This window comes from Camellia sinensis, chromosome 10, assembly GCF_055761805.1.
Source record: "Camellia sinensis isolate YWXY chromosome 10, ASM5576180v1, whole genome shotgun sequence".
In the NCBI taxonomy this organism is placed as follows: domain Eukaryota; kingdom Viridiplantae; phylum Streptophyta; class Magnoliopsida; order Ericales; family Theaceae; genus Camellia; species Camellia sinensis.
The window spans coordinates 99,625,294-99,769,472 of record NC_138970.1 but is presented as its reverse complement, the minus strand read 5'-3'; the positions used below and the strand labels follow the sequence as shown (position 1 = coordinate 99,769,472).

Genomic DNA, 144,179 nt, shown 5'->3' with positions numbered 1-144,179 from the left:
GGTTGAGCCCTTAATAAAAAATGAAAAATAGCTCAAAAGAAGGCCACTTTAAGTTAGGGCCGGAGCTCAAAACAATAAGCATGTATGGCTAAGAAATGTTGCAAAATTAAGCTCAAAAGAGGGGAAATAGGACTTACCTTTGAAGACAAGTCTTGGATGCAGCACCCTTAGGCCTTGGAGAACACCTTCAAACTTCTGGAATGGAGGATGGAAGGGTGGGGGTTGGTGGTGTAGAAGAAATGGTGGTGTTGGACTTGGAGGTTTTCAAGGAAATGAGAGAGATGGAGGAGGATTTTGTATACCAAGCTTGAAGATGATTTTTTCTAACCCCTAATACCAATGCTTGCAGCTGGTTATAAGGACCAAAAGGAGGGGGAGCATGGAAGGAAAGGGTGGGGGCAAAAGGACCAAGGCTTTCCCCCACAAAATATCCCCCGGATTGAGATATTTTCTAGGGGAAACAGCTATACAGCTGTAAAGTCCACAGTGTAAAGATTATGGCCGGCCACCTTTTGGAGTTGCAGGTGGCCGGCCGACCACCCCCCCTAGCCGGCCGGCTAGGGGTCAAAAAGGTCAACTTGCTTTAGTGGCCGGCCACCACAAAAAGGTGGCCTCCCAGGTCCCCTCATCACAACCCTGTGGTTCGAATTTGGAAACTCTAAAACAGGAGAGAGAGCAAGCCATTTTTAAGAGGGGTTCAAAAGGTCAAATGGAGTTTTTGGCCGGCCAAATAATATTAGGATCCTCCCATGTGTGTACAACACAAATATGTGGTTTGGGGTTTAAGAAAGTGGCCCCAAGGTGTTCAACATTGGCTTGGAAGTGCGAAAAACGGGTGTCGGAGGGCGAAAATGGAATATAACTGGTTGCCAAGATAATTGCTGGCCTCCCACCCTCCAGTGACCTTCCTGGTGATGAAACAGAGGCACCTGCCAAAAATGAACGAAAACCGATGCAAAACGAATGCTCGGGGGCCAAAACACGCAGTTTGAGGTCCCGAAAATGAGCTGCCAAGCACCGAAGGTGGCATTCGGCCACGAAGTGGGTTTCTCAGACCCCAGTGTCCCTTGAAAGGGAGAAAATAAGATGTATGCCAAAATTTAGAGCAAACGGAGATGGTTAAGCGGTCCCGAACCGAGGCACACGGCCAACGGTTCTGAAAAACCGGAAACCGGGCTCCGAAATGGGCAAAATGGCCTACGGCCACCAAATGTAGCCCACGGCCACTGAGAGATGGTCTACGGGACCTCTCCCTCCCCTCAGGAAAAGAAACAGAGAAAACCGAGTCTGGTTCGCAAACCGAGGCAAGGCACAGAAGAGGGTTCGGAAGTCCTGAGGCAGGGCTCACGGCCGCGACTCTGAAACTTCTGAACGAGCACATTATGCAACATCACCAAGCGCTCAATCAGTGACGTCTAAGTCTTAAGGTCGGTCAAAAATGGGGTGTCTACAGCATCGCATGCAAAAATGCAATTAGAGTAGGCTCGGCTAACCTAAACATGGCATGTGAAATGCGATCAATTTGATGCACGTATTCAATTTGGAATTGAAGTACAAATGCAGTTAGCGTGATGTACCGAGCCTAATGCATGCAATACAAATGCATGAATGCACGCATGCATAGCATAAGGTATGCTAATTTAAATATGTCCTAGTCTACCATCATAAGCGGGTAAGTAAAAGGGAGAAAGAAGTGGGGGTTGGAAGACATACACACACTCACGCACACTTATTACACAATTGCCCTCACTCGGAGGGTCCGAATAAATATTACAGTCCGAGTAATAAACACATTAATTATTACAGAATTTCTAATTAATTAATTAACAGAATGAATGCAAAAGGAAAGGTGGCCACAGCCCCTGCCTCGGGATGCACGAATGATGCATGCTCGAACCTGTCTCGCTCGGAAAGTCCGTACCATACCACTGCCGCCTCGGTTTACACTGCCCTACTTCTCTGAAAATTGCCAAAGTTCTGGGATAGGTCCCCTGAACACTATGGAACACCATCGGCTGAAGGAAATGTCCACCGGCCATTGAAAATATCCATCGGCTGCTGATGAAGATACCGGCCCAGGAAGGATTGCCGGTCGGCACTGAATACTGCCAGTCGGCAGAAAGTTCCTGCAGAATCTGGTTTTTGACAGCAACAAGAACAGACAGTGTATGGCATTGAATTTCAAGCAAGTGTATGCATGGACACACTCCCTATCATGTAATGGACTCAAGGGAGCATGGCCCTCGACCCTCGGGCCACCAATCACGCATTTCGATGCATGATGGCCAAAGAGTCAAGTATGCATTTCAATGTCAAATGCAATGCACACAAAACATACAAGAGACCCAACCTCAATCATGGTTGGTCAAGAGGCGAGGCAATGCATAACAATGCACATGCGACCTAAGCATGCAAGCAAACATACAAACATGCAATACAACTACATGGCACACGCAATGCTAACAACATAACATGCACAATGCATTGAAACATGGCATATACAATGCAAGATGGACTTACACCAATGTGAGTGGACCTCAGCCGCACCCACACCAGTGGCCATAAGATGAAAATGAGACAACTCGGAATACGTGCACACATGCACGCAAATCGAGGACCGTACCTAAGGCACAAAATGCCACTCTAACAAGACATGGCAAGGCATGAAATATGATATGAAAACATGCAAATTTTAGAGGCAATAAGTGATGCAAAACAGCCCCGAAAGATGGCAAAATAGCACCCGATGCATGAAATGGTCCCGAAATGCAAGATTAGGCGCATGAAATGACTTGTAGCTACATCAAGCATGCATTATTTGATTATGACATGTGAAGAAAGATTCAAGGAAGTCCCAAAATAAGGATGTTTACAGTTTTAAGCAAGGCTAAAAAGCAAACAAAAATAGGGCAAAACTAGCATGCAAAAATGGCCCTAAATGTGAGATAAAGAAGCAACTCACAGCTGCTGATCCAAAACAGATTAGGGCCCTTCAACAATGTTGAAGAGGGGCCCAAAATATGATATTTCACAGTACACAACAAACCACAAAAACCAACACAGGTATGGCTAAGCTCTCATGCAAGAAATGGGCCAAAAGAGGGATATAAAGGCAACTGATAAATGAAAGCCTCAAACAGCAATGAGCCCTTTAACATCATTGAATAAGGGCTCAAAATAAGCAAATTTTCAGTTTATGACATGCCTCAAAATAGTCTACACGTTGGCCAAAAATACTACACAAGAAATATGCATACAAGAGGGATAATGAAGCAAGTGCAACAAGGAGGCCTCAAACAGTGAGAGGCCCTTAAACAAACATGAAAAATGGCTCAAAATAAGCCTAGTTCCAGTTAGGGTTGGAGCCCAAAACAGCAAGCAAGAATGACTTACAAATAGATCAAGAAAAGGGTAGAAAAGGGAAAATGGAAGCTCACCCTTGAAGACTTGTCTTAACAGCCTCTATAGCTTGAGTTACAGCACTCCTAGGCTCTGGAAAACAACTTCAAATGGCTGCAATGGAGGTTGGAGGTATGGTGCTAGGTGTTGGTGTGTAAATGGCCAAGGATAATGGACTTTAGAGCTTGGAAGAGGGGGGTTGAATGTATAGATATAGGGTTGTATCTATAATGGTGCCTCAGCTGGTTTCTTCAACCCTTCAAAATGGTGGTGGAGGGCTGGTTATATAGAGGGAGAGAGCCAAGAAAAGGGGGGGAACAAAACAAGTTCAAATTTCCCCCCCAAAAGGGAAAATCTCGGACAGAGGGTTTGAATGGAGAATAGCTGGCACAACTGGCATGCACCATGCTTGAGGGGTGCAAAAGGGTCATATCGGCCATGAAAGGAGGTCATCAGCAAAATAAATGGCCGGCACAATATATTGCCAACCTGCAATTTATACTGGCCGGTCGGATAAATAGAGTGCCGATGGGTGTCTGATGAGGTCAAAAAGTTCCGGTGGATGTCCATATTGAAGCCCCGGAAGTTAGCTTTCCAATGGCGCAAACCTTGCATTAACATTCCTCCTGTGGAAAAAGTTATGCCCATTTTGGTGAAGCCGCGCAGATTCGATCTAACCGGGATGATGCCCAACTTCAGCTGCTCATATCTCCCCCACCCGGACTTGGCTTTAAGAGATTCATGAGTGAAAAATGAAGCCCCGGAAGTAAGCTTTCCGACGGTGGTGGCCCCATAGCTAAACTCCAAGTGTACAGACAGATAAGCCTGATTCAGCGAGGGCTGCTCGACTTGCTTCTACCCGGATTCATGCCGAACTTCTCCCAAACTAGTTTTCTCCTCTCCTTTCCTCTCTTCTTCAACTCCAAACCCCTAAACAAAGTGTTTTGAAGGATTTGCCTCTCTCCTTGCCGAAGAAACTGAACATTTTCCCTGCACACCTTTCTCCACCAAGTAAAACATCAGTGGTGCCCAAGTCTTAAAGGCGGTCAAAAATGGGGTGTCTACAGTTAGATGTATAGATATATGAGATATATGAGTTGAACTCAAGATATTTTAGCCAAAAATATCTAAGGAAGAGAGAGAGAGAACCGTGAGAGAGAGAGAGAGAGAGAGAGAGAGAGAGAGAAGGAGAGACAAAATTCTCTAAGAGAAGCTCAACATTCATGGTGGCTTTGAAGATGATTGAAGACAATTGAAGAGAGAGGAAGAAAATCAACTATGAAGCTTGGGAAAATTGAAGAGATTAAGGAGAAAAGCAAGGAATTGAGTTAAGGTATGTGGCTTTAACTATTGTCTTTGTAGATAATTCATCTACTACATGAAATCAAGGAGTGGCTTGGAAGATTAACATGTAAATGAACAAGTGTGGTGGGTTATGAATGAAATGGGTTTAACTCAAGGGATTGAGCCTTGATTGCCTTAAGTTTGCTTGAATTGGGTTCAATCTTAAGAATGATTCATGGAATAACAAGATTTGGTGTGAGAACCAACCATGTGTAAGATATATTTATAAGATTTTGGGCACATATTGTGAGAGTTTGATTATATAGAAAGATGAGACTTGAATTTCTAACTTGAGGCAAAGATTGATTTGTTTGAGATGAAATGATACTTGAATGATGTTTGTGTTATTATGTTGTGGGGTAATTTTTCATGCTTTTGAGTGATTAGAGTTGAAACCAAGCTTAGAGATGGAAAGAACAAGTGTTAGAGCAAACAACATTTTCGGACAACAGTTTTTGCCTAGAGCCATACGTGCGGTGGGTCTTCCCGCACGTGCGGCAGTCCATTTCCAACACCAAAGTTGATTCTGCTCAAAAAGCACGTGGTCCGCACGTGCCACCCTATTTTCCGCACGTGCGGGACAGCTCTGTTTCAGCCAACTTCAAATAAGCATATCTCTTGCATCTAGACTCCGTTTTGAGTGTTTCTTGAGCCTAAATTCAATCTCCGGAAGTTTAGTTTCCAATGGTGGTGGCCTCACTCTCAAATTCTTAGTACACAAATAGATATGCCCAAATTAGTGAAAGTTGTTCACTTCCTGTCTACAAGTTTTGTACCATTTCTCCGTCTCAACCATTTTCCTATCGATTCCTCCTATTTTCTGAGACATGGATTATAACCTACTGAGGACTAACGAGTTTAGAACCGATATGACTAATTGATTAAAGAGCAAAGAAAAGGATCGGGTATGTACTTATGTTATGCTATGTGCATTGTGTTTGTAGGTCAAGACAAGGACATTGACCCATTGCTACCAGAAACCTATCACTATGAGTAATAGTAGTGTAACGATATGTTTTACTTACTTCATGTGAACATGATCTACACATTGTTGTTTGTGAATGGCATATACGGTTGATATTGTACTTTGATTGAATTGATTGACATGATTGAACTACGGCACTGATATGGACCTAAGGTCGTTTGTTCCTATTAATAAAAGTGGGCATGAGGCCGTTATGGTGTGAATTGCCTATGACTTGTGGCCCTAAGCCCGAGGGAGATGGAGACATGCCGATGTTCCATCTTCCCTATTTTGCTCTGGACAGCTGTCGTTATGTTGGGCCTAAGGCCATTTCGGATCATATGAAGGCCCGAGGCCGTTCTGTATTACATATGGGCCTAAGGCCGTTTCGTATCATACATGAGCCCGAGGCCGTTCTGTATTACATGTAGGCCTGAGGCCGTTTTGAAATATGATTATGAATAAGATCTGTGTTTGGTTTGATATGCATATTTACATTCTCTATGACTATGCTCATTTAACTAACCTCCTTACATTGCTATTATTCACTGAGCCCTGCTCACTCCGTTTTTATGTATATTTATGTAGGTGAGCTATCGGGAACCAACACTAGAGTTGTAGTGAGGTCCACTTGTTTGTCAAGCCACCCCGGGTTACGCCTCCGCGTTGAGGCCTTAATTTTGTATTGGGACCTATTTAATTTAATTATATAATTTACTGAGTCTTATGTAAATGTGTGTGTGAGATCTGTATAATTCTCTGATTATATATGTACATATGAAAGCGTACTTAAGTGCTTAAGTTACTCTAAACCTTCATGTATGCACGAGATGGACATTTTATCTATGTTGGCATTTGCTTTCTCTTATGGCCCCGTATTTGAATACACATTATTATGAAAGTTTGTTTTGAGGCCTAAGTGCAGGCGGGTCATGGACCAAACTTTTTGGGGTGGGTTTGGGTCGTGACATTCCTACTACAGACCAGGTGGCTGACATCTTCACCAAACCTCTGTCCACCTCTCGTTTTCTTTATTTGAAAGACAAGCTTCTTGTGCAGCGTTGCCCTATTAGCTTGCAGGGGAGTGCTAAGATACATACCCAGGTGCCACAATCATAGTTAGAGGTAGAGCCAAAGCTGCAGTCTCAGCTTTAGAAGAAGTCAGCATTGATATCTCATTCATCACAGCTATGTTCACTAAATGTTCTCCAGATAATATCTGTAACAAATATGGATACAGTTGTAATGTTTGTTAGACAGTTAGAACTGTTTAACTGAGTTAGTTACTGAGTTAGTTAGAGTGTTGTCACTATATAATATCTTGAGCTTTGTATATGTGATTCATTGAATAAAATAGAGAAGTTTTATATTTTCATCAGTAGTTCATCACTAAATGTCCAATTTTGTCTCTAAAAAGTGATTTTATCCCTAAATTTTTGTCATTAAAATTTTAATTTCTTATGGTGACATGGTCAAGTTATATGTGGACCTCATAAATTTTTGACACATACAACAATATTTTTTTTTTTCTTTAACAACGAAAAGAGTAATTTTATTGATGAAAATCAATGTATAGAGAACACTGAGAAAATACATCAATAAAGAAAAGACAAGTGCACAATAGATCATAGCAAAGTTAATCAATCCTACTTAGGTTGGTATTGAAAAACAAACTCAATTATCTGCAAGCACAACATCAAGAGTTGGTGAGATGCCAACCGAAAAAACAACCACAAGAAACAAAAACCAATGTAGCAACAACATATTCTCTGAATCCAACCAACTGCAACAGAGCAACTCAAAGATTCTCAATCTTTAGTAAAATGTAGACATGAATCAAAATCTAGTAATAGGTTTTACCTACCCAAAAAAAAAAATCTACTGGCTCATGGTCTTAATTTTATTGGATAATTTAGATACCTTTTGACCGTTTGTTTTAAAACCAATTAAGATGTTCCCAATCCCACAAAGGCTCATTGCCAATGTCCATATCCAAGTTATCACTTCTCACAATTTTAGAAGGATTAGGATGATCTTCATCGGAGGAGGACTCTGGTGAGCCTGTTCTCTCCATGGTTGGACGGTTCTGATGAGATGTTGTTGCCTCAGTACCATGGTGAGCTATAACTTGGTGAACCATTGCCTCTTGGCCTATCACTGGCACCTCTGGAGATGGTCGTCTATCAAATGCACGCAAACAGTTTGATTTTTTGTACACTCTGCACAAACTAAACTCTGGTCTTAACTGCAAAAACATAATTAAGATCAAAAGAAATAAGGTAGAGAACTCTTGAAAGGAGTTGCAAAAACCATGAGTTGTAATAACCATGTAATTGTTACTATATTTCTTTACCATTATTATTAATATTAGGTTAAAACATATTTTTTTTGATCAGCAAAGAAAAATTTCATTAACAGCATGAAATTAAAGGTACAGGAAGATAACATGCATCGAGAGAGATTCGGAAAGTATAAAATACCCCTACTACTGCTACTCACACTCATACAACCAACCCCTTGGCCTCACGTTTTTTTTTTTTTTTTTAAACAAAAAAAAGTTAAGAAGGATTTAACTAAAAAATAAAATACATGAATCCCCACAAAATTAACCCACAAAACCCAAAGCCACAGCCAAAACCCAAAGCCACAGCCAAAACCCAACACCAAATCCAAATCTGCTTCACTCCCTACGCCAACTTGCTATTTTTTAAAACCAAGTCTATTCACCTATGTTGCTACAACACCCAACGACACCTGCTACACTCCTACGCCTGACAAGTCTATTCACCTATATGCTGCCACACACCCACGCCTGCTACACTCCCATGCCGAACCTGCCAACCATGGAGAACCCTGCACAACTTTGCCAGCCCAGAACCCTGTACAACGCCCACCTGCCGACTCCTCCCTTCACATTAACACTCCTACTAGTAATCTACCACACTGTGTGAGCCAATATAATAAGTACAAAAGTTGTGCAAAATATGATCCTATAAAGACACATCACTGGACGTTCCATGGCCGAAAAACTCCATAGCCAACATGGCCAGAAAAACTCCTTGCCTCCACCGCTGCACAAACCCGGCAGACCTGCCTTCTCCCACGCCTAAAGAAACTCCTTCCACCAGCCTTCTCCCACGCCTGACATCTCCGTTCTGCTATGCTGCTACTGGAATTCTCTGGCAGAACTCCCACGCCGTAGCACTGCTCCCTTTGCAGTACTTCCAATATCGAGACACCCACCGAGACAAACACTTACACACAACAAGAACCCCCACGATCTGCTATTCTTCTATGGCCGTAACTCCCACGCCGGACTTCACCCACTCCGGACTCCCCCAAGACCAACAACTCGGCCCAACGCCGGCCTCCACAGATCTGACTGAAATCCACCCCTCAAACTCCCACTTGTGTAGGAGCGCACGAATGAAGTTCCAAAACAAATCCAACCCTCCCATATTCAAGGCGCCTTCCACGATCGAAATCCCCCAAGACTGAAACCCACCCCAAACACCCAACAGAACTGAAAAGGAAATGGAAAAACTATGGGGATTCAAGTTTATTAAAACAGAAAACAACGATCATGCACGAAAGAGGCAAGGCCAGCCGACCGCCATCGCCAAAGGCGACGGCCGGCTGGCCAACAGCAAGACCCGGGGTGGAGGTTTCTCTATCAAAATTCATACATATTGGTGTACTTGCTGGTCAAAAACGCATATTGGTGTACTTGACTAGATGCAAACGTAAGGCCTGTTGTAATATGATTTAAACCAAATGCAGTGGTTGTAAACTAGTCAAGTATGAGATTGTTTAAATTAGGTTTGAAAATTTATTCACCTTTAAAATTGTGTTTAACTTTGATTTAATTGTTTTTCGAGCCAATATCAAATGAACTTTATTCAAATTGAGCTTGAGATTAATTTATATATAATAATAATAATTTATAGTGTATATAAGTTTATCGAGCCAAGTTCAAATCAAGCTTAAAAAATTAACAAGGTTTAAAATATATTTAAATTTATTTTATTTACATAATGAGTTGATGTTAAACGAGTTTTTAATGAATCAAATTTGAGTAGTTTGGTTTATTTTACCAATCTTAGAACTGTAAATAAAATGCTATGTAGGTAAACATGCAGGCTTTCTTTTCTATCAAAATTATGATAAATTTCAATGAATCAAATTTGAGTAGCTTGATTCATTGAACAATCTTAAAATCAGATAAACTCCTATGTTCTTTTCTATCGAAAGTACCATAAACTAGTTTTAAAACTTCAACTGTAAGGTCAAAAGGTTTTTCAAATTTTTTTGTGTTTAAGCTTAAACGAACCAGCATAATTGAACTGTAGATGAACTCCTATGTTATTTTCTATGAAAATTACGGTAAACTAGTTTTAAAACTTCAACTATATGGACACAATGGTGTAGTTTTCAAAATTCGTGTATTTAAGTTTGATTTGCTTACTTTTTTTTTTTTTTTGTTATCAGCAAATAAAACTTTATTGATGAAAAAGCACAATACATGCAAAATTTACATTAAGAAAGCGAGGGAATGCACTGAGCATCATAGCTAACCTCAACAATCCCAATTAGGTTAGCACCGCAAAAGAAGCACAATCATTTACTAATACTAGACCCAATTTAAGAAGCTCATTTCGTACGAGTTTTTAATGAATAAAATTTGAATAGGTCACAATTGTATTATTCAAAATTTTTGTGTTTAAACTTAATTTATAAATATAAAGGGTTCATTTAGTTTAATTTTTGAAATGAGTATTGAGTTTTGAGTTATGCTTTGAAAGATAAGTTGTTGAAAAGAGTTTTGAAAGTTAAAAATTTATTTAGTTATGAATTTTGAAAATAGTTTTGGGATGATATGTAATTTTTATTTTATTTTATTTTAGTTAAATAGATGAGTATGAGAAAATTTGATTAATTGATGTGTAGAATGTAAAATAATAAGAGAGGAGAGAGGAGAGAGAAAGCGATTGATTAATTTATTAACAATAAAAATAAAAATAAAAAGAAAGGAGGGAGAAAATTGTGTTTTGAGTTGTATTTTAAAAATTTGTTAACCAAGCAAATTTTTTTATTTTTTGATCCAAATCATGATTTGAAAACTAAACCAAGCAGTACCAAAGTTGTTTTCGAACAAATTTTTAACGAATTAAATTCAAGTAGCTTAATTAATTTTACTGTTTTAGAATCAAATAAACTTCCCTATGTTCATTTCTATCAAAATTATCCTAAACTAGCTTTAGAACTTCAACTATAAAGTCGCAATATATAATTTTCAAAATCTTTGTGTTTAAGTTTGGTTTGTTAACATGATGAGCTGATCTCGGAATGAATTTTTAATGAATCAAAATTCAAGTAGGTTTACCAACGTAGATGAACTTCTATGTTATTTTCTATCAAAATTTCTTTGAACTAGTTTTATTACATCATATGGACACAAAGGTATAGTTTTCAAAATTCGTGTGCTGAAGTTTGATTTGTTTACCTAACCGACTCATCTTGTTTGAGTTTTTAATGAATCAAATTAGAATATGTTGGTTCATTTTAAAAGTTTAACTAAAAGGTTATAATGGTATATTTTTCAAAATTCTTCCCTTCTGTAATATTATATTAACTTGGATCCCAGAGCAAGGCTACAAGCGTATGACCTGGGTACTGACCTAGGAATGCAGACTTGAAACCCTAGAATTAGCCATAGTTTGTTTGTTATGAAAATTAGAAAATAAAGTTCAAAGCAAAAGCTCTTATATATCACATTCAAATCACACCTTCGGAATTGCACTGCTTGATGATGCTTCTCTTTCAATGGCCCTGTACTCATTCATCTTCCATTCCGTTTTTCTTCCTGTGGGAGCTCTTCCTCTGTAGAAAACCATGGTTTTCTTCATTCCAATAACTCGGTTACGAGAAGAGTAAACATAACCAGGAGAGCCAATAGCTTTCCAATATCCAGAAGTAGTGAGTCGGTTTGGTCTCCCTCCACGGGCCTCTTTCTCTTGTCTAGGAATAAAAAAAAACCATTGCTCAGGGTCTCTGCGACACCGCTCTCCTGCAAATTCTGGTTCGAAATATAACAATTTAGCAAAGACCAAACCTTAGCTTAATTAACATTAATTACATACTAGGCTTGTAATCTTAATTTTTCTCAACAATTTGATATCCAGACTTGTGCTTGACTTTTAAATGTTGAGAAATGAAATAAACGAAAATCAAAACTCAGGATCTTTAACCTAATTGGGTAAAGCTTGGCTACTCTTAATTTTTTCATAATATATATATATATATATATATGGGGATGTGTAAACTTGCTTGTAAGGATTGAATTACTATTTTCTTTATCTTCTTGACATCTTGATGAGACACCATGACATAAATCTTAAGAAAAAAATATAATAAAATAAAAAAAGATGTTCATGCTATGAAAATAGATAATGGATGAAACAACAAAACTTATCTATCTTAAATGTAGTCAAGAAATTGATCGAAATGAACTGAAACAAAACCAATCTTTGAAGTAGGCAAGAAACTGAACTAGAAGGATCCAAGTGAAGATGGTGTAAATTTATTAAATGTATTTTAAAAAAAAAAATTGAAAAGCAGAAGATTAAAAATGAGCTGTCAGTGCCACAACACAACAACACATTACAGAAAGTAAGGCAAGTCATTTAAGATTGTAATGACTTCAATAAAGACCATGATGATCAAACATCCAGTTGAAAATTGAGAAACTATCAGAAAACCCATCTTAGAAACCCGATTAAAAAAAGAAGAAGAGAAATGATGGAGAGAGAAAGATGAGATGAGAGTGCAAACGTGGGAGATCCGAAGGGTTGTAGTGATATATGTAGAGCACTGGTATGACCCGATCAAGGTCTTGTCTTCCTTGAAGCTTGTTTTGCAGATAGAATGAAACCAACTCTTCCTCAGTTGGGTAGAACCTAAAACCTGGTGCCATATCCTCCATTGCTCCTCCTCCTTCTGATTTTTTGATTTTACGTATGCCTTGGGTATTTAAAGGGGACGAGGGGCTAGGGTTAGGCATAGAGAGAGAGAGAGAGAGAGAGAGAGAGAGAGAGAGAGAAATGAGAAAAATGTTTTGGGACCACACTCAGGTGTTGCTTGGAAACATCCCATCTGCTGTGTGGAAGGAAACCGTTGTCCAATGCTTGTTACCCAACGTTGTACACACTGTACTTGACTTTTTGTGGAATCAGTCTATCTCTCTTCGCCACTGGCTGCATCAAAATTAACTTTTTATTTTTTTATAATCTTTTTCTATTTCACATATGGAATGATTCCATTTTTTTTGTTTTAAATTTAATTGTTGTGTTTCTTTAACGGTTTTTTTTTTTTATATATCAACAAAAAAAACTTTTTTTTTCTTTGAGGGTGTTTTTTTAACGGTTATTCATCAAGTTGATGAAGATTTTCGTTTCAGACATGAAATGAACATAATTTCAATTTTGTTCAAAAGTAGTTTAGGTTAAGGGTGTGTAAAAAAATCATCATAACCTTTGCTGTTTGCTGTTTGCTGTTTGCTGTTTGAGAATGTGACGCGGTTGAATTGAATGATAAACCCGCCGACAAAACATCCAATCCACCTCTATCTATATGTATAGAAATTAACTTACACTTGTTTACATAAGCGCATAATTGATTAAAATAATTAAAAAGTTAATAAATTAATATAAAAAGTTAACTCATTTTTTTTTATTGTTATATATATATTTTGTAAAAAAGTGAGAAAGTTATTAAAAAGTTAATTTACAAATGAGCCCACAATCTCTTTCTAAACTTTTATAAAAGTTAAAAAGTTACAAAAAAAATTAAAAAACTATTACTATTTACCAAAAAAAATAAAAAAAATTTAATATATATAATATTAAAATACAAATCAACTTCATGTCACTCTAGATACTAACATCAAAGCAAAGGTAGTAAAAGGAAAAGAAAAAATACATGTGTATATTTACTAAGTTTGATGGCAAAATTGGGTCCGTGTGGCCCACCCTAGATTCCGTTTTGATAATCCGAACCGTTCAATATATAGAACTCGTCTAATACTATATGCCTGTAAACAATCACGTCTATCTGATATCGCTATCTACATAATCAAATCAGTTTTGTATAAAAATGGATGGTGTTATAGTTAACCGTTGACAAAAAAAACTAATACGATCAGATAGCTATTGATATCCAATCAACGTGATTTTTTACAAACATGTAGTACTCGACGAGTTCTATACATTGAACGGTTTCAATTAGAAAAACAGGACCCGTGGTGGGCCCCAACGAGCCAAACAACACCGTCCAATTAAAGTCCGAAAAAGAGACAATCTTTCCCATCTCCTACCCAGCTAATTGCACTGCACAACCCGTACGGCCTACTTCACTATCTTCTCCTATACACTTATTTATACAATTTTTTAATACACATTTTTTCATAAAAAGTCAAAATTAATCTAAACATTCATATTTTTTTCCTCAACTTTTTAGTCCAAAAAGACAAAAAAAATACACTTATTTATGACACTCCAAACAACCCCTAACTCTAATACTATTAGTCATGACACCTATTCTTTATTTCTGTCACATATTTTCTTCATAATTTTTTTTTTTTAAGCAAAGTAAAAAATTCATTGAAAATATGAAATTAAAGGTACAAGAAAGTAGAATACATTGAAAGAGACTCGGAAAGTGAAAAATATGATTTTCAATAACATCATTAATTTGATTTCTTTGTATATTAATTTGTGAAATATGATTTTGAATAACATCATTAATTTTTTTTTTCCTATTTAGTAATTCTAACCCACTTAATTCATTTAAATTTTTAGTTTGAAGCCGTCAATATATTTAACTAACCCACCAGTTTTGAGGTTGTTTGGGTTGAAGGATGAAAAATTATGCATTTGCCGAAGATAATTCACTTGATGATTTTTTTTTCATAAACAAATTCAAATCAACGGGCGCAACCTAGTTTAGGGTATTAACATTCTAAACTTATATCACCCATATTTTTTGACTTAATTAAACTCAATTTTTTTTATTGTCCAAAAAGATGAGTTTTATTGATGAAGTTCAATGAACAAAACAAACATTGAATAAAACACATTAATACAGCTGGGGTCAGTATTCAATGCATCTTAGCAAAACATTTCAATCCCAACAAATTATGCTAATTTTAATGGACACTTAGGCAATGAATCCATTCCTTAATCTTTTGTGTCATTAGGCCTAAACTATAATTTCTTTGGCTAAAATGATACAATTTGTCTAAAAGTACAACTATTTGTTAAAATCATCCTATCCTGTCTATTTCTTGAAATCACTCAATTTGTTCATCTGCTGAAATTCACCAAGTCTATTTTTCTATCTATTAAAATTCATCAAACTATCTATCTGTTAAAATGTAACACATGTCACTCGTTTACCACCCCATTTGTTGAATATTACACATTTTTCCACCTCAACCACTGGCTGCTGCTGGTCACCGCCACCGGCCGCGGGTGAATTTTTTGACATATCTTTATTACCAAATAAAATTTTACCTTGAATTTAATGTTTTGTAACATCTTTAAATTAGACTTTTTACCAATTTTTCCTAATTTTCTCATTAGGGTTGGCCCAAGAAATCATTTAATATTAGTATAATTATTATGATTTGACAAATTTAATTTTTTTTATCAACAGACAAAGGAAAAATATTTTATTAGTATCAATAAAACATTACAGAAGAAAGGAGGAAGAAGCATGATAAAGCAGCATGCTTCTCCAAAAATGAAAGCTTGTTGGCTAGATGCCAAAACTCAGTACTAGCTCCATGACCAAAAACAGAACTCCATCCTTAATGTGTGTTCAGGTACGTGTTAAAAAGTTAACCCTTTATAAAAAGGATAAATTACACTCTACCCTCTTTTTATATATATATATATATATATATATATATATATTTTTAATTTTTTTAACTTTTGATCTTTCATATGTTAAGTTTTTTTCAACTTACTTTAAAAACTAATTTAGATTCATTAGACAAAAAATGCTACAATAACTGTTACATAATATAAAAATATTTTATTATCTTTTTTAATCAGTAAAATAAAACTATATTGATGAAGAAAGCATTACATGCAAAAGCATGTTTTATTATATCTAATTCACACCTCCGACACAAACTCAAACTTAATATAATAATATTTTTTTAGTATTGCTATTCAGACTCAAAAATTAGACCCACTTTTTAGACCTTGTGGTATGTCAAAAAGATGATTGGCTGATAATTAAATTATGGGGACATAATTTTTGAATGACAGCACGTGGCTGAGGTGGCACCGAAGTGTCAGCCGAGGTACCACGTGTCCCGGTCATGACGCCGAGATCATCTCGGTTAGCCGAGGTTATCTGCGAAGAAACCGAAATCCGAGATAAACAGATAAGGGTCAAGAGTCCCTGAATGAAAGAAGACTTCAGTTTGGGTAAAGATGAAACTCTTAAGGAGTTTATCCCAATCCCACTAGTAGTCTAAGATGAGCAATAATCCTAAGTCGATTGAAGCTAGGCTTCTATTGGAAATAGGTAAGTGTTGGCTATAAAAGAGAGGCACTCTCATGGGTCTAAAGTATGTTTTTAATTAAGCACTTTTGCTATCTTTGAGAGATAACTGACTTGATCGTCGGAGTGCCCCCGAATGAACGAACCACCGCCGGAGTTTCTTCTTTCTATGACAAGTTGTTCGGGCCACATCTATTCTGCCAGTGTTTTCTAGCTGAGTGCTTGATTGGCAGTGTGGTCGGAATTGACACACACAATTTGGCGCCGTCTGTGGGAAAAAAAGGAGAATAGATGGCCAACAACGGACAGAAAGAGCAGATTATTAACGACACTCCTACTGGGAGTGGGAAACCTGTTGACCTTGACGTCAAAGATGACAACTGCAACAAAGAGACTCACGATAAGAATCACGGAGAAAATGACGTCAGCCAGGAGGGCGACGTACCAAGGAAAACGGACTGAAGCGGGTATTATAACAAGGACAACCTCCAGGTATGGGAAAAAAAATGCCTACGGAGGGAGGATGAAGTGAAGGCCATGGCGAACAAATTGGCGGACCTACAAACGGTGGTCAATTTCATGATACAAAACAACGTCATGCAGCCACCATTCTTGTTATAAGATACGTCAATTCCAACAACAAAAAAAAATGCCCAGAATGGAGGACAGAAAGCGGTTCCTGCAGTCCCTCAACACGACGAGACCAAGGGACATTCTCACCGGCCTTCGCGAGAGGTCGGGCATAGAGAATCAAGGAAAGAGGAATCCCAGAAGACGCGACGAACCAGAGAAGACCATACCAAAGAACATCGGGATGTTCAGGGAAAGGAACTCTGTTTTGATACGACCTATGGAGGGAAGTCCAAAAGGACTCACAATGACACAGACAGTAGCACACCAAAAAGGCTGAAATCCAAAGATAGCCGAGCTCCTGGACAAACCAAAGAGGACTTGAGGGATTACCTCCAAAGGAAGCAACAAAATGCCGAAGTAACCTCCCCAATTAAGCCGAGAACACCATTCTCAGTAGAGTTGGACAAATTTGAGGCCCTGAAAAGGTTCAGTATGCCGAGGTTCTAGATATACGACGGTAAGCCGGACCCCAACTTTCACGTCGATTTGTACCTGAACTCGATGGCATTGTACATAGGGAACAAGCCGTTGCTTTGCAAGGTGTTCCCCTCATCCTTCGGGGAAATTACATCGGACTGGTTTCACAAGTTGCCAAAAAGAACTATGAAAACCTGGGAAGGCCTGGCCGAGATGTTTGTGGCCAGGTTTATGACAAACAAACTACAACCATTGAGGGTAGACGCCCTGATGGCTCTGAAAATTGGCGAGGACGAAAGCTTGAGGGCTTATGCCAAAAGGTATTATGAGGTATTCAACCGAATACCAGAATGCAACCAAGAGGTGGCCGTCGTATCGTTTAAGAACGGCCTGAAAGATCGCTTGCTCCGAAAATCACTAGCAAAAACATTGCCAAAAAACATGGAAGAACTTATGGCCAGGATAGAAAAGTATGCCAGGGCCGAGGAGGACACGCCAGGGACAAAGGCGTCGAAGCAAGAGAAGAGGAACGGCTCACCAAAGCGAGGTCGAGGTAACAATGGATCTAACAAGCAAGAGACTGGGTTGAGAGCTGCACAGGCAGTCACAACCGTATTCTGAATCCTAGTTCACAAAGTCTTGGAGAAGATCCAAAATCAACCATATTACAGAGCACCAGCAAGGGTTCCAGGAGAATTTATGGGAAGAAGCCTTGGCAAGCACTATGCCTTCCTCAACGAAGATGGGCACCTAACTCAGGGTTGCAGAGCCTTGAAAGCACATCTTAAAGACCTGATAAGACAAGGTCATCTAAGGGACCTTATAGACGAGGGCAAGACCAGGGAAGAGCAAGCAAGACTGCCTCAGGCACTAGCAACACCGCCTCCCCCAGCACCACAGCTGCATGCATGCGGACCTTGGGTGATCAATGTGATTCACTGGAAGGTCAATGAGAATGAAATACGTGGGGAGACACAGAAGGTAAAACACTTGCAACATGTGTACGAGGCCAGACAGAAAAGACATAGGGTAGACGATTGCCTGGGACAAGTGGTGTCATTTATTGAAGCCGACCTAGAAATGGTATAGCATCCACACAACGATGCCTTGGTAATATCCCTCGGATTGGAGAATGCCAAGTGAAGCGCATCTTAATTGACCAAGGCAGCTCTTACGACATCATGTATGCCCGATGTTACAAGGAGCTTGGACTTGACCAAGACGATCTGGAGCGGTCCAATGGCCCAATGATCGGGTTCAATGAAACACCGACATGGCCCCTGGAAGCAGCAAGTCTGGAGGTGCAGGCTGGCACCAAAAAGGTGAAAACTGAGTTCACCATAATTGACACCCCCTCCCATTACAATGCTATCTTGGGAAGGCTATGGCTGCATGTAATAGAGGTTGTACCCTCAATATTGCACCAGCTGTTACGGTTCCCAACAGAGCATGGAATAAAGGAGGTCAGAGAAGACCAAGTGCAGGCAAAGAATTGCTCCATGACAGTAACAAAATCTACCTGCAATGTACGAAAAGTAAAATCAGCAGAGATTGAGGATGAGGACACAAAAGTCCTGGAAGACGTCAGCAAAGAGTCAGCCGAGAAGAGTGAGGAAGCCCTAAAGAAAGTCTTCGTCCAGCAAGGGGATGAAGAGTGCTACTTCCTTCTCGGCTCGGGCTTGGCCGAGGAAGAGAAAAAATAGCTAGAAGCGTTCTTGAGAGCAAACATTGAAGTGTTTGCGTGGACGTCGTACGAGATGCTTGGCATTGACCCCGAGGTCACTTGTCATAGACTAAATATGGACAGGTCGGCTAAACTTGTCATTCAACGGGCAAGAAAGCCGACATTGATACATGTTAAGGCAGTAGAAGAATAAGTGGATAGGTTTCTTGAGGCTAGGGCCATTCGAGAGGTAAATTACCCGACATGGTTATCAAACACGGTGGTTGTAAAGAAAAAGAATAGGAAGTGGAGGGTTTATGTGGATTTCACCAGCCTGAATAAGGCTTGTCCCAAAGACAGTTTCACACTGCCCAAAATTGACTAATTAGTGGACGCCACTTCAGGGCATGGAAGGATGAGCTTCTTGGATGCATACAAGACGTACCATCAGATAGCTATATATCCCCCAGATGAGGAGAAGACTGCATTTATCACCCCAAAAGGGCTGTATTGCTATAGGGTAATGCCTTTTGGGTTAAAAAATGCAGGAGCAACTTACCAGAGGCTATTAACCAAGATGTTTAGACATCTAATTGGCAGAATAGTGGAGGTATACATAAACGACATGGTCGTGAAGACCAAGGAGCCTAAGGATCATCTGGAAGACTTAAAGACAGTCTTTGACATCCTTAAAACATATCAGCTTTGACTCAATGCATCGAAGTGTGCATTTGGAGTTGGGTCTGGTAAGTTCTTAGGATACTTGGTAACCAGAAGGGGCATCGAGGCAAGCTCAGATCAGATTGAGGCTATCTTAGAACTGAAGAGCCCAATATCGGCAAAACAAGTGCAGATATTGACTGGAAAGGATGCAGCCTTCAACAGATTCATAAGCAGAAGTTCTGATAAGTGTAAGCCTTTCTTTAGCTTAGTAAAGAAAGCCACAAACTTCTTATGGACTGAAGAATGCGAAACCGCCTTGGCCGACTTAAAGAAGTATTTGACCACAGCTCCAGTTCTCTCAAATCCAGTACCTGGAGAGGAGTTGTTCTTATACTTGGCAATTTCAGTGCATACGGTAAGTGCAGTAATAGTCAGAGAAGAAAAATAAGAGCAAATGGCAGTTTATTACGTGAGTAAAACCCTGGCAGATGTAGAGACCAGATACTTACCCTTGGAGAAGTTAACACTGGCTTTAGTAATGGCTTCCAAGAAGCTGAATCATTACTTTCAAGCCTACAAAATTGTGATGTTAACTGAACACCCTTTAAGGTCCCTGTTATAGCAAGGAGATCTGACAGGCAGAATTGGCAGATGGGCAGTAGCCTTAGGCCAATATGACCTGGAATTCAGACCTAGGACAGCAATCAAAGGCCAAGTCTTAGCCGACTTCGTGGCCGAGTTCACACCAGACGCCGTCATACATCGAACTCCGTTGAGCCGAGGTATACAACGTCCAAATAAGCAAGAAAAAACCCAGCAGGGGATAACAGAACAAAGGAACAAAGAGAAACTCAAGCCCTGCAGCATTTACATCGGCGACTCCTTTCGACTATTTGTTGATGGGAGTTCAAACTGACAAGAAGCGGAAGCAGGAGTAGTACTAATATCGCCAGATGGGCAGCTACTAGAACAATCCATTCGTCTGGGGTTTAAGGCCTCAAACAATGAAGCAGAATATGAAGCACTAATCGTAGGGTTAAAGCTGGCAGCAGCCATGGAAGCCGACGAGGTAATAGTCTTCTGTGACTCCCAACTAATAGTCAACCAGGCAACAGGTGAATATGCAGCCCGAGATGAAAGAATGTCGACTTATGCAAAGGAAGTGGGCAGACTGGTAGCCTCATTTCAAAATTGCCGACTACAGCAGGTAAGCCAAGATGACAATAGCCATGCCGATGCTCTGGCCAACCTGGCTAGTGCAATGAAGCCTGGAGAGGCAAGAACGATAATGGTTGACTACTTGTCAGGTCCAAGCATAGAACCACTGAACACAGAGCGTGAAGCAATGTGTGTAGAGATGGGACCAAGTTGGATGGATGCAATAATAGTATTCCTTAAAGATGGGAAGCTACCAGATGACCAAAAAGAAGCGCACAAGATCAGACTGAAGTCGGCAAGATTCAGTTTGACCGTAGAAGGACATCTCTACCGAAGATCTTTTACTGGACCCCTTCTGAGGTGTGTGCATCCTGCATAGGTTGAAGACTTTCTATACGAGATACATGAAGGAGTACGTGGAAGCCACGCTGGGGGCATGTCACTTGCTCATAGGGCCATTACTCAGGGGTACTGGTGGCCCTACATGCAAAAAGATGTCGAAGCTTATGTCAAAAAGTGTGAGAAGTGCCAGAGGTTTGCACCTTTAATACATTAACCAGCAGCAGACTTTAACCCGGTGTCCAACCCTTGGCCATTTGCCCAATGGAGTATGGATCTTGTTGGAAGATTGCCTCAAGCAACTAGACAAAGGAAGCACCTGCTGGTAGCAACAGATTACTTCACCAAATGGATAGAAGCTGAACCCCTTACCAAGATTCGGGACGTTGATGTGAAGAACTTCATATAGAAGAACATCATCACCAGGTTTGGAATCCCAAGAGCAATAATAGCTGACAATGGCACAAAGTTTGATAGTAAGCTAATCAAGAGCTTCTGTGCAAAGTTCAAAATCAAAAATTATTTTTCCACCTCAAGTTTTCCTCAAAGCAATGGACAAGCAGAAGCATCCAACAAAGTTATCTTAGATGGGATTAAGAAAATGTTGCAAGCAGCAAAAGGAAAGTGTGTGGATGAATTGCCCAGTGTACTCTGGGCATATCGGACTATGCCGAGAAGATCAACTGGGGAATCCCCATTTGCCATGGCTTATGGCACAAAAGCAATCATTCCTCTGGAGGTCAGCATCCCAAGGATCAGAACCCAGGGAGTGGAGAATGGGACTAATGAGGCATTTTTGGCCCGAGATCTGGATCTGCTGGAAGAAAGAAGAAAGAAAGCAGCAATTCAGCTAGGGGCATACCATCAGTAGCTTGCTAGAGCTTACAACAAAAAGGTTAAACCACGAGAGTTCCAAGTTGGGAACCTCATCCTGAGAAAGGTCGTCGGCAATAAGAAGGATCCCAGAGAGGGCAAGCTTGGCCCAAACTGGGAGGGACCTTATAGAATCATCTCGGTCCTGGGCAATGGGGCATATCGGCTTCAAGACTGTGAAGGCAAAGAGTTGCCAAGACCCTGGAATACTTGTAATCTGAAGTTTTTCTATCATTAGATTTTATTGTTTTTTAAGTTTCCTGTTAAAGTAATAATAAAGTTTTAGCTTGATTTTTACGTTTGTGTAATATGACTGACCAGTCACTTAGACGACGTTTCTAATTGAAACATAGTGAATAACTTAAACTTATTATATGGCAGAGGTGAATTATACTTGCATATAATAGAGTTGAACTAAGTTGAGTTAACCGATGAGTTAACAGGGAGACCAAGGTTGTTAACCTCGGCCATTCTCTGTTTGAATTTGATCTCGGCGACAAGATTGTTGGCACATGCTTAATGAGAACCCAAGTGAAACTTAGGTTCACATTAGGGGGCAGAGAGTTGGAGAATGATGCCTGAGAGCTGGAATCTACAGGCTAAGACTAGTTTAACACTTGTTGAAATTTAAGTTTACAAGTTGAAGTTAAATCGAAGTCATGTTTAACAATTGTTAAAATTTAAGTTTGCAAGTTGAAGTTAAACCGAAGTCATGTCTAACACTTGTTGAAATTTAAGTTTACAAGTTGAAGTTAAACTAAAGTCATGTTTAATACTTGTTGAAATTTAAGTTTACAAGTTGAAGTTAAACTAAAGTCATGTTTAATACTTACAAGTTGAAGTTAAACCGAAGTCATGTTTAACACTTGTTGAAATTTAAGTTTACAAGTTGCAGTTAAACCGAGGCCATGTTTAACACTTGTTGAAATTTAAGTTTACAAGTTGAAGTTAAACCGAGCTTATCTTAAAGGAAGATTGATTTAAACACTTGTTGAAACTTTTTATAAAAATTTACAAGTTAAGCCAAGGTTGTAATGTACTTGTTGAGATAAAAACATTTATTTTCTTTGACCGAGGTACATCACCCCGAGAAGATTGCATAGATTAAGGTGTATGTTGAAAACATCCAAATTATTCTAAGTATAGAATCTGGCAAAAAGAAGACAACCATACAAGCATTTGAAAGTAGAAGTTGTATTTACATTCAAGAAAAAGGCACTCCGGCCTACATGAAGAGTAATTGTTCAGATTACAAAATGAAGAAACTTCGGCCAGATAAAGAGCTTACATTGTTTCAAATAAAAAGAAGTATAAGGTACAGAAATAAAGAGAAATGGACTACTTGGCATCAGCTTCAGACTGGGTCTCGACCCCAGAAGATAATTGGGAAGACTTCTCGGCAGCCTTCTCAGCCTCGAGCTCTTGTAGAGTTTGATCGAGGCTCTTCTCGGCGATTGGCACCTCGGAGTTTGTCTTCTGGGAGGAAGCGTCCTTTGAGACCTCATCCTCCTCATCCTGAGTCAAGTCCAAGACTTGCTTATTTAGAGTAGGGAACTGGGCCCCAGCAGCTTCCTTCTTCTTCCTATCCAAAGCTTCCTCCTCGGACTCAAAATCGTCCTCGGATTGGCTTGGAGTAGGGGGGAATGGCAGGGGCAGGACGTCAATGTTCTTGAGGGGGGAGTCGTCGGGGACATCAAGCTTTTTGAGGGCAACAATCCAACCAAGGGTAAAACCTTTGTTGCATGCCTACCTCACTTGCTTTTTATAGTCCTCCTTGACGTTAGCCAACCCCTCGATGTATGCCTTTTCATCAGCCGCCTGGATCTTGGCTTCTTTGGTGGCTAAGGCATCCTGAAGTTCTTTCTGGGCCTCAACCATTTTTGCCTCTGTCTCATTCTCTTCGGTTGTAAGGACTTTGGCAATGGCATCTACGTCATCTGCTTTTTCCTCGGCCTCATCTTTAACCTTAATGGCTGCCATGGCTTGATCTGACAAGGTTTTCATTTTTGCCTCGGCCTTTTTGATGGTCTTCTGTAGACCAGTAACCTCCCTGATCTTGTCGGCCAACTCCTTCCTCATTTCAAAAGCTTGCATTGAGAAGGAGTGGACGTGTTGGATCGCCTAAAAGAAAATAGGACAAAACAAAAGTTAGTGGAAATTCTACAAGTATGGCAAAATAGAGAAAGAAACATACCAATTGTAAGGAACTTACTTGAACAGAATGCTGCAGCATCAAAGCGAAGTTTTCATACTCGCTCATCTCGGCGTTTCGATTGAGGTCATTGGGAAGGAGCAAAGCCGTAGAGAGGGCAACGTCGACTTCGAGGTCAGTCGCACTGTCGCCGGCTCTCACCGGCTTGTCCTCAATTATGATTGGCGGGGCCTAGGGGGAATCCGATTTTAGAGACCCCCAGGTGGCTGCAGAGGCCGACCTCGGCCTCTTTGACTTGGTGGATTCAGATGGTTAGGCCTCGGTGGGCCTCTTCTCAGCAGTGGTGGAGGTCTTCTCGCTCTCGGCCAATTTTGAAATTGGCAAGGTGTCCTTAGTGTCAATCTGAGTCACCGTTGCCTTATGTTGGGCCTTCTTTATTCTTTTGGGCTTTGGCTTAGGTTGAGGCTGGGATTGTGCTGGTTGAGTGCTGACTGTGTCGGGGATGTCGGCTAAAAGATCATCTACGACTGCTTTCTAGCGACCCATCTCCGCGGAAATTGCAGTGCGGCGTCGGTGTTGGTGTTGAGATGGTGGGATCAACTGTGGAGCTAAGGTAGATAATTGTTCTGCTGGATCTAAGGTTGACCCCTGATCTGGCCGAGATGATGAAGTTGTTGGTGGAGTTGTGGCGGAAGGAGGAGACTTGCCTTTTTGCTTCTTTGGGACGTCGGGAAGTACCGACTTGTAAGTTGGGATGAAGTTAAGCAGTAGAGGAGCCCTCCGCCTGTGGACTGGCAGATCCAGCAACTTCTTAAGATCCTTACTGGGGAAGAAGGACTTACGAAAGTCTTTCGGCAATTGTGGAAGAGCTGCAAGAAAAACAGACATTAGAACATATGGAAAGAACAAAGTATTAAAGACTTGAAAAATAAGTGAGTGTAACACTTGGTTCTTACCATTACCCTCTGTAGACACCCCATTTTTGACCGTCCTCAAGACTTGGACGTCACCGTTTGAACACTCGGTGATCATCCCCGTTTGTGTTCATCTTGAGTTCCCGGAGGTCTCGGCCACGCGCCTTGCCTCAGGATCTCTCGACTCGACTGTTTTGTGTTTGGTTTTGCACCAAACACTTATGTTTTGCCTTGGAGGGGCAGGGAATGGCTTGTGGGCCATCCCCATACATCACCGGCCATGGCTTCAGGCCACCGGCCAGTGTTTTGTTGCCATCATCTAGATGTTTGGTCGGTCGGCACTCTGGATGGTCGGTCAGCCATTTATTTTGTCAAAATAGCATTTTTGGCTGGTCGATCACTGTGCATCTGCTTTTGCAGATATTTTTATGCCAGCTGTGCTAGCTGGCATGCACCTTTACCCCCCTCCATACACGTGTATGGAGGGATTTCACTCTTGCCAAGCTTGTTTTGTAAGCTTTGCAAGAGTGATCTTCTATAAAGAGGAGGCCTCTCCTCCCTCCTCTAAGGTTAGAAAAAAGCTCCAGAGGTCTAGTTTTTAGGGTTAGAAGTGTGTGTCTATTCTATCTCTATACCTCCCTCCCTTGTGAGTTAAGTGTGTGTTTGTCCTTACTATTGCACACAAACACCTACCATTACACCTTTCCTTAGTTGCTGAGGCATTAGAGGGTTGATCTTTTACTTTTTGAGTTGGTTTCGATCCAAGAAGAGGTCTGGTCTTGTGATCTTGGAAGTGTTCTTCAAGGGTGAATGTTCTTGCCCTTTATTTCCCATTTTTGCATAGTTTTTTTGACTATCTTGCAACTATTTTTAGACTTTTCATATAACTAATAAAAGTCTTATTTTTCATTGATTAAAATAGTTTCTTAAGGGTGTTTTGTTGTTTGGGGTTGTTTGACCGCTCTTAGGCCTTGTTTGGCCCCCATTTTGTGCATCTTTGGTGAGCTTCGGGACCACCTTGGTTGGGCCTCCTCACCACTGAAATCTTGAGGGATTTCAGTGGTGAGGATGGTGGTTTAAGGTCCCAAGAAGGAGAGGGCCACCCCCTCTCCTTGTTGTCTTCAATATGTGCCATTTAAGCCTCAAGTGTGAGCACCATTTTTGAGACCATGTTGGCCATGTTTCAGTAGGTATTTGGTAGTATTTTTCCATGTTTTACCTCTATTTTTACTTGGTTTAGACACACCATGCTTGCCTTGCATACTTGTCTTGTAATGCCATGTTTTAGCCTTAACATGCTTTGTGCTTTGAGCCTTGTTCTAGCATGATTTAGGCCTAGCTTTGTGAAGCTTTTATGTGTGTGTTAGCATGCCAAAGGTCTGTTTTTGGTCATTTGGGTCATCCATGCTTTGCTTTGTATAGCTACCATGTAATCCCCCTTGTATGCCTTGAGCATTGACCCCCTAGCATGCCATCCTTGCTTTGTTTCAGTGATTTGGAACCACTTGTCATGCCATTTCAGTCCATTTAGCATGCTTGTATGCTTGCATTTGGTGTTCCTTTAAAGCCTTAAAGAGTTCATGTTTAATGCTCCATGAATGTGCCATTGCGTATGCCATCATGTGTAGGCCTCTAGGATGCCATGCCGTTGTGTTTTTGGCTTTGTTTTAGCATGCTAAAACTCTGATTTTGGTCATTCAATTCATGCCATGTTTGGTTTTGTTAAGGGTAGTTCAATACCTCTTTGGTGAGCCTTAGACCTCGGACTTTGCTTGCATGCTTTGATTGCCTTGTTTAGATTGATTTGGCATCATTTTATAACATGATTTTAGAGTTTATAATGCATGCCATATGCCCCCTTTTAAGTGTGCTTAAAAGTTGTCTCTATATGCCTAAGTGTTGGACCTTGTATGCATGCATGTTTGTATGTGTTTTGGCCATCATTTCTATGGCTTTTGGCCACTGTTTTGGGCCTAGTTGAGAGCTGCCCAAATTAGTCTAAGTCCACCCTTTACATGTTGTTACATGTCTTACACTTTGCATGCTTTGATTACATCATGTCTTGCATGTCCATTAACCTTGTATGTTGTTGCATACTTGGCCCATCACATGCTTGTTTGTGTGCTTCAACATCCGTATTACATCTTGTATGTTTGTTGGTTAGCATTGATGCTTCATGCCTTGTGTGCTTGTTTGCATTGTCATGTTGCATACTAGCTCACATGCCTAGGTTACATGGCATTAGCATGCATGCTTTGCCTCTTGAATTGAGTATGACAGAGGTTGAGCTCATTGTTTGTTTGTGTGCATTTCATCCCACATTGAAAATGCATACTTGGTTTTTGGGCCGTCACACATTGAAATGCGCGATTGGAGGTCCGAGAATCGAGTACTATGCCCTTTTGAGTCATGCATATGATAAGGAGTGTGGTTGGTGCAAACATTGCTTGAAATGCATTGCCATGCCTTGTTTTGCCCTCTACTGCTGTCAAAACAAGTTCTGCAGGAAGCTTTGGCCGGTCAACTACACCAAGTGTCGATCGACCATTTATGGATGGCCGATAGCTCCATAGATGGTCGATGACCACCCTGCCACGGCCGGTGACCATTTCCCTTGGCCGGTGGTGTTTCACAATGTCCAGAGAGTGTTCCTTGGGAATTGTGCCCTTTTCAGAGGAGCAGAGCAGGGAAAACAGAGGCAACTTGTGCATGGTGGCGGATTTCCGAGCGAAACCGAGCGTGCATGCATTGGACCCTCTTCCCGAGGCTGATTTTTACTGCTTAATTAGCTTAGTTAATTCACTTAACTAGTTAATTGTCTGTAATATTTAATTAGCTTGTAGGTTAATTAAATTGTATTATTCTTTTGGTCCCTTCGAGCGAGGGCGAATTTGTAATAAGTGTGGGTGCGTGTGTGCATGTCTTCCAACCCCCACTTCTTTCTCCCTTTTACTTACCTGCTTTGATGGTTAGTATTAGGGCACGTTTAATTTAGCATACCTTATGTTATGCATGCGTGCATCATTCATCAATCTTGCATGCACCGGGCTCGGCGCATCATGCTAACTGCATAGTATTTCGAATTCCAAACTTGAATACGTGCATCAAATTGTTGCATTTCACATGTCATCCTTAGATTAGCCGAGCCTATTCTAATGACATTTTGTATGCGATGCATTAGCCATTTTTTTAACATGAACTAGATCATGCATGATTACTGACTAGTTCATTGTTTTGGCACGGAGTACGATGTAAGTATTTATGCTTTAGCATCTCGCATGAGTGCGAATATTAACATGACAGCATGCTTACCATGCGGCTATATGCTTACGTGATTTACTGCCTGAATGCCTGTGGGTGAAGGTTGGATTGCTTGAGTTGGAACAACTCATTGAAATCCATGTTTTAGCCTACTCGTGAGTAGCAATTTCAAACCATTTTCCAAACAAATGGATATGCAATGCTCTGTTCCAAATTAGGCGATCTAGTCTATACTTGTTTTGCTGCGTGCATCACATAGTAATTCTAGGCTAATTAACCGGAATAAGAACACATAACGTTTTCAAAATTAGATATCATGGTTAGTAGAGGCCGATCTTCTGATCGGGCGAGAGGGGGTGCTCATAGCTGACCTTCCCCAATCGTACCAAAGTTCCCGAGCCGAGGCAACTTTGGTGATGACGGATACGTGGCCTTAGGCAAACGAGTCAGGGTTTCCTAAATTCCCCCAAAATAAAATATTTAGGTGGCGACTCTGTATCTGGTAAAACAGTCCATGTTTGGCACTTCTTTACAAAAATCTGTTTTCCAAAATGATTTGCCAGATTTGGACTCTTTGGTGATTTATCAATCTCACATTGCACATTGTGAGATCAGATTAAGAACCGACATAAATCGAGTCCGAACCGTAGCATGAGGCCCAAGGGCACGTCTACACCCTCTATGAATACTGTTCGGCTAAGAGGGTAGAGGTGAAGATCGTCATCTGGAGCAAACTCCCAGTTGCCCGAGACAATGAAGTAATCATCTCCGGCTCCCTTGTTGGAGTTTGGGAGGTCGGCAACAAGTTTGTATTCAGTAGACCTCGGTTTAAGGTAGTAGGCATAGCCTTTTTCTAACTTGAGGCCATACATGGTATAGCAGTATTGAATGTTAGCTAAGGTTACCCTAGCTTTTCTCAGCATGCTAAGGCAATTATACCCTTGATAACTCAATAAGAGTTAATGGCAAGCTGCATCGGGTTTAATTTGTAATAATGGAGGACTTCTCGGAAAAGGATGTCTAGTTGGAGCCTAAGTCCACACTCAATGAAGGCGACGACCGGAAAGGGCATGGAGTCGACTGTGGGCATAATGGAGTCGTCCTCCCCAGCTAATCTAAGGTGAACGTCAGTTGGGATAGAAAACTCCTGCTTAAAGTATTCTAACTTAGTTGCGGTGTCTACTCTATGCTTTCACATACCCATGATGTCGGCTTAAGGGGAAGGTGCTGGATTTCAGAAGGGTGAGTTTTGTGAGGGCTTGAAGGACCTTGGCTAAAACCTAAATATGTGCTCGGGTAAGAATTTGTGAGGATCTAAGAGGAATTCGTTTCAATGTTTCCTAAAAATCGTGGGTTCTACAACAAATCCTAAACCTAAATCTATGGAAACGAAGATTGAAGACAAGAATCTGAAGAAAACACAAAAACAAAAACAATGATTCAGAATTAAGAATCGTGATCAGCCACCAAGAACACTGTGACAGAGTGTGTACAAGGGTGTGAAGCCAGGAACAGTTCCAAAAATCAACAAGTATGTGAGCAGTGTGTGTACATTCAAGAACGAGTTGGGCAAAAACAGAATCATAAAACAAACATGTTCAAAGACATAAGCAGGATTACAAAGATATCAAGTAAAATAGTGGAGTTCATTGAAGAAAAACAAGAAATTAAAACAAGAAGTCGAATGGGATAGAAATAGTGACTCACCGAAGAAAAATGAAGCCGGTGTAAAGTTCACCGGGGTCAGACGGTGACCGTAGACGGGGAGGAGCAGCAAAAACTTCGCCGGATGAGGTGAATGGAGTAGTTGCAGAGCTTACGAGCTTGGAACAATGGTAGAATTGGGAGAGTAGAGAGAGAGAGTTTTTTTTTTTTACGAAAGTGATGATGAAAAAGTGAAAAGACGGAGAGAGAGAGAGAGAGAGAGGCAATTTTGATCAAACAAATGAAATGGCAGCAGAATTACCATCAATGTGCCTAGGACGACGTGATTGTCAGACGGCGCACGCAGACGCAAGGTGACTTAAAGGCGCGTGTCAAGTATGAACCAGTGAGGGAAAGAAGCATGGCAAAAACGGTTTAGTTGCAATGCGTGACAGCTCATACGCGTATTGAAAGCTCATACGCGTATTGAAACTCTTGGAGTTCTTGACTTAATGAAGCAATGACCTCGGTATAAAGGATAAATTGAGCTTAGCTGATGTGTTAAATGGAAGAAATGATATAGGTTCCATTACCTCAGGATGCCGAGGTAATAGAACCTAGGGGACAGTTATGGGGACATAATTTTTGAATGATAGCATGTGGCCGAGGTGGCACCGAAGTGTCAGCCGAGGTACCACGTGTCCCGGTCATGACACCGAGATCATCTCCGTTAGCCGAGGTTATTTGCGAACAAACTGGCATCCGGGATAAACGGATAAGGGTCAAGAGTCCCAGAATGAAAGGAGACTTCAGTTTGGGTAAAGATGAAACTCTTAGAGAGTTTATCCCAATCCCACTGGGAGTCCAAGATTAGCAGTAATCCTAAGTCCATTGAAGCTAGGCTTCTATTGGGAATAGGTAAGTGTTGGCTATAAAAGAGAGGCACTCTCATGGGTCTAAGGTATGTTTTTACATTCTGAATAGTGAGTTAAGCACTTTTGCTATCTTTGAGAGATAACTAACTTGATCGTCGGAGTGCCCCCAGGTGGACGAACCACCGTCGGAGTTTTTTCTTTCTGTGACAGGTTGTTTGGGCTACATCTATCCTACTAGTGTTCTCTAGCTGAGTGCTTGATTGGCAGTGTGGTCAAAAATTGACGCACACATAAATATTTTTTAATTATCAGCCAATCATCTTCTTCATACATCACTAGGTCTAGAAAGTGGGTTTAAAAAGTGGATTTGTATATCATTTTTTTATATTTTTATGTCATGTGAGAGTTATCGTGGCATATTTTGTCTAATTTTGAATAAAAATTAGCTTTAATAGTAAACTGAAAAAACTCGAAACATGAAGAATCAAAGTGAGAAAAAATGAATTTTAAAAGTTAAAGTGAAAAAAGAAACCAAACAAAAGGCCAAAGTGTAATTTATCCTTATAAAAATTATATTTTATGAAATGAAAGTAAGTATTATATAAAATATATATATATATATATATATTAAAGGGTAAATTACACTTTAACTCCATGTGATTTACCCCAAAGATATTGAGCCGCCTATAATTTCATTCCTAACAGTTAAACCACTTGAACTTCATACCAAAGCGCAATTTCGGACAGAACCGCTTGTTTCAATAGAGTGTGTGTTGTACGACCATAAAATCAAAATTTTCCCTCCTCAACCACACTGGATAATTCATTACCCTCTTCTTCTTTCCAAGATTTTGAAAACCAAAGGCGCTAATTCTCTTTCTAAATGCTTCCCTCTCTTTCTACCTTATCTTAATCATTTCTCCATCTTTCCCTTTCATTTTTGTTTCATTATTCTTCTAAAATCTATGTCTATTATTCTCTTAACTCAAATAAAATTAACCCAGAAATTAAAATCTATGTTTATCATTCTCTACCATGGCAACCACCCTCATCCTTCATCTTCTCTTTATCACTATAGACACACATACATTATATACATAGGCATACCCAATTAACTAAGTCAATATCCAAATTGTAGTGGTGGCTACCACTATGGGTGTTGTAAGAGGGGAAGGTGATGGGTGTTGGTTAAGTGGAGAAGATATGATGAGCTTGGTAGGTGTTTGCAACTATGGATTATTTGTTTAGGTCTGTCGAAAAAATAAGAACTAGTACACAGCGGAAATAAACGAATTCGGACATACTCTTTACGCTCAAACCGAATCCATGGATCGTGTGGTGAATCACGTGCCTTCAATGATGTCTTCGAATAATTCCCAGTAGTGGAGTAGAACTACCAAAGAACTACCCACACTATTCACAGTACAAAGGCTAATTTGTGTTTCTATGAAGAGAGAAAGAATAGAAAGTCTAGAGGAGAGAGAGAGAGAGAGATTACTCGTACGGTTAAATTGTTACTCTCTCAAATATAATACGTATATTATGTGGGAGAGTTATCACTACAAGAATTTACACATTTGGCGACCAAAACAATTTTAGTCGCCAAAAATAGTCCTTTTAGCAACTAATTTTTTCTTAGTCGCCAAATGTTCAAATTTTGGCTACCATTTTAATTTAGTCGACATACATTGTTTTTTGGCGACTAAAAAAAAATTTATTTGCAAAACATATAGTTGTAGGCAACTAAAAAGCAATTAGTCGCCAAAAGTCAATATTTTACGCTACTAATTCTAAGTTTAGTCGCAGAACAAGCTGATTTGCCGACAAAAATATAGTTTAGTCGCCAAATATAATGGACATTGTTTACACTTTTTGGTGACTAAACAATTTAGTCGATGCATATTTACTAATAAAATTAGTAGCCAAAAGATACTTTTGCCTACCAGTATATTAGTCGCTAATACATAATCTTTTGGGTGCAAAATAGGTTGTCGTTATTCAGTACTATTTGGCAACTAAAATGTGAAATAGTCGCTAAAAGTTGAATTATTTTTTTTAAAGGGAAACCAATATAATTTGGCACCTGATATTTCTGTCTCTCGCATACACACACGATATACACTATCTCAAACAAATTTTGCTCTCTTTCGACACTACCAAACCTCACCCCACTCACCACTGTCGTTGGCCACCGGCGAGAGAGACCGTTGCACATCGCCACCGCCACCTACAAAGCACCAATGCCACTTAATCACAGGTATGTTTCTCTCGCTCTGTCGCTCTCGGTCTCACTCCCTCTCTGTCGCTCTCAGTCTCTATCTCTATCTCTATCTGTCGATGGAGCTCTCTCTCCCTCTCTGTGAATTCAGCCTCCCTCTCTCTGTCTGTCTGTCTCTCTCTCTCTCTCTCTCTCTCTTTCACTATTTCCCTATTTCTCACACTTGCCCTAGGGTTTTATATGATTTTTGTTGTTTAATTTTGTGTTGAATTTGAGTTAATGCTGTGTTGATTTCCCACAATTGGTATAGGATTTGTGTTGATTTTTACACAAAAATCCCAATTTCAAGTTGGGTTGAGCAAGAATTTGGGATATGACTAGGGTATTCTAATTCTAAACTATTTAGTAACAGTAATGAACTTGTACAGAATGTATTGCCCATTTTTAGTCAAGATGGTGAGAAAACTAAAGTGAATGTGGGAAACCCAGATGGATTACAACCTTTAAACCAAAATGTAGAACTTTGGCATTCATTTTGCTTTTCTATGATTCGATCCCTAGCTTCAAGCACTGTATTGCGGTTTTGTACTTATGAATTGTGTCATTTGCTTTCCATTAATTCCTGTTTCAGATCCATGAATCTGTGACATCATGTTGTGAAATATAGCACCTGCTCTCTCTTTATGCTATGTTGTGCTAATTAGTATCAAATAGATGTTTGGGAGTGAAATTAGGTTCGAATTGGTTTGACTTGTTCACTTTATTCATATCAATCTCTCTTATTTGATTGTTCTCTTGAGCTATATCAAACCTATATTCATGTCCTTTTTGTTCAGCTAAGTGGATCTACTTGAAGAAACATTTAATTAAATTATATGCTTTGTAATTAAGTTTGTTTGGGCCAAATGTCATATATATATATATATATGGGTGTGTGTGTGTGTGTTTATTTTTGTTTGTCTGTATTCTCCAGTTTTGTTGACAAAAAGAAGGAAAATGGAACTGTTATGATGCTTTTAGAAACTTTGAAGGCCCCTATTTGCAATTTTATTAGAGATTCTCAACTCAAGATGTCTTTCAGGAAAAGTAGTAATAAATTGGCCCCAAACTTGGACACCATATACCTATCTATAATCCATATCTATAAAATTCCAAAGAGAGAACACCCTTACTTGTTTTTGAAACCATGTCAATATTTAGTTTTCCTAGAACACCATTTGTTTTTCATAAATATCTCTACGTTCTAGCTTCTGCAAGTGATATAATAGGTTTTTAGCTTGAACTATTTTAAATTTTAAATTCAACACTCTATTTTGTTGCAAATGCAAAGTGAGAAGTGTGAAACTTGATCGGATAGAAAGAAAAATAAATAAACTTCACGCACATTGTGCATGGCACCTTGCTATATAACATTGCATCACTCTTATACTTGTATTAACACTAGAGGGTTATGCTATATGAGGCTTTTCGCCGAACTTACAATGACATTCACCATAAGTAATGAAAAAGATGATCATCTAATCAATTAGGTATTGTATAACTGCTTCTTTCATCTCCCCTTTATATTATGTAAATTCCTAAGACACACCTTTGTTCATTGTAATTTGGTTTGTCTGACTCTATGATATGCAATAGTGTGTTGTGAAGCTCCTACTTTTTCGAGTCATGATTGCTTATAGGACACTTCTCTTAAGAAATTTCCATGAACACCAATTCCATCATTGGTCTAATCGGGACTTTTGTATTTTTTTATTATATTTTGATTAAGTTTGTACACCGATGTGTTTCTCTTTGGCCTCATACATGCTAACAGTGCTAGAACAAGTTGCAATTATAATGGTTAAATTAAGAAAATTGAGTTTAATCAGTAGATAAAGTTTGAAAGACGTTAAAAGATCTAGGGGACCTTAAATTCCTTGCCTAAAGTTGTGGACACCAAAAAAAAAATAAAAAAACTAATAATAAATAAAAATAAAAAAAGAAAGAAAGAAAAGTTGAGCGAGGCAAAACACCCTGAACATTCATGTCACTAATAAGATGGAAGATTTTTTTAAATAAATTCAATCCCATACTTTGGTGGCCAACGTCTTCAAAATTGAGACTAAGATTGCATACATCTTGCCTTCCTCAAAACTCGCTTTAGAAAAAAGACTCGTGTACTAGGTTGTCATACTTTGGTGGCCAATAATTGGTTGATCTTATATCTTCTTTTCTTTTCTTTTTTTTTGGGAGAAAATTGAGCCAATTATCTTGTTATGTTAATTAACAATTAACTTATGATATGCCCTTCATGATCCTTCTCTAAACTGCATAGATTTCTTCTTTACAACTGGAGTGAAAATGACTGGTCATCAGGTCTCCTTGAAAGGTCCAGGGGTGATCAAGGAGATTTTTTGGGGGATTATAATCAGTCTGTCTATTCCTAGTGTGTCGAAGAAGAAACAGTGGGACATGAAAAAAAGAACCATGGGATTCTATGACTCACTCAATGAAGGTGAGATTAGCTTAGTTCCTCAAGAGTAGTTGTTCTTGTTCCCTTCCTCATTTTATATACTTTTGTTAATAGTATTTTAGTAAGTTTAGGAATATGTAAACCAAACACAGAACCAGACCTAGAAACACATGAATGAACATGATTTTTACAAAATTAGTTGACGGTCTCACTTCTGAAAAATCATGTTTCGTCAATGTATTTTTTGTCAAGTTCTGTGTTTAATGTTTATGTTCCTTGACTTATTGTTATTTTTTTGGTCAAGTTATGTTTGTTGTCATGCTTTGGATGCTTTTTGGTAGCAAAGAGAAATAAATTTTCTGTCAATTAAACTTAAGGGCTGATACTTACTGTTATTGCAAAATTGTTTTAATCTCTTTTTGGTGACGTTATCCTATTTTCCATGGTTTTGTGAAATGCTAAATTTAGTTGAGTATTATTTCTTACCCAATTTTCGATTTATTACTTCTAAACTCAAAGACGATGGATTTCATATGTATTTATTAATATGGATCTCATGATCTTTATGTTACATACTTTCCTAAGGGTAAATTTCACTGACCTCCCCTAAAATTTGAAAAAAAAAAAACAGTTAACCCCACAAGTTTGGCATAATTACATTGGGATCCCTAAAAATTTTAATGAATAATGTTTAGGGCCCTCTTTTGGAGAGACTCCCACCACCCCCACAGTGACGTGGACCAATGATGTATTTGTATTTTTTTTTCTCCTCTTTCTTACTTAGACCAATCACAAGTGAGTGGGGGTTGTGAGGGTGATGTTTTGTGGGGGTCTAAATCATTATTGAATTTTAATTTACATAACACTTAAACCCCTTTTCATCAATAATTTATTCATATTTATGAAAAAATGATATTATCAACTCTTTTACATTGAAATGTTTATTTTAACTTATTTCTCTTTGTATCTTTACACGATTTTGTATCAATTTCAGTACATTTACTCTTACTAAATGTACCGAAATTAATGCTTGTATTTTCTATAAACTTTAGGAGAGGTCAGCGTAATTTACCCTTTTCTAAATGTATAAAGTATCCCTGTCAGACATTATACTTGGATAAGGATATGAGTATAAGATATGCAGCCAATATGTGTAATTAGACATTCACCTACAAACATACTTACCAGTTCGAGTTAATCGTAAAACTATACAGAAAATATGAATAAAATGCTTTATGACATATTGTGCACACCATTCTATTCTAGAAAATAAATAAATTAAGAAATAGGAATATTTTGTAATGTACTTGGATATCAAGTTAAATTAAAGGAATCGGATACCTAGAGACAACCATATGTAGCTTTCTTTATTAAATTTTTTTCAAACAAGGGCGTTAAGGAGGCGAAAATGCAAAACAGCCCCTGAACCACTATACAGATATCACAACCAGCTTCCCTATGACAAATAGGACCTGTGACAATAGATGGAATGTAATTAGCACGCGTAGGTTGGGAGTTAGAGCCGAAAACGCCTTTAACTTAACCAAAAAACGGCGTTAAGGGGGAGAAATACAAAACAGCCCCCAAACCACCGTATGGATGTCACGACCAGCTTCCTCACGACATATATGGCCTATAACAACAAACGGAATGTATTTAGCACGTGTAGGTTGGGAATTAGAGCCGAAAATACCTTTAACTTAATCGAACAAGGGCGTTAAGGAGACGAAAATATAAAACAACCCCCGAACCACCGTACGGATATCACAACCAAATTCCTCATGACAAATAGGACCTATGACAATAGAAAGAATGTAATTAACACGTGTAGGTTGGAAGTTAGAGCCGAAAACGCCTTTAACTTAACCGAAAAAAAGCGTTAAGGGGCCGAAAATGCAAAATAGCCCCGAAACCATCGTACAGTTGTCACAACCAGCTTCCTCATGACATATAGGACTTGTGACAATAAACAGAATGAAATTAGCACGTGTAGGTTGGGAGTTAGAGTAGAAAAAGCCTTTAACTTAACCGAAAAAGGGCGTTAAGGAGGTGAAAATGCAAAATAGCCCCCGAACCACCGTATGGATATCACAACTAGAGTTCTCATCACAAATAGGATCTATGACAATAGAGGGAATGTAATTAGCACGTGTAGGTTGGGAGTTAAAGCCAAAAACGCCTTTAACTTAACCGAAAAAGGGCGTTAAGGAGACAAAAATGCAAAACATCCCCCGAACCACCGTATGGATATCACAACCAGATTTCTCATCACAAATAGGACCTATGACAATAGACGGAATGTAATTAGCACATGTAGGTTGGGAGTTAGAGCCAAAAATGCCTTTAACTTAACCGAAAAAGGGCATTAAGGGGGGAATTGCAAAACAGCCCCCAAACCACTGTACAGATGTCATAACCAGCTTCCCCATGACAAATAGGACCTATGAAAATAGGCTAAATGTAATTAGCACGTGTAGGTTGGGAGTTACAGCCAAAAAAGCCTTAAACTTAACTAAAAAAAAGGGCATTAAGGGGGCAAAAATGCAAAACAGCACCGAACCACCGTACGGATGTCACAACCAGTTTCCTCACAATGAATAGGACCTGTGACAATAGACGAAATGTGATTAGCACGTGTAGGTTGGGAGTTAAAGCCGAAAACGATTTAAACTTAACCGAAAAAAGGGCGTTAAAGGGGCGAAAATACGAATTAGCCCCCAAACCATCGTACGGATGTCACAACCAGCTTTCCCATGGAAATTAGGACCCGTGACAATAGACGAGATGTAATTTGCCCGTGCAGGTTGGGAGTTAGAGCCGAAAACTCCTTAAACTTAACCGAAAAAGGGCGCATAGGCAACGAAAATGCGAATCGGCCCCTGAACCACCATACGGATGTCACAACCAACTTCCTCACAACAAATAGGACTAGTGGCAATAGACGGGCTGTCATTAGCACGTGTAGGCTGAGAGTTAAAGCCGAAAATGCCTTAAACTTAATCGAAAAAGGGCACAAAGGGAGTGAAAATGCGAATTGGCCCCGAACCATCGTACGGATGTGACAACCAGCTTCCTCACGACAAATAGGACCAGTGACAATAGACAGACTATCATTAGCACATGTAGGTTGGGACTTAGAGCCGAAAACGCCTTAAACTTAACCAAAAAAGAGCGTTAAGGGGGCGCAAATGCAAAACAGCCCCTAAACCACCATACGAATGTCACAACTAGATTCCTCACGACAAATAGGACCTGTGACAATAGACAGAATGTAATTAGCATGTGTAGGTTGGGAGTTAGAGCCGAAAATGCTTTAAACTTAACTGAAAAAAAGCGTTAAGGGAACCACCGTACGGATGTGACAACCAGCTTTTGTCAAATAACTTTTGTAATCCAACTAATAGTTATTGGTGTGGCATATAGATGACCTTTTGTTGTGGTACAGATTACGATGGTAATTTGTACCATGCCAAATTGACATTTCACATGGTACTAAATATAATTTTAGTTTGGACAATAGTTGGTTTGTATGGAGTATGTATATTTACAGTTATTCATTTTTGGATGGATGGAAGTAATTTGGATTGTGGAATGATTGATAAAATATGTATTTTTTTGTTTGTATACATACTACAGGTTGCACGGAATATAGACAGGTTGTGGAGAAATTATAATTTTGTGATAAAACATAAGACCATTTTTTTGGCAACTCAACAATTCGTACTAAAAAAGGAAGTACATATTTCAGTGACTAAAATGTTATCAACCCTGCCAAACAGTGAACGTCAAATGATGTTTTGGCGATGGAAGAAAACAGAAGCAACTCTAGCCTTGCTGGAGGAAAAGTAATGAGGCAGAAAATTGTTAAACCAATATCAAATTATGAATGTTAGGATAAAGTTCTATTACAGTTACAAGGGGTGTGACATTATGCTCAAATGCTATATATTGAACTAATTGGTGTATTTTTTTTTTTTTTTTTTAGATGGCTTTTGGTATGGAGTTGTGGATATTCCATTTTTGTGGACGGATGAAAATTTACGCTTTTGTAAACTCCTGCATTTTTGTCGTCCTCTGCTTTTTGTGTAGGTTTGTATTTTGTACCAAATACTTTTGGCAAGGTACATAATATTTTTTCCTTCGAATAGATAATTGATGTCGTGATCTATTGATTACCTTTTGTCGTGGTACATATTACCATGGTATTTTGTACCATGCCAAATGGTCATTTGGCATGGTAGTAAATATATTTTTGAATACGAAGGATGAAATTTCCCTATGATCATTTATGTTATGTATGGAATTCTTATTTTAAATTGGAATTAATGTATTTGATTTATATGGAATTATTGACATTTGAAGGTATTAATTTTTAGATGGTTGGAAGTGAAATGGATGTAGATTGTTGAATGGGTGATAAACTAGTTTGTATATATTGTATAGGTTGCATGGAATATATACAGGTTGTGGGTGTGGACAAAAAAAAAAAAAAAAAAACCATAAAATGATGTTTGGGCGATTAAAAAATTGGTAGCCAAAAATAAAGTCAATATTTTTGCCAACTAAATAGTTAGTAACTAAAAAAAAGAATTAAATGAAAACAAATCTTTTGGCGGCTAAATATTTAGTAGCCATAACAAATAAGACTTTAGGCGACTAATAATTTAGTAGCCAAAAAAAGAAAACAAAAAAGAAAAACACTTTGGCGACCAAACTAAATGACACTAAATGAAAACACTTTGGCTCCCCGTACACCAGTGATGTCCCTTAAGGCTGAATCATACATGACCGTACGCAACATACCAAAGTAGCAGAACATCAACCCGTTACCTTATGACATTGTCAAAGGTCACAAAAAGGTACACAAGTGAAAGTAATATCAATAATAACATATAAGACTCACACGGTGAGGAAACAGAAATCTATTCTCTCACTTCATTACTCGGTCGCCAAGCATATGTAGTAGGAATACATGTTACGGTGGAGTAACTCTTTCAAAGAGTGACATCATACTTGATACACTGTGCATATCTTAGTCTAGTCGCTTTCTAGTGCCTAACTCAAATTCTCTATTTACTAGCCTTTCAAGCGCCAAATGAGATCTCGCATCTGGCTAATCATAACAGGCAAAATATGGAAAGTGGGTACTAACATCCATACTTGGTCATTAACGCGACCTCATCTTGGTTGCAACCAAGGCGACATACATTGTGGATAATTTAAGCCTCTCTTGGCTCTAAATAAAATACCACTAGTCTTATCCTTACTCGTTCCCAAGTGCCAAGGTCGATTGCTCGTGTGAGTGAGTCAATCTTGCCTGCTGACATCATCATCTACTAATCATTATGACACAAACCATAATAGCATCAATATCCCATAATCTCACAAAAATAAGTGATCGATTGAAAAAGCACAAGCACAATCTACATAATTCTAGATTCCAAACATAAGCCCTATCAACACCTCTTGCAATAAGCATATAGAACAAAATCCACCATGTGCACCTCACATAAAGTGGTTCAAGATCACTACCTCTTGCGCAATTACCTTTCTAAAGATATTTTGGTGACCAATTTGCTTTGATTCAAGATGCGCCCAACTAGCGCATTGAATCTTATATGAGGCAAATTTATACACTATTAGCAAAGCATCCTATCCATTGTCTAATGGACAAGGTCAATGTCCAAACTACTCAGTTGACCATTTACAAAAGATAACACCCACAATTCCGAATACACCTACATAGCGTATTTCTAGCTCTCACAACAAAAGATCAAGGAATATAGGTCATCTATTTCTTCTAGAGACAATTGAAGGATTCACTCAATAGTTAAGGCTCTAGCTTTTACCGATAGGTAAGTCAATGGGTTTGCAATTTCATATCTATAATCATTCTAGGATATTCCTTATGTAAGTCATCAAAGACAAATCGAGAATTCTCCCAGAACAAGCCCTAAAGATCGTACATCTGAGCATATAAATTATATCACCCATGTCCATCATGTCTAAAACAGAGGACTGCCAACCCTTGGTAGTGACAACCTTATAAATTCATGACTTATAATGACTAAGTAAGGAAAAAAAAAATTGGATCATTGATCATGCCCCAATGGTCTTCATTGATCATCGTTGGCCCATCATGGCTCGATGAAATCTAAGAAACATTATTTGGATAATTGTTTTAAGCCGTAAAAGATTTATTAGAACTAGCAATCTTTTTTGCGCTCTTAACTTTTTGCTATAAAAACAGAAGATAAATCCCTATGAATCTACTTATCCAATTCTCTAACAAGAAGTTGGGTTACAATGTCCACAAAGTAAAGTTTCAAACTCATTTAATTATAGCCTAAGTCAAAGTAACCTCACTCTCCAAGAGGAAGTCTTCTCATGGTCTACACCTTCCTCAATGGTGCAACTTTTTGGTATCTAGCGAGCCTTATGCCTCAGAAAATAACTATCCAATTCGCGCATAACTTTAGAATAGTTTCGTGTCAAAGCAGAAAGTCAACCAAATCCTAGAAATGGTTAATCCTCAAAGACTTTGTCTTAAAATGTGCAACATTGATCCACTTTCTAAAAATAGGGGACTAGAGAGCGTTTGGTATTATCCTAGGCTCTTTATCATCTTACGAAGCAATCATGAATGCTTCCCTCTTAATCATCCAGTGATGACATGAAAAATTTTCACATTCGCTACCACACAACTAAGAATGTAAAGTATTCTTCTTTAATGGAGTAATCCATTAGTAAGCACGTCGCTTCACTATCCCTAGGATATTGGAAATTTCTTTCAATTCTCAACTAGGCTACATAAAGTGTCATACTCAGAATTCTCTATCTTATAGAGTTCCAAAACTTTATTCACATCACCTTTAGTAACAAAATTTTATGTGACTTAGTTACACTCCCACAAAGCTACTCACCTATAAGCACATGACCCGGAGGGTTTACATAACAGCATACAATAATGTGCCACATGTCCCTAAGCTTTTACAAGGCGTTATACAATAATGCGCCATAGAACCTTAGGTCTTAACTTTTCAACCTTATGAGAAGTAAAATATAAATAAGCTTCTTGATGGTTACAGATCGCGCACAAATGGCTCTCCACTAACCCATTACTCAAATGGAGTGTAAAATCTGATGTGGAGGGCACTTAGTTAAGGACATAGGCAACAAACTAAAGTGCAATTCCCAATTAGGAAACATATTGCGCCATCATCCACCTAACATAAACAATACTTAATTCCTTATCTTTACTACGCGATTGTGTCATTGAGTACTAGGAATAATCAATTTTCTAAGCAGCTCTTTCTCTTCACAGAGCTTTCTAAAAAACAACTCAAATAGATACTCGTCACCTCGATCAAAACTAAAAGCACGAAAGCTCTTATCTAATTGATCTCGATCTCATATGTGCAATGTCAAAAATCATCTAAAAAATTTTGACTTATGAGAGATCAAATAGCCTTGGCTAAGATGCGTATTGTAATCTATAAATGTGTCAAGATTGGGGCTAGCTATCATACCCTTACACATATCCAGTCACAAATATCATAGTGGACTAAATGCACCAATACAAATGTCCTTCTGCAGCTTTCCTACTTAGTTGTGTGCAGCCATTGCGAACAAAACTACACATGCACATGAGAGCAAGATACCACAAAGCGAGTGGGTCTAAGAGGGCCTACTCAAACTATCCATGTCATCTTCTCATTAATGTGATTAAGTACAACAAGCCATCAGTTTATGACCAATTGCATAAATTAATTCCAATCATTCTAATGTGTGAGTTGTTAAAGACAAGTATAAAGGTTTAGGCCCAACTAGGTAAACACTCGTGACTAACTCATGTTCACTAGATCATAAAAAGATGTCACGGAGATATCAAGTGTGCCTACGTCGAAAATTTAACTAGTAAGTGCTAATCCCCTACACCTTTAAGTCATTTACTACATCTAGTTGAAACATGGTGATATTACTCTTGCCATCTCGGTTTCTCGCTTCATAGTTAGTTGCACTTAACTCTACTATCCACAAGAAGGAGAGAATAAGCTATCAATCTATGACAGCTCCTGAAGTAACTTAAGCACAAATTAGGCTAAAGAGTCTAACTCAACACATTGGTCTCACAAGCGATGCGTCAAATTCTTAGAGTCATGACAACCTTGTTGGCCTTGACCTTTTCATTACTATGCTGCAACTTTTGCACTCAGTGGTAAACGTCATTCAAAAGCATTAGCCTAGCTAAGAAATCATACAAAGAAGCACCTCTTCATGTCTCACACTCAAGTGCGGAGATAGTAAGTGTCTCGACTTCGACAAGTTGCCAATGCTAATAGATTTTGCAGCTACTAAGCACTAATCTTCTCACTTAGTGTTAATAGATTTTTCAGCTTCTACGCGATAATCTTTTAACTCCAAGTGATATTTCAACACATACTATCATAGTGCGTGAAATTTTGCTCCATCCACGCCCATCAGTTGGGTAGAGAGTAAAATACTGCTCATACTAGCTGCTCATCTTACACTTAATGAGTAACTCATTTAAGCTCATATTTCTTGGATGACGTGACTCTTGGATGTTGCTTCATCTAATGATGCAACATTATTACAAGTCAAATTACAAAGTCAATCCGCGCAACTCAATAGTCATGATCATATCTAGATCTATTGAGGGATTACTAATTTCACAACTCTCAACTCGCCAATCAAAACTACTTAGTTTGCCGCTAATCATAGTGCACACATCAGTTTTTATTGTGCCAAACAAAGCAACAAAACCACAATGATGTTGAGTCATGTTTCCTTACTTTGGCTCAATTAAGGTCTGACTTAAAGTCTCCAAGACTTTCAATAGGATTACCTTGTTCACATTTGAACATCTCTACTAAGTCTAAGTCAACCAACTTAACTTCCATAAGTTAAGTCAATTAGAAGAAAGAAAGAAAAAAAAAATCACATTTGGGATTAATTCAATTGGCATATCATAACATAATTTTGCTACAAAAATCTAAATTAAATAGTGACACTATTACACAAGTCACAAGATCAACAATCCGCTATACTCGTAATCATCTCTTGCGCCACAAGTGACAATTATTCAAAAATTAATTTAATTCTTGCGTAAAATATTGATTTTCAAGAGTAAATCTACAAAGATTTTTCTTAACCAAACAACCTCTCACTAACTATGGCATGTCTGAAGTATGATAAAATATTTAACTTCACATGATAACATCTCAATGTAATTCATAAAAGAGAACATGTTAGAATATTTAATCATGGAATTAAAATTCACCAATATAAATAAATCATACCATTTAAAATAACAACATACTACAAGTTCTAATCGTTTAAAAAAACTTAACATGCTATATACAATATTTAAATAATGTCATAACATATTTTATAATTTAAGCAATTTTTTGAAAATTTTTAGAATTACAAATAATTAATAATCACACAGAAAATCAGAAATAAATATTACAGAATTTGAAAAAATACAAAATTAACCAGTAAATAATATTTCATAGCAGTAGTAAACTGTAAAAATTTCAAATCCAGAGTCCAAGTCATGCTCTCCCAAGATCAATTTAATGTAAAAATATTGAATTATTCATTAATGAAAAATATTTTACTTTCCATAAAATACTAAAACTTTAAAATCTTACATAAAAATGAATTATAAGTCCAACGGTACAAGTCATGCTCCAATCAGAATTATAATGAATAATCTAGAAGCAATTAACGTAATTTTTAAATTAAAATTAAACAAACAAAGCCTTAAACAGTTGCAAGCAGGCAACGCAACTCAACTCAACGCGTCATGATGACATCAGCACACAAGCATGGCTTCAACTCTCACCCAAAATTAGCGTTTGAATTTTCTCTTCAACCGTAAGTTGGAGTCAGGCTCATAATATACCGTTTTGAATTTCAAATATATAGTTTTCACAACATGAAAACAAAGCACGTAAAACTAGCATGCAGTCAAAATTATAAAAATAAAACATAAATCTCTATTTTTCTCAAAATTTGACTGTCTGATTTTTACAAAACTTTGCAGATATAATCTAAATAATATGGATTACAACATATATGAAATTCAGAATGATCAGAGATGGTTCGAAAAGCTTCAATTTTTATGTATAAATCATATTTATATACATATTCATGCACAAATAATATGAAAGCACTCGACAATGGTTCTAATACCAATGTCAAAAAAATAAGAAATAATACACATCAGAAATAAACGGATTCGAGCATACCTTTTACGCACAAACCAAGTCCATGGATCATATGAGTGAATCACATGCCTCCATTGATGTCTTTGAATAATTTCCAACAGTGGAGTAAAACTATTAGAGAACTACCTCTACTATTCACAGTACAAAAGCTATTCTATGTTTCTATGGAGAGGGAAAGAATAGAGAGTCCAGGAGAGAGAGAGAGAGAGAGAGAGAGAGAGAGAGAACGATACTGATTACTTATACAGTTAAATTTGTTACTCTCCCAAACATAATATGTATATTATGTTGGAGAGTTATAATCACCCACAACTCTATCTCCTCAACAGATGACATAATAGATTAATCACACTTATCCCAAGATAAGTTAATCTAAGTCCACTTTGACTGGGTCTCTATTTACGGGTCTTGGGTCATGCCAATCAGGTATGGGTTCTAAACTCGACCCAATTTCCAGCAGGGTCTAAATTCTATATAGAGAGAAATGAGTATTTGTTTGGGCGTAAATTCTATAGAGAGAGAGAGATGAGTACTTGCTTGAGTCTAAATTCTAGATAAAGATATGTATTTGATGATGGTATGAAAGGTGTGTGGTTTGCCATGGGATAAGAAAGAAATGAGAGAAGAAGTATAAGAGGAAAAAAATACATAAAAATTACAAGAAAATGGGAGAGAATATTTTGGTTTGTAATAGCATTAAGAAGAAAATTAGAAAAGAAATAAGAGTAATTTAGACTTTTTACGCTTTTGTTATATTCTTCTGAAATTACATTTTGGTATGAAATTCAAAGTGCTTAAGTGTGATAAATGAAATTACAGGGGGCTTTGTATTTTATGGATAAATCACTGGGGTTAAAGTGTAATTTATCCTATTTTAAAATATACTTACGTGCCTCTATTTTGACAATTGAATTAAAAGTCAACTTTTTGATTTTTTAATTTTTTTAAGTCACGTCATTTTTTTATTTTTTTTATATATTATTTTAAAAAATTAAAAAAAAATGAACTTTTAATTTATTTCTCAAAACAAGCCAAATAAGCAGATAATTTCATTTCTCTCTGTTCTGAGCCAATAACACTCTCATGATAGGTATATAATTATCAAAATTTGACTAGGCTTCATCACTTCGTTGGCTTCAAATGTTAATTACAGATTGTAAAATGCTATATACGGAGTTATTACAAGTGTCTAATTGGTTTGGTATGGTCGGTATTTAAATAAAATATTTTATTAAATTGATAAAATCAATTTTATTATTTTGGATATTGATACAAATAGTTTCTCCAATCAAACTGAATCAATTGAAACAGTTTGGTGCAGTGTAGTTTAATCAATTTAGGACATTTTAAATTTGAGCCACTTTTAAATATAGGGGAAAGCACCATTAAATCCTTAATTTGGGAATGTTAACCCATTTGGTCCCGACATTTTTTTGTTGGACTAATAGGTCCTATTTTATGTGTAAAAACATTAGTACCTATTTTTTTAGGCGCCTGGGTCAGTAATTAAGGGGGTAATTTTGGGCTGGTGTTTATGTGCAATTTACCAAAATGCCTAAGAAGCTTACTACATCGGGGGTGTTTGGTGGGGCTTTTTTGAGCCAACTTATGGCTTCTGGCTTTTAAAAAGTTATTTTGGACTGTTTGGTTAAACTTATTTCAAACAGCTTCTGATTCTAACAACTTATTTTAAGTCAAAAAAGCTGATTCTGAGAAACTGCTCACTCCTTACTTCTGATTATCAGCTTCTGCTGTGAACATATTAATTCACGATTATACTCTTAGATTTTTTTATGTTTTATTTTTTTAAAAATAGAAAAATACTCAAATGGACTATAGAATATTATTATTATTTTTTATGAGAAATGTAGACAAATAGTGAATAATAAAAAATAAAAGTTAATTGAAAAAGCTACTTCACAGTTTATTTAACAAACACTACTCGGCAACTTAAATCTATAATCCAACAGTTACGCCAAACAGATTAACAGCTTCTGATTAAAGTTATAATCTATAATCTGTTAAGCTATAATCTATAATCTATTTTAACAGCTACACCAAACACCTCTATCATCACCATTAACAACATCAACTACACCACCAACATCACTAAAAAAACATCATCAAAAATAGGAATAAAAAAAACACCAACATCACTAAAAAAAACATCATCAAAAATAGGAATCGAAACAACATCATCAAAACATATCATCAGAACATCGAACAATCATCAACATCGAACATCATCAGAACATCGAACATCAAACATCATCAGAACATCGAACATGAACATCCACTAAACACCCATAAACATCAAGAACCACTGAACACCCTTTCCCATTTTGATTTCATGAATCTGATGCTCATGAATCTGATGTTCCCTTATGTTCCCATTTTAATTGCCCAACATGAATCTGATGTTCAAACCACTAAACACCCACAAACATCAAGAACACCCACAAACACCCACAAACAACATGAATCTGATGTTCGAACTACTAAACACCCACAAACATTGTTTCTGCCCAGCATGATGTTGCGATGTTGATCATGGCGTTGATGTTGCAGACGATTGTGAACCACAAAAGCAGAGAGGTCAGTGGTGGCGCTGATGTTGATGATAGCGATGATGTCAATCATGGCAGCTTCTTCCCGGCAGAGAGATCAGCGATGTTGATCATGAATCTGATGTTCGAAAATGCCCTTGGGATCGCCCACAAAGGCGTTGGGAGGGATGGCTCCGGCTTGATGGGGGTTATGACCCACGCAGTATTGTTGATGAAATTGTTGAGCCATCATAGCCTGGTAATTGCCTGTGTACGGGATTCCGTTCGCCGGCTCCCCCTTCTTTGCCATTTCTCCAACCTCAACAGCCTCAACGCTACGCTGATTCAATTTGTTCTTCTTCTCTACTGCTGCTTTGGGTGCCATTAGAGAGTCTAAAGAGAGAAAACTAGGGTTTCAAACTCGAGATGAGAGAGATTGATTCGGATGTTGATGTTGATGATGTTGTTCAATGGTGGGTAAAAATGTAAACTCTATATACAATATATCAAAAATATATATCATACTAAAAATAAAAAGGACTAAATGGTTTAAGAAAAAAACACTTAGGACTAATTAAGTAGAGCAACATTTACTAAAATGGGATTTATGAATAATTTTTCCTTAAATGTAATCACTAATTTATATAAAAATATTAAATTAGTTATTTGTCTACCATTTTAAACATATCCAATTCATCCATTTAATAAATACCTTTTAATTGTTAGATTAACAAAAATAAAAATGAAAAAAATATTAAGGTTTCAAGAATAATGAGTTAGAAGATTATATATAATAAGAATTTATACACTTGAGTTATAAGGATGATAAGGTTAATAATTTATTAGATTTATTAATATCATTATATTATTAGATTATATATATGTATATATATTATAAATATAATATATGTTGAAATTGTTAGTTTCGGTTTAATTCGGTACATAAGGTACTTGATTTGATATCGAATCAAAAATCAAAAAAATCAAATTTAAAAACTGCACAAACTGATTATTGTTAAAAAAAAAGACAAATATAGTCAGTTTGGTCCGGTTCAAACGGTTTGCTTGACTTTTTCAATTTTTTTTACATCATAGCCTTGTTTGGGAAGGGCTATTTGGGCTAAAATATCTAATAAAGACAAAATAGGCTAAAATAGCTAATAAAATAAAATGTCACATTCAACCTATAATAATTTCATTTTTTCTCTCACAATAATCAAATTAAGTACAAAAAACAAAAAAAAAATTAACTTCCTAAATACAACTATTTTAGCCAAGCCAAAATAAAGTCAAAAAAACTAAATAGTCAACTAAAATAATCAACTTTTCAAACAAGGCATATGTCATCTTGTTTCTTGTAGGGGTTTAGCTTCTCATAAGTTGATCATTTCAATTTGAGATTGTGTTTGAACTTAGTAAACTCATTTTAGGGCTGATTTCAATAATATGAACATTTCACTTTATAAGATCCATTGAGTAAAATATTCATACAAAAAATTAAGATAATTGGATATTGGTAACCAGTGGCGTAGCTAGGAATTCAGTACAGATAGGGATCAAATTAATAATAAGTTGGTTCCATTTTTCTAAAAACACTTTCCAAAAAATTTTACTTTCTTATTTTCTGTGTTTTTTTGTTTTCGCTGATTTTTTAAAATATTTTAAGCAATTTTTTTTTTTTTACTTTTTAGACATACCTACATAAATATACCTAAAAATTAAAAAAAAAATTTGTGAAAAAAACCTTTTAAAAATTCACTAAATACCAAAATACAAAAAAAAAATTGAGAATTCAGTACATTTTTTATATTTTTATGCATTTATTAATTTTTCAAAATATTTTTTCACAAATTTTTTACTTTTTAGATACATCTAAGTAAGGTGCATCTAAAAAACAAAAAAAAATGTTTAAAATTTTAAAAATATTCACTAAAAACAAAAAAACACAAAAATCAAAAAGCTCAATTTTCAAAAAACTTAATCCAAAAACTCAAACCAAACATACTGATTTTTTTTTTTCATAATAAATAACAATGAGATATTACTAAACTTAAATGTTAAGAGTCCATTTAGATAAATGTGAATTTTAAATTAAAGGATTTGAGATTAAATTTTATACAAATTTTGGGGAATAACTATTTTATAGATGGATTGGAAAATTAAAAAAAAAGACACGTTAAGACAGAAATGATATATTTTAGTAGAGAAATTCTATAAAACATACCGCAAAAAAAAAATGTCTATCATATGTTGCAATTATGATTTTCATGGTCTTTAGTTATAACACATTATAGTGTTAGATATAATTTAGTTATAATTTCTTGTGGTTGTTATTTTAGTTATAACTATGTATCAAGTAATAGTTAGTTATGACTCATTCTGATATTAGTTATGACCTATTGTAATTTTTTTTTATTTTTTATTTTTATAATTGAAGTTGTGTTGCTTGATTATAATTTATATAGTGGTCATTTTAGTTATAAATGGAAAGAAACACATGAAGGATAAACTCCCCATGTCAAATGCAATTAACAATCCAATAAATTCTAGGAGTTTTCTTAAGTGTGCAAGTGCACACCATGTGCCACTTACACAAAAAGTGTAAGTGTAAGGTGTAAGTATAAGTATAAGGTGTAAGTGTAAGGTGTAAGTGTAAGGTGTAAGGTGTAAGTGGGTTGCACATGGTGTGCAACCTCAAAAAAGGTGTAAGTGTAAGGTTTAATTTTTTACAAAAGGTGTAAGTGTAAGGTGTAAGTGTAAGGTATAAGGTGTAAGGTGTAAATTGCACACCATAACCAAACCCTAAATTCTATATCTTCATTGAAATTAATTATGTTTGCATGTCAATAATGATAGATATCACCATTATATTGAAATTTTTATAAATAATAATATGACTTATTATAGCCTCTTTATTTTCAATCAAAATAACCATTATTGTTCTCATAATTTTAAAAATGTCATTGACATTTCACTTTAAATCATATTTTTATAATTTTTTTATTTAATATATTTTCTTTATGTTAAAAAAAAAAATTCCCAAAACTCAAGGGGCATGTGACCCTTCTGAGCCCAACGTGGCCCCATCCCTGTTGATAACTATATCTTTGAATCAAATATGTATTTTAAAAAATGGATGACTATTGTTGAAATTATATTTATCGTCTATTTTTTTAAAACAAAAATTATTCAAACATATAGTTACTGATATTCAACTACCTTGATTTTTTGTACGATATTTGATTCAATGAGTCTTAAAAAGTAAATAGTTCGAATCATTAAAATCGATTACAAAATGGGTCTACCAAGTCTAAACACTCCCTTCAAGTTGAGATGACGATTTGAGAGAAACCAAAACTTTTTTTTTTTTTTGTAGATATTTGAGAAAATTAAGGTCATGTTTGGTTTTCAATTTTAGAATTAATTTTAAAATTTAAAAAAAAATTAGTTTGATAAACATAAACACGAAAAAGATATTTGTAAATTCAAAATTTAATTCTTGACTTAAAAAAATATAAAATTATATGAAAATGATATGTAATTTTTATTTTTTTACTAAATAAATTTTTAATTTAAAAAAAATGTTAAAAATCAAACCAAACCTAACCTAATTTTAATGAAATCCGTCAGTGGTCATAAATGCAGGCATGCATTATTAATTTATTTATTATTCGATTGTATTATTAAGTGAATACGATTCATTATAAGGCCAAACTTGGCATGTGCTAAAAGAGTCAAAAAATTAAAAAGTTATTCAAAAAGTTAAAAAGTTATTACTATTCACCAAAGGTCAAAGTATGGCTGTACAACTCTCAATCTTAATTTTTCCCTGCATACTAATTTATATAATTTTTTAATACACATTTTTTCATAAAAAGTCAAAAAGTTAATCCAAACATCTATAGTTTTTTCCTCAACTTTTTAGTATAAAAAGATAAAAAGTACACTTATTTAGAACACCCCAAATTTCTTTAGGTAAATTATACTAATACTTTTGAGATTTTTATTTAATACAGATTTTTTTTTTTTGACATTTAAAAAATTATATTTTCCTCCCTGTGATTTGTAATCTCATTACTTCTTAAATTGTTGATATCATGCCCTAAAATTTTCTGAAATGGCATCTTGCTCTTTTTCTTATCATTTCTTCTTTTTATCATTATGATTACATTCTACAACTTTTCATTATTAAATTCTACTTAATCATATTTTTATTGAGTGATGATATATAAATATAAATTTTATATAAAATTTGCAAACACAATAATATAATTTAATGGTGACCTTTCATTTTAAAACAAAATACCTATAAACATAGTTTATATTTACAATAATATCACTATTATAACATTTTTATGATATTTTTTTATATGTGAATATAGTTTTTTATTTTTATTTCCAACATTATATCTAGATTAGATCAATTCAATCTAGATATATTTAAAAAGAATAAAATTTGTACAAAAAAATTTGAAAAAATTCATTGAATAAAACGAAAAAAAATAATGTATTGAATTTTTGAATTTATTTTTCTATTTGGTGAATTTAAAAAAAATTACAAAATATTATACTTCTTACGTATATCTAAATCAGGTGTATCTAAAAATAATTAAAAAAATTAAATATTAAAAAAAATCAGTAAAAATAAAAAATGAAAATAAAAAAACTCATTTTTTGTGTAAGTTAAACCAAAAAAGATTGTTATTTCTATTGAAATGATATGAATAAAATATCTGTATTATTTTATTATTTTATATGTATAAAATTAAGCGGTAAAATATGTTATTTTAATCTGATAAGAAAATAAGTGTAATTTTTTTGAATGCGAGGAGAAAATCTGTATTAAATAGAATTTACCCAATTTCTTTATGTAAATATATCTTGGGTATATTTATCCTGGACATAACGCCGAGATTATCTCGGCTAGGCCGAGGTTATCTCCGAAGATATCAGAATCCGAGATAAGCGAATAAGGACAAGAGTCCTAAAATGGAGAAAGACTTCAAGATGGATAGGGATAGTATTCTTAGGGAATCTATCCTTATTTCTTGAGGAATCCAAAGTAAGCACAGAATAGGAGTCCATGGAAGTCAGGCTTCTAGTGGGATTAGAGAATGGGTTAACTATAAAAGAGGAGGCACCCCCGTGGGTCTAACGTACGCAATTTATATTCTGAATAGTGAGTTTTGCACTATTGATTATCTTTGAGAGATATACTGATTTGATCGTCGGAGTGCTCCCGGGTGGACGAACCACCACCAAAGACTTCTCTTTCCGTTACAGGTTAGCTAAAAGCCATTGTAGCACGCGCCCGCGAGGGACCCCGCGCTACACGCCACAGTTCAGACTCGATTTGTGTCACGGTCCTTAATCTGAACCAAAGAGTCCAAATGCGGCAAATCGTTTTGAGAAACAGATTTTTGAAAAGAAGTGCTAAACATGGACTGCTTTGCCAGATACAAAGTCGCCACCTAAATATTTTATTTTTTGGGGGGGAATTTAGGAAACCCTGACTCGGTGCCAAAGGCCACGTGTCCGTCATCACCAAAGTTGCCTCGGCTCGGGAACTTGGGTACGATTGGGGAAGGTCAGCTATGAGCACCCCCTCTCGCCCGATCCGAAGATCGGCCTCTACTAACCGTGATATCCGTTTTTGAAAACGTTATGTGTTCTTATTCCAGTTATTAGCCTAGAATTACTATGTTATGCGCACGGCAAACAAGTATAGACTAGATTGCCTAATTTGGAAATAAGCATTGCATATCCGTTTGTTTTAAAAAAAAAAAAAAACTTTGGAATTTGCTACTCGCAAGTAGACTAAAATACGGATTTCAACGAGTGTTTCCAATTCAGACAATCCAACCTTCACCCACAGGCATTCAAACAGTTTATCACATAAGCATCTAGCCACATGGTAAGCATGCTGTCATGATAGCATTCACACGCATGCGATATGCTAAAGCATGAAAATACTTACATCGTACTCCGTGCCAAAACAATAAACTAGTTAGCCAACATGCATGGTCCTAGTTCATGTCAAATTGACTAATGCAACACATACAGGATGCAATTAGAGCAGGCTCGGCTAACCTAAACACAGCATATGAAATGCAATCAATTGATGCACGTATTCAATTTGGAATTGAAGTACAAATGCAGTTAGCATGATGTACCGAGCCTGGTGCATGCGAGACAAATGTATGGATGCACGCATGCATAGCATAAGGTATGCTAATTTAAACATGCCCTAATCTACCTTCATAAGCAGGTAAATAAAAGGGAAGAAAGAAGTGGGGGTTGGGAGACATGCACACACTCACCCACACTTATTACAAATTTGCCCTCGCTCGGAGGGACCGAATAAATATTATAGATAATTAACCTACAAACTAATTAAATATTACAGGCCATCTAATTAGCTAAGCAAATTAACTAATCTAGGGAAAGCAGATAAACTGCCTCGGGAAGAGAGCCCAATGCAATGCATGCTCGGTCCTGCTCGGAAGTGCACTGCCATGCATAGGCTGCCTTTGTTTTCCCTGCTCTGCCTCTTTGAAGACTGCCAAAGTCTCATAATTGCTTCCCTGGACATTGGGAGACACCACCGGCTGAGTAGAATAGCCACCGGCAGTGGTATATGATCATCGACTGTTGGTGAAGCTATCGGCCACCAATGGGTTGCCGGTCGGCATTAAACACTGCCAGTAGGCAAATAATGTCTGCAGAACCTACAATTGATAGCAGCAGAGGGCAAGGCATAGCATGGCAATGCAATTCAAGCAATGTATGCACCAATCCTATCCCTCATCATGTGTACGACTCAAAGGGATATGGTCCTTGGTTCTCGGACCATCAATCGCGCATTTTAATGCGTGATGGTCCAAAGAATCAAGTATGCACTTTGATTTCAAATGTAATACATGCAAACACATAAGGGCCCAATCCCTATCGCTAAATCAAGGGACAAGGCATGCATGTTCAATGCAACCTAAGCATGTTAACTAACATGCAACATGTTATGAAAGGGAGCATGCAAACATGCAATGCACATTAGGTACACAACCTAAGCAACAAGGCAAACAAGCATGCCACAACTATGCAAACTACTTAGAGCATGCAAGATATAATCTAATCATGCAACATGCTAGTAATTTGACCAAGGGAATGCATGCCAAATGCAAATGATTTCAAGCATGCAACATATGCAACCAAAGCATGCAAACATGAGATAATGTAATAGCACTTGAATGGCATACAAGGAATGGACTTACACTAATTGGACGGCTCTAAGTTAGGTCCCAAAACAGTGGCCAAAGCTTAAGAAGATGGGACCAAACACACATACACACATACACATGTTGAGGCCTAAACACTTAACCATCAAAGGGCATCTTTTAAGCACACTTAAAAGGGAGTAATCATGGACATGGGGCATGCATTAAGCTCTGAAAATCATGCAAGAACATGGTGCCAATCCAAGCAAACAAAATAGGCTAAACATGCAACAAATGGCCCAAGCATTCAAGGCAAGCTAATAAAGTATTGAACTACACTTGATATGACCACACATGGCAAGACTTAAATGACCAAAAACAGAGTTTTAGCACATAAAACAAAGCCCAAAAGACCACTTAGATGGCATCTAAATGGCTTGAATTCAAAAGCATACACAATGACCAAAACATAGAGCATGCAAGACAAGCTTTCAAAGCTTCAAAGAGGCATCCAAGGCAAGCATACAAGCATGTCAAAGGGACTGAAATGATGCTACAAATGGTGCCAAACCACTGAAATAAAGCAAGTAATGCATGCTACACACTCACACACTTAAGGCCAACAAACCTAAAATGCAAAGGGGGTATATAATGCATGTCATGGCCGACCAAAATGACTAAAGACAGACCTCAAACATGGCAAAATAAGCACAAAAGCTTTACAAAGTTAGGCCTAAAACATGCTAGAACCATGGTTTACAACCTAAGGCATGTTAAGGCCTAAACATGGCATTACAAGGTAGGTATGCTAAGCATGCATGGTATACCAAAACCAACTAAAAACAGAGGCATATTATGACATAATAAGCACAAAAATCAGCTAAGGCATGGTCAACAAGAGCCTAAGCTAGGTGCTCCCTCAAGAGGCCAAAAATGGTCCTTTTCAAGGACAACAAGGAGAGGGGGTGGCCCTCTCCTTCTTGGGACTTCAAAGCACCATCCTTACTACTGAAATCCCTCAAGATTTCAGTGGTGAGGAGGCCCAAACACCCAAGTCCCGGAGCTCACTCAAAATAGCACAAAAAGGAGCCCCTCAAGGCTTAAGAGGGGTCAAAGACCTCCAAACCACAAAACACTCTAAACAAACTATTTAGAAGGGCCAAAAACAGAACTTTTTTATGTTATATACTAAACACAAAAACAATTGCAAGGTAGGTAAAAATACAATGTAAAAATGGGGAATAAAGGAACAAACTTCTTACCCTTGAAGACCTCCTTCACAAATGGTGGACCAGCTGCTTCCTTGAACTCAAACCAGCCCCAAAACTCCAAGAACAGACCTCTGGTCCTTCAGAACCAAGAAAAGGTGTAACACTATGTGTTTGTGTGCAATAATGAGCCTAAACACACACACTAAACACAAGAGGAAGAGAGATATAGAGCTAGGATATAGATAAACCCTAACCCTAGAACTCAAACCCTAAAAATGGCTGTCTAAAATGTCTAACCCCCTCAACAAGAGAGAAGACCTCTCTTTATAGAGCTTTTTGTCTTGTAAAGCTTACAAGACAAGCTTCTAAAGAGAGAGATCCCTCCATACACGTGTATGGAGGGGAGCCAAATGCAAGACAGCTGTATTAAAATATCTGCAAAAGTAGATGAACAGTAGTTGGCTGCTCAAAATTGTCATTTTGACAAAATGGACTGCCGACCGGCAACAAAGAATGCCGACCGGCAATAGACATTGCCGATGGCAACAAAACACCAGCCGGTGGCCTCTGGCCATGGCCGGTGATGTGTGGGGATGCCTCACAGGGTATTCCCTGCCCCTCCAAGGCAAAACACAAGTGTTTGGTGCAAAACCAGACACTAAACAGTCGAGTTCGGAGATCCTGAGGCAAGGCGCGTAGCTGAGACCTCCGGGAACTCCAAACAAACACAAACATGGATGATCACTGGGTGTTCAAACGGTGACGTCCAAGTCTTGAGGACAGTCAAAAATGGGGTGTCTACAGCCATCTATTCTGCCGGTGCTCTCCAACTGATTACTAAGCGGGCAGTGTGATCAGAAAATCACTCACACAATTTGGCGCCGGCTGTGGGAAAGAAAGAAGAATAGATGGCCAGTAACGGACAGAAGGAAAAGATTGGGGACGACACTCCTGCTGGGAGTGGCAGACCTATCAACCTTGATATCGAAAGAGACAACCACAATACAGAAACTCGTGACCAGGGCCACGGAGAGAAAGACGTCGGCCAGACTGGCGACGTACCAAAGAATCCAGATCAAAGCGGGTACTATAACGAAGATAACCTCCAGGTATGGAGGGATAGATGCCTACGAAGGGATGAAGAGGTAAAAGAGATGGCAAACAAGTTGGCAGACCTGCAGTCGGTCGTCAACTTCATGATGCAAAACAATGTCATGAAGCCACCATTCCCATTGCAGAACACGCCGATTCCAGCGGCCAATACCCAGAAGGAAGGGCAAAAAATAATCCTCGTAGCCCCACAGCACACCAGGAACGGAATACACTCTCACCAACCCAACAGGGAGGTCGGACGAGGAGAGTCCAGAAGGGAAAAATCACAGAGGACGCATTACACAAAGGAAGCAGAGCCTAAAGAACATCGGCATGTTCAAGGGCAAGCACTATGCTTCGACACACCTCATGGAGAAAGATCGAGAAGGGCTCACTACGAAGCCGAGAGCAGTGTACCGAAAAGACTGAAGTCAAAAGATAGCCGAGCTCCTGGGCGGAGCAAAGAAGACTTGAGAGATTACCTCAAGAGGAGGTAGCAGAATGTCGATGCCGAGGTAACTTCACCTGCCAAGCCGAGAACACCATTCTCAGTAGAATTAGACAGATTTGAGGCACCAAAGAGATTCAGTATGCCGAGGTTCCAAATCTATGATGATAAGTCAGACCCCAACTTCCACGTTGGATTATACTTGAATTCAATGGCATTGTACAGTGGGAATGAGCCGTTGCTCTGCAAAGTATTCCCCTCATCCTTTGGGGAGATTGCATCAGATTGGTTCCATAAACTACCAAAGGGAAACATAAAAACTTGGGAAGGCCTGGCCGAGATGTTTGTGGCCAGGTTTGTGATGAACAAACTACAGCCCTTAAGGGTCGACGCATTGATGGCTCTAAAAATCACCAAGGATGAAGGCCTTAGGGCCTATGCAAAAAGGTACTATGAGGTGTTCAATCGAATACCTGAATGCAACCAGGAGGTGGCGGTCGTGTCTTTCAAGAACGGCCTGAAAGATGACTGTCCATTACGAAAGTCATTGGCAAAAACATTGCCAAAAAGCATGGAAGAGCTCATGGCCAAAATCGAGAAGTATGCCAGAGCCGAGGAAGATACGTCGGGAAACAAGGAGACGAAGCAAGAGAAAGGGAACGGCTCGCCGAAGCGAGACCGAGGTAACAATGGATCAAACAAGCAAGAGGTAGAACTAAGGGCTGCATAAGCAGTGACGACTGTGTTCCGAATCCCGATCCACAAAGTCCTGGATCAAATACGGAACCAACCCTATTTCAGAACACCAGCGAGGGCACTAGGGGAATTTATGGGAAGGAACGTTGGTAGGCGTTGGGCTTACCACAATGAAGAGGGGCACGTAACTCAGGGTTGTAGAGCCCTGAAAGCACACTTGGAAGATTTGATAAGGCAAGGCCATCTGAGAGATCTGGTCGACGAGGCCAGAACAAGAGAAGAACAGGCAAGGTTGCCTCAAGCACCAGCAGCACTGCCTCACCCAGCATAGCAACAGGAGGACCTCGGGTGGTTAATGTAATCCACTCGAATGTAAACAAAAACAACATACGAGGGGAGACCCAGAGGGTAAAACACCTGCAGCACGTAAACCAGGTCGGACAGAAAAGACATCGGCCTAAAGAGTGCCAGGGACCGATGATAGCCTTTACTGAAGCCGACCTAGAAATGGTCCAGCATCCGCATAATGATGCCTTGGTAGTATCCCTCCAGGTTGGGGAGTGCCAAGTAAAACGCATCCTGATTGACCAAGGCAGCTCTTGCGACATCATGTATGTTAGATGTTACAAGGAGCTGGGCCTTCACCCAAATGACATGGAGCAATCCAACGGCCTGATGGTTGGGTTCAATGGAACCCCGACATGGCCACTGGGAGCAACAAGCTTGGAAGTGCAAGCTGGCATTAAAAAGATCAAGACAGAGTTTACTGTAATTGACACACCCTCCCCTTACAACATCATCTTGGGAAGGCCATGGTTGCATGCAATGGGAGGAGTTCCTTCAACATTGCATCAACTATTACGGTTCCCAACAAAACATGGAATCGAAGAAATCAGAGGAGATCAACTGCAAGCAAAAAATTGCTCCATGGCAGCAATGAAATCCACCTATAGCATTCAAGAACCAGAGAAGGCAGAGATCGAAGATGAGGACATGGAGGTTCTAGATGATGTCGGCAAGGAGCCCGCCGAGAAGAGTGAAGAGGCATTGAAGAAAATACTCGTCCAGGAGGGGGATGAAGAACGCTTCTTTCTTCTCGGCTTGGGCTTAGCCGAAGAAGAAGAAAGAGAGTTTGAGGCTTTTTTGAGAACAGACATTGAGGTGTTCGCTTGGACACCTTATGAAATGTCTGGCATTGACCCCGAGGTCACATGCCACAAACTGAACGTTGACAGGTTAGCCAAACCTGTAATACAACGAGCCAGAAGACTGACGTTGATGCATGTCGAAGCAGTGGAGGAGGAAGTAGACAGACTTCTAGAGGCCAGGGCCATCAGAGAAGTCAATTATCCGACATGGCTATCAAACACAGTGGTAGTAAAGAAAAATAATGGTAAATGGAGGGTCTGCGTAGACTTTACAAGCCTGAATAAAGATTGTCCCAAAGATGGCTTTTCTTTACCCAAGATTGACCAGCTGGTAGACGCCACATCTGGATATGGAAGGATGAGCTTCCTGGATGCTTATAGGGGGTACCACCAGATAGCCATGTACCCCCCAGATGAGGAGAAGACAACGTTTATCACCCCAAAAGGCCTGTACTGTTACAGAGTAATGCCTTTTGGGTTGAAAAACGCAGGAGCAACTTACCAAAGGTTGGTAACCAAGATGTTCAAACACCTGATTGGCCAGACAGTAGAAGTCTACATCGATGACATGGTCGTGAAGACCAAGGAACCAAACGGTCATCTTGCCAACCTGTCAGAGGTCTTTGAAATCCTCAAAACATATCGGCTCCGACTCAACTCATCGAAGTGCGCATTTGGAGTTGGATCCGGTAAGTTCTTGGGGTACCTGGTAACCAGAAAGGGCATTGAGGCCAGCCCAGATCAGATCAAGGCCATCCTAGAATTACAGAGCTCGACATCGACAAAACAGGTACAAATGTTTACTGGAAGGGCCGCAGCCCTAAACAGGTTCATAAGCCGAAGCTCAAACAAATGTAAACCTTTCTTCAACCTAGTGAAGAAGGCCACGGACTTCCTATGGACAGAGGAGTATGAAGAGGCTTTGGCCAACCTAAAGATATATCTGACCACGGCTCCGGTCCTCCCAACACATGAACCTGGGGAAGAGCTGTTTTTGTACTTAGCGGTTTCGGAACACGCAGTAAGTGCAGTGGTAATCTGAGAAGAAAAAATGGAGCAAAAGGCTGTTTACTATGTAAGCAAGACCTTGGCCAATGCAGAAACAAGGTATCTACCCTTAGAAAAATTGATGCTGGCCTTAGTAATGGCTTCAAAGAAATTGAACCATTACTTCCAGGCCCACAAGATTGTGGTGCTAACAGAACACCCACTGAAGTCCTTGTTACAACAAGGAGACTTGACAGGAAGAATAGCCAGATGGGCAGTAGTCTTGGGCCAGTATGACTTGGAGTTCAGGCCAAGAACAGCAATCAAAGGCCAAGTTTTGGCCGACTTCGTGGCCGAGTTCACGCCAGAATCCATCATACACCGGGCTCCGTTGAGCCAAAGAGAACAATGCCCAAGCAAGGAGAAAGAAGTACACCCGGAAACAACACAAAGAAGGAAAGAAAAGAAGCTCAGACCCTGCAGCATTTACATCGGCGACTCCTTTCGACTGTTCATTGATGGGAGTTCAAACCGACAAGGAGCGGGGGCAGGAGTAGTACTGATATCTCCAGGTGGGGAGATATTGGAACAGTCCATTCGATTGGGGTTCAAGGCCTCAAACAATGAGGTAGAATATGAGGCATTGATTGCAGGACTAAAGCTGGCAGCAGCAGCAGAAGCAGATGGGGTAATAGTCTTTTGTGACTCACAACTTATAGTCAACCAAATAACGGGTGAGTTTGCAGCAAGAGATGAAAGGATGTCGGCCTACGCAAAAGAGGTCATCAGATTGGCGGCCTTATTTCAGAACTGCCGACTTCTTCAGGTTAGCCGAGATGATAACAGCCACGCCGACGCGTTGGCCAACCTGGCAAGTTCAATACAAACTGGAAAAACAAGGACAATAATGATTGACTATTTGTTAGGCCCGAGCATAGAACCGCCGACCACAGAGCATGAAGTGATATGTGTGGACATGGGACCAAGCTGGATGGATGGAATTGTTGCATTCCTGAAAGAAGGAAAGCTGCCAGAAGACCACAAGGAGGCACACAAGGTCAGATTGAAGTCGACAAGATTCAGTCTGACAGCGGAAGGACATCTCTACAGAAGGTCCTTCACTGGACCCCTTTTAAGGTGCGTACACCCTTTGCAGGTTGAAGATTTTTTATATGAAATTCATGAAGGAATTTGTGGAAGCCACGCTGGGGGCAGATTGCTAGCTCACAGGGCCATTACCCAAGGGTATTGGTGGCCCTACATATAAAAAGCTGCAGAAGCCTACATGAAGAAGTGTGAACAATGCCAAAGGTTTGCACCTTTGATACACCAGCCAGCTGCTGACCTGAACCCTGTGTCCAGTCCTTGGCCATTTGCCCAATGGGGCATGGATCTCGTTGGGCAATTGCCCCAAGCAACTGGTCAAAGGAAGTATCTACTGATAGCAACAGATTATTTCATGAAGTGGATAGAAGCAGAACCTCTTGCCAAGATCCAAGATGTGGATGTCAAGAACTTCATATGGAGAAACATCATCACCAGATTTGGGATTCCAAGAGCAATAGTTGCTGACAATGGAACGCAGTTTGACAGTAAGCTGATTAAGAGCTTCTGTACTAAGTTCAAGATCAAGAACTACTTCTCAACACCAAGTTTTTCCCAAAGCAATGGGCAAGCAGAAGCATCCAACAAAGTAATCTTGGATGGGATAAAGAAGAGGCTGCAGGCAGCAAAAGGAAAGTGGGTAGACGAATTGCCCAATGTACTCTGGGCATATCGGACTACGCCGAGAAGATCAACAGGGGAATCCCTCTTTGTCATGGCTTATGGCACAGAAGCAGTCATTCCACTGGAGGTCGGCATCCCAGGGATCAGAACCCAGGGAGTTGAGAACGGGACTAATGATGTACTCTTACCCTGAGATCTGGATCTTATAGAAGAAAGAAGAGAGAAAGCTGTAACACAGCTTGCAGCATACCAGCAACAGCTTGCCAGAGCTTATAACAAGAAGATTAATCCAAGGGAGTTTCAAGTCGGCGACCTAGTCCTGAGAAACGTTGTCGGCAACAAGAAGGATCCCACGGAGGGCAAGCTTGGCCCAAACTGGGAAGGACCCTACAGAATCACTGCGGTATTGGGCAATGGGGCATATCGGCTTGAAGATAATGAGGGCAAAGCATTGCCAAGACCCTGGAACACTTGTAATTTGAAATTTTTCTATCATTAGATGTTACTTGTTTTTTACCGACGTGATCAATAAAATCTTAGCAGAATTCTTCAACACTTATGACTGATAAAAATGCGTAATGTGGTTTCTAGAAGACATGAATAATAAGAACCCAAGTGGAACTCAGGTTCACATTAGGGGGCAGGAAGAAGAGAAAGTTGTCTAACACTTGTTGAAATTTTTAGCAATTTACAAGTTGAAGTTAAACCGAGATCATTGTTTAACACTTGTTGAAATTTGTAGCAATTTACAAGTTGAAGTTAAACCGAGATCATTGTTTAACACTTGTTGATATCTGTAGCAATTTACAAGTTGAAGTTAAATCGAGATCATTGTTTAACACTTGTTGAAATTTGTAGCAATTTATAAGTTTAAGTTAAACTGAGGTCATTGTTTAACACTTGTTAAAATTTGTAGCAATTTACAAGTTGAAGTTAAACCGAGATCATTGTTTAACACTTGTTTGAAATTTGTAACAATTTACAAGTTTAAGTTAAACCGAGATCATGGTTTAACACTTGTTGAAATTTGTAGCAATTTACAAGTTGAAGTTAAATCGAGATCATTGTTTAACACTTGTTGAAATTTGTAGCAATTTACAAGTTAAAGTTAAACCATGATCATTGTTTAACACTTGTTGAAATTTGTAGCAATTTACAAGTTTAAGTTAAACCGTGACCATCGTTTAACACTTGTTGAAATTTGTAGCAATTTACAAGTTTAAGTTAAACCGTGATCATCGTTTAACACTTGTTGAAATTTGTAGCAATTTACAAGTTGAAGTTAAACCGAGATCATCGTTTAACACTTGTTGAAATTTGTAGCAATTTACAAGTTAAAGTTAAACCGAGATCATCGTTTAACACTTGTTGAAATTTGTAGCAATTTACAAGTTTAAGTTAAACCGTGACCATTGTTTAACACTTGATGAAATTTGTAGCAATTTACAAGTTTAAGTTAAACCGAGACCATCGTTTAACACTTGTTGAAATTTGTAGCAATTTACAAGTTTAAGTTAAACCGTGATCATCTTTTAACACTTGTTGAAATTTGTAGCAATTTACAAGTTGAAGTTAAACCGAGATCATCATTTAACACTTGTTGAAATTTGTAGCAATTTACAAGTTGAAGTTAAACAGAGATCCTTGTTTAACACTTGTTGAAATTTGTAGCAATTTACAAGTTTAAGTTAAACCGAGATCGTTGTTTAACACTTGTTGAAATTTGTAGCAATTTACAAGTTGAAGTTAAACCGAGATCGTTGTTTAACACTTAATGAAATTTGTAGCAATTTACAAGTTGAAGTTAAACCGAGATCGTTGTTTAACACTTGATGAAATTTGTAGCAATTTACAAGTTGAAGTTAAACCAAGATCATTGTTTAACACTTGTTGAAATTTGTAGCAATTTACAAGTTGAAGTTAAACCGAGATCATTGTTTAAACACTTGTTGAAATTTGTAGCAATTTACAAGTTGAAGTTAAACCGAGATCATTGTTTAACACTTGTTGAAATTTGTAGCAATTTACAAGTTGAAAGTTAAACCAAGATCATTGTTTAGCACTTATTAAAACTTGAGGGAAGTTTACAAGTTGGTATAATCGAGGTGCATCACCCCGAGAAGGTTGCACAAAGAAGGAAGAGCACACTAAAGACACGCAAAATATTCTAAGTATAGAAACATGCAAAGGCAGTCAAGAAAAGACAAAGGCACAACATTCAAGAGAGGGAAAGTTAAAATAGACATTCCAGAACAAGGAGGCACATCGGCCATATGCAGAGCTTACATTGTATGAGAAACAAAAAACAAGAAAGGAAAAACATCAAAACTAAGATTCTTCAGCATTAGCAACAGGGTGGGTTTGGACCTCGAAAAACTGTTGAGAATCCACCTCGGCCGCCTTTTCCGCCACGCGCTCGGCATCAATTTGGGCAAGGGTTTCATCAATGCTCTTTTCGGCTAAAGGAACATCGGATGAGGCCTGCTCAGGGGTGGCTTCCTTGGTAACCTCCTCATCTTCCTCATCCTAAGTCAAGTCCAGGACTTGCTCATTCGGAGAAGGAAACTTGCACTACAAGAATTCACACTTTTGCCGACTAAAAATTTGGTCGGCAAAAGTCTATTTTTAGTCGGCAAAAGTTATTCGCGACTAATTTTTTTGGTCGCCACTTTGGTCGCCAATTGAGGGTCGCGGAAAGTAACTAGCGACTAAAAAAATTTTTAGTCGCGAAAAAGGTATATTTGCCGACTAAATTTTTGGTCGCTAAATATATAATTACTGCGACTAATCCATTTAGTAACTAAAACACTTTAGTCGCGAAAAGTCATATTTTCCCGACCAAACATGTTAGTCGCCAATTCGCACATTCAACAACCAAATAGTTTGGTCGGCATTTGTCGCCCATTTCCACGACCAACTAATTTGGTCGCAAATTGTCACATTCCACGACCAAAAATTGGTCAGCAATATTCACTACAAAAAAATTACACTTTTGCCGACTAAAAATTTGGTCGGCAAAAATCCATTTTTAGTCGGCAAAAGTCATTCGTAACCAATTTTTTTGGTCGCCACTTTGGTCGCCAATTGAGGGTCGGCAAAAGTAATTGGCGACCAAAACTTTTGTCAGTCGGCAAAAAGTTAGATTTGTCGACTAAATTTTTGGTCGCTAAATATATCACTACCACGGCTAATTCATTTAGTCGCTAAAACACTTTGGTCGCGAAAAGTGATATTTTCCCAACAAAATATGTTTGTTGCCAAAAGCAAAAAATCGACGACCAACTATTTTCGTCGCCAAAAGTTGAAGAATCGCCAACTAATAATTTAGTTGCCAAAAGGTAAGGAATTGCCGACCAATGATTTCAGTCGCAAAAGTGTAGAATTTGGCGACCAATTATTTAGTCGCCAAAAGACATTAAACAATCAACGACTAATTAGTTAGTCGCCGAATCTCTTTTTTTTTTCTTTTTTTTTTTTAACAATCAATTTTTGTTTATAAACATTCAATCCAATATTGAACAAAATTCATTCAACCCAACCTAAATATAACATTAAAATTCATCATATTTTCCTACTCAATCCCAAACTTTACAATCATTCCATTCAAAACATTAATTGAGACAAGTTTTAAACATCCATCCATTGAAAACCAGTAAGTAATTGAACAAAAATTAAAAGGAAAATCAATGAAGGAATCCAAAAAAAATTCTAAAACATGAAGGAATATATATGGTTTTGAAGCATCAGCCTTGTGCTTGATCGTTTTTGGAAGTCACCTACAAATAAAATAAGAAAAGTTAGAATCTAGAAAAACATCCAAAATGAAGTATTCTCATAAAAAAAAAATTAACCATATGGCAAAAATTTATATGATTACATTACAAACATTTGATGATGACTAAACCACAATTAAGTATTGGCATACCTGAACAATGAAACAAAGCAGCTCAGCAAGTCTTGCCAAGGTAATCCTTCAGTAATACTTTGAGACAACAAGGATGTTCTGCAAGAAACAATAATGTCTTGTAGATGAACCATTGCAGCATATAATTGAAATATATAATTGAACATGAGTGAAAGATTACATGTTCTATTACTCTTTGTCTCAAATCTTCAGCTGCTCTATTACCTAAAGAACCACCAAGCATGTTCTTTTCATTCTCAAATTCATCCTTGAATGTATTCCATAAAGTCATCCACTGAATAACCTCCATTGTAACAAGCTGTTTCAAGAGCAACCTATGACAGAACAGAAGGGCAAGCATCCAACAGTGTTAACAGAACAAAATTATGCTCTCTGTTTTTTTTTTTCGGTCATTACTATTGGTTTTAGATTAATTGGATAGACATACCTAAAATTAGGAATTTACTATTGGATCTTTATCCTCCAATGTGGAATTAAGAAGCCTTGACTGTATAGGATCATGCGGTGACAAAACTAAATACCAACATATTTTTCGCAGGACCTGCATCAAATAATTGTTAGACAAGCTGAAAAACAGTGGAGAAAGCTTATTTTTCTATTTTTTTCCCTCCTTCAAACAAAGAAAAAAAAAAGAGCACAAGTTTAGTTTTGATACTAGTATCCACTGAGCAGGGCCTTCTTTGACAGAGGGAATCTCATATATTGCCTTGTGACAATGACATATTTCAAGGTAATCATTGCTGTGTGAGTAGAACCACAAATATTGAAATTCAACAAAGAGAAAGACACACAAATCAATTAGTGAAACAGATAAGATACTCAATTTTCCAGCAAAAGCTATCTATGTAGAATATTAATAAATATGTAGAATATTACTAAATATGTAGTTCAAAAGCTATCTAGTTCAAAACCTTATAATTGACAAGCATTGAGTGAAGTTAATAAACATCAGCCAAAAAACATCCGTCTGTTATAACAAAATGTATTAAGTTAATCTGGACCATTATGTCAGATAGATGCTACAATCGGATTCTCAATGTCACTATGTTAATAACTTTTCCAAAAAAAAAATTTATTTTTAGCTCAAGCAGCAAAATTCTCAAAGACATAAGCCAAAACCCCAATTCTTGTCTACTGTCAACTTCATTTTCTCTTACCACTGATGTAATATAAACATGTGATAACAAAAAAAATCACTCACTCGGTATGCCCAAGGCAAAAACTTTATATCTCATGAGCTCCATCCAAAGGCTTCTTGGGAAACACAGTAACCTGTCATAAGATGAACATTATTGGATAAACAAATAAAATGGAATTGACTAAATAATTATTTATTTCAATGGGGAGGAAAATGAGTTACACGAATTTTAAAATCCCAATCAGCACGAACAATGAATCGTCCATCTGGTGAGTATTCCTGTAAGAAGATACAACTGTTTAGAATAATATCCATCCCATTTTTTTTCTGTCATTAATGGGAGAAATGACCACTGATTCACAAAAATAAAAAAAAATAAAAAAAACTTTGAATGGTAGAAATGTCTATGATAATATACCGAAACAAATTACCCATAATTGCTAAGCATAAATCTGCATTGCCAAGTCTTAGATGTATTATTAATGTTATGATCTGTTTTTTGATATAATTATGATGGAAATAGGTAGGCATTAACAAATGCCTATATATAGAACAGAGCAATGAAGAAGAGAAAAGATACAAAGATAACAAATGACAAACCAGGCTAGTAATAATGCTACAGTAGTGGGCAAGAATTGTCACTGCCTTCTTCTTACTGGGTGAAGCTTGATTTTCATGTAATCCATCCAAATCCACAACCTAAACAACCCCAAATTTGTCAGCAAAACAAACAAACAGACCATCATTGCTTATGGCAACAGCACTTACTCTCTTCTTTGATGACCTGTTACATTTACAACAATCACGTAATTTGAATTTGAAGTTAAACCCATCAGTCTAGAATATCTTAACAATGCCATTAAAAAAAATTGGATCTTACCCAATGAAACAAGTGCTAAAACCCAATTCAACACAATGGAAGACTTACACAGGACATATAAATTGATTTATTTTTGTCTTTAGTTAATTCTTTTCACCTTTAAGTCAGTTTTTAATTTTAAAAAATAAAAATAAAAGGTTCATATGGACTAAACAATCCTAGAAGTTTTTTTAAAAAAGTGGAAAGCATTTTTACAAAGTATACAAAAGACAAAAATAAGCCAATTTTTTAGACTTTTTAAGTTTTTTTTTTTTTTTTTTTTTTTTTTGGGTCTTTAGTGAAAGTTTTACCTAAAATTTTTCAAACAGTGTATCATAAAATTATCCTCAAATTATTATAATTAATCTTTTTTTATTGGAGCAAGGGGTGTTTACCAAAACATTTAAAAATAAGAAGATAATACTCAAAAGCTGTTGGGTGGATTAGAAGCATACCAAAAGAAAGGACCATGACCATGTCACTGTCTATGACAGTTGGAACGCTATAAGCTACAGTTATCACTGTGCAATTTGAGAATTCTTCCCTAATTATCCTTTGTAGAATGGCATCAGTGGTAGAATCAATTGAAGTTGTTGCTTCATCCAAAACTAGAAATTTGTTTCTTCTTAGCAGGACTCTTCCGAGATAGAAGAGTTGGCGTTGCCCCACGCTCCAATTTTCGCCTTCATCACTCACTGTTGGAACAAGAAGAAAGAACAAAATTTATGCTTTGTTTATAAATGTAAGGTTATGTATGGACTATGGACTGCAACTTCACTAAATAATGACTTTATCTAAATCTTTCATGTTTTAAATTGCATCATAATATGCATTTCAATGAAGTTGCTTCCATATGTTTCGGAGTTCAATTCACCAGAAGAATCTAGCAAACTTGGAAGACTGTTGATGGTAGTCTTGAGTTGACACTTTTCTAGAGCCTGCAATCAAGAATTAATTTGATTTGTCATATGTTTACTAACATAAGATTGCTTTTACATTATGAAAATCGATAACCGCCATGGCACTTCATCATATACTATGAGGAGTGTGATGAAGTGGTAAAATTGATTATCTTTACCTTCCATATGTAGTGGGATTAATAATAAGTTCCCTTACCCTTAGATCCTGTAAGTCTATCCTCCCTTTAGAAGGCCATGAAGATGGTGGCCTTCTATCTTCCACAATTGCTGGAGGCTCTGGAGGTATGTGCATGAACTGTTTGATTCGTTCCACTGAAATAATATAATTAGCCAAGCTGCTATACCATTGAATCATGAACACTTGGGTGCTTGTCAAAGCCAAAGCATAAGAAAGAGAAAGTCCAACAAGCCCTGCAAAAAAGACATGTTTTAAGAATCTAAAAGAAAATTTCTAAGCAATAAATGAATTATTCCACTGAACCATGGATATACCTGGATCAACATAACCCTTGGGAAGTAAAACCAAGAGAAAAACAGCAGTGAATAAAGTTAGATTTTGAAGTGCTTCTACTCTCAAAATTAACCACTCCATGGTTGCATTGGAGTAAAAGAAAAGTTTTGCATCATTGTCTGCAAGCTTTAGGTAGTTTTGGAAGAACCTGTTTGCCATGTTAAATGCTCTTATAGTTACCACTCCAAGTGAGGTCTCGGCGGCATAATTCATGGCAGGTGCTTTTGTTGTTCCATTGATTCTCATTAGTTCCCTTGCAGAGGCTTGATAATATCCCTTGAGTCAATAAAGAATTTCCTTAATTAAAAATTTCCTTTCATCAATGAAAATAAGAAAAATATTATTATTAAGTTGGAAAATGAAACTCACCTGAACATATTTTGAAGCCGCTGTAGCAAAGAATGCTACAAAGAGAACTTGCCACGTGACTGACGCCATAATGCCAATGATTGCTACCGATTCAATTAAAGGAGCAACCACAAAGGCAAATGAGAAAGGTATGTCGAAATCCACCACACATAAATCTGATGAAGCCTACATATAACAAGCATGTATATAAAAGTGCATATCAGTAACTAGCTATGCGATACATTACACTTCACTACGATACATAAATACTATTGTTACTTTAGAATTGATTGAAGAAGAATAAAATCTTACTCGGATCAAAATTCGTCCAACTGGGGTGGAATCAAAGAAGAGCATAGGAGCATTGAAAATAGAATTAGTGAAATTTGAAAAGAAAGCCTTCGAAGCTTTTAATCCTAAAAGAGCAGCTGATAAAGACCTTAGATATACAAAGAGGGTACTTATTGTCGAAATTGTAGTGTATACTCCAATTAAGATGCCACTACCAATTTTAGGAATTTGAATGCTGAAAGCTAGCCAATAACTTGAAACAGCTTGAAGAGCAACAAAACCAATCTGAGTAATTATTACTGAAGAAAGCATCAACGATCCCTTTGAGACGAGGATGCAATCTAAAAATTGCTTCCATCCAACATTGCCAATTTCCTTCTCTTCTTCTTCTGTCAGTTGTATTCCTGGCAGACCTTTGACAGAAATATCCCCCTCACTATTTTCTTTAGTAAGGTAGGACCCTCTAGTCTCTTCCATTCTATCCATGTATTGTGACTGAATTTCACTTTTCACTTTTAGTAAGGTATTATCTACTATAGGAACCTAATCAAAGTACAATAAAGCGTGAAGTCATGGACACTGTCAGTGTTCCCAACATTCTAAAGTCTACAATTGTTCTCATTAAAAAGGGGATGTTGCACGGCAAATGCATAGGACACCATTCTATATTTCAATAGAAATTGACAAAGGTATAGTCCTCATAAAGACTTCAAAGTTCAAACCCAGCTAAAAAACAATAGACAGAGTAACAAACCCAAATAAATTAAATTATGTTGCACTATTAATAATCACTTCATTCAAGCACATAACACAAAATTCCCAAAATCAAATAATTGAAACAAGAAACTGAACCCAAAAAAAAAAAGAAAAAAAAAAGAGCAAACAAGATAATGAACTGAATATGAGAGAGAGAGAGAGAGAACCATGGAGGAGGACTGAATTTGTGGGTCAAGCTGATGGGTTTTGATCTGTGGAGCTGAAGAAGAGTCTCTGCCCAAATCAAGGGCTGGCCATCTGTCTTTGTACAGACTCTCCCACACACAATCTGACCCATACAGCGCGCGCCAAAACCATGAGCAACTACCCAACGACTACACATTTGATAGCTTGAAATTCCAAAAAAGAATAAAGAATAAAAATAAATAAACAAAACCATCACATTCAAATAACAATAAAAACAAAAAAAAACAATTTGCAGGGAAGAAACCTGAAGGGAAGAGGCGATTTTGAGGGCAATATCGTCTGGGAGACAACTTTGCAAAGCTGTCTATTTCGCCTCTCCAATTCCAAAAAAAAAAACAATTTTGCAAAGCTACACACCTTTTCTTCACTTTCTTCTTGCACCTCTATCTCTAAACGCTCGCCTCTCATCTCTTCTCTTCCTCACTCGCAGGCAGTAGTCGTGGCTACAACCGTTAGTACAATCGTGGAAAATGAGTGGCAAACGGCCATGGCTTCGATCTCCATAGATTGGAGCCTAGATACCCTCTTAGTCATATCTTATCGAACTCGGCGGAGCCGTAAGAATTAGGGATTTTTGGTTGAAGGGGATTTTTGGTTTTTCAAATTCGGGATTTTGGTTCAAGAGATAGGGAGGGGGGGAAGCCGAGCGGGAATGGAAAAAAGGGGGGTGGGAAATCGAGCGGGAATATTTTCTTGTTTTTTTTGGTAATATTTAAACAACAAAATGGCTCTTTTTTTAAAAAAAAACATGTTTGTCTAGGCCTAAAATATTTATATTTATTATTTTTATTATTTATGACGATGGGATCATACACATTATGATTGAAAGAAAAATAATTGGAAAAAAACAATAATTGAAAAAAAAAATATTTGAGAAGAGATAGAGAAGAGAGATGAGTGAAAGAGAGAGAGAAGATAAATGAGCAAGAGAGAGAGACAGAGAGGTGGAGTTGTGATGGCGAAACTGGTGATAGTGGAGTGGTAATGGCGAAGGAGATTAGTGGTGAAGTTGTGGTAGGGGTAGAGGAGATGGAGTGGCGGTGGTAGAGGAGAGGTAATAGTAGTAGTAGTGGTGGTAGTGGTAGTGGAGTGGTAATGACGGTGGTAATAATGGTAGTTGTAGAGGTGGAGTGGCAACAATGGTGGGTGGTGAGAGAGAGATGAGTGAGAGAGAGATAGAGATAGAGTGATGAGTGAGAGACAGACAGAGTGATCGCTAAAAGTGCATTTTTGCCTAGTGAAGAGCTCGGTAAATAGAGAAGAGGGGAAGGAGAGAGTGAGCAAAGTGAACACAATAGGGGAGACAGACAGACACACAGAGAGAAAGACATAGAGAGAGAAAGAGAGAGAGAAGAGTAATGAGTGAGAAAGAGACAGAGAGAGAAAGAGATAGAGACAGAGAGAAACAAGAGATGAGTGAGAGATAGACAAAGAGAGAGAGAGAAAGAGAGCGAAAAGAGATGATCGAGAGAAAGACATAGAAAAAGAGAGAGATAGAAAGAGAAGAAAGATGAGCAGGAGAGACAGAGAGAGAGATAGAGAGATGAGAGATGGGTGAGAGAGATAGAGAAAGAAAAAAGATGAGAGAGATAGAAAGAAGAGAGATGAGCGAGAGACAAAGAGAAAAAGAGACAAAGACACAAACAGACAGAGAAGAGTGATGAGTGAGAGAGAGAAATAGAGAGAGACAAAGAGAGAGAGATAAAGAGTGAGACAGAAAAAGAGACAAAGGGAGAGAAGAGATGAACGAGAGAGACAGAGAGAGAGATAGAGAGAAGAGAAATGAGCGAGAGAGACACAGAGAGAAGAGAGATGAACGAGAGAGATAGAGATAAGAGATATGAGCGAGAGAGACAGAGAGAAAAGAGATGAGAGAGAGCGAGAGAAGAGAGATGAGCAAGAGCAAGAGAGAGAGAGAGGAGAGAGATGAACGAAAGAGACAGAGAGACATAGACAGATGAGAGAGATAGAGAGATGCGCGAGAGACACAGAGAGAGAGAGACAAAGAGACAGACAGACAGACAGACAGAGAAGAGTGATGAGTGAGAGAGAGAAAAAGAAGAGAGACAGAGACAAAAATAGAAACACAGAGAGAAAGAGATAGACAGATAGAGAAGAGTGATAAGTGAGAGAGAGAGAAAGAGAAGAGAGACAGTGACACAGAGAGAAAGAGAGATAGACAAACAGAAAGAAAGAGAAAGAGTGATGAGTGAAAGTAAATTTTTATTTTTATTCAGCGACTAAATTATTTTAGATGCCAAAAGTATCTATACAGCGACTAAAATATTTTTTAGTCGCTGAAATTACATTTTTGCCGACCAAAATTTTGGTCACCAAAAAATAAAAAATAAATTTTCATTTTTCATTCAGCGACTAAATTAGTTTAGTTGCCAAAACTATTTATACCGCAACTAGAATATCTTTTAGTTGCTGAAATTAAATTTTTGCCAACCAAAATTTTGGTCGTCAAAGATAAAAAGTAAATTTTTATTTTTCTTTGAACGATTAAATTAGTTTAGTTGCCAAAACTATATATACAGCGACCAAAATATTTTTTAGTCGTTGAAATTAAATTTTTGCCGACCAAAATTTTGGTCGCCAAAAATAAAAAGTAAATTTTTATTTTTCTTTCAGCGAGTAAATTATTTTAGTTACCAAAACTATCTATACAGCGATTAGAATATTTTTTAGTCGCTGAAATTACATTTTTGCCGACCAAAATTTTGGTCGCCAAAAGATAAAAAATAAATTTTCATTTTTCATTCAGTGACTAAATTAGTTTAGTTGCCAAAACTATCTATACCGCGACCAACATATTTTTTAGTCGCCAAAGATAAAAAATAAATTTTTATTTTTCATTCAGCGACTAAATTAGTTTAGTTGCCAAAACTATCTATACCGCGACTAACATATTTTTAGTCGCTGAAATTAATTTTTTGCCGACCAAACTTTTGGTCGCCAAAGATAAAAAATAAATTTTTACTTTTCATTCAGCGACTAAATTATTTTAGTTGCCAAAACTATTTATACAGTGACCAAAATATATTTAGTCATTGAAATTAAATTTTTACCGACCAAACTTTTGTTCGCCAAAGATAAAAAATAAATTTTCATTTTTCTTTCACCGACTAAATTAGTTTAGTTGCCAAAACTATATATACAGCGACCAAAATATTTTTTAGTCGCTAAAATTGAATTTTTGCCAACCAAACTTTTGGTCGCCTAAGATAAAAAATAAATTTTCATTTTTCTTTCAGCGACTAAAATATTTTTTAGTCTCTGAAATTACATTTTTGCCGACCAAAATTTTGGTTGCCAAAAGATAAAAAATAAATTTTCATTTTTCATTCAGCGACTAAATTATTTTAGTTGCCAAAACTATCTATACAGCGACTAACATATTTTTTAATCACTGAAATTAACTTTTTGCCGACCAAAATTTTGGTCGCCAAAGATAAAAAATAAATTTTTATTTTTCATTCAGCGACTAAATTATTTTAGTTGCCAAAACTATCTATACAGCGACAAAAATATTTTTTAGTCGCTGAAATTAAATTTTTGCCGACCAAAAGTTTGGTCGCCAAAGATAAAAAGTGAATTTTGATTTTTCATTGAGCAACTAAATTATTTTAGTTGCCGAACTTATATATAGCGATCAAAATATTTTTTAGTCGCTGAAATTAAATTTTTGCCGACCAAAATTTTGGTCGCCAAAGATAAAAAGTAAATTTTTATTTTTCATTCAGCGACTAAATTATTTTAGTTGCCAAAAGTATCTATACAGCGACTAAAATATTTTTTAGTCGCTAAAATTACATTTTTGCCGACCAAAATTTTGGTCAGCAAAGATAAAAAGTAAATTTTTATTTTTCATTGAGCGACTAAATTATTTTAAAATTTTACTTTTTATCTTTGGCGACCAAAATTTTGGTGGGCAAAAATTTAATTTCAGCGACTAAATTAGTGTAGTTGCCAAAACTATATATACAGCGACCAAAATATTTTTTAGTCGTTGAAATTAAATTTTTGCCCACCAAAATTTTGGTCGCCAAAGATAAAAAGTAAATTTTTATTTTTCTTTCAGTGGCTAAATTAGTTTAGTTGCCAAAACTATATATACAGCAACCAAAATATTTTTTAGTCGTTGAAATTAAATTTTTGCCGACCAAAATTTTGGTCGCCAAAAATAAAAAGTAAATTTTTATTTTTCTTTCAGTGAATAAATTATTTTAGTTGCCAAAAGTATCTATACAGCGACTAAAATATTTTTTAGTCGCTGAAATTACATTTTTGCCGACCAAAATTTTGGTCGCCAAAAGATAAAAAATAAATTTTCATTTTTATTTCAACGACTAAATTATTTTAGTTGCCAAAACTATCTATACAGCGACTAAAATATTTTTTTAGTCGCCAATTGTGGCAAATTTAACGACTAAATTTTTTTTAGTCGCCAATTGTGAGATTTTTAGCGACTAAATTTTTTTTAGTCGCCAAAAATTAATATGCCCCGACTAAAAAAATTTAGTAGCTAAATATTGTACTTTTATCGACTAACATAATTTTTGGTCGCCAATTCCACAACTTTTGGCAACCAAAATATTTTTAATCAGCAAAAGTGGTCGCCAATTGTGTATTTTCTTGTAATGTTGGTCCCAGCAACCTCCTTAGATTTCCTCACCAAGGCCTCATCCTCTTCCTCATCCTCAAACTCCGAATCGCCATCAGATTGACTTGGAGGTGAAGGTAGAGGGAATGAAAGAGGAATGGCATCGACGTTTCTCAGAGGCAAATGATCAGGGACATTAAGCTTTTTGAGAAGAGACATCCAACCAAGGGTGAAATCCTTGTTGCATGCCTGTTTCACTTGTTGTTCGTAAGCCTCTGTAACATCAGCCATGCCCTGGGCATACGCCTTCTCATCGACATCTTTGATTTTGGCTTCTTTAGTGGCCAAGGCCTCCTGAAGCTCTTTTTGGGCCTGGGTCATTTTCTCCCCGGCCTCTCTTTTTTGGGCCTCAGCCACCTTCTTGATGGCCTCGGCAGAGTCAGCCTTTTCCTCGGCATTAGTCTGGGCCTTGATGGCAGCCTCGGCCTGGTCCTCCAGCTTCTTCATTTTTGATTGTAGACCTTTATTGATCTTTTGAAGGCTGGAGACCTCCCTTTTCTTCTCGGCCAGCTTCTTACGGTTCTCAAAAGATTGAAGGGAGAAGGAATGAGCATGCTGGATAGCCTGGAAGAACATAAGGCAAAGGTTATTGCAAAATTTTCTGAGTGCAATTTAGAAAGAAGAAATCACCAAAAAGAAGACGCTTACTTGGACAGAACGTTGAAGCATCAGAGCGTAGTTCTCATATTCGCTTATCTCAGCGTTCCGATCAAGATCGCCGGGAAGGAGAAGGGCAGTACTTAGGGCGACACCGACGTTGATGTCATTAGCACTATCACTAGCCATAACAGGCTTGTCTTCAAGGGTGATTTCGGGGGCCCAGGGGGCACCAAGTTTTTTAGACCCCGAGGTCATTGCAGAGGATGACCTCGGCTTCTTCGATTTTGGGGATTCAAATGGTTGGGCCTCAGAACGCCTCTTCTCAGCAGAAGGTTGAGATTTGTCACTCTCAGCCAGCTTGGAGATCAGCAAAGTATCCTTAGTCTCAACCTGAGTTACCTTCACCTTTGGTTGAGCCTTTTTTACTCATTTTGGTTTTGTTGGGAGCTGGACTTGAGCTGGTTGAGCATCAACATCGGAAAGGATGCTGACTAAGAAGTCTTTCGTAATTGGTTTTGGGCGGCCCATCTCGGCTGTATGCACAAGTCATCGCCGACGCTTTCGTTGGGATATTGGGACCAGATGTGGAGCCGAGGTTGACGGTTGGTCAGCTGGATCAGAGGTTGACCCTTGATCTGGCCGAGATATGGATGCAGTCTGGGGAGTTGTGGCAGAAGAAGGAGAAAGGCTTTTTTTCTTCCTCTTTGGGATGTCGGGCAAAGCTGACCTGTATGTTGGAATAAAATTCAAAAGCAGAGGCACCTTCCGTTTTTGGACTGGCAGGTCCAAAAGTCTCTTCAAATCCTTGCTAGGAAAGAAGGATTGGCGAAAGTTTTTTGGTGGCTTAGGAACAGCTGCAAGAGAAACAGACATTAGAGACAAATACAATATTAAAGATTTTGAAAGAAAACGAGTAAATATGATTGCAGGGCTCTTAACATTATCCTCTATAAAGACTGATCGAGGGAGAGGGAACAGATAGAGGTCTTCATCTGGGACAAACTCCCAGTTCCCCGAAATGATAAAATAGTCATCCCCAGCTCCCTTGTTGGAGTCAGGGAGGTCGGCAACGATTTTGTATTCAGTTGACCTCAGCTTAAGGTAGTAAATGTAGTCGGTGTCTTTTTTGAGGCCACACATAGTGTAGCAGTATTGGATATCGGCTAATGTGATCCTAGCGTTTTCTTGTTTGGCTAAAGCTATGATACCATTAATGGTCTGATAGGAATTGATGGAAAGTTGCATGGGGTTCAACTTGTAGTAGTGAAGTATTTCACGGAAAAGGGTGTTAAGTGGGAGCCTAAGTCCACATTCAATGAAGGCCACCACAGGAAAAGGCATGGAGGTAGTTGTAGGCATTATGGAGTCATCATCCCCAGCCAACCTCAGATTAACGTCGGCTGAAATTTCAAACTCTCACCTAAAATTTTCTAGCTTGGATGGGGTGTCTACCCTATGTTTTCACATACCCATGATGTCAGCTTGACTAAAGGTACTGGATTTCAGAAAGAAGATATTTTAAAGAAGGGTTATTGGGACCTCGGCAAAACACGTAGGTATGTGCTTGTGCAAGAATTTGTGAGGATTGTTTTAGTTTTTCCTAAGAATTGGGGGCTCTACAGACAAATCCCAAACCTAGATCTATGAAAACGAAGATCAAAGGCACGGATCTGGAAAAGACACAAAACAGAGAAAACAAGAACGGAGTTTCAGAATCAAGAACAGTGGCAAAAGTGCAAGAAAGTGGTGAAACAGTGGGTGTGTTCAAAACATGGGCAGGGGAAAATCACGGAATAAATGCATTCGAAGTATGTGATTCACAGGATTAACATTTGAAGAAAGTAGTAATGGCAAAAGGTAATGAAGAGTATCAAAGGATTGAAAACGAAGGGAACAGTAAACTCACCGAAGAAAAGAAGTCGGTGTAAGGATCGCCGAAGTCAGGCAGCGGTTACAGAAGTAACAGAACGGTGAGAGCTTCACTAGAATGAAGGAATGGAGGCAGTTGCAGAGCTTGAAGACTGGAACAATGGCGGATTCGAGAGAAAAGAGTTAGAGAGAGAGAAAGCTAGAGGACTGAATGCAAAAAGTGAAGAGACGAAAGAGGGGAGAAAAGTTTTGCTTGATGCAAAATGGCGGCAACAACTGAATTAATGCGCTTGGAACAACGCATACGTCAGACGGCACATGCAGATGCAAAACGGATTATAGGCGCATCGCATGCACGGTCCAATGAGGTTAAGACACGTGAATGAAACGGTTGAATAGTGGTGCATAACAGCTCATGCGCATGAAAGAGTTCATTGGAATTCTTGTTCTTTAAAGAAGACATATCGGCCTTGACTATTGATCACGGCTAAAGATGTTAGGCCGATGTACTGGCAGGAGGTACCGTTATAGGTTCCATTACCTCAGGATGCCGAGGTAATAGAACCTAGGGGGCAGTTGTAGGGATATATTTTTTGAGTACCAACACGTGGCAAGACGACGCCGACGTGTCAGCCGAGTTGCAACGTGTCCTGGACATAATGCCGAGGTTATCTCGGCTAGGCAGAGGTTATCTCCGAAGATATCAGAATCCGAGATAAGCGGATAAGGACAAGAGTCCTAGAATGCAGAAAGACTTCAAGATGGATAGGGATAGTATTCCTAGGGAATCTATCCTTATCTCTTGAGGAATCCAAAGTAAGCACAGAACAGGAGTCCATGGAAGTCAGGCTTCTAGTGGGATTAGGGAATGGGTTAACTATAAAAGATGAGGCACCCCCGTGGGTCTAAGGTACACAATTTATATTCTGAATAGTGAGTTTTGCACTATTGATTATCTTTGAGAGATAGGCTGATTTGATCGTCGGAGTGCCCCCGGGTGGGCGAACCACCACCGAAGACTTCTCTTTCTGTTATAGGTTAGCTAAAAGCCATCTATTCTGCCGGTGCTCTCCAACTGATTACTAAGCGGGTAGTGTGATCAGAAAATCACTCACACACCAATATACTTTTTCACACTTATTTATATTTATTTTTTCAAAGGATGTCATTTGATGGAGGGGAGCTCAATCCCATGGGGGCCACGTCACTCTTAGATAATGTAACTTTTTTTTAAAAAAAGAATTAGTCATTCACAATCAACCCCCACACAATTGAAATGTAGTATTTTTATTTTATTTTTTTCCATGATTCTTAAATAATAGTATTTTTTTTTTTGGGAGGCATATTTTGGATATTTCAAATGACTATCATAGAATTTTGTTTGAGCCTTGGAATTTTTTTTTTTTTTTAGTGTTGTTTTGGATGGATATATTGTAGTTTTTGGGATGAGTTCATAATTTTTCAAAATTAGTGGCCGGTTTTATCAAAAATATTGATCAAAATTAGTGGTTGCAAGCAAGCTTACTTGCGGCCACTAATTCTGATCAAGTTGATAATTTTTGATTAATTGTATTTTCCAAAATTAGTGGCCGATTTTATCAAAAATATTGATTAGAATGCAATTCAAGCTTTCTTGTGCCACAAGCAAGCCAAGGGGCATGGGACCCCGTACTTGTGTATGCAAGCATGTCATGTGTACCAAGGGAATTGGTGCATGTGTGCACGTTAGCTAAGTGTGTGTACGGACATTGTCTGTAGGTGCGTGCATCGAATCGTCGCAAAGCCAAGTAAGGAAACTCAATTTTGGTGTATTTTTGGAGGGAACGATAGAGGGAGAAGCAATGAAACCCTAAAAGGGTTCTAGAGCCTCTTCCTCTCTCTTTCAAGAGGTCAAGAACTTTGGAGTATTTTTTGTGAGGTTTGAGAGTAAAAACACCACCTTCTCTTTCCCTTTTCCCTTAGCCGCGGAAATAACCCACCAAACAGCAATTACAAACCTCTGAAAACATCTAAGGACTGAAGAACTTCAACCCTAACTTGGCTTCCAAGCTTGAGAGAGGCTTGAAAGCAAGGAACTCGGTGTTTCTCGTTATTTTCTTCTCGTGTCTTCGGTTTAATGAAACCAACATTATCCTCTTATTTCAACACCTCTTTTAATCTATTTGTTTAGTATGTAATCATGTAGGGTTAGTAGTAAGGCATGAGCATCATGTAGTTTATTAATTTCTACAAGTTTTTCACATTCTTTCACATGTTTCATTTATTTTATTAAAACAATATGTTTGTTTCTAGGTTTATTTTAATCATATAATCAGCAAGCACGACCCGATTTAAGCATCATGTAGGTTAGTTTTGCATTGTTTTATGTGTTCCATGTCTTTTTATGCAGTAAATCATATTAGAACTCTTAAACTGGGCCTGCGTACATATTTTGCATGATTAGAAGCATATTAGGTCATATGTATTTCAAGTCTTGCACATAAGACTCGTAAGTGGTTAAGTTCCTCTTTTCTTCCTTAGCATATTTGTTCTATTTGCATTGTCTTTCAATTATGCAAGTTTATATGTTCTTTATATGAAAAATTGGTTATTTTGAATGTTTTATGAGTGTTGTTCATCTTAGTTCAAGTTTATGGCCATGTTTTACTTAAAATCGATCTTTGGTGGAAAATATTTATTTTATTCAAAGATGTGGCTTTATTCTTGAAACTCAAATGAATGACACTTGTTTTCCTCAATCACATAGCTTTAGGGTTAGTTAAAGGTTTTAGGGCCCAAAATGAATTTATTTGAACAATTAACCACTAAAATCATAAAATAGAGAGTGAGTAAAGGCCAATCTTCAGATTGGGCAAAATGGGGTGTTTTATATAAATGGTCTTTCGCTTTTGTACCTAAGCTCCTGAACCTGGAATTTTCTTGGTTATAATGGACTAGGCCTCAACTTAGTTTTCATCGTTAAAGGTTTCTTAATTCCCCTTAAAAAATTAAGTGGCAACTCTTTGTTGATCAAAGCAAGTCGATGTAGGATGCATGCCTTAGGCTCGAAAAAGGTACAACATCCACAGTTGGCGACTTCATTGGGGATCTAAGTTACCTTGACTTGAAAATTTCTATTTTATGAAATAAGTGGTTAATTGTTAATTGCGTTGCATCATTTTAAAAGAAGGAAACCTACTTTGTTGCATAATATCCCAGACACTATTCGCGGGCTATGTTATGTCAATAAGGTAAGCGTCAGATTACGCTATTAGTACTCTTTGATCATTCACTCATAGGGTGAGAGGTATATTGATAGTAATAACTGATGTATCCTTTTGAGACCAAACCTACCTTTTACATGTAGAAAGAATTAGCACTTTCTAAACTAGGATAGGATACCCTCATTTCTAGGATTGTATTGTTGCCTTGTTGTACGATTTAGTGAATCATAGATCTCATTTCCAAATTAGGATGACGTAACCCTACCTCCAAATAGGCATGAATGCAAATTATGTGTTTATGTGATATCTTGTCTTGAATAGAAATGATTTGATTTGATTTGATTTTGGGGATCTATGACAACCCCATCACGTATTATACTTTTCTTTATTTAATTTTGAATGGTATTTATGTGTTTAATGTGTAATTGAATGCATATATGTTCATTGTTGGAATATCTGTTGTGATTTCTACTTTGAATCTGAAATTGAAGGCCTCAATGACTTTCGAAATCGGAATTGATAAGTTTAGTGTGTACGTCATAATTTTTAGAGCCTATTAGGAAGTTTGATTAAAATTTAATTCAGATTAAATTAGTTAGATAAAATCAACTAGAACTAAGTGAGATTAGTTAATCTAAAGCTTGCTTAATTAGTCTAAGCTAATTACCATATATGTGTGTGTGTGTGTGTGTCTGCGCGCGCGCGCTAAGTTAGAGACTAAAACATTTTTGTGCTCCAGGAAATCTGTTGGAGCATTCTAGAGAGAGAGAGAGAGAGGTGTAATTCTAGAGAGAGGAAGGTTTGATTTTGAAGAATTGCTTGAAGGATTGAATAATTGTATAGAGGAACTCAAGAATTGGCTAGTTCAAGCTTACTCCAAGACTTTGGGTATGTGTTTAACTCTTAATTTATGAATCAAAGTCATCTAGCATGAGAATTCAAAGAGAGTATGAGCTTTAACTCAAGAATTGAGCTAAGAATGGTGAAATTGAAGTTAATTCACACATGCATGCATCAAATGAAGGGTTTTCATCATCTTTGAGCATGATTTTGTCAACGTTGTTTGAATTGAAGTTAAATCATACATGCATCAATGATTTTGAATGTTTTGAAGCTCGATTTCATGTTTTGAGAGTTTTGGAAAAGTGTTTGAAGTTAAATTGCACATGCCTGAGAATTTGAGTTCCAATTATGAAGAATTATGAAGTTTTGAGCATGAGGTTTGGAATTGGTTTTGAATTCATGCTTCTGAATGTGTATATATGATTTTCAATATGTCATGCAAAGGTTTTTGGCTTTGGACTTAAGTTTTGAAACAAAAAATTTTGTTTTAAAAACCCAAAATTTGGCCAAACCCCTTTAGTGAACAAGTTATTGCTCGAGCGCACATCTTGTGCATCTAGCATTTTTACAGTACCTTACACATGGCTCAAGTGACCAAGTGATCGCTCCCTAGTTTACTTTGCACATTGGCTCGAGCGGCTATCGAGCTTAGATTTTGACTATCCAGTACTTTTGTAGACCGTGTGGTCTGCTCGAGTGACCAATAGTGCGCTCGATCGAACTACCATATTTTAGTATGTTTTGAAAAGTTACATTATGTCTATATTTGCATCCTCATTCCTTTTGAACATTCCTAGGCATGATTTGAGCCTCCTTAATGAATTAAGGAATTAGAAATGAACTTAAAAGAATTGAATAAGATAAGAATGATTCGATTAAGTAACGTGCCTCAATGTGTGTATATGTTTATGAATTATGTAGGTTCATTGTGTATATGTTTATGAATTATGTAGGTTCATTCACGAAGACATGTCACAACCAAATCACTATGAGTAATATCATAATATAGATATTTTCATATACGTTATTTTCTAAATCTTTCCAACGTGGTAAGTTTTCCAAACTTATGATTTTGTGATATGAATGAGCCTTCTTTATGCTCGATCCACGTGATGTCTGTAAATGTGATTGATGAGATACGAATGTCTATAATGAACCTAAGGCCGTTCTATATATTTGACAAGATGGACCTAAGGTTGTTTTGAATATCTGATAAGTTTGAATATATGTTATATGTTGACCGAATGGTCATTATACAGCTATAATGAATTGGACCCATGGTTGTTCCTTCAAGTATGATCTGTTCTATTCTGTATTTCAGCTTATGTTGGACTAGAGGTTGTTCTGTCAGGTATTTGACCCAAGGTTGTTTTGCTATGATACGAAATTGATATGAGAACAATTTTATTTAAGCATTAGAACACATTCATATAATCTTTTTATTCTGATGTTATTCGCTGGGTTTTAGGTCACTCTATTATATATATGTATGTAGCTGAGAGTGGGATGTCCAGCCTTACTGAACCTATGAAAGATTATCAAAGTTTTTATGATGTCAACCAATGAGCGCCTCACGAACGAGGCTTTCGTCATTTGATCTTTTGTTGGTCTGGTTTGACTATGTTTGTACATAAGCTTTTGGGTTTTGTATGATGATGACTTGTGAATGATCTTGGACATGCAATATTTACTTGTATATGTATGGATATGAGTTGTTAACGGATAAGAAGTTTTTATTTATCCCGTAAATGCATAGCTCATTGGACGAAATTTATGATTCTGCTTCCGCGTTTGGCCCCATATAATTAAATATGATTACAATTCTGTCCGAAACCGCAGGTAATCTTATGATTACTGGCCGGTCATGATCCAAACCTCTAGGGGCGGGTTCGAGGTATTGACAGAATGGCATCAGAGTATGAGTTAATAACTCACACACTTGTGCAATTAAGCAATAAGGTGTCTAGAAAAGACTAAGAATGCATTCATCTGATAAGTATATGTTTGTGTGCATTGAGATTATGCAAAGATGTGAATATGTGAACTTTGGATTGAGACACCTATGTAAATATGTGCAATTTTTGTATTTATTATAATATGAGTTCATATAGATCATAATGAGAACAAGGGCTGATGAGATAGAAGAGTCTTTTACCACCCATTTAGATAGAATGGAGAGAATGATTCAAGACATGGCTAAATCACTAAGGCAACAACAGCAACAACCGCCTCCACCTCCCCCAATGCCTGTGCCACCTTCGATAAAAGAACATCAAACGGATGACCACGCAGTTGCTTTGACTAAAGAGTTCAAGAAAATGAAACCACTGCTATTCTGGGGAGGAGTTGATACTCTGAAAGCTGAGGCATGGGTTCTTGGCGTTGAAAAGTTATTCGAAGTATTTTCGTGCACTGATGCACATAAAGTTCAGTTAGTAGGTTTTACTTTGGAGGGCGATGCCCGAAGATGGTGGATTTTAGTTAGAGATGAAAATGTGGAAATCAGTTGGACGCGATTCCTTGAGATCTTTTACAAGAAGTACTTCTCTCAATGCATATTTGAATTTGAAAGGCTGAAGCAAGGTAACTAAATAGTAGTTGAATATAAGGCACGGTTCACTGAGTTGGCCAGATTTGCACCACACACTATTGATGCTGATTACAAGAAAGCGAGAAAATTTGAGGGTGGACTTCGAAATGCAATCCTAGAAAAAGTGAATATTCTGAAATTGCCAAAGTATGTAGATATTCTTGATAAAGCTTTAATGTATGAATCAAATTTAGATTCACAAAACTGACCATTTGAATGGAATGGGAAAAGACAAATAAGGGATCAACATCATCAAAGAAGCAAAATTTGGGGACATCTAGTGCTTCCAACTCTATGAGAGATTATGTACCAACCTGTAATGAATGTGGCAAGAAACATCGATGAGTTTGTTATCGTACTTCTGGGGCATGCTTTAGATATGGTAAGATAGGGCATATGGTCATAGATTGTCCACAGATTGAACAAAGAAATGGAAGGCTAGTTGCTAGTTCAACTGGATCCTTTCCAATGCCAGGAAACACTAAAAGACCTACTGTTACAAGAGACATACTTAGGGAAGGGAGAGCTTTTTGCACTCGTCTTAGGTGATACATAAAATACCAAGGCCCGTGTCTCAGGTAGTCTCTCTATTTGCAATCAAGATGCTTATGTGCTAATTGACTCAGTTCAACACATTCATTTGTTTCTACTATATTTGCACATAGACTGAATAGACCTATGGAACCTCTGCCTTATGTGTTATGTGTATCTGCTCCATCTGGAGAATCTGTTTTGTGTACTTCTGTGTATCATGCTTGTGAGATTATTATTGGAAATGCTACTTTATATGTAGATTTATTGCCTTTTGACATGAGACATTTTGATGTGATTTTAGGGATGGACTAGTTGTCTAAATATTATTCTAGTATTGATTGTGTGACGAAATAAGTTTTGGTTAGACCACTGAGACAAGATGGATTATTCTTTGAGGGTAATGGTGTAGTACCTCCACCTTACTTAATTTCGACAATGAAAGCATGTAAACTACTTAAGAAGGGATGTTGGGGTTATCTACATAGTAGTTTGGCTGTGCAAACTATGAATACTATGTTAGACGATATTCTAGTAGTTAGAGAATTCTCAGATGTGTTTCCAGAAGAATTACAAGGGAAATTGGTTGATCGAGAAATTGAATTTACTATTGAAGTTATGCCAGGTACTCAACCTATTTGAAAGACTCCGTATAGAATGTCAACCGTTGAAATGAAGGAACTGAAGGATTAGTTACAAGATTTTGCTTGACAAGGATTCCATCCAGCCGAGTACTTTGCCATGAGGTGCACCGGTTCTGTTTGTGAAGAAGAAAGATGGAACGTTTCACTTGTGTATTGACTACCGAGAATTGAATAAGATAATTGTTTGTTAATATAATCAGCGTTTTAACCGTTTGTAATAATATACGAATGTTGAGAGCGTGGATGGACGTGTCTGGAACTTGAAGGATTTGATTTTTCCCAATATGAAAAATAAATAAAATAAAATAAAAAATAACAAAATTCCCAATTTTGAAGAAAATAGAAATGTTTAAAGCTGTGTGCGGTTCTGAATTTAAAAGGATAAAAAAATATATTTAAAATATAGGTGAAAAATTAGGTTGTTTGATTGCTTAATTTTGTGTATGTGTTTTTCTGTCTTTTATTTAAAATAAAATTCATTGCTCTTAAAAAAATTTAGTATAACACTGATTGCCTCACTTTAAAAACGTAAAATTTTAATTTAATCAATGTATATTATTAGCAAACTAATTTTTACATATATCTTCTTTTTTTATTTTATTTTGTAGGATTTGCAGGATCCCCGGTCTCATGTTAGATTTTATATGAAGTTTTATTGTACAGCTTTTTTAGTTAAGATTAGTAAATATTGCATTTTTAAAATATGTGTACATATTTTAATGTGCATATATTTTATTTATCAAATATGTTAATATTGCATTTTTCATTGTACATAATTATTCATATGATTTACATGTATATTATTAGAAAAAATAATATCAAATTCATATTATAATTCTAAACGAGTTTGCACACGCATCGCATTTTTCATTGTACATAATTTTACTTTTGTGTGTGTTTAAAAAAAATATGAATTTCATATTATAATTATATCAAATCTTTTTTACTGCAACTATTCCAAGAATATGGGTTTCTGTTTAGTTATTTTGTGAACCATTATTACTTACACTTTTAATTTTCTTCATTAAAAAGTAAAAGAAAAAAAATTATGTTAATAGATTTCTTGGAGAAAAATATTGACTATTATTTTCCTTCGTTTATATTTTTTGCAGGTTCCTTTATAACTTTGTGTTGTTCAGAATAAACTTTTCGAATTTTTCTCTATCAACACCTATTTGCTCTGACTGTAAGTATTCTATATGAATGTTGAGTTTGTAATGCTTGAAACTTGAATAATTCTAAAAGAATTCTATTGCATGAGTTTGTAATGCTTCAAATATATAATTTCTTTTTCTATGCTTCAAAAAATCAAATATGTAATTTTTTTATTCAATCTTTGTTTTTATTTTTATTTATATGTATTTTTTTTTTATTTATTTATATGAATTTTTGTTGTATAATTTTTTAGTTAAAATTCATGAAAGTTTGGCCAAATCTCATGAAATTTGGGAAAATCCATGGGTGGCCAAAATTCAAAGAAAGTTGTAGGTGTCTAATCTTTTTTATTGTAACTTTTCTAAAAAACCCTTTGTTTAGTCATATGTTTGTTTTGAAGTGTATTTTTTTGATAAGAAAGAATTCAGTGGTCCCAAAATTTCATATGATTTTTTTTATATTTATTACATAATGAGTTTGTGATAGTCAAAACAAATAACTTCTACAATCGTGTTTTATTAATACTTATCTTCTACTTCTCTTTTGACTGTAAGTATTTTTAATTCTATTTTTTATTTTTTTAATATTTAATTGAATGTTTGAAAAATTTATATTCAGTTTGTTTTTAAATCATATCTCAAGTTGCACACACTTTGGCTCATCATTACTAGGTAATCTCTTTCACTTGCAATTTTATTTAATTCTCCATAAAATGAGATTAGTACTTAAAATAATATGCATTATAAAAATATAAAAACAAACATATGAAAACACTTACATAAAAATATAAAGCTTATTATATTGTGAGTATACGAGTCGCATTGTGAATATACTATTACTGCCTCTTACATAATTTTATATAACGTAGGCACATTTTAAAGATAGCCGGATTTCATCTACGTAAGTTTTAGTTTGTTAACAATCTTAGGAAAAATGAATCACGATTACCCTGACACATCAAATTTGAGACATGTACAACAACAAAATCGTGAACGAAGTCGTTTATACCTACAACAAAGGAGGCAACGCTCAGCTTCGGAACCAAATGCTCAAACTGAACAACCACAAAGAGAATTCGAACAGTTATGCCTTCAAAACTTAAGCACTGAACAACGCTCAACAAGATTGGAGCAACGTCGTCTTGCTCAGCGCAGACGAAGATTGTTTATTCGCGAAGAAAGTGCGACCTCTAATGTGCAACAAAGAGAAATTCAAAGGGAAAGTTGGCGTTATTATGCTAGACAAAGGAGGGCTGCTTTGACTATTGAACAACGCGAACAACAACCTGCAAGGCGACGAACAAATTATCGACAAAGAAGGCAAATATCTGAAAAATCTCGAACAAACTTCTCATCCAAATCAAGTATATAATATGACGAATGCACAAACAAGTAGTAAGTATTCAAATGTTATAAACATTATTTTTTTTTTGCGGCGCTGCTTGAGGGCCCGAATTTCGGGGCTCGAATGCCCCGAAATTTCCACTTTAGGTAAAAAAAAAAAAAAAAAAAAGGGAAAAAGAAAGAAAAAAAGAAAACAGTTTCTAAAAATGGAAATTAGGGGCATTAGGGGCAAATTTTTTAGGGCCACCAATCATTTTCCTTTTTTTTGGTAAGCTTTTACACTTTTGACATTAATATTCATTTAATTTATTATTTATAATTTTAACTGCTAGGATGCATGTTAAACTTTTTCGATGCAATCCCAAGAAGAAATAGAACAGGATGGCGTAGGCCGCGACCAACAGTTTTGCCAACCATTCACGAAGAAGGCAATTCGGTTGCGACTAATGTTTTCAGACGGGAAAGTAGAATCACTGTACTCACACGTATCGACTTACCCCGATATGCACCTACTCATTCGACTTATGAGCATGGAAGCACAAGTGGCAGCAGACAAGATCCTCGCGAAGTTCAGATGGAAGGTACAAATAATTTATTTAGTTTAAGTACTTTTACAAAATAAACAACCTTTACAATAAATGTAAAAAATATGATCATGCAAATATGATATGCAGTACAATTACATTTAATATTGGACATGAAACTCAAACACTTTCAAACAAATACTATTGTGTTAATAATAAACCCATACATCATACATGTATTGTCATAGGAAATATCCCTCATGTTGACCACAATCAGGATGCTTTGAGTGATGAAGATATTCCAGATAATCGATCATTTATCCATAGGAGATATCATAATTGTGCAAGAAATTTTCATGAAAGTGAAAGGTTCCCAAGAATGCGGTTCCCTGCTCCAACTACATGTAGACATTGCAACGCAAGATTGTTCCACCGTGAAACATCTACCATGTGTTGTAATAATGGAACAATTATTTTGCCACCAGTAACAGCTCCAAATGAGATTATTGATATTTTCTCTGACCAAACAGTGGAAGGTCATCATTTCAGACAAAATATTCGAGCCTACAATCATGTTTTCTCATTCACTTCAATGGATGTTCATGTTGATGAAAACTTAGCAACAAGAACTCAAGGTGTGTACACGTTTCGTGCACAAGGAGCCATATATCATAAGATTGGGAGTCTCTTACCAAATTCTAGCGACAGACCGAGATATTTGCAACTGTATGTTTATGACACTGACTACGAGAATGAGAATCGAATGTTCAAAAATGAAGAATTGCACTTGGATTTGCTTGACAAGATAAAGAATATTTTAAATACTCATAATCCATTTGTACACACATTTCGCCAATTGGCTCAGCGTCCATACATACATGAATGCAGACTTCAAATCAAAGAGAAACCACGTAATAGGCCCCAATACAACCTTCTTACTGCTCCTGAAGTTGCTGCAGTTTTAGTTGGTGGCAAAGAAGCTGGAAATTTAAAACCAAGAGATATCATTGTCCAATCAACCAGTGGTCACCTCCTAAATATTTCTAATATTGTCGGATACTATGATCCATTACACTATCCTCTGTTGTCACCCTACGGTTTATATGGATGGGATGCAAATACCAGAAGTAATGATGGCAGAAAAGTAACATGTTGTGATTTATATTCTTATATGCTACAGGTAACGACGTATACATAATATTAAAAAATTACTTTGTCAAAGTTATTCAATCTATAATTATTTCATATAAAATCTTTACTTTTAATTATTTATAAGTATTGAAATACTATCAATTCAGATTCGCCCTGGTGATCAATCTCTTTTTCTTCGAGGAGGTCGTCTCTTACAGCAGTATGTCGTAGATAATTACGTGAAGATTGAGTCCAACAAATTAAGATGGATATGTACTCATCAGAATCACATTCGAGCAGATTTTTATCAAGGTTTTCTAGATGCAGTACATGCCGGTGAAAATTATGGAGGTACAAATTGTCACGTATGATATTACAATTACATGTACACATGTTTGTTTATATTCATACATAAAATTTCTTTTTTCCTTTTGTGAAATATTTGTTTAGGTAATGTTGGTCGTAGAACAATATTGCCATCGTCATTTGTTGGTAGCCCACGAGACATGTATCAGCGATATCAAGATGCAATGGTTCTGGTCCAAAAGTATGGAAAACCTGATCTTTTCCTTACAATGACCTGCAATCCAAATTGGCCTAAAATTAAAGCTGAGTTGCTACCTGGATAGTCACCACATGATCGTCCTGATTTGCTAACAAGAATATTTCATTCAAAATTTGATGAGATGAAGACTGACATTCTTACAAAACATGTACTCGGGAAGGTTCTGGCATACGCATATGTTATTGAGTACCAAAAAAGAGGCTTACCACATGCCCACATGGTCATTATTTTGGATGACAATGATAAGTTACGCACTCCTGATGATTATGATTACATTGTCAGAGCTGAAATTCCAGACAAGAGATTAGAGCCTACATTATACAGTGCAGTTCTGAAACACATGATACATGGCCCATGTGGAATGTACAATGAACGGTCCCCGTGTATGACAAATGGTCGGTGCAAAAGACGTTTTCCAAAGCCATTTTCTTCAATTACTACACTTGGAAACGATTCATATCTTGTTTATCGAAGAAGAAAAGGGGAGTCAGTTCCTTTAGAGAATAATCCAAGCGTCTTGGTGGATAATAGTTGGGTCATTCCGTACAACCCATGGTTGCTCTTGAAATATGATTGTCATATCAATCTTGAAATTTGTAGTAGTGTTACAAGTGTGAAGTATTTATACAAATATGTTTATAAAGGGCCTGACCGTGTTGCACTAGAAGTTCGTCAAGGTCCTAATTATGACGAAGTACAACAGTTCATAGATGGAAGATGGGTTTGTACTCCAAAAGCATTGTGGAAAATATTCAAATTCCCAATGACCAAAATGACTCCTAGCGTAGAACGCCTCCAATTACACTTACCAAATAAGCAGCAAGTGAGGTTTTATACGTTCCAAGACATCACAAATATTTTAGGTGATGAGTATTATTCTAAAACAATGCTTACCCAATTCTTTCAATTAAATGTTGATGATGAAACTGCAAATCGATACTTTTATTGAGAGATACCGCAACACTATAGATGGTGCAATAGCGCAAAGATTTGGCAGTTGAGATTGAAGCATCAAAGAGTAATTGGTAGAATTTACACAATTTCGCCATCAGAAGGGGAGAGATTTTACTTGAGAATTTTACTCAATCATATTCGAGGACCAAAATCATTTAATCATTTGTTAATGGTTAATGGAATTGCGTACCCAACTTTTAAACAAGCAACTGAACATCATGGTTTGTTAGAGCATGATGATAGCATACGACAATGTTTGTTAGAAGCTGCAACCATGCACATGCCATCAGCTTTAAGGAGATTGTTCGTTACAATTTTGGTTTACTGTGTGTCAATAGGGGTGCGAAGTTTGTAGGATGAAATTTATCCTTACTTGATTGAAGATTACATATCTTCAAACAGTATGAATAATATGTATATCCTTAACAAAACTCTACAAGATATAAATCGTCTCCTGCTACAGCATAATAAGAACATATCAGAATACGATTTGCTTGAGATGACAATGAATTTGGATGATAATTCAACAGTTCCAAAGGTCATACAAGATGAGTTTTCCATTGTAACTCCTCGAGAAGACTTAAATTCTATTGCCACATTAAATAGTGATCAACACTTAGCATTCAATTCAATCATGGAGGCTGTGGAATGCAATACTGGTGCAATCTTCTTTGTGGATGGCCCAGGAGGAACTGGAAAGACATATTTATATCGTGCACTGTTGGCCTTAGTGAGAAGTCAAGGGAGAATTGCCATTGCAACAACAACTTCTAGAATTGCAGCTACACTTTTACCTGGTGGAAGGACAGCCCATTCAAGATTTCCTTAAATCCAGAGGCTTCGTCCGTGTGTTCCATTACTAAACAATCATATTTGGCAAAACTGATTAGACGTGCAGCAGTCATCATTTGGAATGAAGCTACAATGACAAATCGTTATGCTTTTGAAGCTTTGAATCGAACACTCATAGACATCACTGGTGTTGATTATCCATTTGGTGGCAAAATTATGGTGTTTGGTGGTGATTTTTGACAAGTACTTCCAGTTGTTCCTAAAGGTACAAAAACTGAAACTATTGTTGCATCGATAGTCAAATCACCTCTTTTGAGTCACATTCAAATACTTCATTTAAAGCAAAACATGCGCTCTATAAATGACCAATAGTTTGGTGAATTTCTTTTATTTGTTGGAAATGGTGTACAACCTATCATTATAGATGAAATGATCAAAGTACCAAGATCGATGGCAATACCATGGAAGGGCGATACCATGGAATGGCGAAGAATCAATAGTTCAACTATTAGAAGAAATTTATCTTGATATCATAAACCATTCTTTTGACGCCGAGTATATGGTTAGTAGGGGAATAATAACTCCTCACAATGAAGATGTCGACGAGCTCAATGAGAAAATCATTCAAAGATTTCCAGGGGAATCAAGAGTGTACCACTCATTTGATAAAGTTGAAAATGATACCCAAAATTTGTATTAACAAGAGTTTTTAAATTCCATTTCACCAGGAGGAATGCCCCCACATGCATTGCATTTGAAAGTTGGAGCCCCAATTATGCTTTTGAGGAATCTTGACCCTTCTTCTGGTTTGTGCAATGGCACAAGGCTACTGTGTCGAGCTTTGAACGATAATTTCATAGATTCAGAGATTTTAACAGGACATTTCAAAGACACGAGAGTTTTCCTACATCGCATTCCATTAAAGGCTCCGGAAAACTTAAAACTTCCATTTGAAATGACTCGCACACAATTTCCAGTTCGCCTTAGTTTTGCTTTGACGATAAATAAATCACAAGGTCAAATAATTCCACATGTGGGAATTTACCTTCCGGATCATGTATTTAGTCGTGGACAACTATATGTTGCTTTATCTCGAGGGGTGTCAGATCAAACAACGAAAGTCTTGGTTAAAAAAGGTTCAGTTAATAATGAAGAAGGAGTGTATACTCGCAATGTAGTCTACAAAGACGTTTTGTTACCAAATTATTGATACATGAGGTATGTACTAAATATGTTCTTATTGAGCTTATATTATGTCATTTCTTAAAATCTACAATTAATATACTTATAATATATCTTCATATAATTATTGATTGTAGGAATAAAGCTACTTCAGCTTTGGGAGAATTATTAAGAGGAAGCAAATATGGTTGCAGATAAGAAAGTTAAAAATCAGGTATTGGCTTCACTTATGTTCAAAAAATAATGTTTGTAAAATTTTTGCTATTTAATCTGACAATATTCACATATATTTTGAGTTTGACTATACCTTTTAAATTAATGTAGGTCAAACAGTTCTCCATATACAGTCTTGGATGGAAGGTCTCTATTAAAGTTAATAAAAAACAATTGGGAAAATTAATTGTGCGAGAGCTTTTGAGGCAACGACAACATCGGTATGATAATGTGTTTGTGGCATTTTATATGAATAATTTCAATATGTTACATTTGCTAATAGTTATTGTAATCTTTTTACAGAAATCCTATCATATTTGATAGAGCAAGTATATGCTGCAAAGACAATATGGACATATATGTGGTAAAAAATCAAGTCTTATGAACTTTACTACTATGCTCCATATATTCATATTTGTGAATTTACAAATTAATTTTAGATTTTATAAATTTGTCAAACAATCAACTTACACTACAGGAAATACAGTTTTTAATGGCGTTTGTAAAACGCCGCGAAATATCTGAAAAACGCCGTTAAAACTTTTGGTGACGTTTTTATTGAACGTCGAAGATACGGCCGTCGTTATATGTTTGCAACGTTTAAAAAACGCCGTTGTAGACCTTATTGCGACGTTTTAGAAACGTCATGCTATAGTCACCGGCGGTGATTCCTTCCGGCCAGATGACGTCATACAGACCCTATAGAGGCGTTTTTTTTACAAAAACGCCGCTAAAAGCACTTTTTTCTTTTTTTGTAGGAATGCAACCTAATGAAACCATTCAGCAATAATATTTTATTTACAAACCCTGTTTCAAAAAATACATATATTCAACCAAACATATCAAAATTGAAATTACAAAGATCACAACCAAATTCATATACTCCATCATCATCTCAAAATTTAAAATACTAAGAAAAGAATAAATGTAACCAAAAAAAAAAAAATACAAATATGATTAATACACAACACTTCGAAGCATCAATTTCGAACTTCTTCAACTTTGGAGAAAAGTTTCCCAATTTTTCCTGAGTTCATATAAGTTGCATTCCTGCCAAGAAAAAAAAAAGAAAAAAGACAACACATTTCACTAAACCGAAATGTAGAAAATATTAGAGATGAATCACAATTAAATCACCTTGTCAAAAGATCATTAACTAAAGACATATCGTGAGCTTTAGTACTTTTTTTGTTTGTGCTATACACATAGATGGTTAACAATCTTAATGGAAATTTCAAGCAACAAATGGACATAGTAAGTAAATGTATCTCCTGACAGACCTGTTTTCATTTGCTGATTCTGAAGAGGATTTCTGTCCCTCAGATGGTTTATCGGCCCCACAGCTTTGTCTGTTACTATTGGTCCTAAAAGGGTAGTTTATGTTATTGCATTTCTCACACTTCCAGCTCCCATCGGGCATTTTGTGTTCTGAAAGACGAGATCTATAAGTATCATGCTAAGAAATTGCAGCCAACCACAAGGAAGGTTTAAAAGGACTCACAAGAATTGGAATAAGATTTCACAGCCTGCATATTCAACGAAGTAATGTTTCAAACCAATGAAACTTTAAACCAACATCAAAGGAAATTTTTCTAAACTAACAGGATGATGACACAACATAATGAAGAAATTTCCAAATTCAGCATCCAAAATGACAAAGAGCAAGCTATAATACCAGACATTTTAAATGTTGAGTAAAATCTAGAAATGAAAGTAGCTCAAACCTAAGGTCCGGGCTTTGGAGTATTGCACTTCCTCATATTGCAAACTGTTCTAAAAGAGAAGTTGACATTTCCACATTTAGGACATGTCCAGTCTTTATCACGCGTTCCATCTACAGGTGTGCTTGAAGACACAGAGATACAAGTTAGTACATAAAGAGATAGCATCAAGTCAAATCATCGGTCAGAAGTTCAAAAACAGCCTAGATATGGCAAAATCTACACCTTTCTTTTGATATTTATCATCTGGAAAAAATCCAGGCCTTGGGGCCTGCAGAAAAAAATTCAGTCATGAGCTCGTTCCAACAAACATCTAATACAAGAAAATATACTGAGAGGTGAGAGCGCTTTCAATAATTCATGTACCAAAACAAATAATGGGAACCTAGGTAGAGAAGGGGAGGAGTTCAGAGAAAATTTTCCCAAACCATCACATAGAGAAAGAGTATGGTTTTGAAAATATTTGTCAACTTAAACATGATTATGCGGGAATCATGTATGTTATTCTGTAGCACTATGCTTCCTTGCGAATAAATTAATTAGTAAACAGCTCTAGACATGGACATTTTGCACATACCAAAACAAAAGCCAAATGCAAATCAAAAAAAGAAGAAAAAAGAAAAAGAAAAAAAAAGAGACCAAATGGGCATCAGATGAAGATACTGAACAAGTAAGACTGTAGAATGCACCAGCCTTCAAGAATCATAAGCCGATTATCATATCATTATATGCTCAATAAGCCCTAAAACATTTTAATACTACAAATCACCCTTTTCTCGTGTATGTGGGTGGATGGGTGTAGGGGTGCAGGTTTTTCTAAATAAAATAAACTACATTAAAAATCTCTGTTTACCAAAAAGCATACATAACTAATCACAGGCCTACACCAATACATAGCTCTCGTATGAAGCCTATAAAAAGAGATAATGGACCTTAGAGAGAGAGAGAGAGAGAGAGAGAGAGAGAGAGAGAGAGGATGTTAACTAATTCTTTTTTCAGAAGTTAATTAAATTGTTTGCTTGGTTAGAGACAGAGAGAAATTACATAAATGGTGAAGACTTTTCATGCTTGATCTTGAAGAAGTGGATTTGCAGAGGAAACTGTTATACTTAAGCTCACACAAATGTCTCATAACCTGAAACCCAACAAATCATGTCAATGGAATTACTTTACATAACAATTTCAATAAGCTACTTGTTTAACACATCCATATACACAGAGTATGGTTCAGTAGAGCATTATAAAAGTAACAGTTGAATAGTTGAATGATCTTTTCATTTTCAAAATCATGACTCATGAGAATAGATCTTATGAAGAATTAAAGAAACGGGTGGTGGGGATAGGGGTGAGAAGAGAAGAGAAGAGAAGAAATCATGAATATGGGCAATTGGAAATGTGGGGTATGTTGATGGGTGGAAAATTGTATCTATTTCATGTTTTCACGTGCTTGCATTTCGGCAATCTTATGATTGTAGAAATCATATTATATGAGAGCCTAGATTTTCTTCCTGCTATGTCCTCTCCTCTCTTTATTTCCCTTTGATGCTGAGTCAATTGCATAAGAAAGTAGTACTTTGTTGAATAGAAGTTCCAAATGTATTTTCAAAGTATTTACCATATCTGTGTAAGAGTCCCTGCAGGGGTAAGAAATGAGATCCAATATCGACCTATACTTTGGCCATTAACCCAAGCTTCACCTTTCCCCATGGAACCAAGGCTTAATACAACGGGGTCAGTACCCCCAGGTGCATCAAATGTAGTCTGTTAAAGTAGCAATGAACCACATGGTTAGTTCATATTAAAGTTTCAACAACATTGCATTGAACAATAGAGACGACCTATCATATATTTTTATCTTGACTATGACTTCAACTATTGAACAACGCGAAAGATGTCAACACAAAACTTTAATAGAAAACCTATAATTTACAAAGTCATCATGTGTCTGTGCACTGAGTAGAAAAAATATGTCACCTATTATATTCATTAACTTAGAATTGAAATGATATAAATGAATTAATTACTATACTAAATCATTTTTGGTGGACATCATGAAACAATTATAACCATAGGCATGTATAAAATTTATCCCTTTCTCTCTGTTCTTGTCGATCATGTTGTGGAAACAAGAGTTTGGACCAGGGGTTAGACTAGGACGATCAACCTAGATCCCTTTGCGACTATGGCAAACTAAGAAGCACAGACATACAACACAACATGCGGGGGACACGTACAAAACATATAATTTTTATATATTTATTATGTCATATTTTTTAATATTACATATTTATTTTATATCAAATATTTATTCTCATCAAATTCATTAATCTTGGGTATGCTATTCCGGTGAAAAAAATTATAAAAAAATAAAATAAAATGGAACACAGGCTAATTCGTCCAGCGTGTCCAACACGGGGTTGGAGTGTGTCCATGTCCAACACATGTCAGACACCGATATTTGACCTCCAGAGAGGTGTGTGCGCTTCATAGATGGCAATCTTTGGAGCACATGCACTAAAATGAGTTGAATCACCTGGAACACACAAATACCATGTAGTGTTTATGATCATCTTAATGGTCATCGCATCAAACTAATTTTATTTTACATTAATGCCACTTTTGACTCTCCTATTTGACTATAAACTGCATAAAAATTAGAATCGAGCGCACCACCACAGTGATGCAGAGAAACAAAAATGAGACAGCCTATTATTTTTCATTTCAAATTTACAATGTAATACATTCATTAAATAAGGAGTATAAAGCTTCTACTTACCTTATACCATGTGAGTGGCTGTGAAGAAGAGTTATCTGTACTCCATTAAACTTTACTTGATCTCCAAAGAATGAAGAGATGAAAGGTTACCCAGCCACTCCGGCAGAGATTCCAACCCATCAAAGAATTCAATTGACAAGTCTCTTAAGGCAGTGAGGTGCTAAAGTTGATAAGGCAAAAATATCCACTTTTGTATGATCTAGAATAATGTGGCAGCTCGTTGTAAAACTAAAGACCGATCAATGACGTATATATTTTGTATAAAAATTCCGGTAATATTTCTTTTTTTTTTCCTAACAGAAGGTGATATTTTTGCCAATCAAGAAAAAAAAGACACCAAAACCATAGAAATCCATCACTAATCATGACTATTGAACTTACAGTAAAGATATATAGACGAAAATTAAAAGTAGATAAAAAAGATATGTGAATCTCGGTATAAATCAAAACTACTCAGCAATGAATGAACACAGATATAAATATATATATATATATATATATATATGAAAATATAACACAAAGATTGATTCGAACCAAAGCTTCATAGCTGAGAGAGAGAGAGAGAGAGAGAGAGAGAGAGAGAGAGAGAGAGAGAGAGAGAGAGAAGAAATTTTTATAAGAAAATCTAAAGTTTCAGACCTTTGATTCTAAGCAATATAGGCACATGGAACAAAGATATAATTTTTTTAAAAGAAACCAATATTTGACAGAAGAATAAAAAATAACGCCCAATTAGTACACATTAATGTGTGTTTGGGAGGGGAAAGATTAAGTACACACCTAACCTTTGGTATAATGCACAAAGTGATGGCCCCAAAACTTGAACCCATAACCTTAAGGTTATTAGGCAAAGTATTAACCATTGAACCAATGGTCACCAAACAGAAGAATGAGAAAAAAAAAAATTTTAGCAACCAAACTGAGTTCAGAGTTTCAACTAAACCTACCAGATCTTTGTGATTTTTCTTGGTGTCCCAATGGGCACTGAAGAACCCCTCCTTGACTCAAATACTTAAGTTGAATACATAGCAAGCTAAATAAAACAAATCAAAACAAGAGTGATGGAATGCAAATCAATGAAAACTAGAACAAATAAACAAATCACATACTGACAAATAAAACAACTCCAGATCCCACAACCTATGTATTACAAAACCAGCACTCTTTTTCTTTTTCTTTTTTTTTTCTTTTTTCTTTTTTCTTTTTTCTAAGGAGTAAACAATCTTTTCAACAAACTCAAATGAGTCCTTTTCATCTCCTACTACTTCAGTAAACAATCTTTTCAACAATCCTTTCTAAACTATTTCTAAACATATTTCTCTGTACTTGCTAATACTAAATGGACTGTCAACAAATTAAATTCTATGTCAAAAACTAACATAAAACACAATTTCCAATTGCTCAAAATAGTATTGGGGCTGAAACATAAATCCAATCAAAACTAGAAGAAAGTAACAAATAGAATTTAGACCTAATATTTACAGATCTGATCGGAGAGATAGCAGATCTGAGAATAAGATCAACGTCTCTAGATCGTTAAACTCACGACCCATCTCGATTATATGAACCGGTAATTGCCTGGAGACATTGACATTGCACTAGAAACCCTAGACAAAATGCAATCGCTATGAACGAGAAAAGCTTTCCATGTATCCCATTGCATGGACTAGAAAGAGCAAGAGACCACAAACGAAGAGAAAGAACACAAAACAAAAGCAAAAATGCAAGAAATACGCTAGATTTGGGAAAAAAATGCAAGTGAATCTACAAACATCAACCAAAAATATATTCCAAATCGTTGTTTTAACCATGAGATTTTACAGATCTTGAGTGAACTTAGCAAATCTAGGTTAGAAAACCCTTACCTTGAGCCCTAGATCGATTTAGATCAGAAGGATTCGAACAATCTCGAAGATATACGCTCAGGTCAGGAGGGAGAACAAGATTTTCTAGATCAAAATCACCAAAAATCGATGGAAATCAAAGAACCAGCCCTCTCTCTCTCTCTCTCTCTCTCTCAAGTCGCATCTCTGTTCCATCGACTGAAATCGAAAAGCATATCTAGATAGGTAAAATTACCTTTGTAAAAGGGAAAAAAAAATCCCCTATTCACGTACACAAAACTGTGCCGTTTCACTTACCCTCCGTTTCATACCATGTTATACCACCGTTTGCTAATAAACTAGTATAGCATAATTGGGAATTTAAAAGATTTGTTCACAAATTGGACGGCATTTGTCAAAAACGCCACCAAAAAAACGTGGTTATATGTCATTTTTCCTGTAGTGTTACAAGGAAGTGAGATATTTTTTCTTAGTTTTATAGGCAACGAATGATACAAAAATTGAAAGCTTACAAATATATGTGCAACGTTATTACAAGGTAATCTACTTCTAGGTTTGTATGTATAACAGAAGTTATGTACTTCATTTTTTGTCAATTCCATCTTATTTTTTTATAATTTAATGTTGTCATAGATCTATGGCAAAAATTGCATCGAAATAATTTGAAGAGATTATTGAACGTGACATTTGATATGAACTATGTCAATCTATGCCAATATGTAAATTTTTAATTTTGTTTATCAAAAATTAATAAAATAATTACCTTTTGTGTGTCTTTATACCGAATAAGCCAATTATAAAACCAATGTTATTATTGTACTCTATTAGTTAAAATATGCATATGTATAATTATAGCTCACTTTAAAAACGTAAAATTTTAATTTAATCAATGTATATTATTAACAAACTAATTTTTACATATATCTTATATATATATATATATATATATATTTTACAAAATTTGCAGGATCTCCGGTCTCATGTTACTAAATTTAGATTTTATATGAATTTTTATTGTATAATTTTTTTTAGTTAAGATTAGTAAATATTACATTTTTTAAAAGATATGTATATATTTTAATGTACATATATTTTATTTATCAAATATGTTAATATTGTATTTTTTATTATACATAATTATTCATATAATTTACATGTATATTATTAGAAAAGTTAATATCAAATTCATATTATAAATCTAAACGATTTGCACACCGCTAGTATATATATATGCACACCACAAGCGGTAACCCAACACTCAGTATCTTAATGTCATTGACAGGATCTTACACAGAGATTAACGGACGGCGAACATGACAGGATCTTACACAGAGATTAACGGACGGCGAACAGCACAGGGAGTATTTCGGTGGTCGTCGGTGGTCAGGGCCGGTCGCTCTCAGTCCCGCTAGGTCACTCTTCTTCTTCGTCGACTAGTTCCTCTCTCTCTCTCGGCAGAGATTGACGGACGGCGAACAGCACAGTGAGTATTCCGCTGGTCGTCGGTGGTCAGAGCCGGTCGCTCTCAGTTCTTCTTCGTCGGCTAGTTCCTCTCTCTCTCTCTCTCTCCTCTCTCTTCTTCTATTTCTTTCTTTGCAAACGCGTGGTGTCAATCTCTGTGTTGTGCGACTGGGCAAACACTACAAAACTACCTTTATTACTTTCGGGGGGCTCCTTTTCGAGCTACATAGCGGAACCAGTCGGATGATATTTCTAGACAGAGAAAACAAGCGAGAGAGAGAGAGAGAGAGACTAGTCTTCTTCACCATGGAAGCCACCACCATCCCTTTCTCAACCCTCACTTCCCGCCGTTTCTCTCTTAATTCTTCTTCTTCTTCCTCTTCTTCACTTCCAATCCACAAAACCCTCTCCTCTTCCAATTAGCTCTTCCTGGGCAGCCTCAACTCTCTCCGTTGCCTTCTCTTCCAGAAATTCCTTCACCGTAACTCCAACAACACACTTTACTTCAATTAATTAGACCCATTTCAATCTTTCCCGTAAATTTCAATTTCTTTATACCATTTTGTATATATATATATATAATCTATTTATCTGGGTATATGATTTGTTTGTTTGGCAGAGAGAGATATGGGGCTTGCTCAACTCCAAGGCAGAAATGTTTGGCCACCTAACAATGGCCTCGAATCATCCTGGAACAAGCTCAAAGGAGAAGGTTTTGCTTTTTTCCTTTTATTTATTCCCATGTTAGATACATTTGTGTGTATAGGTTGTGTTCATTAAGTTGGAGACTTGGTATAAAAAAATTTAGACGTCACTGAAAATTAAAGATTAGAGATTTTTTTAATTAATTATCATAGAAGCTAACTAATTATAAGTTTTAGCGACAGTTAAAAAAATCTGTCACAAAAAGTCACTAATTTTTAATTTTTAGCAATAGTTTGAAAAATTTGTCACAGAAAAACGTTACTAATTGTAAATTTTAGTGATAATTTATAAAAATCATGACAAAAAAGTTACTAATTATTAATTTTTAGTGACATGCAAAAAATCGTCACAAAAAATTATTTTTAGCGACGATTTTATTAGGACTTATTTTCAATAGGACTTTTTGAGAATTAAATCCAACTATTAAGCCTTATTGATAGTTGCCCTAAGTTATATGTCAGTACATAAAAATGTGATTTATAACAGTGATGGGTAGTTCTGAGATATTGCTGATCTTAATTTGATTTGAGGTGTGTCGTTATGCATGATGCTGTTTTTTAACTGATGATATGGTTTGCTTTCATAAAGCCGAATAGAGAAGGCAAATTGATATAGCCGACCACCCCCAACTAGTTAGGACTAAACTAGTTTAGTTTATTCAATTTATGTGTGATGTAGTTGGTTAAATGGTAATTGACTCAAATGGGTTGAGTTAAAGATCGCTCTGGAGAAGATTGGATCTATCTTTAAGCATCAGTCTTTGATTTTATTTGGGTGATTCATGTTCATGATTCAAATAGAAGATAATGTTTGATTTTATTGTAGTTTCACTGTCAATTGGCATTTGAATATAGTGGCATCTTCTCTATGATTTCAACCACAGTTGCTATATGCACTGCCATTTGGGCTGTTACCTGTTAATAGTTATCATTTCCTTTTTTACCATGATTGACTTCTACCTATTCTAGCATTACTAGCATAATTACTTTAGGTATGATTTGATTTGATATGATTGTGATAGGATTTGATTTCTCTTTCCTTTTGTGTGTTCTTGGACAACACTCACCATTGTACTATATATACCCTTCATATAGTTGTAAAAAACATCTCGAATAATACATTTTCTCTACTCTCATAACTTTATTCTTCTCTCTCCTGTTCACTCTCTACTGAGTGTATTTCAACATGGGCTTTGCCTCCAAATTGAAGTCGCAGCCCACTGCCGTAGTGCCTGCCAGGCCACTTACGAAGAAACTCGGAAATTTATGTATGAAGAGAATCTCAGTTTAATGGTCAGTGTGGTTGTGGAGTCAAAGAAAGAGAGCAAGTTAATATAGGAGTAATCATAGTTGGGTAAGTTTGTATGCGTATGTGCATGATTGGAGAAGTTAATTGGGAAATATGTAATCTGGTTGCTTGCGGTTTTACATTACATTTTTGGTTTTTAAACTTCTTTATTGTAAGTTTTGGAATACATTTTTGAAAAATAGAACCAAATCACGTTTCTCTCACTCCGTCTTTATTTCTCTTAACTTTCCTTTGCTGTGTGATATGAAGAACTCTAATCCTTCTTAAACAACAGCTTTTCCCAACGACTCTCCTCTATCTCTCTCTTCCTTTGCTATGCCCAAATCTGGTTCCACAAGACTACCGAGGGCTTCATCTAGGAATACCATACTCCGTTGTGGTCAATTTTTGCTCCGTTACACCAAGTTTCGACAGCAACGTGGTATGGTCTGATTTTTTTTTTTTTTTTTTTTTCATCAAGTTTTTTATTCTGGATTTGAATCTTTGTCTTCTATCTGGTTTATTTTTTTATTTGCTTTTGAATGTGGGTTTTCTTTTTCATTTTTGAAATATGGGTTCTTTCACTCTGCAGCTAACATACAAAAATCCCAATTTTTGACAATGGCTACAAGCAAGAAGAAGAAGGCACCACCAGATGATCACTCCATTCAGTCTTATTCCGGTGAAAACAACCTCCCACCACCAGATCCAGACGTAGGTAAGGTATGTTCCTTAGTTGAGGTTTATCCTTAGATTTATTCATGTGTGGTCCATAAAGAATACATCTATGGTAGGTATCCTTTCTTAGATCTATGTTGTTTAATTGTTGTGGATTTAGGATTTATGATTTGTGGGGGGTGAGGCTTACTTTTGGAAAAGCTTTACAACAAGTTTCCAACCCAATATCACTACTATAAAAATGAAATTTTTTAGTTAAAAATATAGCCTCTGTTTTTCTTTCTATATAACCAAAAAAAAAAAAAAATAGATAGAATTTATGGGAAAACTAGTCTCATTAAGAATTTTTGGTGCAGTGGGTTTGTCGATTGATCTTTGTGAAAGTTCAAGTCCTTCAAAATATTCTCATCACTACAGTATGTTACTGATTTTTGTCATATGAACTAACCGGAACGGGTTTAGTTGGTAACACAACAGAAGGAGACTCTGTCATGGTATGATGAACAAATCCGAGATATCACACAGCAACAGATGACGAACAAAGAAGCAGGAAAAAACGACGTAATCCAACAAGTGCCACTGAACAAACCGGTAGCCCAACCACAAAAAAGAACGAGAAAGTAAGCACCAAACACCTAGGAAGGGTCAAAAAGGAGTGTAAATCACCCTAGGGAGAGAACCGAACCATACCCACTCACATAGGAGTCTGGTCAGCAATTACAGACCCTCGGCAGGAATTTCTGGGCACTTCCGAGGGGCTAGGAAGGAGGAAGAAGGGCTGTCGGGAGGCTAGGAAGAGAGAAGAGGGGCTGTCGGCTGGTGGGTGAGGGAGAAGGAGGTGTGTCGGCTGGTAGGTGAGAACTTTCGGGTGGTGGGTGGGAGTTGCTGACAGAGAGAGAGAGAGAGAGACGCCAGGGTTTGGCTCTGATACCAAATTGAATGGAAAGAATGGAATGGCTTACCTTTGAATGAGGCAAGACTATGTATATATATTGAATCAATATTACAAAGTAGGAAATATTCTAATCAAGGCACTGAATCTGTGATTTGTTCAATTACGGATTTTATACAAACTACCATAAATACAATGATATGAAATTCTAATTCCAACAAATAGGACAGATATGCTGGTCAGGGGGAATCTGATGATTAGCTTCTGTCAACAAATATGATTGCAAGTCCGCCTTAATTTAAGCTGCAGCTGTGTTAGTATGAACTGCTTCCTTCATTGCTAATTTAACTGCCAAACATTTTACAGAATCTGGATCAGACATCCATTTGAATAATTATCAAAACTAAACTTACGCAGACCTTCTGGTGGGATAAACCATAATTGGGGGTAGGAAAGTAAGTGAAGGAGAGGAGTAGGGTTTCTTGAAATTGAAGTTTGCGGGAAGCATGAATTCTGAATACGCTTTCAGCACATCTGATTTAATGTCCTTTGGAGATGTCTTAATGTGCTTACAATGTGTAGTGACTTTTTCAGATCTTATCCAAACAGACTAGTGAATAATAGGAAATGAAATTTAATATCAGGGTCTTCTTTGAATAATTGTCTTGGTTTTAAGACCCAAAAGTCCAATTTCTAAGGAGAAATTAATAGTGTTGTCCAATACTTGGAGAAAAATCATCTTATTGCAGTGCAGAAGAAGAAAATGGGTTCAGAAGTTTTGTCTTCAAAACCAAAAAATGGGCAGCAGGCTTCTTCAATATCCAATCTTGATGAGAAAAACTGATCTGGTTGAAATAACTCTTGGTAAGAATTGGCATAGGAGATCTTATGATGTTCATGGGTTTTTAAGTGCCAAAGCTTTTTCCACATGGTGAAGAATGACTGTTAGCACATTTCAAAATTTGTGTCTACAATGACTGTTGTCAATGTTAACCTGTTAGCCTGGTCAGCTAAGTAGGCTGATTTGACCAAGAACACCTGTAGTTTGTTTAGGATAGTGGCAAGTAATCTTATCTGAAGAAGGGCATTTGACAAAAAGCTCTGGAGTCATGAGTGTTGTTAGTATCTTACGATTCACGATACGTATCTTATGATTCAATACTTTTTAGAGGTAATTCAATGCTATCATCAATACGTATCTTAAATTAAATGTATCTTACGATACATATACAATATGTGATGCGATATAGGATACGCGATACATAATGTGATACGTATGTTACATAAATACTTAAATTTCTTTAGCAATTTTGAAAAAACATTATTCAAATTATTTTATGTAAATTAATAGTCAATTTTTTTCATTAACTTATTAAAAAAAGTATTTTTGAGATGTCATAGTACTCTTTTATTTTATTTCTCGACCTTTCTGACATATCTATTGTATGGTATTAAGTATCTTGTGTTATTAATTTATTCCTTGCGAAGACAATATGTATATGTGTATATTTAATTTAAGGTAATTTGCTTATGTAATTTAAAAAATTATACATTGTTTAGTGTTTCATTCTCACAAGATATATATTTTTTTATTTATAATTATATGTATTTTTCTACCTATTTTTAAAGGTGTTGAAGTATCTTATGATACATGATAAGGTACGGTAAGCGATTTAGAAAAATAGAAAACGATACGCACGATTCGTATTCCGATTTGACAACCATTGGCCTTCAAAAATTGATTGAAGGAGAGTTTGGTGCTTTGCTTCCAAGATTTGCTTTGATCATAAATGCATTCTTTTCTGGAGAGGGGGAGGTCCTCCGCTTTTGTCTTTTAAATGAACGTTAACATTTGGAGGAGAAGAATTCCGTTTCATTTCAAAACGGCTAATGGGAATCCTTCCTAGTGATGTCCTTGCATTCCAAATACAGACTTCCTTGCAAAACCTGGGGCCATTAGATTCTTGTTCCACATATATAGAATCGTAAACATCTGCTGCTTTTTCTGTGTTAGGATTCTGTCAAGAAATAGCCGTGATCAGATTTTCTTCATGCAGTTTAAAGGAGAGCTCTACTGATATCTTGCATCTTTATAAAAAGAAAAAGAAAAAAACGAAACCAAAAACAAAAACAGAGCACCTGATTTTTCAGCTTGCACTGTTACACTGTAGCACTCTCACTCAATACTATTATGCTATGTCCAATTTGAATGAAGCCATTTTTCTAGTTTCAGTCTTCCAGGATAGCCTAACTGTCTACCCTTTTTCTTTCTAATTGGTTAATTAGATAACCATTGATCTATGGAAAATTGTTTTATGTTTACCGTCTCATCTAAATGTGTTCTTATAGAACTTTCATATTTTATCTTGATGTATGAAATGAAAATTCAGTCATTCATTTTACTGGGGTGGGCCCAATGCTGATGGTATTTTCATGTTGTCTCTGTTATGCTAATTTGTAAACTTTTCGTGATGGGCATCAACTATAATTAGCTTCTCTCTCTCTCTCTCTCTCACACACACACACACACACACACACACACACACACACATAATGATCCTTCTCCTTTTCTTGTGTGCTTGAGATAGATACACTGGAAGCGGGAACTAAGTGTCGATCACAACATTAATGTGGATTTGGTTGCATTGGTTCAAACCTTAAGAAGAAAAAACTTACCTCATGTTGCTCAGGAGATTTTACTTGAGATCAATTCTGGAAGTCTTCCACTTGACAACCCTGCCTTGTCAGCTCTGATGCTTTGCTATGCTGATAATGGTCTTTTCCATGAAGCACAGGCAATTGGGGATGAAGTTTTAAACAGTTCTTTTAGGTCTAATATTCATATAATTTCAAAACTCATTGAAGCCTATGGTAGGATGGAACGTTTTGATGATGTGACCAGAATTCTGCATCAAGCAAGTTTGAGAGACTCTAACTTGCTACCTGAGATTTATGTAGTGGCTCTCTCTTGCTTTGGAAAGCAAGGACAGCTTGAGCTGATGGAAAATACACTCAGAGAGATGGGTTCAAGGGGTTTCTCAGTAGATTCTGCCATTGGAAATGCTTATATCATATATTACAGCTTGTTTGGTTCTCTGACTGAGATTGAAGCTGCTTATGGCCGTCTTAAAAGGTCTAGAATTCTCATAGAAAAAGACGGAATAAGGGCAATGTCATTTGCTTACATAAAGGAAAAGAAATTTTATAGATTAGGTGAGTTTCTGAGGGATGTGGGTCTTGGTAGGAGAAACGTGGGAAATCTTCTGTGGAATCTTCTGCTTCTATCATATGCTGCGAATTTCAAAATGAAAACCTTGCAGAGAGAATTTTTGAGAATGGTGGAAGCCGGATTCCATCCTGATCTTACAACATTTAACATTCGAGCTCTAGCTTTTTCAAAAATGTCTTTGTTTTGGGATCTCCATTTAAGCCTTGAACATATGAAGCATGAACAAGTTGTCCCTGATCTTGTGACTTACGGTTGCATTGTTGATGCTTACTTGGACAAAAGACTGGGAATGAATTTGGACTTTGCTTTAAGTAAAATGAATGTACATGCGTCTCCACAGGTATTTACGGATCCATTTGTTTTTGAGGTTTTGGGAAAAGGAGACTTTCACTCAAGCTCAGAGGCATTTTTGGAGTTTAAGAGGAAGAACTGGACTTATAAGGAGCTGATCTCAACCTATCTCAAGAAGAAGTATCGGAGTAACCAATTGTTTTGGAATTACTGATGAGTGCATTTTGGGTAATGATTTGTGTGCAGATATACTCTAACCAGTTGCTTACTGATGATATGTCAGCTCTTAACTGCTTAAGCTTTTAGATCAACAAGCGATCTACGGGCCTGCAGCAGTAACTGAGTTCTATGCCTACACCACAAGTAGGTGAATTCCTTCTAAAAATTACGTCCATATGGTTACCGTTTGCATATGTCAATTGCTTTGCTATTTCATATATCTGAATTTCTTCATTTATAAATTCTATTTTTGTTGCTGATAAAAAAAAAAAAAAAAAAATTATTTTCTGTGCTCATTCACACGTAACTTATCATCAAGTTTATACCAAGTACTTGTTTCATAGTTCAGGTCTTATGATCTTCCATGTAGTAATTCATCCAGAACATATGGAAGGAGGACCAAATGGGCAGAAGATATGCAATGGAAATGTAGAATGGACACACCATATGGTAGGTCTTTCCCATCACATTAATATTTATTTTGTCTCAAATGATTAACTACCAACTTGTAACCTCTTGTTTCCTTTTTCTTTTTTCTCCTTTCTTTCTACCTTTGACACTGTTGTATGCTGCAATTTTTTCATTTAGCCAAAAGGAAATAAATGTTTAGATTGGTTGATTTTTGGGGGAATCTTTTCACTTCTATGATCTTCTCAATTGATTTATGTTTTGTTGGGAATGTACAATTCTTTGACCGTTGCTCATTTAAAGAGTCTTGGGTAGGATAGTCATTCATTCTTAGTACTTGCATAAAAGATTGATTGTCATTTGCTTTTGAATTGTGTGAGCCAAATGAGCTAAAACTTAAAAACCTATTTATTAATTTTATTTTGATTTTTCTTGGTTAGGAATATCTCAGTTATCAGAATTCTAATAATTATTAACATTCTTTATTGGATTTTTATCATTTAAACAATACCAAATTGTAAGCCCCTTTCATGTCTTGCTAGGAAAGGAAAAATTATCCAAGAGAGAACGAGGAGACATTGTATAGTGTACCTGTAGCCTGTGAATTTATGGCAGGTTGGGGTTATGGAACGCATTTGGGGCTTTGATAGGTAGAACAGAGAGTGGGTAGAAACGGGGAGAAAAGGAAAAGGAATAGGAATAAGCTAAGAAGCACGAATATGGACACTACGACAAAAAACACTGCAAGGAAAGAGAAGATAAGAGTAACAACCTATGAATCACCGATACTTCAAAACAAGTGTCGTAGGGGTTTTTGGACACAGGGGCACGGTGCGGACATGTATGGGACACGTCATGTGACGTGTCCCTTTATTTACTTATTTTTTTTCAAGGGACATGTTGGGGACACGCCAATGACACTTTAGGAACACACCAACTAGTTTTTTATTTTTATTTTATTTTAGTGCTTTTGATGGATGTTGGATATTTATTACTTTTTGCTTAGATTAAATACTTATTAGATCATTCATAAAAAAAGATATAAAAAATAAGTGTTTAACTTAAAAGTGATGTTTATTTATTTATTTTAAATATTGAATTAGTGTTAATTTTGTTAATTTTGATTGTTTGTGGATGTAATATTAATCTACAAAGCAAATAAAAATATATGATTTTTTTTTGTTATTACCATGTCCCTGCCGTGTCAGTGTCCCCATTTGTTTTGAAATCACCGTGCTTGTATCCATATCCATCCTTCTTAGGTGACAACCCTAACACAACGACCACAACCTTAATACTAATTAACTAAGAAGCACAAACACGAACACACAATATAGCAAGGACACGACACGGATATGCCAACACAGTAATTTTAAAAAAATATAGGACATGACATGTCACGATCCAAACCCGCTCCTAAAGGTTTAAGCCAAGACCGGCCAGTAATCCCAGATTATCCAGCCACAAAATTGGAATTAACAAAATATTTAATTAGTAATGGGGCCAGAAGCGGAAGCAGACTAACAAATTTTGTCCAATGAATAGTGCATATATGAAGTAAATAGAATATTCATACGTTAATAACTTACATCCGTATGCAAACACATAGATAACATATATGTCCTGGAGTCATTCACAAGTACGAGTCATTGCATAACAAGCTCAATGGAGGAAAATGCAGTAGATACAAAAATAAAGTCAAATATGACCGACAAAACAAAGGACAAAAGATCATAGATAAAAGCCTTGAGCGTGAGGCATCCTTGGATGACTCCACAAAACTCGATGATGGTCATTCTTTGTGTTTGTTGTTTGGATAAGCACAAAGTGTAAAATGTTGTCTATATAACATAGAACAAATGAATAAAGATCACATGTAACACGAAGAACAGTACTTCCATTATTTGTGGGTGGGTTTAATATTGTGCGGGAGTATTTAAAACAGAAAAGAACATAAGGAAAAGGAAAAAAAAAAATTAAAGAAAACTTTGATAATTATATTTATCATTATTCAATATCCGTAACTGTTATTCATCAGTGATCATTCATTCAAACAACCCGTAAGAAAAAGTACAGAGGGTTCAATGGGTGTTTGTTTTGGGTCTTTTGAGAGAGAGAGAGAGAGAGAGAGAGAGAGAGAGACTTTCCTTGTTAAACATTTGACCAAAATTCTTTTTAGGTAAAACAGCTTTGGGGTCAAAACCTGGGATGTTTTCTGATATTTTTTTGCTTTCCTGGAATTTTTTACCTTGTTAAATTTTTGGAACTTATGCTCTGTTCGGTTGATTGGAATGGGATGGAATGATTATTCCTTAGGCTCTCTTGTAGAATGATCATTCTCTTACAATGGTGAATGACGATTCCATTTATAATGTATTTTTCATATTTTTTAGTAAACCAAACATAGGAATGGACAATTTGATGAAATGATCATTCCATTCAACTTCATTCCATTGAAACAAACATTAACTGGGAGAAAAACAATCAAACCAAAATCTGGCTTTTTCTTGGAATTTATTTCCCCAATCTACTGAATCAAACGGAAGCATAAGGAAAGCCTATTTACAACCGGCTTGATGTTCCTTTTATGTAATCCCCATTTGCAAATATGCATGTGTTCACAAAATTATACAATTATGCAATGAAGGCAATTCAACTATCCTTAACATGTAAATGTGTTCTCAAGCTACCATTATATGGTCTAGGTAGCTTGAGAGTTTCTCTTTCATAAGTTCCCATTTTTTTGAATTTCTTGAATATATATATATATTTTTGGGATAAAGGGAATGCAGAGCCTATCACACACACAAAAAGGAAAATAATAACAATTATAATTATAATAATGTAAATACACATAAAAATTGAGAAGTTTATAAAGGAATGAAAAATTATACCGTCTCTGGACTTCCGACCCTTGTCCTACGAATTTCCCCCTTTATTTTTTTCTGTGTTTACCTTCAGTTGTCATTTTACGTCATCCAAAATGGATTTATTCTATGATAATGTCTTATGTTTAGTGGAAGGTGATTTCTTTATTATCTTGACACTACTAAACTCTGAAATGTTTGAATACTTGTTTCATATTAATTCTTTTTCATTGTCGTATGATTTTTCTGAGAGTTTTTGATTGAATTTTTCTATAACAATATTTTACCACAAAACCACTTGCCTGTGATCCTTCATGTCTGCCAAAATATCCCCCCAGCAAAGAAATTGATCTATGACTGACTTTTCTTTTTAGAAGTTATTTAAGAGTAAGTTGTTGTTGGTGCTACTGAAAATTGCTTCATTCTCCTAAATAGGAAAATATAAATTCCAAAAGAATATGATGGGCCATTATTTTTATGCTTTAGTGTGAGCAGATGGTTGATAATCCATTACCTTCTTGGACCATTGCTTAATTCAAATTATTATTTTTTGTAGGCATTATAACTCACAAAATCACATTTGATTTTGTTGCAGCTAATTATGACAGTGCACTTTTGTATCTTGAGTTTCTTTCTTTCTTGGTGGTTTTTCTTGGTTTATACACTTTTGACCTTTGATTTATTGTCCTCTTTTCCTCTTTTCCCTTGACCCCAGGGAATTACGGGAGAGCATCCTCATCTTGGCTGGAATGCTTAGCACATGCTTCAATGTCGTGCGTTTTATTTGGTTTTATCTTCTTTATCCATTTGGTCATTTTTTCTGATGTACTACTATTCTGTAACATTGCAAGTGCAACTGAATGTTGTTTTCCAGTTTGATAGATTGGTGGAAGAATGTGGTTTTATTTATGTTAATCCTTATGGTAATTTATGGTAAAGTTTGTGCCATTTAGATTCATGGCTTCAATTTGGATTTAAATCAGTATGCTTGAAATCAATATTCTGAAAACACTTTTTTGACTCTTCTTAGTTACTAAAATTTGATTATTTCTTTATTGGTTAATTCTCTTGATTTAGCTACCTCAGATATCAAGTATATGTGTTTCAAATTGTGTAGTGGATATATTTATTTGAATTGAAAGTTTTATGTGGCAGCCTTTAAGATGTCTTAAAGAGAGTTGTGTTCTTTCAGTGGATATAATCAAATTTCAACAAACATAAGGAATCCAAAATGAACAAAATTTGAAGTTATTATATGGGGTAGCTAATTTTTTCCGACTGCATCATCTAATCAACCTGGCTAATATTTGAGGGGAAAATTTTTCACAAAAAAGTTATTTAAAAAAATTTCATCATCCTCAATGGTTATGATGTTCATTGTGTAATCATTTTTGAGGTTCATATATAAATCTCCAGATCAGCTACCCTTAAAACAAATACCTAATATGTCATTTTTAGTGCCAATCTGGGCTGGTAATTGGTAGCTGATATAGTTTGTTAGAGTGTTTTTGTTATGAGACTTGAACCATGGGATGCATTTGTTCATAAAAAATACTGTATGCACTTTGCCTTGTTCAATAACCAATTGTGCATTACTATTTTATTTCACTAACATTTTTGATGTAATATATTGTTCCTATGTTTTTGCTGAATATTGGTCTAGATTGAAGTTTATTATACCATTTCTTATTTCTTTTCATTTTATTTATATATTTTGATTGTAATGTCAGAGGCTCCTGACTGATGAATCACCACTTCTAAGGAGTGCTTTACGCTACGCAATATATGGAAAATCTAGAGTTTTTGATGCTGAAAGATTCATAGATGTTATGCAAGCCTTTGAGAATTTCATAACTGCAGCCAAAAGTGGAGGTGGTGAGGATCTGAACGGGGATATGACTGAGCTTGGTATTCTGCAAATTCAAGGAAGCAATGTCCCCGTATTTCCATTTCCATTTAGTTCATCATCTCAATCAGGGCAGCCAATCCAAACAAGAGCAGCCTTGGCATTTCTATTGTCGGAGAAGGGGAACTTTTTTCGAGAATTTCTTTTGGATGAGGTATTTCTAAAAGTAACTTGTGTTTACATCTTACTTGTAGTAGCTTCATTTTCCATTTAGCATAGACTCTACATGTTTCACAGCACCATGTTCAATCTTACATATCATTGTAAGAATTGTTTTGATGTAAAAAATGAGAAAAGGAAGTTACTAAACATATCCAGTTTATGGTTGAAGAACAAAAAACTTCCAATGATTCATTTGCACAAGGTATCATTCAAAGCATGCCATTTTTGTCTCCGTTCAACTGATAGTTCAGTCATATGTTTCTTGGTCGAAAAGTTCAATTTTAAAATTGCTATTTGAAGAAGATGTGCACATTTTGAGTCATCAATTTTTTAGGTTTTTGAATTGATAGTGATATGCATGTTACGGTGATGCCTCCAATAGAGATTGTATCTGAGTAATTTGATATCGAGTGATGAACAGTGTGCTACTGGAATAACTGGACTTAATGGTTTTACATGAGTGCCATGATTCTTGAGATTTTCAGATAGACTAAAATGTAAAAACTTGAAGTAAACCTTTGGCTTGTATTCAGCCAAGTTGTCCCAGAATGGGTATCTTAGATTTTGTTTAGTAATCTTTACTGTGGTGCTGGGAATGTCAGTGTGGTTGATGAAATCATCTCTATCTCATACTTGAATTGATTGCTCAAAAGTTGAAGTGAAGTCTTTGTTTTACAATGAATAATCTACGTTGTCTAAGTAGGGATTTAATATTGTGTGTTTCGTTAAAATGGCTGATAAATGGAGGTTCTTTCCCTTGGGTTTTTTTTTTTTTTTTTTCGCGTTGGGGGGGGGGGGGGGGGCACTAATTGCTTAATTCCTTGTGACTAAGTTGTTTCAGGTTCTTGGGGTTGAACGGAATGCAAGTCAATGTGAAATTCAGAAATCTTTTCATAAGTATGTTTTCTCTATAATATTATTCCTGTTATCCTATAATACTCAGCCTTTAATCATATTATGGTTTTGTAACACCATGTCTCATTTTCTTCTTCACATTGATTGACATTCTTTTTAAGCAAAAACATCAAGTTATTGTCTTATGTTTTGGAACTGATTTTTTTTTAAACTTATAAGTGAAAATGTTGGCTTGGATGGCTGTGCTGTGGTCAACTTGATAAAGCTAAAGATGCATCTTTATGCATAAACTCTGCTTTTGCTTTTCTTGATAAAGCTAAAGATGAATCCACAATCAATACACAATCATAAACCAAAAGCAATTTTAAAAAAGAAATTAAACCCAATGCCATTCCCATATCAAAAGCATCCAAAGACTCTCTTCCTCTGTGTCTGTGGCAGCTCAGTTGAATTCTTTAAAATCACCACCTTCTGAGTTCAACAAATCTTCCATTAATGGCTGCCTCTGAACCTAATATGAGGCTTCTCTTCATCTTCTCTCTCCTCTTCATCTTCCTCACACCTTCCTCATACCAGATTGCATTTTATAGTTTTTTTATCTTCTCTATATGTAGATTTTTAAGGTGAGATATATGTAACTTTTCTCCCACTTTTGTAGGTACTATTTGGGAATTTCACTGAGGCCTAGTTTGGTATAATTTTAAAAAGTCAAAAAGTCACTATCCTATTTAAGTCATATCATCTTATTTAAATCACATCATCTCTCTATCACATCACTTCAAACTCAATTCATATTTTACGTTTTTTCGTAAAAAATCAAAAAGTGCATTTATTTAAATCATTCCAAATATACCCCTGAGGATGAAACCAGGTCATGGCTCAAAACAGTCATCTGAAAAGACTGAGAAGCATGTGGAAAAGAAAGAATTGGAAGTTAGTTCTTCAAATGTTGTGATTGGATTATGTTTTGGGTGGCAATTTGGATTTAATGTTACCTTGCACTGACATATATTTGGTGGTTTTTTTTTAATTTTTTTTTTGGATTGAAGAGTACATATATTTTGTGCAGTACAAATCTCATGAAATGTACAATTATATTGGATATATAAAAAATGTGATTAGCTTAATACATGGTTGGCATATGGATATGTAAATTTGAGCCATTTGTGTTTTTAGTTAAATTCTCAAGCTGCCACTAAATTCTCTTTTTTTTTTTTTTGTGGAGAAATTAGTTAAATTCTTTGGTTAATAGTCTGTTATAAAAAATAAAAAAAAAGTAGCGTTTTTAAAAAAAAGCCACTAAATGACGGCATCATTCTTTGGCTGTGTTATGCTAGCTTCCAGAAAAAAAGCTACTAAATGACGTCATCATGATGTCATAAGTTATTTTGTGATGGAAAGAAAGCGGACGCCAAATTTTTCGTGATGTTTTTTAAAATGCCACTTAGTTTTTTTCGCGACGTTTTTAAAATGTTGTAAAGTTATTACGGCGGCCGTATTAACGACACAAATATTAAACGTTGCTACAACTTATGACAGTGTTTTTGAAGCCTATAGCGGCGTTTCTGAAACGCCGCTAAAAATAATTTTCCTGCAGTGAAAATAAAATTTTAAAAAATACTTTTATAAATTAAAATCTATAAATTAAATCTTCCAGAGCTTTAGCAGAATTCTTCCATAATGCAAAAATTGGAAGTCAAGGCTTGTAGTGGATAGAATCTCTTTAAATAGATTTCACTCTCGCTCTAATACTTTGAGTTTTGATTGGCCTCAGTTTTTCAAAATGCAATGACTAACACTGCAACACTACAATTTAAAGTCTGACAAACCAAATCAGTGTTGAAACTCTCTCTCTCTCTCTCAGCAAATCCTAAACTCTAATTTATGTAGAAAATGTAGAAGTAGAAGAGAGCATAGAAGAAGGAAAGAATTCAAAAATTGGATGAAGAAATTGTAGGAATAGAGAGGCTATTTGTAGCCTCTTTGGTGGCTGTTCGGAGTTGGTCGAAAAGATGTGATTGCAAATCGTAGTTGGTCAGAAAAACACTGATTGGAAGAAAGAGACATAATTCAAATTTAAATTCAAAATTTTGACTCAAATGAAATTAATTTGAATTTCGAGCAAAAGACTTAAAAAATTAAAATGAATTTTGTCCTAAAATGAATTTTGTCCAAAAATATAATATGAATTGATCTGATCCACAACTCACACCTATGCTAGAGCTCGGTTGTGTGGGTGTGTGATAATTTGAGTCCAAGCCCATTTGTCTATAACTTCCACCTTATAAAAACTAGGCACCCTAAGGGCCCAAACTAAAATCTCGAACTTCAAACTTATATATACACATAAGTTCTCTTATCTTTTCTATGTGGGACAAGCCTATTTCAATAATGTATAACGTACCAAAACTCCATTTTCACGAAGCTCACTTTAGAGTCAATTTCCAAATTATTTGTAAATGATTTTGTAAATGATTTCACCACTCAAATCCATCAAAAAATATTGAATGGGATTCACCTTTAATTTACTTCAAAGTTAGCCAAAGTTTTTATTTCACAAAACCATTTCCAACAAAGCTTACCTATTTGTTTATTTGTCCAAATATAACATACATGTTTATTTGTCTAAATGTCACTTATCTATACATGTGTCACCGATCTATTCAACTATTTGTCCAAATGTCACCTATCTAAACACATGTTACCTATATATTCAATTATTTGTCCAGTATCACATATTGTCCACTTCATTGCCACTAGCCACCACCACTAGCCACCATCGACCAGCATCTGTCGGCGACCTTTGTTGTCAATTTGTTTTATTAATTTTTCCAATGATGATGACTTTTCTAACTACTTTTAAACGTGTCTTTATTACCAAATAAGATTAGACCAAATAATATATATAAGTATGAACTTTTTACCAATTAATCCTATTGTTAAGCAATAAAATATATTTTGAATTAATTTTATTAAGTAATACACATAACGGTAAATTATTATTTAAAATTATTACACTCTCGAAAAATTATTAGTTGTTGCCCCACCGGGTGATGCTCCTACAACATTACAATTGGTCAATGTTTATTTTTTATTTGACTTGTTTTGAACAACTGTTGCTACATAATTTTAAAGTTTTAAAATTTACATGAAAAAAAATAATAATATTATATGCATCAATTAGTATATCAATTAGTGTAGTAATAGATAATGTGATATAATTTTAGAAGTTTTGTGTATTTATAATTTGTATAATGGGTGGAGTCAGTAATAATGTTATAACATATGTTGGTATATTACTTAATTTATCAATTGATGCATATAATACAACCCTTAAAAAAATTATTTTTAATGTGAAAGATACAACTCAATGGGACAAATGTTAAAAATCTTATATATAGAGGCCCGCTCTTTGCATCCTAACATATGAAAAACATAAGACCTATTTTATAATTGTATATTATATTTTCTGGCCAGTTTGCATAATGCAATATTATAACCGATTATGCATGTGTTACACATTTGTACCAATGAGAATTTTACATAGACTTTACAGCCTGTCATAGAGTCTGAATTTGGCATGTTAGGCTCAGAAGTCTCTCCTCTCACGGCTTAGAATCAACGAGCATTCAAAGGGCTCTAATTAACAAAGATACATTCAAATTTGTTTCAATTTGTTTAAAAATATGTGTCCATTAGTCTCTCTCTATGTACGTCTCTCTACCACATAGGTCAAGGTCATCATGCCCTTAATTTATGGGTTTACATAGACTAATGGATTTACATTTTCGAGCAAGGATTCTCTAGAGTTTTTTTTCCCTAAAGTTTCCTAGAGTGGTGCGTGGTTGAGATTTAATGACAAGTCACATCAATTTTTCAACATTAAATCTCAACCACACAATACACCACTTTAGGAAACTTTATGAAAAAAACACTCTAGAAGATCCTTGGTGTACATTTTCAAGGGAACAACTCCATATCCATGGCCATATAGATTACATGGTGGTTTGGAATAATCTAAATAAGTGTACTTTTTTGACTTTTTTATAAAATATGGATTGGGTATGCATTAGCAGAGAGATGGTGTGATTTAAATAAGATGATGTGACTTAAATAGGATAGTGATTTTTTAACTATTTTAGATTATAATAAACAAGGCTTTTAGTTCGATGGAATAAAGTATTTTGGAATACTTATATCTTGAAGTCTATCTTATTCCAATTGGTTGTGAAAAGCCAATTGGCTTATTGCTTTTAGTAAAGTTGCACAAGTCTTTTACATTAATATAGTTGTGTTCAGTATGAAATAATATATATGGTGTCAGAATCAATCCATTCATTGATTATAATGGTTCAATTCAAACATTAAACTGCTTAGCTATAGTCTTCAAAATGTTTTCAAAACACCAGTTGATAATTTGATCAAAGGATGAGGGTTGCATTAAGAGGTCAAGTGTTGACACAAAAACCTTTGCCAGAGGACTTATTAACCTTTGAACTCATCAAGAATTTTTTGAGATGTGGTCTAAATCAACACTATTACACTTCAGAAAAAATATTTAGAAAATTAAATCAATGGTTTACATTTATTATTGGTGTGACCTACATTCTATTAATTTTAAATCTACACCACATTTTTAAGATAAGATTCGTAATAAATTTTCTTAATCTCCATAACAATTTTGTGTCTAAATCCTTCATTTCCATAAAAGGCTAGATTTACATTGGTACTAAAGTGACTTGAATATGCTATTCATTTTTTAGTGATAAACGTGATAAAGTGAGTAGAATATGATTATCGGATCGATTTATTTTATTTTATTTTATTTTTTATTTTTTATTTTGTGTGCGTGTGTGAATGAAACACACAAAGTGCTCAATAAAACGGTTTGGAGATTATCGAAATAGGTTCCTTGATGGACTCCACAGACCCAAACAATGTTGTCCAATCCAAATTATAGACTAGAGAAATTCTCTTCCTTTGGTTCTAAATACTTCATTTCTATAAAAGGCTATTTTTTAATGGAATTCCAAAAAAAAAAAAAAAATGAGGGAGAGAAAGATGGAGTACAAAAGGTTTAGGAGATCTCTATCACCCCATCATATCATATAATCATATAAGTAAAGTAGAATTTTCTCTTAGGAAGTTTTAGAAATGTGCCAAGTGTCATTTGCAAGCACTTGACCCAAGATTGGTGAAAAGCCAATCAAGAGCAACCAAAGCAAACATCAACATAATTCTTCACCAACAACACAACCAAAGCAAACATCAACATAATTCTTCACCAGCTCTAACCCATTGAGCTTCGAACAGCAGCGAAGACCAGAACTGTCTCCTACAGTAGCAGGCCAAGCAACAACTAGAACAGTCTCCTACAGCAGCAGGCCAAATAATAGCATACACCCGTAGGCCAAACAACAGTAGCATACATCATACCTGCTTCAGGTTTGCCACAATCTCACACACTGAGTAATTCACTCCCTTAGCATTTGACAAAACCATAAAGCAATTCTAACTTTCCAATAGCTCCACCATCTCTCCATGTTGGTGAGGTACAAACACAGCAGCAACATAATAGTCATAACAATGTTCCAACTTAGTGCAAGCACCCTAAATACCAAACTTCAAGATTTCAAGACTTCAATGTAATGAGTACCTAACTTGTTACAAATTTTCCACCACATCATGTATGGAGCATGGTTATCAGAATCCCGATTCGGATCTTACGATCCTACGATCTTACGATCCATTTGAATACAATCGATCCGGATCGTGTAAAAAAATCCTTATTGGTAGGATCTTTCGATCCTGGTAGTGGGATCTTATAGGATCGTGGAATCCCGATCCGAATCCGATCCAATTTACAAGCCTTGTTTTGTATTATATGACATATTTTTTTGAAAATTTTATGTTTGTTGTCTAAATACCAATTTATGTTGTCAAAATTAATAATAAAAATTAAGTAGTATTGAATCAAATAGACTAAGAAAAACAAACTAGGAAACAAACATTCAAATATTGCTGTAATTTAAGAAAATTAAATAGTCAGAAAAACAAACTTAGCTTTAGCGGAGTCTAAGAAGGGTAAGATGATTGCAACTTTATCCCAATTTCTGCAGAAATTATTTTTGTGACTCGAATCTGCTCCACCAGGGATGCTAACGACAAACCTTATCATTCGACTAAGCTACTCTTTTGAGTTCTTAATCTATTTTCATATCCAATTTTGTTAAATATTTTTTCTTCACTTTTTATGCATTATTGTACATTATAAAGTATTTTGTTATAGAATTCTTCTTCTTTTTCCCCTTCTTTTTTGATAAAATACAAAACTTTTATCATCGAGTTTTCTATTGCATAATATTATATGTACATTTTACATGGAGTATTATATTTTTCACAATATCTTCACTTCTTTTTAATAAAATATAGGTTCATTTTGTATATACTTTATAAGAAATATTTATTTAAATTAAATTATTATGTAATTTATCTTTCTTGGTAGGATCTTACGATCCTCGATCCGATTCTACGATCCGATCCTATAAACACCTCCAACTATCCAACGTAGGATCCCGATTTTAACAACCTTGGTATGGAGTACTGCAACTCAGTAATTATGGCTTTGATCCACAGTGCTACTCTAAGCTTAATCAGATCGCAAGCCTCCTCCAAAATATGTTGCTTGCCATTAAATATGCAGTCATTTCTCATAGTCCAAATGGACCAGAGAACAGCAAAGGGAATTACATCCCAGATTTTAGTTTCCAGCTTACCCCATCTGATCCCTCTCGACCAGTCCATCACACCTTCAGCATTTTCAAGGACCACCCATTGCATACCCCACCAATTTAGAATATTTGTCCATATCTTCCAAGCAAACTGCCACTGCAACAATACATGACTGTCTGTTTCAACATCACAGCCACAGAAAACACACTCTGTCCTAGCATCTTAACTGAGGCATCCCATCCTTTGAAGAAAAGCTATTGTTTTAATTCTACCCTTACAAGCGAGCCATCCAAAGAATTGCACTTTTGGTGGGGAAATATTGTTCCAGATCCACCTAGCTGACCCCAACCCTTGACCCACATCATTCCTACAGTAAGCTCAATTTACAGTGAACATACCTAAAGATGAGGCATTCCAAACTAGATAATCATATCTATCTGACAAAATGGGCCCAAGTGAAGGAAGATAGGATCTTAATCTTTCCACTTCATCATCCTCCCAAGCCCTCAAACTTCTCCTAAAATTAAAGGACCACCCAAATGATTTACTTCTCATGTCAATCATTTGTTTAAGATTAACTTCTTTGTCTGTTGATAGGTTACAGAGTCTGGGAAACTCATCCTTTAAACATCTATTAGATGTCCATGGATCCTTCCAAAAACTAACCCTTCATCCCATTCCCAACTTGATAGACAGAATTATCCTTGAAAAAATTCCACAAATTGGGGCTGCTGTGTTCCAAACTAAGTACATCTCCCCAGATTTTTGAGCACTAGGCACCATTTGCCAAGAATGGTCTCCATCTCCCATCAAAGCTGCCATAATTACTAATCACAATATCTTTCCACAATACCCTGTCTTCAATTCCATATCTCCACCACTATTTAACTAGAAGACACTCATTAAAATCCATCAACCTTTTAATACCCAGCCCTGCCAAACTTTTCTTCATGGTAACCTTCTCCCATTTTACCATATGAAGCTTCTTTTTAATTTCTGACCCTCCCCACAAAAACTTGGCTTGAATTTTATCAAGTTGCTTAGCCACACCTACAGGTACTTTAAATATAGTGAGGTAATAAACTGGTAATGAGGATAACACTGCTTTGATTAGTGTTAACCTTCCCCCAAAAGAAAGCAACTTTTTCTTCCAAGAAGCAAGCTTAGATTTGAATTTGTTGATCACAGGCAACCAGGTGCTCGTCTTCTTTGGGCTAGCACCAAGTGGCAAACCCATATACATGAACGACAACTTTTGATTCTGGCAGTTCAATTGCACAGCAAAATCAGCCAAAACCTCCTTCTGTATTCCAACCCCACAAACATGACTTTTATGAAAGTTGATCCTCAAGCCAAACATCACCTCAAAGCACCTTAGAATTCTTTTGACATTCAAAACTTCCTGCTCCTTAGCCTTACAGAACACCACTGTATCATCTGCAAATTGCAGATGAGTGACAATAATTTGCCCATGACCTATAATAGCTCCTTTGATCAGCCCCAATGCTTTAGCCCTTTCGAATAACATATTCAACCCTTCTGCCACAATGTTAAAGAGAAAATGTGACATTGGATCCCCTTGTCTTAGTCCTTTTTCACGGCTAAACTCAATAGCGGGTGAGCCATTAACAAGGATTGAAACTCTAGATGATTGCAAACATTCCTTTATCTACCTGATCCATTTATTTTGAAAACCAAAGTTTGTCATCATGGAAAAAAGACACTCCCAGTTTACAGTGTTGTAGGCTTTCTCAAAGTCCAGTTTTAGGATTAACCCCTTTTGCTTTTTCTTCTTCCACCAATCCACAACTTCATTGGAAATTAACACCCCATCCAAAATGCTCCTATCACCAATAAACGTAGATTGGGATTCTCCTACTATTTTAGACAACACCTTTTTGAGCAGCGATGCTAGGAGCTTAGAAAGAATTTTATATATAGAACCAAGAAGGCTAATTGGTCTATAGTCCAAAATACCATCTGGACAATCTTTCTTAGGAATCAGTGTTATGAAAGAGTTGTTAATACCTTTAGCCAAACACCCATTAGCATAGAATTCATTGAAGAACTTCAAGATATCCTTCTTAAACACCTTCCAACATTTTTGAAAGCACAACATGCCAAATCCATCTGGTCTTGGCGCCTTGTTACCATCACTTTCCTTAACAACTCTCCGAATTTCCCCTTCTGAGAATGGCTCAACTAGTCCAGCGGATTCCATGTCCTGACCAATGGTCATGTGTCTTTCTATTTATTTTATTTTATTTTTATTGTCTTTTGTTTTTCTTTTAAGTTTGTTTATTAAATATGCTCATTTATAATCATTTTCTTTTATTTATATGTACTTATTCATTTAGTGGAATATAAATATATGAGAATATATGTAGGAGATAAAAGAATTTCATTAGTAAAGTAATTATCGCCTGCTCTTTTCTTTTTATTTTATTTTATTTATAATTTTGATCTTTACAAATAAAATACACTATTCATTTGGTCCTCTCTCTCTATTTTTTTTTTTTGGGGTGCACATATATTATATGTTCTTTATTATTATTGTTATTATTATTTTGCTGCTTTACTCATTTTTAATATTTTATTTATTTATTATTCAAGTCAATAAAGCTAAGTTCTCTTCCATATCTATTTTGTAAGTTGTTAATGGTATTTTTCTTATATTTTATAGAGTACTCATTATATATACACAAAATCAGAATTTAATATTTTATAAAAATTATAGTGTATTTTTTGGGTATTTTTATACGTTTTATAGGGAAATTGTAACTTAAATTTTTTAAATAAGAGTATAAAAAAAAAGGGACATTAAAAAAAATGGATCCATTTGGTATCATTTGAAAAATTATTTTCTTTTATTGAAGACACAAAAAAATATCAAAACAATGCCTAAAATGCGTTTGTGGAATTATTTTAGCAAAATATATTGTTTTCAAATAATTTTAAACTATGTTCAGAGTTGTAAAAAAAGGATTGAATTAAAAAATGAAATTGGTACAAAACATTAATGCTTTTAAGCTTCACTCATTTTTTATATCAAAGAATGGGGAAAAAAAAAAATCACATATTGACAATGAAAACAAAAAGAAATTTGAAAATACACTGAAATGGTGTAATAAGTTCTGCTTTTATCATTGTAATTTCGTATCATTATTAAATTAAGTTGTTCTGATTTCTTACTTGCATTCAATCCTATGAACTGTAACAACAATAAACTAATATTTTCTATTCGCATGTATTATGAAACTAATTCCTTTATAAATTTGATGAAAAGCTTTTTTAAGTTTATGTTGGTCTGAGTCTTTACATATGTGATAGTAAGAGAGAGAGAGATTCTTTGGAACCTACTAATACAATATTTTTTGCAAACTCAATTTAATTATGGTTGATGTCTATTTAAAATGATTCGCAATTTTTTTTTATATTTAATAGATACTGAATATTTTAAATTATTTGTCTAGATTTTGTACAATTCTTCTTCAATTTTTTTTTCTCGTTTTAACTGAGAGTATAAATTGTAATTTAAACTATTTTTTATAGGTTTTATTTTTTACAGTTTTGATAATTTTTTTTTTAAACTTGGAAGAACTTTTATAATTTTGTTGTATGATTATCTTACTATATTTCCACAATTTCTTAATTTTTAATTAATATTATTTGTAATTATTTATATTACTCTTTTATTTAAAAATATTCTAACACAACTCCTTCATAACAAGGGTAAAAAAACTAGTTAGTAATGAAGTTCTTGAAAATGGTAAGCAAAAAAAAAAAAAAAAAAGCCTCGATTAAATTTTAACAATCTATTTTACCAATACTCTATTAGTCATTCCCAAAGCTATAAATCGATATATTTTCTTTTTAATCAGTAAATAAATAAATAAATTTGTTGATATAATAAGAAGAACGAAATAATGTACAAGACTAATCCCATCAAAATCAACAGGGCTGGTTCATTTAGCCAAAATTTATGTCTCATTAGGAGGATAGTGATTTGAATCACCTTACTTGCGTGTGTGTCTCATTCTTGGTGTATTTATTAAGATTTCTCTATCTCATTTTAAAAGTTTCTTTGTATTATTATTGTGTGTGCTAAAATCTATTGGAACAAATTATCTTGAATTTTTCAATTGGTGGTCTTCGGGTCTTCAAAACTTGGTGATAATCTTGTCTATGTAGGATAGAAATTTGGTGCTTCAAGTCGCATTACTAAGTCGCTTTCCTAAAGACAATATTTACACCTATCAAAAGGTGTGCAGGGGTTACAACAAATTTACCTCCACGATACAATGAAGCCTGATCTAAAGATCAAATATACTGGCGTCTGCACTGACAACAGTAGATCAGAATACTCTTGATATAATTAAGAAAACCAAGACATTAATAATCAAATTTGCAGAACTTGATTAGCAGTAAGAAAAGCAGAAATTTGCTTAAGAAACTCTTGATTGAAAACTTTAAATCAAGAGGGAGAGAGGAAGAGAGAGAATTGCAGGAATAAATACTAAATTTTTGAATGGAATGAAATGACTAATTTCGCAGCCTATTTATAGGCCTTGATGCACCTGATCGAATGGTCATGTCCCTTGATCGCATCAAATCATATTTGATCGTTGGATCGACGATCTACGGTGCAGATAATTCTCACACCGAATAGACGCCTTGACTAATCACACCTGATCACGATGGGGTGCCATCTCATAAGTATGATCGTGCGTATCTCCAATCAATGGCTATGATCAACCCGCTCCAGATCAGACACATAACCGTTTGATCGATTGGTTGACTCATTGCCAATGGACGACACGTCACTGCCACGTAGAGCTAACTATATTCCACGTCACCCATGGCACATTGGATCCACGTCATCGCTTCAACCTGTCCAATGTAAATAGGAAAGCACCCTCATGGCGCCTTGTGCCAATGTGTCTGTGCTAAGTGCAAGTGCAAAGTGTGCCATCAAATGCCACACATCCCACTGCCTACGACACGCCTGTGCGCGCGTGTGTGTGCATGTGCGGGTGGTGTGAAGCACCATCTTTGCGATGTGGATGCATGCACACTAGCTTTCACCTCACAATTCCATATTCAAAGGAATATTCCATGTAACACTTTATTAAGTGCTCCATGTTTTTCTCTCTTTTTGATGTAGGACAAAGCCCCAAGCTTATTTCATGCTTTCCAAAGAAAAACATGGAAGGTTTTGAAAACACCCAAAAATAAACTACAAATTTGAAAACTCATTTTGAAAATTCCCCAACATTCCCCCACCATTTTCAAAATATCAGATGATGATTCTTGGTTCACTTGGCAGCCTTATGCATAGGTGAAGATATCTTACAATTTGAATCATTCACTTAGTGAAGACATCTCAAAGTTAGTCAAGATGGCATAGTAGACTTGTCTTTGAACTAGTGATCTTATTCGACTAACCGGACATGTCTCACACATAGTACAGGTTACCTCAAGTATTCAAACAAACCGACACATGGATTGGCCTTGTGTCTGTATCCTATTTCATGAGCGCTCTAGAGTCAAGCCCTTAGACTCATAGGAAGCGGCAGCACCTCTTACACTCACATAGATGAGCTTACTAAGAGTACCCCTGTAATTTACAGTATCCTAACAACTTAGTTGTAAGCTTATTAAGAGTTTTCTAACTCATCCTTTTCTTTTCACATTACAGGTACCAAGCACTTCAACCTTGGGATGAAAATGAAATAAAACTAAGTGCTTGCAATCACAATATATGGTGTACCTGGACTCATTGAACTCAAGACTTGATGTTTCTTCAAGCGTTGAGTTGAGTTTCCACCAGGAGTGATTATGTTAAGTGGGCTTAAGATCCATCCCCTTTGATGTTTTCCACACCAAATCCCTTGTGAGTCCCTTTGTTAAGGGGTCAGCCAAGTTTTCACTCGACTTTACATAACTAATGGTAATCACACCTTCCGTGATTAACTGCCTAACACAGCTATATATGTCTCAGTCCTATATGCCTGGACTTTCCATTATAGACATGGCTATAGGCCCGTGATAGAGTTGCTTCACTATCACAATGCAAAGATATTAGTGGCATAGGTTTTGGCCATATCTTAATCTCTAACAAGAGATTCCTTAACCACTCTGCCTCTTTGCTACAAGAAGCCAATGCTGCAAACTCTGACGCCATGGTTGAGTCTATTATGCATGTTTGCTTCTTAGAACCCCAGGAGATAGCTCCTCCTCCAAGAGTAAAAATTCAACCACTCGTGGATGAGTGATCTTCACGGTCAGTTATCCAACTAGCATTCGTGAATCCTTCTAGCACTGTTGGATAGCCATTATAGACTATTCCATAGTCTATTGTTTTCCTCAAGTACCTAAGTACTCGGTTAACAGCATGCCAATGTACACTACTGGGATTACTAGTGTATCTACTAAATTTTTCCACTACAAAAGCAATATCAGGTCTAGTGCAAGTCATTGCATACATCAGGCTACCTATTACTCTTGAGTATTCTAGCTGATCAACAACTCGTCCAGTATTAGGATACAATTTCAAATTTAAATCAAAAGGCACATGCGTGTACAATTATATTGATTAAATTTCTTAAAAATTTTCTCAATATAGTGCGACTGGGTTAAAATCAAATTATTGTCCTATCGTTTGATCTTAATACCCAGAATTACATCAACCAAGCCCATGTCTTTAATACTAAAGCTAGACGACAAGAAACTTTTAGTACTTTCAATGACATCATTGTCAGTACAAAAAATAAGCATGTCATCTACATATAAGCATATGATTACACCTCTATTTCCAGTAAACTTACTGTATACACACTTATCAGATTCATGAATCCTAAAACCATTTGACACTATTACTTTGTCAAATTTCTCATGCCACTGTTTTGGAGTTTGTTTTAGTCCTTATAGTGACTTCACGAGTTTACACACTTTGTGCTCTTGACCCTATACAACAAATCCTTCCGGTTGTTGCATGTAGATTTCCTCATCTAACTCTCCATTTAAGAAAGTGGTCTTAACATCTATTTGATGGATTTCAAGCTTATAGATTGAGGCTAAGGCAATCAACACTTGAATGGTGGCGACTCTAACCACTAAAGCATATGTATCAAAATAATCGATACCCTCCTTTTAAGTAAAACCCTTAGTAACTAATCTTGCTTTGAACTTGTCAATTGTACCATCAAATTTTATTTTCCTTTTGAAAATCCATTTATAACCAATTGGTTTGGATCCAGATGGCAAATCAGTAAGTGTCCAGGTATTGTTACCCATGATAGAATTCATCTCATCGTTTATTGCTTCTTTCCAGAAAACAACATCTTGAGACTTCATAGCCTCCTAAAAGGTTAATGGATCTAAATCCATATTCAAAGAAATCATTATTTGCTTACAATAAGCTTTCCTAGTTCTTTCTACAAGGTAAATAACGAAATCAGGGCCAAATGACTTCTCAGTCGTAGCCCCCTTACTCTTCCTTAGCTCAATAGGCTCATTAGGTTCATTAGGCTCAATGGGTTTATGTTGTTCACTTTCCTCTGCAGACATCAAAGGAGTTGATTCATTTCCTTGATTAGAATCCAACCTTGGAATGGTTGTGAAACGTTTCTCATAAAATACTGCATCATGTGATTCAATGATGGTATTTATTTCCACTGAACCATTGGGCTCTACTACCAGAAACTTATATGCTTTGCTATGTATAGCATAGTGAAGGACTTCAATTCCCTTTTCACCTAATTTCTTTTTTAGGTTCAGGCAATCTAACTATTTCTCTACAAACCCATGTTTTCAATTAACCGAGATTAGGTTTCTTGTTTTTCCAAAGTTCATAAGGAGTAACATTTCTTTTCTTGAGAGGAATTCTATTGAGTATGTGACAGGTAGTGAGCAAGGCTTCACCCAAAAAACCAGAACTTAAACTGGAGTAAGAAAACATAGCATTAATCATTTTTGTTAATGTCCTATTCTTTCTTTCGGCTACTCCATTTTGTTATGGTGTGTAGGATGCAAATTTCTCATGAATAATACCAACATTTTCACAATATTCTAGAAAATGGTATTCACTGCCTCTATCAGACCTTAGTCTCTTTATTTTGACATTACACTGATTTTCTACTTCTGTCTTAAAAATCTTGAATTTATCAAGCACCTCATCTTTTGAATGCAAAAGATAGATATGACAGTACTTAGAAAAATTATCAATGAATGTTACAAAATATTTCTTACCACCTATAGTGGGGGTACTATGCTTGTCACATACATCACTATGTACAAGTTCAAGGAGAGATGTGGTTTTATCTATTTTAGGAAATGGAATGTGAGTAATTTTTTACTGCACACAAAATTTACATTTTTCAAACATATCAATGTCATACTTAGAAATTAAATCTAAATTAACCATATCATGCATTTTCCTAGTATTAACATGACCTAAACGAGCATGCCATAAAGAAAGAGAATCAACAATATAAGCAAAAATAGATGTATTATTGATAATGTTAAGTTTGAACATTCCCTGATACACGTTGCCCTTCCCAACAAAAATTCCACCATTAGATAGGAAAAATTTGTCTGACTCAAATACTAACTTGAAACCATGCTTATTAAGTAGGCTTCTAGATACAAGGTTTTTCCTGACATCAGGTACATGATAAACATCATTAAGACTTAAGACTTTTCTAGATGTGAACTCTAGATCCACCATCCCTTTGCCTTTGATAATAGCAGTTGAAGAGTTGCCCATGTAGAGAATTCTTCTATAACTCACTTGTTCGTAAGTAGTGAAACGACTTTTGTCGTTGTAGACGTGCCTTGTTGCTCCTGAGTCAATCCACCAGTCACTAGCATCTTCGAGCATGTTCACCTCAGATACAACAGTCATGAACTTGTTCTTGGCATTTGATGCTTCTGGCTTCTTCTTGTATGACTCGCATTCATTCCTGAAGTGCCTTGGCTTGCCACAGTGCCTGCAAGCGCTTTTCAGCTTCTTAGCATCTTTCTCGGGTTGGGGTTCATGCTTACGCTTCTTTTTGTTGAACCTCTTGCCATCATCACCATGTGAATCTTGGAAGTCTAAGCCAATTGCTTTTCTTTACTTTCAAGAAGTCTTGACTCTTCCTCAACTTGGAGGTGTTGAGCCAATTCCTCTAAAGTTAGATCTTCCTTTTTGTGTTTCAGAGTTTCTTAAAATCCTTCCAAGAAGATGGCAGTTTCTCTATTATAGACGAAACTACAATAGATTCATCCATGTTCATATTCTTTTGTCGAAACTAACTCAGAATATGTTGGATCTCATGGAATTGTTCCATAATGGGCTTTGTACCAATCATAGTAAAACGCATAAAATTACTAACAAGAAATTTATTACTGGTGGCAACCTCGGTGAGGTACTTTGACTGTAGTATGTCCCAGAGTTGCTTTGTCATTTCCAGATGTTGATACACATCGAACAGAGAGTTTAACAGTGCATTTAGAATGTGTCATCGGCAAATGTAGTCGTCATTCTCCCATTTGGTTTTGGTACGGGTTTTCTCCATAGTCTCATCTTTTTGCTCGACCGGATAGGAGGCAATCAGCACATAGACCACTTTGAGAGTGGTGAGCAAATAGTGCATCTTCTTTTGCCAGCGTTGGAAATTGCCGCCATCAAACCGGTCAAGCTTCATGAAATCTTAAGTCATTTTTTGAATAGACGTTGCCATATCTAAATATTTTCTTTAGATTGTTGGAACAAATTGTCTTGAATTCTTCAGTTGGTGGTTTTCGGGTCTTCAAAACTTGGCGATGATCTTGTCTATGTAGGATAGAAATTTGGTACTTTAAGTCGTCTTACTAAGTCGCTTTCCTAAAGACAATATTTGCACCCACCAAAAGGTGTGCATGGGGTTGTAACAAATTTGCCTCCAGGATACAATGAAGCCTGATCTAAAGATCAAATCTACCGGCGTCTGCATTGACGACAGTAGATCAGAATAATCTTGATATAATCAAGAAAACCAAGACACTGATAATCAAATTTGTAGAACTTGATTACCAGTAGGAAAAGCATAAATTTGCTTAAGAAACTCTTGATTGAAAACTCTAAATCAAGAGGGGGAGAGAGAGAGAGAGAGAGAATTGCAGGAATAAATACTGAATTTTTGGATGGAATGAAATGGCTGATTTCGAAGCCTATTTATAGGCCTTGATGTACCTGATCGAATGGTCATGTCCCTTGATCGCATCCAATCAGATTTGACTGTTGGATCAATGATTTACGGTGCAGATAATTCTCACACCGAATAGACGCCTTGACTAATCACACCTGATCACGATCGGGTGTCATCTCATTCGTACGATCGCGTAAATCTCCAATCAACGACTATGATCAACCCACTCCAGATCGGACACACAACCGTTTGATCAGTTGGTTGACTCATCGCCAATGGACGACACGTCATTGCCACGTGGAGCTAACTGTATTCCACGTCACCCATGCCATGTTGGATCCTCGTCATCTCTCCAACCTATCTGATGCAGATATGACAGCATCATCATGGCGCCTTGTGCCGATAAGTCCATGCTAAGTGCAAAGTGCACTATCAAACGCCACACAGCCTACGCCACAGGTACGCACGCGTGTGAGTGTGCGTGTGCAGATGGTGCGCAGCACCATCCTTGCGGTGTGGATGCTTGCACACTAGCTTTCACCTCATAATTCTATATTCATGGGAATATTCTATGTAGCACTTTATTAAGTGCTCCATGTTTTCCTCTCTTTCCGATGTGAGATAAAGCTCTAAGCTTATTTTACGCTTTCCAAAGAAAAACATGGAAGGTTTTGAAAACACCCAAAAATAAACTATAAATTTGAAAACCCATTTTGAAAATTCCCTAACAAAATCTAACCACAACAAAGATCTTTCTCCTCGACTTCTAGGAACAAAACCGTAGAGTACGTAACCTAGATCCACAACTAAAAAAGTGAGCAGAATAAGTAAACCTGTTACTCATTAACCAGGAGGGCACTCCGATGATAAAGTCAATAAACAAATCTCTCTTAAAATAATTTGACAGATAATACTAAACTTAGACAACATTTGCATATCTTAGACCTATGGGGTGCTTGCTTTATATAGAGTGTCCTACCTCATCCTATAAGTAGTAATCATGTCAAACACTTATTCCCTCTAGGAATATCACTTCATCTAGGATTTATCTCCCCTAGTTGGATTAGGATTGACCTGTCATAAGACACCTAACTCACCCAATCTTGGAGTCAATCTTTAACTGGGACTCACATTCCACATTGGTTGTCTCGCACATGGTAGTGGATTGTTCGACTACTCACACTCATGCCCTGCTATGTGGCACCTCAGCATAGGGCCCTGTCACGTGGCCAAGTAAAAAGTTATGTCCTCATAATTATGTATTGTGTTTAATTTTTATTATTATGATATAATTCATTAAATTTTATTATAATATTATATATGAATAAAGAAATTAAATAAATAAACATACAATGTATAAGATGCACTAACCCATCTCAATTGAATTGAGTCACATTCACAAGCAAATCATGTGCATACATCGATGCCAACACCAACAAAAGGTTGGCTACGACACCTACATGCAAAATCCTTCGAAATCTAAAGGGGTATTCTTGGATGAATGTCCAATATTATCACAAAAATAAATAATTTTATTTTTGAATTATAAATTATTCTAAATTTAACAAAGAATTACGTAACATTTTTCCATAAAAAAAATGTAACACGTATTAAAAAATACGGAATAAGGTGCATTTAATACACACCATTTAAAGAGTGTGTACTAACTAGGGGTGGACAAATTTCAAGCTGAGTTTGCACTATATAGTAAGAAGATTTGTGTCATCCTAAACTTGCTCCGGCCCGACATCAAGTCTAATCTAACCACCTCAAGTCTATTCCTAAAAAGAAGTTAAATCTCAAACATGCCCAAATTTTATTTATTTATTTACTTTTTGAGTAGCCAATCAAAAAGAAATTTTATTAAAGTGAAAGATACAAAAACACTTGGGGGACTATTGCATCATTGTCAATGCAATGCATCTTATTTATGTTGGCACTAATTTTAAGACCAATCATATGCAACCCCAAAGCACACCAAGTAATATGGACGACACTACATAATAAGGGATTTTGTGTCTGCCCAAGTTGTGATGTCTCGGGTCGTCAATGTGAGACCCCTAATTTTTTTAGATCCTAGTAAGACCCTTACTTTTGAATTATTATAATAAAAGCCCTTAGTTCTCCGTTTATTCACAAAATTAACCCTAGAACTGAAAATGTGTCACGGATGAACCCGTACAAACCCTAATTGAACCCAAAACTTAGGAATAATTTCTAATACCCTAATAATTGAATCCCTAAATATGGAATTACCACTTAAAAACCCTAGATTTTTTCGGTCTTTATCACGTTCGTCAGTTGATCGCCTTTTTATTTGAAACAAGATATCCAAACTGAATTAGACTCTCTAACCCTAATTTAATTTAATTCTACACTAAATTAAATGTCCCAGTTCATAAATTAAACCGAAATCCCTCACATTTTTATTAAATCACAAATTGACCCCAAACAAGTACCATTATATATATACACTTGTACCCTAAAATTTATTTTATACACTATATTTTACAATTTCCAAACTTTTGTACACAAGAAAAAAAATAAAATGGGTCCCTCAAATCCCCATCATGTGGCTGGCCAATACCTATATAGATTCAATGCGTGTACTTTTTGAGACAAACTTGCATGAATTAAAGAAAATCTTTGACCTAGGTACAAACTTATATATATATATATATATATATGTATATATGCATTGTACTTGTAACTAGGATGCTTTGATTAAGATAAAACCCTAACAACACCATGCTTAGGTACTCAATTAAGGCCTCTAATCATCCACTATTCCATTGAATTCAAACTAAATCCAAAATATCCAATCCAATTCCAACCAATGGACATTTTGGACCTTTTGCACCAATTTTATTAAAAAAAAAACCCTCCCTTAGAATTTTACATACAAGAACACACACACAAAAACTTCATTTAGCTGAGAGAAAGAGAAGAGAAGAGAAGAGAAGAGAGTGAGCTTGGTGGAGGAAAGGAAAGAAAGGAAAGTTCTTGCTAGCTAACCAACCAAGCCTTAAGTAAGCCACATCACCATCTCTCCTTCTATTTCTTTTCTCAAATACATGTTACTAGAGATTTAAAATCATATTTTCAAATGTGTTGTAATTGTGTTCATGTGTTCAAAGTTGATGAATTGGGCCATGATCATTCTTCTATTCATATTACCTCTTAATAGATGCAAAACTACATTGCTCTTCCCATATCTCACATTTTTTCCAAAGGCATACCATCACTCTAAAAATATGAGTTATTTATACATTATTTAGTATGTTTTCATCACAAAAGAAGTGAAAAATTTCCCTTACTTGGCCTCTTTTCTCACAAATCTTCTTATTTTGAGTATTGTGCATGAAAAATCTGTTTTATAGCCAACTTTCAAAAATTCTAGAAACTTGTAGAAAAATATTCTGGACCTCGGTTTTATGTCAAAATATTCCTTAAGGAGTTATCTTTCGATGAAAATTAGTTTCATTGAAAAAAAGTGAGCGGTTTGTAAGAAAATCCAATTTTCGTAATGGTCGACGACTCTGGACAGCGCTGTAATGTTTCTTAAACAACTAAAAGTCTAGAAAAGCTATTCCATTTCTGAAACATGTTCTGAAAACTAGATTAAAGTCTATATGAACCATGGGAAGGCCGAGTTTAGGAAAAATCTGAAATAACCCTTTTGATTTTAATCTTTAAATGGTACCGAATCTTGCATTGGTATTCTAAGCTCTTGTCTTCATGAATACACTTATTAGTATATGATCATGTATTGGTATGATGTTTCATGTGTTATGGTTATGTTCTTTATCTTCTTCAATTGATGATGTTCATACTTCTATGGATATTATTATCTTGTTAAGTTGTTCTAATTTTATTTTAAGACATCTAACTCAACGGAAACCTTAATTAGGGTGGTATTTTGTTTTCGATCACTTGGATAATGAAGAGATGATAATGTGTTAGGTATGGATTGATGGGATATGCTCCCTAATTGAAGGTTAAGTCTTGCGCAAGCTGTTATCACGTAAACCCTAGCATGGAACAGACGTATTCGGACTCTTTTGCGATGGTTTGATTGGTGAGATAAGGTTGGGTCCAGATGGGACATTCAGGAGGATAAAACTTTTTTTGAAAAGATAAGGTTGGATTCAGGTTGATAAAATCTTTTCCTTTTCGACACCTTTTTTGAGGCCCTGCGGTTGGCGTTACGTGGTATATAACCATTGATAAGCATTTGAGGTAAGTTCTGCAATAAAGCAGCAAAAAGGGGAGTTCCAAAAAGTTTGGTGTCCAATTCTTGCGGTTGGGAGGGTGAAATCTCTTTGGGAGATTTCTAGAATACTAACATCTAACCTTGTAATCCTTGTTATTGAGTTAAATATCATGCTTCATTATTTGCTTGTTATAAATGTGATGGTGTATTGGATTGGGAAAAAGGGATGGGGTGTGTATGCATTTACTGGGCATTCAAAGCTCATGACGTTTCATGCCAGGTATTGAAGACTATAAGCCCGGTCGAAGGCAAAGCTGAAGTATTTGAAGATGTATAGCTACCCTAGGAGGTTTAGAAACTAGTTTGTAAATGTGTTTTGAGATTGTAAGTGATAGATCCCATGTTGTATTTAAGACATGATTTTGTAATAATTATCTATATTATTTGTAACCTAGCCTTATGCTCCGTCAACTCATGTAGGCCTTGTGTTAATATGTTGGTAAGATCTGTCAAAAGGATAGCTTTGGTATCTAAGGTGGTTGGACTTTAAAGGGAGGCTATATTGACTCCTCCGACCTTCCTGGGATCTTGGCTGGTTATTAACCAAAGGACTCATTAGTGACGTTTCCTATTTTGTAATCTTAGATAAACCCTGTATTTATTTGTTAATATATTCTATGATGTTCTTAATTTTTCCGGTGTTACAACTTGGTATCAGAGCCTAGGTTCAACCCCTACCCACGTGTTTCAACCTCCGGTTAGCGACTGCCTTGCTCTGACTATGTTATATTATTATAACACTACCTATTCTATCAACTAAAAGACATCAAAAATAAAAATTTTCTTAACCTATCTTAGGGCATTTCTTCGAATTTCGGGCACAGCAACATCGACTCATGAGGATGTATATCAGGATCATGAAGTGGTTTTAACTCTGAGTAAGGCCTCACATCGCACAGTAAGGATACTATTAATTCTACGCGTCTTCTATCAATCGTCGTACCCTCATCTTATATTCGTAACCTTTATCTGATGTCATCATTTTCTAAGATTAAGTCATGACCATATAGTTCTATTTTATATATTACCTTTTGTAAAATTGACCTCCCTTGAGCCCTGATTATTTAGCACAAGGCTTTTGATAAATAGTTTCATTGTCCTTACTTCGTGACAAATCTTGGATATTCAGTTTAAAACGTGAATGGCCAACGCAGTTTCAAGTTAAATATTTAGTTTAGTCACTATTTCCATAACCTTGACTAAATTAAAGTTTGAAACCATAATGTCATCCATTCCATTATATTGTTCATATTTCAGTTGATTCTTATCTTAATTGATGCTATAACTGTTTCGTATCCTTTCATTCCTTCGTGCGGTGGGTTGGGTCTGCATGTGCAGTGGAATGAGGTAGCAAGAAAGTTTGGTTCTGTAGTGGACCACATGTGCAGAAGGTGTGGTGCCCCAAAAATAAAAAATATCAAAGAATATATTAACAATAAATACATGATTTTTCTAAGGTTATAAGTGTAGGAAACATCACTAATAAGTCCTTTGGTCAATAACCAAGTAAGATCTCAGGAAAGATCGAAAAAGTCAAAATAGCCTCCCTTCTAAGTCCAATCTCCTTAGATAGCAATGCTACCTTTTTGACAGGTCTTAACAAGGTATTAACACAATGTCTACATGAGTTGACAGAATAAAAACGTAGGATACAAAAGATATACATAGATATATAAGCAAAATAATAATTACAAGAGGTATGTCTTAATTACATCAAGAGTTTTAATAGTTACAGTCTCAAACATGGTTACAAAAGGGACCTAACAAAATTAGTATCCAATTCTTCTAGGGTAGCCATATGTGCTCAAATGCTTCAGTTTCGCATTTGACCGGCTAATAGTCTTCAATATGTAGCATAAAACACCATGAGCTTGAAATGCCCAGAAAACACAAACACACACACCTCGTCCCTTTTTCACTGTCCATTGCACAATTACCATTATAACCAGTAATGAAGCATGATATTCAAGTAAACAAGCAAAGGGTTATAGAGATGGATGTTAGTAATATGGAAATCCGTCAAAGAGATTTCATTGTCCCAACCACAAGAATTGGACTTAGATTATTCGGTATGCCCCCTCTTTTGCTAGTTTGCAGACCTTATTTTGGATGCCTACAATAGTTGTATACCGTGTAGTGCCAACTGAGGACCTCAAAAGAGATGGTAAAAATAAGGGCGTTACTTATAACCTACTCCAACCTTATCACACCGAAACCAACTAGGGTCCAAATATAACCAATTCATTAAGGGTTCCGAAATAACTACTTGTGCAAGACTTTACTTTCAATAGGGAACACGTCCCACCAACCAATTCAATTGTAACACAAGCATTATCTTATGAAGTTACTCAAGTGATCAAAAACCCATTTACACCCCCAATAAAGTTTCCCGTTGAGTTAGATCTTTTAAGTTAAGGTTAGAACAAGCTATTTGTAGACACCCCATTTTTGACCGCCCTTAAGACTTGGGCACCCTAGGTTGATCACTCGATGATGAAAGTTATGTTGTACAAGTGTTCGATTTCTTCAGAGAGAAGAGCTTCTAATCCCAACCTTACACCCTATTTTAGATCTAAAAACCCTCTTTTTTAGAATATTTTTCCCAAAAGTTTCTACGATGTTCCGAGACTCGCATTTCGTCGAAAACATTGCACTTTTTAGTAAACCAAGTAAGGACAAAGTGGAAATAAATGGTATGGAGGTGAACTTTTTTAAAATCTTTAAAAACATCTTATTTAGAGATTTGGAGTTGAAGGAAATAGGAGGGGAGAGAAGAAAACTAGCTGGGGAAAAAGTTGGGCAACAATCTGTTAGGATAGAAATGAGGAGTCTTCACTAAAATAGACATATCTCTTTGCACACTTAGAATTTATATGTGAGACCACCACCATTAGAAATTAGACTTCTAGTGATTCAATTTAGACTCAAGAATGACCTAAAACCGAGTTTGGATGAAGAAGATATGCCCGTTTGAAGTCGGGCCTAGAAGCAGATTTTTGTGGCCGGCCACCCACTATTAGTGGCCGCCCACCCAGTTTTAGTGGCCTGCCGCCCAGTTGTGAATTTGGCCATTTTGAGTGGATTGGTCACCCAGGGACCCACAAACCCACTAGTGGTCTGCCGTCCACTTGTGACAAAACCCAGATATTTTTGGCTAACTGTATCCACAAATGCGTGCACCATTTCAGCTGTCTCTATATGGATATTTCCGAGATAGTAACATATATTTCTATATATAGGCGACCTTCCCTCTTGGTTTTAAGATTAGAAAAAATTTCTTAAGGACCACAACTTGCATAGCGCTCTCTCTCTCTCTCCCTCTTTATCTTGTAACCTACATACTCTCTCTCTATACTTCCTAAACCAAAAATTTAGCTCTTCTTACGGAGGTTCCTGAGCTGAAATTTCAGCCATTGAGAGTGAGAACTTGTGGGTTTGTTAACAAAAGTGTTATTCCTCTTCAAGAGGTATAACCTTGGCCTTCTCTACACTACTTCTCCTCTATCTTTTCTTACTGTTTTTGAACTATTTTTGGACTATTTTTATGGGATGAAGCTTGTAGTTTAGGGCCATTAAAGGTAGAGGGGTTTACTACCCTTCTTTGAATCATCTTCATAGGTTTTTTTACCCTTGTGTTTGCCACCTTTTCATCAACTTTTTTTGAACTTTTTACCACTAGTTTTCAGAGTTTTCCAGAGGCTAAAAATCATGTTTTAAAGTCCCAAAAATGGAGGGGGTACCCTTCCCTCCTTGTTCTTGTTTACTAGCTTAATTGCTCTATGTTTTTAGCTTACTCTTTTAGTTGTTTTTACTTCAATTCCAGCACTATTTTAGTGTAAATTAGGACTCTTTTTATGAGTTAGCTTCATTCATTCTTTGTATAGTAGGCTTGTAGTGTAATGGTGCTCATAGGCTTGGTGGTTTAGGCCTTAGCCACCAACGTATTTGAGTTGATAGCATTTATTTCTTACTTTCCATACATGTGTTCACCTCTAATCACCTTTGCAACCTCCCTCATTTCTTGGCTTTTTATTACTTTGAGAGTTGCTTCAAAATGAGTGTTGTTTAAGCTTGAGAGGTGACCTTGTACTTAATGGTTTAATCTCTTTGGAGGTTCATTACCAATGGCATGATCTCTCTCTCATGCTTAAAACAACCCTCGGTTTGACACTCCTCTACATTAGTGGACTTAACTATCATTTTTGGACTTAAATGACTAAATAATGGAAAGGTAATTAAAATGGAGTAATAAAATTGGCGTTGAAATGGACCTAGATAATAAAATAGTTTGGTGTTCAATCTGACATTTCATTTCATACTTGCTAGTAATGAAATGGTTTGAGTTTCCAAGGTCAACCACTTTCCTTGATCAAATCATGATAGGGAGGAGATTTGCGAGTCTTTCATTGTGCATTTATTGAAATTGTATCCCTTGGTTCATAAATCATCACGCAATGAAATTGTGCCGATTGATGACTTGCCAATCAAGCCTACCTCTCCTTTGAGCTATTTGATGATAAGGAGAAGCAGGGTGGATAGACATCCCCTGAGAATGCCCTATTTATGCTTTGTTTGTTATCTATTACAACAGGAGAAACACAACATTTCTGGCTTGCCGGCCACTTTTGTCCACCAAGTAGTACCCTCTTTTTTTTATTATTTATTTATTTATAGAACAAAGTAGAGGCTGAGGTAAAACAGTGCAAGTTTCTGGCAGCAAAATAGAACCCTCTTGGTAGCAAAATAGAGGCATCTTCGGGTGGAAAATCCGCGTGCATGCATGAGTCATCCCTCGTCTCTTGGGGCTCATTAAATTATGCTTGTAGTAGTTAATAAATTAAGTTGATTAATGATGTTTTGTAGTCAATTAATTAGTATAAGTTCTAATTTGTAATTAATTAAGTAGAATAGCTTAAATTTTGTGTAATAATTAATTAGTTAAAATAGTTAGTTAATTCGTGGTATCGTAATAATTAGCTAGTGTAGTTAATTTATTTCATTTGATTTGTAATAGCTAGTTAATTAGCTTAGCTAGTCCATTCATTCATACCCTCCTGCGCGAGGGCAAATATGTAATAATGTGTATGTCTTCCAACCCCACGTCTTTCTCCCTTTTATTTACTTGCTTATAATGGGTAGTTTAGAACATCATGTTTCTTTTAGCATTTCCCATGTTTGCACTTGTCTTGCATGCATCGAGGCTCGGTTCATCATTCTAACAAGCATTGTCGTTTATTACTTCGTTGAATACGTGTTTAAACCACATGCTTTCAAATTGATTCACATGTCATAATTAGTAGCCGAGCGTATTAATTGCATCATTGTATGTGTTGCATTAGGCATGTTGTATTAATTAGGGGCATGCGCGTTTTCTAACTCTTTTATTTCTTTTAGCTTGCCTTGGAGTACGAGTTGAGCATTTTTGTGCCTTAGCATATCGCATGCGTGTGATTGTTGCCCTGTCTAGCATGCTTGCCATGAGGCTAAGTGCTTAATTGATATACTTGCTTGAATGCCTGCGAATGAAGGCTAATTGTTTGAATTGGAATAATTTGAGTAATGTACCTATGCGATCACTTTTTCAAGTGGTACATATTCAACAAATTTTTCAAACAAACATGAAATCAAAATGTTCAAAATTTTTACAAATTAGTCTATACTTGTGTGCGTCACATAGTAGAATTAGCCTAAATAATCGGAATAAGAGCATATAATGTAAATAAGAATCACATCATGATTATTAGAGGCCGATCTTTGATCGAGTGAGTGGGTTGCTCAATTCATGACCTTCCCCTCTTGTACCTAAGTTCCTGAGCCGAAACAATCTTGGTGATGACGGACATGTGGTTTTTGGCACGAGTAATGGGTTTTCTAAATTTTTCAAAAATATTTTGGTGTCGACTCTGTATCTGGCAAAACAGTGCATTTTTGACATTTTGATTCAAAATCGATTTTCTAAAAGAATTGCCAGATTTGGACTCATTTGTATTTATCTATTTTAGATTACACTTGTGAAATCAGATTCAGAACCACGAGAGTTCGAACTGTAGGGCTAATAATATCCGAAAGGAGCACGAAAAGTCGAGCTACACTATTGAAATAATAATTTCTATAAAAGTATTAGCATTCATCAGCACAAATTTAAAATAATATAGGCACAAACATATGTAGATGTCATACTAAGACTTAGACAGACAATTAGGAGCATAATCAAGTAACTAAGAACATGAGACCATTAATAAAACAAATTTCCAGATTCGGTTTATTTTAAAGATGTCCCTATCAAAGGAGCATGTTCAGATTTTTCTTGAACTTGGCCTTCCTACGGTTTGTAGAAAATTTTATCTAGTTTCAAGATCATTTTTCAGAAATGGGATAGCTTTCCTAGATTTTTTGTTATTAAAGAAATACTCCAGCGCTGTCCAGATTCGTTGACTGTTACGAAAATTGAACTTTCTCTCAAACTACTCACTCTTTTTTAACAAAACAAATTTTACTGGAAAGTTAACACTTAAAGGAAGGTTTTGATAGAAAAATGAGATCAAGGGGATTTGTTTTCATTTTACTAGAATTTTTTTAACTGGGTTGAAAATGTCTGTCTTTCAAGCACTACACTTGAATTAAGAAGAGTAACAGAAAAAGAAGGAAACTATGAGAAAATTTCCACTTCTCTTATGATGAAAACATGTCAAATAATATATTAATAACTCAAATTTTTAGTTTGAAGGTTTGCCTTTAAAAATAATGTAAGATTTAGATTGAAAGTGGTGGGTTTGCTCCGATTAAGAGAGAATACATGCAAGGTGGCAATCAAGGCTCAACTTCTCTTATTCAAATATAAGAACACCATACGTACACATCTGAAAATAATAATATAAGCCTCTAATATCATGCATTTGAAAGAGAAAACAAAAGAATGGGTTGTGTTGTGGCTTACTTGCTTGCTAAGTTGCTAAATTTGGACAAAATTTACTCTTCTTTCCTTCCCTCCACCTCCACCTCCACCTCCAAGCTCACACTTCTCTTTCCTCTATCTCGTTCCTTTCTAAATTTGTGTGTGTGTCTATGAGTTTGAGTGTG

General features: G+C 36.3%; 4 protein-coding genes, 2 long non-coding RNA genes and 1 pseudogene across 35 annotated transcripts; 3 read left to right on the top strand and 4 right to left on the bottom strand.

The window, feature by feature from the left end:
• Window positions 1–7,459: 7,459 nt before the first annotated feature.
• Window positions 7,460–12,723, bottom strand: LOC145801237 (NAC domain-containing protein 90-like). Its single transcript, XM_082891974.1, has 3 exons — window positions 12,539–12,723; window positions 11,494–11,783; window positions 7,460–7,952 (listed from the first exon to the last, which is right to left on the bottom strand). The coding sequence occupies exons 1-3, from the start codon at window positions 12,687–12,689 to the stop codon at window positions 7,644–7,646; spliced, it is 750 nt and encodes a 249-aa protein (XP_082748100.1). The 5' UTR covers window positions 12,690–12,723; the 3' UTR covers window positions 7,460–7,643.
• A 55,287-nt stretch (window positions 12,724–68,010) lies between these two features.
• On the bottom strand, window positions 68,011–78,555 carry LOC145800587 (ABC transporter C family member 8-like; annotated as a pseudogene).
• A 13,046-nt stretch (window positions 78,556–91,601) lies between these two features.
• On the top strand, window positions 91,602–92,429 carry LOC114312636 (uncharacterized). The gene has a single exon (XM_028258898.2). The coding sequence runs from the start codon at window positions 91,602–91,604 to the stop codon at window positions 92,427–92,429; it is 828 nt and encodes a 275-aa protein (XP_028114699.2).
• Window positions 92,430–93,358: 929 nt separating this feature from the next.
• Window positions 93,359–94,436, top strand: LOC145800586 (uncharacterized). Its single transcript, XM_082890290.1, has 2 exons — window positions 93,359–93,455; window positions 93,955–94,436. The coding sequence occupies exons 1-2, from the start codon at window positions 93,359–93,361 to the stop codon at window positions 94,434–94,436; spliced, it is 579 nt and encodes a 192-aa protein (XP_082746416.1).
• Window positions 94,437–95,431: 995 nt separating this feature from the next.
• LOC145801234 (uncharacterized) lies at window positions 95,432–97,678 on the bottom strand. Its single transcript, XR_014342408.1, has 3 exons — window positions 96,346–97,678; window positions 95,902–96,049; window positions 95,432–95,671 (listed from the first exon to the last, which is right to left on the bottom strand). It is a non-coding gene; the product is annotated as an uncharacterized LOC145801234 (long non-coding RNA).
• Window positions 97,679–97,701: 23 nt separating this feature from the next.
• On the bottom strand, window positions 97,702–101,212 carry LOC145801235 (uncharacterized). 2 transcript variants are annotated; one of them, XR_014342410.1, is made up of 3 exons: window positions 100,984–101,205; window positions 99,119–99,317; window positions 97,702–98,103 (listed from the first exon to the last, which is right to left on the bottom strand). It is a non-coding gene; the product is annotated as an uncharacterized LOC145801235 (long non-coding RNA). The 2 variants fall into 2 exon arrangements; XR_014342409.1 differs by having other exon boundaries at window positions 97,703–98,103; window positions 99,119–99,411; window positions 100,984–101,212.
• Window positions 101,213–102,151: 939 nt separating this feature from the next.
• Window positions 102,152–117,076, top strand: LOC114312631 (pentatricopeptide repeat-containing protein At3g42630-like). Of its 29 annotated transcripts, none has more exons than XM_082891954.1 (10): window positions 102,152–102,445; window positions 103,043–103,135; window positions 104,711–104,857; window positions 105,008–105,138; window positions 108,574–109,868; window positions 110,074–110,174; window positions 113,715–113,769; window positions 114,730–115,059; window positions 115,909–115,964; window positions 116,581–117,076. In XM_082891954.1, exons 2-5 carry the CDS (start codon window positions 103,051–103,053, stop codon window positions 109,717–109,719), a joined length of 1,509 nt encoding a protein of 502 aa, XP_082748080.1. In that variant the 5' UTR covers window positions 102,152–102,445; window positions 103,043–103,050; the 3' UTR covers window positions 109,720–109,868; window positions 110,074–110,174; window positions 113,715–113,769; window positions 114,730–115,059; window positions 115,909–115,964; window positions 116,581–117,076. The 29 variants fall into 29 exon arrangements, with proteins under 29 accessions (XP_082748080.1, XP_082748092.1, XP_082748087.1 ...); XM_082891952.1 differs by having other exon boundaries at window positions 102,172–102,904; XM_082891950.1 differs by having other exon boundaries at window positions 102,172–102,904; window positions 113,715–113,772.
• The last annotated feature ends 27,103 nt before the right edge of the window (window positions 117,077–144,179 follow it).

Bases quoted from the DNA above. Each gene is read 5' to 3' on its own strand.
- LOC145801237 (XM_082891974.1), bottom strand. From the start codon at position 12,689: ATGGAGGATATGGCACCAGGTTTTAGGTTCTACCCAACTGAGGAAGAG. The intron at 11,784-12,538 runs GTTTGCACTCTC...ATTTCGAACCAG, and splicing joins CAACCCTTCGGATCTCCCAC to AATTTGCAGGAGAGCGGTGT. The intron at 7,953-11,493 runs GTGTGATTTGAA...ATGTTTTTGCAG, and splicing joins CAAGCAGTGCAATTCCGAAG to TTAAGACCAGAGTTTAGTTT.
- LOC114312636 (XM_028258898.2), top strand. From the start codon at position 91,602: ATGAAGACTGACATTCTTACAAAACATGTACTCGGGAAGGTTCTGGCA.
- LOC145800586 (XM_082890290.1), top strand. From the start codon at position 93,359: ATGACAAATCGTTATGCTTTTGAAGCTTTGAATCGAACACTCATAGAC. The intron at 93,456-93,954 runs GTGATTTTTGAC...CCATTTCACCAG, and splicing joins CAAAATTATGGTGTTTGGTG to GAGGAATGCCCCCACATGCA.
- LOC114312631 (XM_082891954.1), top strand. From the start codon at position 103,051: ATGGGGCTTGCTCAACTCCAAGGCAGAAATGTTTGGCCACCTAACAAT. The intron at 103,136-104,710 runs GTTTTGCTTTTT...CTTAAACAACAG, and splicing joins GAACAAGCTCAAAGGAGAAG to CTTTTCCCAACGACTCTCCT. The intron at 105,139-108,573 runs GTATGTTCCTTA...TGCTTGAGATAG, and splicing joins CAGATCCAGACGTAGGTAAG to ATACACTGGAAGCGGGAACT.